This window comes from Perna viridis, chromosome 12 (assembly GCF_037379345.1).
Source record: "Perna viridis isolate PV_CMFRI_1.1 ecotype Kerala chromosome 12, ASM3737934v1, whole genome shotgun sequence".
NCBI classification, from domain to species: Eukaryota; Metazoa; Mollusca; class Bivalvia; order Mytilida; family Mytilidae; genus Perna; species Perna viridis.
In genome coordinates, this window is record NC_142456.1 from 31,418,267 (window position 1) to 31,541,908 (window position 123,642).

The 123,642-nt window shown below is 33.0% G+C and overlaps 8 protein-coding genes across 9 annotated transcripts in view; 3 read left to right on the forward strand and 5 right to left on the reverse strand.

Annotated features, from left to right (window-relative positions):
- Nucleotides 1-10,752: 10,752 nt before the first annotated feature.
- Nucleotides 10,753-18,610, forward strand: LOC148602027 (uncharacterized). The gene is made up of 2 exons (XM_088555581.1): nt 10,753-10,810; nt 17,991-18,610. The coding sequence occupies exons 1-2, from the start codon at nt 10,760-10,762 to the stop codon at nt 18,405-18,407; spliced, it is 468 nt and encodes a 155-aa protein (XP_088411707.1). The 5' UTR covers nt 10,753-10,759; the 3' UTR covers nt 18,408-18,610.
- A 761-nt stretch (nt 18,611-19,371) lies between these two features.
- On the reverse strand, nt 19,372-24,235 carry LOC148602028 (uncharacterized). Its single transcript, XM_088555212.1, has 6 exons — nt 24,098-24,235; nt 23,509-23,551; nt 23,074-23,188; nt 21,810-21,896; nt 21,472-21,544; nt 19,372-21,079 (listed from the first exon to the last, which is right to left on the reverse strand). Exons 1-5 carry the CDS (start codon nt 24,166-24,168, stop codon nt 21,489-21,491), a joined length of 372 nt encoding a protein of 123 aa, XP_088411338.1. The 5' UTR covers nt 24,169-24,235; the 3' UTR covers nt 19,372-21,079; nt 21,472-21,488.
- A 4,142-nt stretch (nt 24,236-28,377) lies between these two features.
- Nucleotides 28,378-42,129, reverse strand: LOC148602029 (F-box only protein 42-like). Its single transcript, XM_088555305.1, has 8 exons — nt 41,908-42,129; nt 40,071-40,307; nt 39,458-39,561; nt 38,023-38,189; nt 37,736-37,832; nt 37,002-37,058; nt 34,803-34,919; nt 28,378-32,246 (listed from the first exon to the last, which is right to left on the reverse strand). The coding sequence occupies exons 1-8, from the start codon at nt 42,056-42,058 to the stop codon at nt 31,407-31,409; spliced, it is 1,770 nt and encodes a 589-aa protein (XP_088411431.1). The 5' UTR covers nt 42,059-42,129; the 3' UTR covers nt 28,378-31,406.
- Nucleotides 42,130-42,384: 255 nt separating this feature from the next.
- On the forward strand, nt 42,385-46,810 carry LOC148602030 (vacuolar ATPase assembly protein VMA22-like). Of its 2 annotated transcripts, none has more exons than XM_088554859.1 (2): nt 42,385-42,462; nt 44,272-46,810. In XM_088554859.1, exons 1-2 carry the CDS (start codon nt 42,433-42,435, stop codon nt 44,881-44,883), a joined length of 642 nt encoding a protein of 213 aa, XP_088410985.1. In that variant the 5' UTR covers nt 42,385-42,432; the 3' UTR covers nt 44,884-46,810. The 2 variants fall into 2 exon arrangements, with proteins under 2 accessions (XP_088410985.1, XP_088410986.1); XM_088554860.1 differs by lacking the exon at nt 42,385-42,462 and adding an exon at nt 42,599-42,620.
- A 41-nt stretch (nt 46,811-46,851) lies between these two features.
- Nucleotides 46,852-73,068, reverse strand: LOC148602031 (ER membrane protein complex subunit 1-like). The gene is made up of 25 exons (XM_088554858.1): nt 72,926-73,068; nt 71,224-71,348; nt 70,604-70,669; nt 69,739-69,841; nt 69,337-69,362; nt 67,609-67,696; nt 66,401-66,559; nt 65,764-65,872; nt 64,468-64,620; nt 63,441-63,512; nt 62,542-62,640; nt 62,003-62,099; nt 61,031-61,147; nt 59,840-59,895; nt 57,762-57,929; nt 56,998-57,159; nt 56,222-56,392; nt 55,230-55,343; nt 54,135-54,219; nt 53,526-53,645; nt 52,957-53,078; nt 51,181-51,391; nt 50,188-50,272; nt 49,341-49,489; nt 46,852-48,804 (listed from the first exon to the last, which is right to left on the reverse strand). The coding sequence occupies exons 1-25, from the start codon at nt 73,018-73,020 to the stop codon at nt 48,644-48,646; spliced, it is 2,913 nt and encodes a 970-aa protein (XP_088410984.1). The 5' UTR covers nt 73,021-73,068; the 3' UTR covers nt 46,852-48,643.
- Nucleotides 73,069-92,851: 19,783 nt separating this feature from the next.
- On the reverse strand, nt 92,852-99,910 carry LOC148602032 (vitelline envelope sperm lysin receptor-like). The gene is made up of 9 exons (XM_088555295.1): nt 99,855-99,910; nt 98,819-98,864; nt 98,223-98,410; nt 97,184-97,335; nt 96,588-96,733; nt 95,785-95,869; nt 95,174-95,327; nt 93,916-94,006; nt 92,852-93,483 (listed from the first exon to the last, which is right to left on the reverse strand). The coding sequence occupies exons 1-9, from the start codon at nt 99,888-99,890 to the stop codon at nt 93,146-93,148; spliced, it is 1,236 nt and encodes a 411-aa protein (XP_088411421.1). The 5' UTR covers nt 99,891-99,910; the 3' UTR covers nt 92,852-93,145.
- A 2,246-nt stretch (nt 99,911-102,156) lies between these two features.
- On the forward strand, nt 102,157-112,964 carry LOC148602033 (uncharacterized). Its single transcript, XM_088555208.1, has 10 exons — nt 102,157-102,198; nt 104,214-104,260; nt 104,666-104,696; nt 106,889-107,073; nt 107,653-107,804; nt 109,075-109,223; nt 110,225-110,312; nt 111,219-111,372; nt 111,709-111,991; nt 112,340-112,964. Exons 1-10 carry the CDS (start codon nt 102,195-102,197, stop codon nt 112,558-112,560), a joined length of 1,314 nt encoding a protein of 437 aa, XP_088411334.1. The 5' UTR covers nt 102,157-102,194; the 3' UTR covers nt 112,561-112,964.
- Nucleotides 112,965-117,172: 4,208 nt separating this feature from the next.
- The window catches only part of LOC148602034 (uncharacterized), a 10,935-nt gene continuing 4,465 nt past the window's right edge, over nt 117,173-123,642 (reverse strand). The window contains exons 3-4 of the mRNA XM_088555279.1: nt 118,777-119,008; nt 117,173-118,485 (exon numbers count right to left, since the gene is read on the reverse strand). Coding sequence (XP_088411405.1) covers nt 118,229-118,485; nt 118,777-119,008 — 489 coding nt within the window. The 3' untranslated portion in view covers nt 117,173-118,228. The remainder of the gene's footprint in view (nt 118,486-118,776; nt 119,009-123,642) is intronic.

Sequence of the window (123,642 nt, forward strand, 5' to 3'; positions counted from 1 at the left end):
ATTTAAATCATTTTTATTGTATTTCGTTCTTTTTATTTTCTCTGATTTATTGTTCATAACTTCTGTACTGTTTTTACTACTGGTTTAACCATTTTACGGGTGGCATTTTGATGCTATGCTACCCATTGGTATTGAAATATCCCGGAAGTAATGAAACGTTATGGAAGTGGGAGGATTAGCGAGCTATAAAACCAACCTTGTTTAAACCATATTTCATTTTGAACAAAAAAGTCAGAACCATTGCGGTTGTTTTCAAACTTTCCGGTTTTTGTCCTGATATTGCAATTTGTTATACGGACTTTCGCTTTGGTCTGTTCCTTTTGACTACTACATAGATGTTATTAATTGGGTAATTTTTTTCTTATTTATCATTGTTGCTGTATAACCACAGATTAACAATCTTTGATTCTTTGATCACTGTAGACACAGAACTTTCTTTTAGTATTGTCACGCTTTACTTTATGCTGGTAAAATGTGCCCTACATCGGAACGTAAAAATGTCAATCAAATACTGTGAAAGTACTTTTATTTGTGGATACCAATTTTCGTGGATCAGGGAAGGAACACAAGTTTGTGGAATCTTGAATTCGGGGTTTTGAAGTTTTCTGTATACACATCAATGGGAATTTACTATTCGTTGGGAACCAAATTTCGTGGTTTGACCTACCCACGAAAACCACGAAAATTGGTACCCCATAAACATTAGAACTTTCACAGTATACTCTGTGCATCAAAGTGAAGTTCTATTTCTTCCTCTCATCTACCAGAGAGCTTATTTGAGAATGCATATGTTTATCATCTCCAATCGGAAGCATTTTGGATAAAATAAATGCAAAAACACTAATCCTCTCTAAGACATAATATAAAGACATAACAAAATAACAAAATGACTTTTATGAATAGTTTCACATCAGTTATGTTTGGGCCTTTTGAAGCTCATATGGATATTAAAGACTGTGCAGTGACCTGTAGAAGTTTAATTGTTCCTTGTTTGACATTTGCTGGATGACTGTCTCATTAGCAATCAAACCACATCTCATATTTTTATATAACATTATGTATGCTTACATTTTGTTTTATTAAATGTGCATCAAAGGTTATTTGGTATGAAAAGCGCAAACATTTCTGATCTTTAGAACTTACTTTTACATTGTTTACCATATTATAAAAAAATAACAGGACAACAAAGAAACATGTCAATATATTAATATCCACTAGTAAACCAAAATATATTGCAACAAACACGATAGAGTACAAAACAATACACATCACTATCTACCGCTACAAGTTGACAAGCATTTTGAAAAAAAGCTTAAACTCGTTGTTAATAAAATTTCAAAAAAGTTGTTTCAAAGTAGCTTTCGAACGCAACCTTATCACGTGTAAATGCTTTCTTGAGAGTGTCTTAAAATGCAGAATTTAGTTCAATTACGTAAGATTTCACTCGTATATGGTAGACCTGATATGCATTTACATTGTATTCCATTGAAGAAGATCAAATATTTTGAGCAGATAACATGTTTCTTTATGATTTAGAGTGCAATTAGAGCTCATATTTGCATTCCTCTCAAACCATTCTAAGATCTACTAAGCTTTAAGGCATATCCTGTTTCATGATTAAAGCACCCTCCTAAACACAAAGTTTATATATCATACTTTATTCAAAATCCAGGATGCATACCTAAAATAAAAATATCCCATTAGATTAACAAGCAATCTTGTTTATTTGAGTCCCTTTAAAGTAAAGAAACAGATTTTTTATTGCATAATTTTTCAAATAAACGACGATAATAGAAAACAGTTACGTAATGCATTCTACAACTGAATAGATTTCAGTAAACAAAAAAGTCAAACATGATATATTGTAGATAGAATATTACGTCAGTATTCGAGTAGCAATATATTAAAGACTATCGTACCGAGAAACTTGATCTACGGAAGTAGACCTAGGGTAAGGACATAACTCTTGAAATTAGTGGTATGTTTGTATCATATTCAGTTTCACCAAAGCCTATCAAGCTTTCATTTGAAAAAATGAAATCAGTCCAAGTTAATATTTTGCTTACATGAGATTGATGAAAAGTGCTGAATACAAACGTTCCAATAATTTGTAAGAGTTGTGTTACTTACCCTAGGTCTACGTCCTTGAAACAAGGCAGATATATTTGTAAAAACTCTCTTATGTTGATGATATGTATACATTGCCATTGAACAAAAAGTTTCAATACTAATTATATAAACGCTTCCAACCAGTCAGTGATATATAATCACTTCTAATTAGTTGAAACAAATTCATTTCAATGAATCTTTTAGGTAAAAACATTAAGTGTAAATGTTTGTAAGAATCGTGCAAAATGGGAGAATCAGAAACATGTATGTCAAAACCCCACCGATCTGACAATAATATATCACTTAAAGATGCTTTCTCTATTTGACCATTATTTGAGTTCTGCATCATTTAATTTGCCAAGAAATTTTTCAATAGGTCCTTTAAAAAAATGAGGCTTTTGACAGAGTTATCTGCTTTTGAAATGTTCATTTAACTCAAAGGTCTGGTATGATATGGAAAATCTTGCCTGTTTTCCTTGACTCTGATGGTGAAAATAGTCAAATTAAACTATCAAAATGGTGTTTTTTTTCCATACCATGTTTCACCAAATTCCTGATTCTTACAGATACTGACACTTAAACGCATTGAATTCATTGAATGGTCTCAATATAAATGTGCTTATACGTCAAAGTCTTAAGAGATTGGTTGCAGCGTCAAAAGCTAAATAATATTTGTCTAATTAGACAAGAAAAATTTATGTCCTTTACAATGTATCAAATTTTCTTGAACTATCAAGAGTTAAAACGCAAATTAAAATTATACCAGGGATGTAGTAAATTGATTTTGTGTGTATCGGTAAATTATCCTATGATTTATCGGGACATGGGGATGGGGATGGTTTTTCGTAATATATAAAGCTGTATTAAATCAAAAACAAAAATTTGATTCATGAAAATCTTGAAAAATTGTATTTAAGTAATATGATTTAGGAAAATACAATGATGATTGTATGAGAAAGGATTAAGTAGATTGGCGGAATTATACATGGTGTAAATAGGATTTTATTCTATTCAAGAGCTGCATTTATTCATTAGGATGGCGAAGCAAGTATAATCAAGTTTATTTTTGCTATAAAATTAATAATGCTAAATATATGTGATGGCAATAAGAAAAAAATTCCTCTTGCGATTTGTTGACCGGAAGTATGTAATTTATCTAATTTTCAATATAACGTCACCTTGACCCATGATATAAATAATGAACACAATCAATGATAAAAAGCAAATCACATTATATACATGTTCATGTTTTGCTTATCATATATGATTTAACTATCTTTTCTGTGATGACCACAAGAGAAATCGGCGTCCTGAGATCTCCAAACTGGAAGCATGTAATGTATCTAATTTTCAATCTGACGTCGCCTTGGCCTAAGGAAGACAACATAAATTTGCCAATGATCTAAATCACCAGTTTGGTAATACAGCGGGCATATTTGTTCTTTGAAAAGCCGTTTTGGTGCGATGATTTATTCCGTTAATATGCAAAGATTCTTGTTTTTTGACGATGATGTTTTGCATATATATATAAGAATTATATTATCAATAGCTACATTTGGTTTTACATTTCTATTAGAAACAGTTTCAAAGTTCTGCACCATAGAAGAAGTTTGTTCTTGTTTAGAAATATTTTGCGTTTGTTTTTTTTTATCCAATGTGCTATTGTTTTAGTCTGATGAGTTAAAGGTATGAAAATAACACTAAAAAAAGAAAATTTTCGAAATGTCTTTGGCTTAATTTTATTTGGAAATCACAATACATCGTTGTAAGTATTTCCCCAAGCAATAAGCATGAGGATGTTCATTTTAATCTACTAACTTAAGTGTGTTTAACTTCATGCTATCAGGACAGTTGTGTAAGAGTAATCAAGGGAACCAAATTTATAGCGGTAATCAAAGAAATACAATCCAGGGACAAAGACCAGACATGGAAAACAGACATACACAACAAAGAACATAAAGTAACTTAAATCATTCATACAATGTAACAAAAGTAAATGAGCAACTCGGACTCCACTAAAAACTGAGAGCAGTATAGGGTGTAAGGTATACACCTTCTAAATGTCTAATTTCAGAACATGTGAAAACACATTTAAGCGATGAAAGTTTCATTTATAAACATTCCTGGGTATATATATATATATATATATATATATATATATATATATATATATATATATATATATATATATATATATATATCGGCGTTACAATTGATTCACCTATTATTGACATACCATGTGGCAACAAATTCATGGTTTGTGGCCAAAAACAAATCCGAGTTTGGAAGTCTTTTTGCTCGAAAAATCATAAATCATAAAATTGTTCATATTAAGTTATATAATTCAAAGATATTTACTACTTCAAACAACAATATCAAGTAAAGGATGAATCCATTATCTGAAATAATTTTTTAATGAATGGTCAAGTCGATAAAAAAAAATGAAAATAATTTTCTCATTTAAGAATTGAATGTTCCATTTTTTATTCTGTAATTACATTTCATATATTTCTCTTATTTTATTTTATACATAGACAGTGATCAGTTAAATGATGTCCACTTAGTTGTTGTCGATGCCAATATAAATGGCGCGAAGATGTCTTTCATCGACTCACGAAACATTCTTTAAACATCACGTTTAAAACCGATTGTCCAGTGGGATTAGCGCATTTCAAGGGTATGCACAATAAACGTAATTGACAAACAATAACACACAATTAAGTTATGAATGATGAAACATGTAAATGAAGCACTGGATTTTGTTATAATAAAAGCGACTCGCATCTAGATAAAAACGAGGACCCAGTTTGCAAAGCTACAATGTCTAACTGACACTTTGTTCATTTCTCCAACATTTCATTTCTTAAGTGTAAGTATTTGTAAGAATCAGGCAAAATGGGAAAAACATCAGAAACATGCATGTCAAAGCCACACCGATCGATCAATATAATGTCATTCAAGGATGCTTTCTCTATTTGAAAAGATCATTCTTTGATCTCTCCATTATAGGATTTGCTCTGATTTTTTTCCGACACTTAATTGATTTTTTAAAACAAAATTAGTGAAAGTTTGTCTGAATGGTGAAGGGGAGAATACCTGTGTTAAAAGTCGGTAAAAATTTCCCTCATTTACCTTTCAAACCAGCAATTTTGCTTTTGTTGTTTTATTTGTTCTCTTTGTTACTTGAAATATTTTCTTCATTTTTTAGCGTAAGTGATTTTGTTTGTTCAGGATACCTTTTTTTTCTTTATTTCATTGTAAATGACTCAATAGCGATCGAATATATACAATATTCTAAACATTTACTATATTGTTTAACTCATATAAAAAATTAGAAAAGTTAATTTGAAATTGTGGATCTCCGTCTGTACAATTAAAAAAAATATTGAAACTTCAAATAAAAGGTGAAATTATCAAACCTTAATTAACATAGCCATCAACATATTCTAATAAAAAAGATAATAAAATCCAGCACAAATGAAACTATTTTAGCTGTTTAAATGATATATTAAATGTCAATAACAACGCAACGGGCATTGTATTATTCGAATTAGAGTTGAAGGATGTCGAGAATGTGTCGTATAAACAGCTGTTTACATTTTAACGTTGTTTGTGTGTATCGGAAGGTAAAGAATAGGAAGGGCGGTCCTTGTCATTGTATTTTAACACCACAAACTGAATTTCTACTAGACGTAGATGTAGCAATTTCCTCTAATGGAATGCAAGGGAACCAAGATTCAAGATGTAATCAAAAGAATATAGGCCAAGTATAATGAGATGAGATGCGAAAAAGACACACAGAAAAACACACAAATAAGAAAATGATATATAACAAAATAACAACAAAGTAACAAAAGTAAATGAGTAACAGAAATACGAATACAGCATACCGAAATTTCCAATATCTATATGATTGATATTTTGTAGCCAGACTTACATTTCACTTTTGTAAAACCAATAGAATTTTAGATACATTTTTATTTGAAGAAATCATGATATGGTTATGAATGAAAAAAAATCTATTGGGAAAGAAAAGTTATTGAAGTTGAATTTCCCAACAAGTCAAGGGAGCTAGGTTATGATTCACAGTGATATTTTCATACAGATAGATACATTTCCTTTGAAAATTTCAGGTGAATTCGTGACAAGATATTTTTTTTGCATGATTTATGATGTAATATTCAGTTCAAGATCAAATGTTCCGGTTGTTGGTATTGTCCCATGTTTTATGGTAATTGTTGATTATTTTAATTTAATTTACTTTGTCTATTCGGATAATTTTGTATTTTACCACATTATCTACGTTATTTACATTCTGATACTTTGTTTGATAAATGATTTCGATCTAGTGTGAATTGTTTTGGATGGAACCACTTTTTAACTTGAGTCGGTGGTCTTCATTATTGTTGGTAGACTTTTACCAGTTAACATTCATTTGAAATATTACGGATATTCGCAACCCTCCGGAGCATCTGATGACACTCCCGGTTTTTGCGGGGATTTCAAACTTCTAGTTCTTTAGTATACTTTTTTTAAGTTTTATATTTATTCTATTTTATTCGGTTCGGTACATTGTGTTTGTAGATCGTTTTTGTTTCATATTTTCACGTTCTGGCCTTGTCTTTGGATTTTAAAGTATTAAAACCCTTCGGTATTTCTTTTTGCAGATATCTATAAGGGTATTTTACAATCTACCTATTGACGTTAATGTTAATAAAATCAATCAGTTATAATCCATTTCTGAAATTACACTGTCAAACTAATTCACCAGAAACTAGAATCATTTTATCTCACCACCGCTCTCTTTCTTTAAATTGATCATTTCTTTAACTGTACATAAAATGTTCAACGACATTTTTTCACATATAACAGTTAATAAAATCATTATTTCAAAATAAGGTCAATTACACTTCCATACTGCAACAAACGCCCCATTTAACACAAACGCGTCAAAGTACACAGATACACGTCATCGATCGTATTTTTAACCACATCCCATGAAATCGCCAAACAGATTCAATCGAAATCGCCACAGGCGAATTTACGGTAACACAAACTTTATAAAATAGAATTTATAGATACCGGTATGTGAATGGTCTTTCCTTTATTGCTTTATTCTAAGGAATGTTTGCCTCAGTTTTAATCTGGATAATTAGCTTTATGAACACACAGCCTCATAATTCTGCTTTAGTGCACAGAAAATCGATAACTTAAAATAACTTTTTTTAAGCTGCTTGATTTTAAATGAAAATAAAAGGTGAGTTCGATTACAAAGCAGAATACTTATCTTTTGTAAATCGAAACTAAGCCTCTGAATTCTCTTATTTCCTTTTTGTTAAGAAACACCCAGTTTTAAGTTCAACGTTTTATTCATATTCTATGCTATTTGTACTATTTGTAGCAACTGAATTATTATGAAAAATAACTCATTTTAATCTGGAAAGAAAACTGAAGAATTTTACTACTTATATGTAAAAGTAAAGAAGTATCAAGGCCACATGCTAAGCTCGAGCAAAACATCAAGAAAACCATCATAAATACAAGAAATTACAGTGAGATACTAGAATCGAACAGACATTGTAGTCATTATAAAATACACTAAGGTGCCTAAGTAGCACTCCAGCTAAGAATCATGCAAAATGTGATACATGGTTGGAAAGCCTACATATTTGTATATATTTTTAGAGTGATTAAGAATACAGAAAAAAAATATTTTACATAACCCATGTTCATAAGAGATATAAATTATATGTATTTGTAGAATGTACTGTAGAATTTAAAATAAAGGGAGACAACTCTGTTAACGACACTAAATTAAAGAAGAAAACCATTGGATTTTCAATGTGAATCTTCTAGCAGACAAATTGGAATGAATGATTATACATTTCATCATATAGACCTATAAAATAACTAAATAACAAAAATATGTAGCCTTTTAGAAGGCCTATATTACAGAATTTGCATAATTCTTACCAGAACTACTACAGTATTTTTCGTCAAGTTATAATTCCATGCACTTTTAACTTTCGACTAAAGACTAGTCCCTTATCATAATGTATTGCTAAAATGCTACATAACTTTGGTAAAAAAAAAACCGAACCTCATCCGATAAACTTTCTTAACTTAATGTTAAAATCCCTTAAAATTACCAGATCAATACCAATACGCTTGATAGTAGTGTTGTTTCTTTCAGTTCTTTATCTATTTTGTGATGTTTGTGATTTGGCATATTTCGAACGATTATAAAAAAACTAACTGTAAAGTATGGCTAACAGCTTGAACTCTCTCCCTGCCGGCTCTTCGTATTAAACCTTCTGTTTATCATGTCTGATCTTTGTTCCTGGATTATATTCTTTTGATTTCCACTAAAATCTTTGTTCCCGTCATTATTCTTTGATACACAGGTTGTCGTTTGCATCGATATCACGGGTATTATTTTACCCTCCTAAATGGTCAGTCCGTGGTAAAACGATGATAAAATGGAGTTTCCGGGATTTATTTCGATTCTAATAGGACAATTACAGTCTTGTTTTTTTTTTACATTTTTGTGACCTATTACATGAACCTCAGACCTGCCATATTTGTCCATATTTGGCTGTACACTTGACACTTTGTCAGTTGAAATGGTCGGAAGTGGAACTTATTGCTTTGTATTATTATTATTATTCATAAAAATCAGAAAGGGCGAATTTAATAAAATGTTAGATATTGCACAGTTGTTTGCATTATAAGGTCACACATGGACAGGTACAATGCCTATACTGAAATGTTTCATTGATTGACAATTGTTATTGTTTGTTTTCCTACATGATGGCGCACGAGGCGAATTCTACCATGTACGTATGCAGGTGATTATACGAAATATAATATAACTTTTGTAAACCATAATGTTCATTCATGCTACTAAAATGAATGAAAACAGCTGATACATATCTGAATGTAACGTGTGTTTGTTTACATGATTTGAAGTGGGCATAACTTTACACACACCACGCTCAATTAGTCGCCTGCTGCTCATATAGCAATCCAAAATCAAAAACAGTTGCGGTCTCACAGCCTTTTAAGAATGTTATATTAGAATACTTATTTCATACTTAAGCTTTGATATGTTTCATGATGAAGTGAAGTTTCAGCATTATAGTTATCTTTCTTTGTGCTGGTCACAATCAGATGATGTCGCTCATGAATGTGTTTTGTGTCGTAATGTTATTTTGTTAGTTTGATTATGATGAACTGTATTCAGAGACCATTAATTTATAAGTGTAGTCATGGTCATGGGGGTTTATACCTGTTGAAGACTTTATGGTGACGTCTTAAGTAGCTGTCTTTGTAAGAATCATGCAAAATCTGAAAAATGTGAAACACCCCACAAAAGGCTACATATTTTTAATTTTGTAATTAAGTTGTTTTATGGGTCTATACTATGAAATGTGTAATCATTCATTCAGATCTGCCTGCTCTTGGTAGATAATCGACATTGAAAATACAGTAGATTATATTGTATTTGAGCGCCATTTACAGAGTTATTACCCTTAATTTTGTTGCTATTTAATGTATTTGCTGATTTTGATTTAGATGATAGACTTGTATAATTGTTGCATTTTGCCATATGCGTTTTTTTTTTTATTTACTCGAATGTAATGCTCAATATTGCAGTCGATTGTGAAGACTTATATTGTAGTTTCTATGACGCCGAATGCTTGATGTAGAAAGTTTCATGTGTGAACTCCGAGAATAAATAAATGAAATCTGTTGCAAATTCATGAAAAAAATATCTTACGTGGACATAGACAACAATTAAAGAGTATGCACTCTTAGAATAGGCCAAAGAAACAAGCCTACCACAATTTAAAAAAAAAAGAAGCAACGAAAAGCAGACAATTGACTTCCAATAAGTGGTGGGCAATTCCAGAACAGTCACCCACTTCGAATAAAAAAGTTGTTTTTCTTGTCTAATACGCAAGAGTAATCAAGAGAACCAAGGTTATAGCGGTAATCAAAAGAATGTAATCCAGGAACAAAGACCAGACATGGAAAACACACATACACAAAGAATATAAAGTAACTGAAATCATACTACAAACTACTAAAAAAAGCAAATGAGCAACTCGGACTCCAATAAAAACTGGGAACATGGACCAGGTGCACCGGTAGGGTAAGCGTCCTCTGCTTTTCTAGAAACTTCCGCCGAGTGTTTTTAATTTTACATTTACATTTTTGTTGTAGTTTAAAATCTATTTAACAAACATTTCGGCTCGAACCGATGAAAATGTTCGACACAGACTCGCATTTTCCAAGAGTTATAAGCCTCTTCCGTATTACACTTTTATGCCAAGTCAGTGTACTGTTATTGTCTATATACTACATATATACCGTTGCATAAACAGATTCTTACCTTTTGAAAAAGAAGGCCGGATTGATCATTAATTCTATAGTTAGTATGTGTTTATCTTGGTTTAATATTATTTTATGACTATTTAAAAACAATTCAGTTGGTCTCTAAATGCACCTATGTCGTCGAGACAAAACCAAATGCATTTCATTATATAGTCACTTGATTGGTGACGATGTGATCACGTGATTTATTGTTAATTCAAAAATATTAGAGGTAATGATTGTTCCTATTAATGGTATTGACGAGACCGAAGGCATGAACCACATATTGTATTTTGCTTTAATGTTGGCTTTTGTCGCCGAATGCGTAAGTACTTAATGATTTAAAATGAATTAACTAGATGCCTATTTATTTAATATAGGACGTTTTACAGAATATGGTTCTTGTTTATGTTTTGCATTGGTCGTTTAAGAAAAAAAAACAACTTTCATAAATCTAGTTTTATCAATGGAATATTTATTAAACAGTGATGTTAATACTGAAAATAGTTGATCAAAAACATGTTTGCCACGTTTACGGTTTAATATATCATGAGACTTCAAAGTTGTCTTTGATATGTTTGTTTCAATTTATGTTAGCTTTCAAACCATTATTGAATAATATATTGGTTGCTTGCATCTGAAAAGTTCGTGTGAGATCGATGCTTGTTCCCATTCAATACTTTGAAAGTACCTTTTTATTCATGGATACCAATTTTCGCGATTTAGGGAAAAAACAATTAGTTCGTAGATTTTTGAATTCGTAGATTTCAATGGAAAATTTCGTTTTCGTTGGGAACCAAATTTCGTTGTTTACCAAAGCCATAAAACAACAAAGATTGGTAACCCATGAAGAATATCATCCTTTTCATCCTAGTTGCATACACGTAAATTGTAAGAACAAAAACAAAATTAGATTTGTAGTTGTAAATCCTTAATGATCCGTGTATTTGTTGTTTGTTTGATTGCTTGTTGTTGTTGGTTTTTTTTATTATTATTATTTGGCTGTATTGGTCCTAGTTTATATAGTAATGTTGGTTCTGTTGTTTAGTATTCTGTGATCTGATCAAATTTGGCTTGATGTTTCACCTCTGAATGTTCTTCGCTTGGTGAATTTAATACCTTTTTCTTTGTTGACTATCTACATCTCACATATCTTAATGGACTTAACGAGGCAGACCTAGGGTAAGGAAAAAACTCTTGAAATCAGAGATATGTTTGTATCATATTCAATTTCACCAAAACCTATAAACAGAATAGAATCAGTCCAAGTTACTTTGATGCTTACACGAGATTGATGTTAAATGCTGAATACAAACGTTCCAATGCTTTGTAAGAGTTATGTCCTATATCCTAGGTCTACCTCCTTAATATTAAGGTAGATCCTGCCTTTTACCGAACAGACTGTCAAATTTAAAAGTAGGCGATCTCTTACAATAGTTTATGTAAATTACGTGTACGTAGGTAATTTCACCATTTCGCAAACTAAATAAAACTGTTTAAAATTTGCATAAAGAAAACTGGGGGTCACCAAGGTTTGTTCGGAGTATTCAAAAAAAAAATTTCAATTACATTTCTGCAGAACATTTTCCCGCCAATTATCCTCCAATTGAAAGAGGCTTTTTAAAATTAATGTGTGTAATTTTACCACAAATATTTTTTGCACAAAATTCTTCTTGAATGATTGAATGAGACCAGACTGTTCCATTCTTGAATGATTGAAAGCGGTTGTTTTTAAACTCATTTCAAACACTATTTCATCACTGGAAGTGCATACTTTTGTATCATATGGCAATATGACTGACAGAAGAGAATGGTTCGTGTAAGATGTATGATCTATTTTAAGGACGATGAGTTGCAGAAGTTTATCTCTTATCGTTGTTATTATCTCATCATATCATGTCTGTGGTTTTCCTTAGATTATATTCTTTTGGTTACCGTTTGAATCCTGGTGCCCCTTGACTTTCATCTGACCATTGACCTTTTACGAGAAGCATTGGAATTCAGATTTTTAAATGGGATTAGTGTCGCCTGTTTTTGTTTTTGTTTTTGTTTTTGTTTTTTTTTTTTTTACATTTTGTCCCTTTGATATTCAAGGCTTTTATTAATCTATGGATATCCCTCATTTGAACTTACTATATTCCTCTTTATCCAAAAGTTTCTATTCTTCAGTTTGATATGAACTAAAATATGACCACTTTTATCGCATAAAAATGATATATTTATACTGATAACCGGGGGATTTGAAAATATGAAATTTTAGGCAGACTAGAAGGACTTGTGGCTCTTTCCAATTCATTCAATGCTACAATTTCAAAAGCATTTCAAACGATCGATGTTTCAAGCTGTCAAATTAGTATGACTTTCGTACAAAAGAAGATTTAGTTTTCATTCAGCTAAATGGCTTTCTGATCCCAATTACAATATCAATTGGTTTTAAAGTGTCATTTGTTGCTGTTATAAAAGTGTGTTTAAAGATGAAATGCCATAGTTTATAAACAAGGTTTGCGGTGTGCATATCAGTATTAATCTAGAATATAGTTATCTCTTAAAGCTAACTCGGTTTTGAATGGATTAAGTTGCATTAATACTTTAAAGTAACTTGTTTCAAACAATTTGAGAAAAAAACATAATAAAATTTTAAAAAACACCATGCAATCATTGAATGACAAACAACGTAATAAATTGTCCTTTAACATGTTTTTATGATTTCATCCAAGAGATTTGCTTCGCAAAAGCCATCAAGTTAAACTTCACAGTTTAAATAGAATCTTCTTAGAATTGAACATATTTTTTGAAATACATGTTATACTGTTTTAGGGTTTTGGTTGTTGTTATTGCTGTGCATTTAGTTCTCGGGTTATAATAATTCAAATAAGTATCATACAGAAAAGCAATGATGCGCTTCAGGATATCGTAATGTCGAAATCTTGCCTTTCTGATTTCATATCTGTACTATAATAAATAATCATAATAAGCTGTTCATAAAAAAATCAAGTCAGTGATAGACGAAAAATTTCGAAATTTGTGTTTTGCTCTATTTTTTTTTAAGAACAGCCGAGACTAATGGCCATAATTTTTGGTAAGTTTCTTAGTTTGAGAAAAAAAAATAATTTCTGTAACATCATTAATTTCAAAGATTAATATGATTTATCATGAATAAAAATATTTCTGACGTTATCTGGTGCTCGGGCTGGTACTGATTGGTGCTTGGTAGTTCCATTGCATTTATATTTATAACACTCCAGTGTCTGAATATTTTCCTTTAAAGTATATATATAAACTTTTTTATGGAAGCCGTAACATATAACAGCTTAAAAGACACACTTCTCTTCGATTCAATCTTACATTTTAGTTTAATTTTGATTGAAAGTTATGTTATAGAACGTCTTCGGTTTTGTCGTACGTGGTATTTTATGCTTGTTTTTATAACACTCACCTAATCAACCAAAGTGAGTTTTCTCTTCTCTTGTGGTGTTCGTCGCAGAAGTAGTTATGCAGTCTGCCATTTGCCATTCTTAACACATGCCGCAGTCATATGAAGTTCTGTTTTCATGGGTTCGTCATTTATTAAAGCTTTATGGACTTTTTAAAAAGAAAATTATTGATTAATGTATATAAGAGTAATCAAGGGAACCAAGGTTATAGCGATAATCAAAAGAATGTAATCCAGGGACAAAGACCAGACATGGAAAACAGACATACACAACAAAGAACATGAATTAACTAAAATCATACATACAAAGTAACAAAAGTAAATGAGCAACTCGGACTCCACTAAAAACTGGGAGCATGGACTAGGTGCACCGGTAGGGTAAGCGTCCTCTGCTTTTCTAGAAACACCCGCCGAGTTGCTCATGAAAAGACAAGTCCGGGGTAGACAAACGAGGAAAGAAAAACTATGACCCATTGAATAAATCAGTTTCCATGGTGCTGATGGATACACCATAACGATCCAGGAGTTCATGATGACGACCATAAAACTTCTGTAGTGATGACTTCAATCTTGTAGCAACATAACCCTGTTCCAGAAGCCTATTTGTTAGAGTTCTTCTAGCGCGATACAAAAAGTCTGTGTAGTTCCGGCAAGCTCTGGCATAACGTATGAGTTGTGATATGAACACTCCATACGCAGGAGCCGAAGGGATGTTGCCACATATGAAAGGAAAGTTGACAATTCTGAATGAAAGGTCATCACGTTTGTCGTAAAGTTTGGTCAATAGTTTTCCTTTACTGTCGATTTCTAAGTGTAGGTCAAGATATGGGGCTGACTTCACAGTGTCTGTAATATCCTTTATCTCAAGTTCTTTTGGGTAAATGTGGTGTATCAAATCCCCGAAATTAGGGTTGTTTAAAGATAATACGTCATCTATATAGCGGAAACTGAGATTGAAGGATCTAGCCAAACGATATTCTTTCTTTCTGATCAGATCAGCTATAAAGTCAGCCTCATAAGAGTGAAGGAATAGGTTAGCAAGTAAAAGAGCACAATTTGTTCCCATTGGAATGCCGACCGTTTGTTAAAAAACACGTCCACCACACTGGACAAATATGTTGTCGATTAAAAATTCCAGCATTTTGTAAACATCTTCCTCTGTATATTTGGAAGATGATTTGGAATTATTTCTTACAAAGTATGAGGAATCCCTACCAAGAACTATATATTTGTATCTAGGTGTACCATCTTTTTTGGAAAAACAACGATGTATAATGTTTTTAAGTCGGGATTTTAACTGAGTATGGGGAATAGAAATATACAGTGTTGAAAAATCATAGGTTTTAATGCTATTATATTCAGATAATAGTCTTGAACTGATTGTCTCCAAAAGATCTTTCGAATTTTTCAGGATCCACATTGAATTAATACCACTACGGGAGTAACAAGTGTTGTGGTAGGACTGCAGACCCTCCTTGACAGTTGTGAGTATAGAAGTTAAAAGTTTTGAAAGATGTTTGGTGGTACATTTTGCAGATCCAGCTATGAAACGTTGTTTGTATGGATTTTTGTGAAGTTTAGGAATCCAGTACATAGACGGTAAATCACAATCATCGTCCTTGGTAGAGAGACCAAAAGAGGATAGCACAGATTTATGGTTTTCCACAATCTCTTCTTTGGAGAGAATGGTAGCAATATAGGTCTTATCACTGCTATTATTTTCTAGGTCTAACTCTGATAATAAACATTGGATATATTTTGCAGACAAAAACAATGTTGTTTTGGGCTTTGTCTGCCGGTACGACAACACGTGTCATGTATAGTAGACAATGTTTTTGCTACATCGGGGTCTGTAAAAACTGATGTAGCCTTGGCACTCATTGACCTACTTAAAACTTTCATTCGTTCCAAAAATGAAAGACCTCACGGCCTTTAACCACTCTGACAGCGAATCAATGTCTTCTTGTTCTCGTTTTATCCATTTTCTTGCATAGTCCTCGACGGCATCCATAAGAATTTTAAAGTTATAATTCCAATTTATGGAGCGTGGTTCACGGTCCTTGGGACCTTTAGAAAGGATATTGCGCAGAAATTCGTTTTCGATAATGGTTAAATCTCTTGTAACGACGTGACCAGAAGGACCATATTTGAATGGAGAGGTTTTGCAAGAATAGTCTGGTGGTTTAGCCTTGAAGTCCTCAATCTCGAGGTTCTGCAATAGCCTTTTATAATTGAAAATTTTGGATGCAATGGGTGAAGTATAGGAATATGAAATAATTGGTATGGATTTGTCTTTGAAATATGGGGTAATTTTGTTGTTAACGTTTTTGTGATGGAGGATGTTAGCCAAATTAATTGCATCTATACCTTTTTTGACAAACGGTAGTGGAAAAATCGTTTTTCTTAAGAGTAATCAAGGGAACCAAGATTTTAGCGGAAATCAAAAGAACCTAATTCAGGGACAAAGACCAGGATAGGATAACAGACACACCCAAAAAGAACATAAAATAACCAAAATAATACGTTCAAAGCAACAAAAGTAAATAAGCAACTCTGACTCCACTAAAAACTGGGAGCATGTTCGTGGTTTTCCTTATTTACTTGTCTTTCACAGATGTTTTTAGGGGGATGGGGTTAAAGTAAATACATCTATTCAATTCAACAATTCAACGTAAACAAAGAGTTACATATGTAAGTTAATGTTACAATTTACAAGATTTCAGTTGACTTATAACAGACAAAAGAAAATAAGATGACTCTTAAACATCACAAAAATGTTAAAAAGGACTTGTTTTTATGCAATAAATAAGGGGATAGTTATAAAAAAAAATTACCGAACTAACAGTAAAATTCTAGGTAATAGTCAAAAGAAAGAAAATCCATGTAACCAATGTTAATATAAAGGCAATAGAAATTGGAAACAACCGCAAAGGTCCTGACTTGATACAGACATTTGTGATGAAAATAGCTGGATCAACCAGATTTTATAGCGCGCTAAACCTCCCGTTTCAATTAAGGTTCATTATTACGGAATATTGCAATAGAAACAGGCAGCAAAAAATTGTCACCGGGCAAAGTTGATGTTAAGAAAATTTATCAATTTCCATCGTTTATAATATTTGGTCAGAAACAGAATATCTCTCAAAATCTGGACATCGAAAATATACCTGTTGAAATAGCGTATTAGACGTCACAACCAATGCCAGTTTTAGAAGAGTGTTATTTTTCATCTATATATGTACATTGTATAATAATCTAGTCATTTTAGGAATATGTTTTTGCTCATAATCATATTGTATTGATTTGTACCCAAAACGATCATCCAACAAACAAGTGTAATGCCAACAAATCTTGTGTTATGTTTTTCCAATTACACATTTTATTTTCTATTTGCATTACAAGCTACTGGAACGCTGAACATTGTAATTACAGACTGATAGAAATGTTTCATGATTGCAACATTAGTACCTTCTTGCCCTTTTGAAACGAAGTACGTTGTGGCTAAATGTTTTTCATTGTACATCAGGGAATTGGACTTGTTGTGAACATCAAATAAATGAAGAGATTAAAATGTTAGGATAGACATTTATTGGTGCTAATTAAAACATTGTTTTCTTATTGATTGTGGAAATGTTTGTTGTTTATTTGTTTTTACCAGTTTTATCTATCAGCCTTTTCACTTTTTATAAAATGATTTTTTGTATCAACTTTGTACGAAAACGAATATTTTTTTTCAAATAAATAAACCTTATTAATACCATATTAAAAAGATCTATTTATTTAATGTATCCTTTAAAAAAGAAACAAAAAGTGAAATTAATTGTGATATTAATTTTAAAGGCTTCCTAAAATTAGCAAATTTCGACAAAAAGGTCAAAACAAGTCCAGAGTTTATACATGTCAATCCTACTTCTCTATTGCTAAATTCTTAACGGTTGAATCGCTTCGTTTTTGTTACCAAAAAAGGCTACTTTCAAACGTACTTTCTAAGTTACACAAGCACCAAGTAAAAGTCATTCATAGTTCATTTGATCTTCAAAATACTTTTTTACAAAATTTATCCTTATTTTAGGTGCAATCAAATCCAAGGGATGAAGAACACGAACAAAACTCGCCTATCAGTGAGAAAAACAAAGAAACGGGGCGAGATAAGCGCTATGTTGGTAGGTGGAAGAACTTACGGTTAATGTCTGATGAAAAAAACGCCATTGAGAATAATATCAATGTTTCTGGTGAAAAAAGAAATGTCGGAAGGTGGAAAAATTTTCGGTGGTTACTTACTAGAAAGAATAGCAATGACAAAAGCAATGAGAAAAGATTTTTCGGACGTTGGAGGGATTTAAACAATCGTTTGCCAAACAAAGGAAAGCGGTTCACCGGAAGTGACGTTGAAAATAATCAATTTAGCAGTAAAGGAGTGTTAGACTTGATACCAGTTGATAAAGACCTTATAAATGAAATCAGTGATATCAACAACTTTAGACGATAGAAAAACTTGTTAAAATGCGATTAGAAAATTCTAATTGTATTTGATAAAACAAATAGAGATTAGCTAAGATGCAATATTAATTATAACTAAAAGAATGCAATTTGAATTTAAATCATATAGTTAAAATTCCATTTATTGAAGAAAATTACAAATTTCCATGTCAATATGCATTAAGTTGCAATTAAAACTGACTTTTCGTATAATTTAGGAAATCAAATCTATAGAAAATGATGAAGCAATAATTCACCATCTGTGAAATTCCTAGTAGTAATTACATTCTTAATAAAAGCAGTAACAACATCCTTATTTTGTGTTATCCATTTATCTGATTGTCGTCAGAATTGCTTTTGTGGTGTATAATGCCGCCTACTATAGTAGTAAACATTATGAAATTGCTTCAAACAAGGCAACGTCAAATTATTCATTGTGTAACGTCATATTTACCTTAATGTATCTAGATAACCGTGACTAGTATTTTCAAAGTAAAATCATGATACTATTCTTCACATTTCAAAAGCACAAACAACAACACAAAAATCATGAATAAACGATAAAGCGTGAATATATAGCAAAAGACAACAGAAATCAAACAATAAAGCGTGAATATATAGCAAAAGACAACAGAAATTTAACAATTAAGCGTGAATATACACCTGAAGACAACAGAAATTCAACAATAAAGCGTGAATATATAGCAAAAGACAACAGAAACTTAACAATTAAGCGTGAATATACACCTTAAGACAACAGAAATTCAACAATAAAGCGTGAATACATATCAAAAGACAACAGAAACATAACAATTAAGCGTGAATATACACCTAAAGACAACAGAAATTCAACAATAAAGCGTGAATATATAGCAAAAGACAACAGAAATATAACAATTAAGTGTGAATAGATATCAAAACCTGATATAATATATAACAAAACGTTAACTTAAACTTTCAATTCACAAATGAAGTCGAATTGGAACTATATACATGAGTATCAAGTTTTTCGAAAAATATATTTAAGAAAAAAATAGACATTATTGGAACTTGTCTTTGCATAAATGTCTGTAACCTTTTCAGAAATTTCATTCACTATCCATTTCTGTGAATTAATTTCCACATCTCTTCACCACCTGGATATGGAGTTTTTATATCACAACTCATACCTTATGCCAGAGCATACCGTAACTACGCAGACTTTTTTTATCGCGTTAGATTTCTTACAATTAAGCCTCTGGAACAGGGTTATATTGCTACAAGATTGAAGTCATCACTACAGAAGTTTTATGACCGTCATCATGAACTTGTGGATCGTTACAGTGTATCCATCTGCATCAAGAAAACTGATTTGCTCGACGTGTCATAGTTTTCCTTTCCTCTTTCGTCTACCCCGGACTTGAAATTTTATGAGCAACTCGGTGGGTGTTTCTAGAAAAGCAGAAGACGCTTACCCTACCGGTGCACCTGGTCCATGCTCCCATTTTTAGTGGAGTTGGGGTTGTTCATTTACTTTTGTTATTTTGTATGCATTATTTTAGTTACTTTGTGTTCTTTGTCGTGTTTGTCTGTTTTCCACGTTTGGTCTTTGTCCCTGGATAACTTTCTATTGATTTCTGCTAGAACCTTGGTTCCCTTGATTACTCTTTAAAGTGAAAGATAAAATTGTTATGTTTCTTGTTATTATCACTGTTAGAGGTTCTGTCATATTATATACAAGTAATTGACATAAACTATTCTATATAAATTAAGTCAATGTCATCATGCATTTCTTCGGATTTTTCTTCTCCATACCCTCCACTACCAATTAATAGTTCATTATTACTTCCGTGAAATTCATATTTAGAGTGTTCATAATGTTCACTTAAGTGTACGTCTTTGTAAAAATCAGGCATAATGGAAAAAATCAGAAACGTGCATGTCAAAAATCCACCGATCTGACAATATAATTTCCCTCAAAGAGGAAAATTCTGCTTTTTGATTTCTCCATCACTGGGTTTGTTCAGTCGCTTTACAATAGAATGTTAGAAAATTGGGTTTTTGACAGAGTTATCTGCCCTTGAAATGTTAATTTCATGCGCATTTCAAGAAAATTATAATTCAATTTACCAAAATTATATGAAAAAATCTTGTTTTCCTCGTTAATTTTGATGGTGCAAATACAACGCTTGGGTTTTTTATACTATGTTTCACCTACTGCCTAATTCTTAAAGGGACTGACACTTAATATTCATTCCTGGAAATCTGCTTTTGGAAGTGAAGGTGCAATTGTTTTGTTTTTGTATTTGTATTTGTTGTTGTTTGTTGGTTTGTTTGTTGGTTTTTTTTTTGTTTTTTTCATTTTTGTTTTGGATTTTTTTTATGTAATCATTATAATCATTACGGAATTGTGGTCATGTAGTGATAATTGTAAATAGTTTTCATGCTTCAGATGCAATACACAAAAATGAAATATATCAGCAAAACAAAATATAACAAATCCATAAAACCCACTCATAAGTTAAAATCAACATCAAGCCAAACATAACGAAAACAACACAAAGGTAACCAAGTAAGCAAAACAAAATCAAAATAAAAGAAAACAACGCAAAGAAATGAAACAATTAAGAAAAAGTAACCGTTCCATATTCAGTCCACATTCAATCTTCATCCCGGTCGACATCTATGTGCATCTTTCCACATCTGGACAAAAAGGAGAATTTTAAAAAGTGAACTATGACGTTTTAACATGATGTTATTTCGTCCTGTATTACATAGGTCGTTATCTGGTAGTAGTATACCGATAACTGCATAACTTGTAATTGTATGTGAAATGCATATGGTTTTCCTTGTGTGTTTAATATTTTTTTTTTGTTTTGTCTTAATATGTTCATTATTTTTTTTTTCGTTGGAAAAGTTTGGCAATTTAGTGCGAAATACATTAATGTCAAAAACGAAGAAATAATAACATGAAATCATATTTCTCCTCTTATTAATTGCTGGAACCTTCCCCCCTCCTTCCGCTGCCCGAAAACTCCAGAACTCGGAAAAAAAGGTTTGAAAAGCAGGGCTGAATGTCTATTCACGTTTCATACCTGAATTTGTATCCCTTTTAAGCATCTAACATCAGTTCTGAAATGGCTACATCCTGTTCTGCAATTTTGGTATCTAAATATAACACAAAGAAAGTTTTTTTTTACTGCTGAATGGCCTCATAGGATAATGTAGTGCTATATATAAATTTTGAAAAGTATCATTTTATAATTACTATGCAAAGCACAAAACCTAGTTTCATGGTGTTTTTTTTTTATAAAAAATTGTCCTAAAAATCCATATATTTATCGTGATGAAAAAATCATCAAAATAATAATTCAAATAGCAATATTGTCATACTTAAATTATATTCTATGCACCGATTAAATTCGTCACTTACCGAAATCATTTTCTGAATCACCTCCGTACTCGTCGCATTTTGAGGAGACCTGCATTTCTAAACAGTTTTTGAACAATTGCTCGAGCTCTGAAAAAAAAAAAAAGAAATAACTAATAAATGTAATGATTGCTTCAACATATGTCTATTTATGTCATCGGACATAAAGGAATCTACGATGTAAAACAAATGATATTTCATGACTTTCACATTAAGGTTTTAAGTACGTGCAAAATATGTCTATATAGTTACGTTCATCTAAGGAAGCAGAATTTCAATTGGTCAACCAATCAAAGAATAAGAGCCATCCATGCATTTACCTGTTTGGACAATCTGGTCAGTCGCCTGCAGGCACAATCGCCATTTGGTGGAGCACAACATTTAACCTACCCGCCCATTCCCATTATTCTAGTCCTCAGATGGCTTCGTCTGTTTTATTACGGAAGCAGTTTCCAAAAATTTTACAATGCCTCTTTCGCTGTTTTTTAAATTTATATTCCGGTTTTTAGGATCATTTGAGAAATTCTTGATTCTTTGTCAAAATTCGCAGCAAGTTTGCGCTTAATTCAGTCCAATACAATTCAGCACAATTCTTATAATTGCAAAATTTACGGTTTGTTTACCATGTATTCATTTTGTTATCCATATTTTGTATGTTTTTTTTCTTTTGTAGAACAGCATTTTAATAAAATGATAATTTTCAATCAATCAGTGTGTTTTCGATAAACAGTGGACTTCATTCATTTCTTGGTATTGAATATAATCAATTATATGCATTTTGGGTGTAAATGGTATGTCACTGTCGGGGTCATCCCACCAATAAGCTGTACCCATTGAGAACCACAATAGGTGTAAATGGTATGCTTCTGTCGTCGTCGTCAAGCTGAGAACATGTATATACTTCTGGGAATTGATGAGGTTTTTACAGATCATAATACAAGAATAACATCATCAATTTGAATCAGCAAGGACGATTAAAAGTAGGTAACAGCTTGTCAAACACAATCGTAACTACTTAGCAAATAGACCTCAGTGTCTTGAGGCATCCTGAAATGTCTTGAGACACGTTAAAATTAAATGTCTTGAGACTCGTCTAAAGACGCGTCTCATAGACCCGTCTTTAAGACATGTCTTCAAGTACTCAGCTTTTCACGGCTCGACCGGAAGTGTAGCGAAATGGCCGATTAGTTACGAATTGAGACAAACCATATGTTCATAGGATCTGTACATAATGAATAAAAGTTCATTTTAGTAAAAAGAAAAGTACCTTGTTTTTCTTCCTGGTAGATTTTCCAACGACCGTATACCATGTAAAGTAAAACAGTTAATACGGCAAACATCAATGTATCTTTCAGTGGGATTATACTTGAAAGGGGTACATCCTGTTGAGCAATAAAAAACCGTCAGTATTGGACTTCATGACTCAAAATTATATCAAATTCGATAAGTTGTATCAGCCTTGTCGCTAGAAAGCATAGAAGAGCACAGCAGGACAGTCTTGTACTATCAACGTATATAGTTGGCATTTATGTTTAGATACTAGTATTAAGTAAATGACCATTGTTACTTTGTTTCTCCTACCGTCAAAAGAAAGTAGTAATGACAGATAAATTGCATGTACATAAATTTCCTACAAAAAAGAGTGGTATTTCTGTTTGATTAAAAAAAAATTAATGTGGAAATATTAAGAAAATAAACTCACTTCGTATGGTAAAAACTCTAACTCGGGTATATTTGGCAAAAATCTGGAAAATAATGAAGAGAATATAAAATTAAGAAATATTCAATTATTCAGTTTGTTTCCTTGTCATGTGGACAATAGGAAATAATAATTAAATAATGATAATCTCCTTTATGTAAGCAGAATAGCATATTTAGTCCATGGACTAGTTAACAATATGGTCTTAAATATATGTAAATAGTATTCAACATAAAGAATAAAATGCAATTAAAAGTAACACAGTGAATGACATTAAAAAAATATTTTTAAAAAAAATTACTACACATAATAATGTATTATATATTAACAGTAACATTTCTAAAATAATTTTCTAGATATGCTTTTTTGAAACTGTTAGCTATTGTACAATATCTAATATTTATTTGCATATTTTTCCATTATAAACTACATGATACAATAAATGATCGTTTAAAATATGATAAACATGTGTTCACAAAAGAAAAGAAATACTGCTATGTTTAACAAGCTCACCGCAACCGAATAAGAAAAGATTTGGTGTATCTTTCGCGATTTATTATTGTTTCCTATGCGCAAAACCTAAGTTACTCACCCAAATTGATAGATAACCAAAGGTTGAACCAACAAAACGCTGATTAAACTAGTCAGAGACAAAAATGCCATAATCTGTACGCTAACTATGAATTTATCAAAGTTAAATGCTAGAGCAGAAAAACCGTTGGCGCGCTGTTCTGTGCCGTCGTTAGGGATGTCAGCACAGCGTCACAGAATGCGACCCGCATTGACGCAACAAAGGCTAGACAATGACGACTTCCGGTTTCCTGAATGCTATATTTATATAAAGTTCTGTGCATATTCTTTATCATAGCATTACATAGTTTAATTGTTTTATATCATATATGTGAGATTTGTTCTGATTTGACTTCTTTTACATGTGTTTTAAGCGTGGAAGATAGTTCAACAGATTTCGAGAATTTTAAATGGTATGAATCTTCGGCTTGTCGCAAAATAAAAGTCATACTTAAACAAATCATTTTATAAACTCCTTCACGAACCCGGGTATAAATCAAACAAATCGAAGCGTTTTACCAATGAACAAATTCGTGAGAATAAATTTCCGCGGTTTTGAAAATCAATTTAGCGTAAGCTATTTTAGCGCTAATTTAATTGACAATCGCAAGTCTTAGAACAAAACTAGTACAATATCACAAAAATTAGTACACTTACAGTATACTAGTACTGACAGTATTTTATATTGATCACTCTAGCGTGACTCTTTCCCGCCTTTTTTAAATCGCAGTGGCGGATCCAGACACTTTAAAAAGGACTGGTGCCAGTAGGAGTTCCTAAGAAAAAGAGCAATTTTTTGTCAATATTACTCAAGAATGACAAATTTTCAATGAAAAGGGGATGCCAACCCCCTGCACCCGTTCTGGATCCACAACTGAATTAAAAGCATTATTATTGTACATAACTACAAAAAATATTTCTTATTTAAGTTCTACGGTTTAATCACATTCAAAATGTAATGAGGTTTTACGTTTGTACTGGTTGTTGGCATGGAAGCTAAAAACTTAAACAGGTTGTGAAAAGCTTAATTGTGAAGGTCACAGAGAATCGCATTTAAGTGTTAAAGTTCTTAAAAAGTGAAGCATGTGACATAAATGAAGTATATTAAACGTTCGTGCAATTCGGGCAACGGTTGACTTTTCAATATTTCGATAGTTAAAAAAAAAGACGGGTAATGCAATAAAACAAACGAGATTAAATTTCTTTCCTAAAGTAATTTTTTTCAATGTCATTTTGGTTTTATATGATTGAGTTCTCGAACAGGCATAAAAGACGGTATAGAATAAATGTAGCACTTCTGGAAATTTTGATCTTCTATAACGATTAAGCCACCGACATTTTCAATCGAGTTCAGATGCTCCAGTCGGTAAATAGATTATTGGAAATACTAAAAATCATTTATCATCTTCCAAATCAGCATAGAATGATTATTAAAAAAAGTCCACTTCTAAGAAGACTTCTAAACGTATAGTTACGTGTTTCTGGGGACACCGCTTGTCCATTTTTTTGGGGATTCATTATCTCCCTTTTTCTTAAATCATATGAATGGGCAAAGTACATCTAGGAACTTCTTTTCAGGGAGTAGTGCAACATACCTAGTAAGTGTAACAGTTGTTTAATAACCAAACAGACATGAAAGTTTTGTTTAGTGATTAGAAATGGTGTCATCATTTTTTTTTAATGATGGGATTCCTCAAGATTGTATTGTTGACGTACTTTTTAGAATACTTAGAAAAAAACAACCATATAATATAATTTTTTCTATAATCAAATGAAAATTTAAGCTTGGTACTTTATGTTTAACTTTAACAATAAAGTCGAAACAAAAACAAAGTTAAATACTGTTCTGTAAAAGATTCTGGTAAAATTTTGCAAAGGTTACAACTGTAAGTGAGAAAGTCAGACTGAGTGCAATATTTTCGATTGAGGGTTGATGTTAGTTTGACTTCGTACAGAAAATCATTTTCACTTGCAATTACAATAAGTAAAGTAGGCTTTTGAAATCATTAATCTGAAAGTATTTAAACTTTAAGAAGTTGTAATCATGTGCAATTCGTCGTATAAATTTGTCTTTCAATATAACTTCTGTGAATTAAACAAAAATTCTTACACGCGAACCTACCGCTTAACTTTTCATCAACTATCGACATATTGAAATGAAATCAACATTAACAGTTATTGCTTGCTTACCTTAGTAAGGGACTTTTTCATATAGTCGGGTGCAGGTGCAGGGAGGACATAATGGGCGTACACCCCTTTTTTCACAGAAAAAAAAAAAACTTTCGTAATCTGCTAAATATTGTACTGAATATAGCAATTTATCATATTCATTCATTAGGCAAGTCATACAATGTAATCTGGTTTCCTTTATTACTGTTTCTCGTAATTACGTCTCACCTTCATAAATCCTGGATCCTCATCTTAGTACAACATTGTGCATGCATGCATGACTCTTATGTAAAGTTGTATTACAGAAAGCACTTCCTTGTTTTGTCTTGATCAAACCTAATATGATTTGAGTTTTAGTGTCATTATGGATAATTACTGTGAAAGTTCAATAAACATCTCAATTTTTTTATTTCATTATACTGGATTTTCAAAATGATGGAATTTTCTATCAAAACTAATATAACTCACTGTAATCTGTTTTATTTCATTTAGAGAGTTTAGACCGAAAAATTACAAAATCATATTAAAGAGAAGGTCAAAAATATGTTTAAGGACACCGGGAAAAGCATACAATAACAGATATACTTCTTTATGTCCGTGTTATGCTTCAATGATAAGTACAACTTCGTAGTATTAAAAAAATACGGGAAAAAATAAGAATATTTTAAAATTTAGAATTTGGTTAATCTGTATAAATATTTAGTGCACACTATGTAAATTAAAAAAGTACCACCACATAAAAAAGGATAGTACTTTTTGTAAGGTAAAAAAACCTAGTAAATACTGCCATCTTATTTCCAGTAGACGTTGACCTATTTAATTGTTCGTTATCTTGACCATGCAAATCAAACGCTTTAAATTATGGCGTTGTTTTTTTCAAAGGCAACAATTTCTATTAAGAATGTTTAAGTCCATAAAATAAGTTTTATTAAAGTTTACAAGTACATGTATTTATAAACATGTAAAACAGAATGTTGATATGTAAACTAAAGTTCATTTAACTGCAATGGCTCAAAGGAGTCATTCTAAAATAACTGAATTTGTTTTGGAGATGACGATGAATGGAGCATATATGTTTGGAAGTTCAAATTATGATTTAGGGAGCAACCGTGAGATTTTTAGGGCTAGGATAAAGACAGGACGATAATGTATTGTAAAAAATATCTCAGATAAACAAAATAAAAATGGATAAATCCAGAACAGGCTAGGGTAAAAATATAGTCAAGCAAGAAAATATCCAGGATACAAAATTTTACCTTAGCCTGATCTTATAGATGGGTTAAGCAGATATAAGGATATTTTCAGCTTAATTTTTGTTTGAAATAAATGATCTTGCCATGATATTTACACCATTAAACAGGCTAAACAGTCATACTTATCTCATTACACACTACGTTTTGAAAGAATTATACAAAAGGTCTAAAATTATATCTTCTCTAGGCTACTTAAAATTAGATGAATCACTCTCAGCATGATTTTTCGACAGAGCAGTACTCAATACACCATTAAAGCTCACCATGTGCAGTCTGATGGGTAGATTAGAGTATAACATCATAGATACATACATTTACATGTGACTAGATCATCTTTGTAACAGGGAGCACCTGATGCTACTTCCATTTTTGGGGAGTTTGTTAGAGTTTATATTGCTAGTGCTTTTGTTTTTTTGTATTACATTTTGTTCTTCTTTTCTTCAGGTTTTATATGTAATGTGTTTCATCAGATTCACTACATTGAGTAAGTAGATGTCTGTTTCCTGTTTTTTATGTTTAGGCCACGTATTGGGATTTTAATATATTTGAATGGTCCCATTGCTTATTTTTTGTCAATATTTTGATTGTTTTGGTTCGGTACTTATGGTTGCTTATGGACACTTCAGACAGTAGGATCAAATGACAGACTGCATAAGGTAGCTCTTTGCTGGACACCAACTGGGAAGAGAAAACAAACCTTGTTCAATATGGAGGCGAACGGATTAGTCTGTGCTGCGGGAAATGGGATACACCTTGTGACAAGCACAACACGTAACTAACAACAGAGTAAAATGATAATCTGAAGAACTAATTCCACCCACAATGGAAAGCATAGTTATGAAAGTTGTGGTTTCACTACATAACCAATAAGCAAGCAACATACAATAGTTCCAGGTTTTACTTCTAAAATTTTAAGCACGGTTCTTTCGCTACAAAATAAGAAATACATAATACTGCTAACATAAGGCAATACAATACAATATAATAATGTACTTAAAAGTTTCAATATAAAATGCCAACAAGGGGCATAACTCACAAAAGTTAAATGCTTACGGTAATATATAATAAGAATGTCTGACCTTTATTTTATGATACAAATTATTTTATTTAGTGCTGGGTCCAGAGAGGGGGTGGGTTCAGAAGAAATGGGGGTTCAAGGCTCATATTATTCTCATTTAGCTAAAAATTGCATGAAATTGACACAATATCTGATCTGGCCCTCAAAACTCCCCTTGCTTTCTGGATCTGCCATTGGTTTTAAATTATTAAAAAAAAAAAGACAGGATGATTCTTCTGTTATCATCCAAAAGTTTGAAGGACAGACAGACAGACACAAAGAACACTATTTACCCCAAAAATAGTACTTCCAAAATTGATTTTCAACACTTTATATAATGCTTATCCTCTTTTGAAGCCACGAAAATTGATACCTGCAAATATGTTCACTTGACAGAATCCACAAAAAATTAGGAACCATGAAAATAAATATTAACAGTATATATTGTTTGGTCTGAAATGTCCGTACTACCATTTATCAAAATTCTTCCTGGAAATAAACTATTTTAAAAACACATTTGATCTAGAATAAAAATGTAAAAATATTTTATCAAATAAATTTTTTATTGATATTAATTAATGTTTAAGGAAAATTTTACTGAAAGGTCCCACTTAACACTTCTTATACTTCTCCTTGCTTACATGAAAAATAGATATTTTTTTTAATTCCAAGTAAACAGTTTCACAGGACAAAATGTTTTCCAAATGGTGCATAACATTCAGCCTAGCTTTGAATACAAGGATTTCCAGGAGAGTTGTTATCAGAATTAACTTTTTCTCTGTCATGAGCTTTTGTATAATAACAATTTATGAAAATATATAAAAGAACATGAGAAACAGTTCATTTTTTTTTTAATAAAATGAGAATTTTTTGCACATCACTATATGGAACAGGAAATAATACATTCCATTTGCTATAATTCAAAATGCTAATTGGTTGGATTGGCCATGTGTAACCTAAGCAGTCTCTTTATGTCTTTAAAAACCTAAATAACTATAGTTGTAATATTGTCTGAAATTGGCCAATTTTTCAGAATTCATTTCTGACATGCCTCCCCACTTTTTCTTGACATTTCACATCCTAAATCTTTGAATTTTCGCATATGTGATGTCTTGGGCTTTAAATTTGTAAATACCATGTTTTTTCATCAAAACAAGACCAATAAAATGCATCCTTAGTGAAAAACTACTTAAATTTGCAATTGGAATATGCTTATGTATATGTCCTAATATCTGCAGTAATGAAAAGAGATTTTCCTAATTTCAGAAAATTTACAAGACATGTTTTTAAGTGCAGCAGCCAGTTCTGTTAACCACTACATTTATAAAGTAAATATAACCTTCAAAATTTAATATTTGTAATTTTTACTAAATTTTCTACCCTTTAACCTGCAGATGGGATATAAATAGCAGCCAAAAAAACTGTCATTTCTATATTTTGGACCTGAAACTTAAAAAAGTGAATCAGTCTTTCTAAAAATCAGAAAGAAGGTGACATGCATGTCAAAAACCAACTGAATTCAGATTTATTTCTTGTTCAGAAACAGTCACTGATCACATAACCAGTCTTAGTTTTTCATTTGGCTGTTGCACTTTTCAGCTAAAAATTATATAGATTGCACATGAAATTTGCACTTTGGAAGAGTTATCGTTCTTGATTTGGCTTCATTTGGTTGATCTAAGTAGGAGATGAATGTATGATTTCTCGAAAGTGAAGATCTGAATGCAGAAATGATTGTTGTTAAGTGAAAGTATACCATATGTAGACTGAAAACACATCATTTGTTTGGGGTTTTTATTTTCATCATGCATGAATCACTTCATGGTTGGCAGTGTCTTAATTTATGCGGACTGGTACTTAATAAAAAAAAAAAGCAAATTATCAAACTACCAATACCATAGAGGGGAACAAAAAATATTAATGCTATGAAATGGATAAAACCAGAGGAGTCTGAAAATATCTTCTGATATCATATAAACTGCCTAAAGACCAACAAGAAAGACAAAAAAACCAGAGGAGTCTGAAAATATCCTCTGATATCATATAAACTGCCTAAAGACCAACAAGAAAGACAAAAAAAATTATACAAAGACCAGAGCAACACTCATAAAAATAAGTGTTGAACTCAAAGTCCTGGACTTTCTATATTCAAAAGTAAATTGTATTGAAGTCCCTCAGTGCACTATTGGGTTACCATACAACATGTAGTCTGATAGATAAGACTTAAGAACACCAACATACATGAACATGTATGTCTGTAAAAATGGATGTAACAAAATAAAGTTTCAACTTAAGCCTGGTAAAATTTGTCCATGCCATTAAACTTATTGCTTTATTTGTGACTAGATTATCATTAAAATATCTTGGCTGCAAATATGGTTTATCGGAGCCAACCAAGAAGTTGAAATCACCAAAAATTCAGAAGTGAACATAAAAATAAAAAAATAAGCTTAATGGTAAATTCCAAATTTGAAAAGTGGAATTCTGCTTTAAAGCAGAAAAAAATCTGGTACATTGGTGACAAGATAAAAAACTTAAAAGTGAAGACTGAAAAATTTAATTTAAATATGTAATAATTATGGAGCCAAACAAGGAAGGCATTTTTTTTTATCAGTACCATTTTTCAATAAAAATTTATCTTGGACTAGAGTCATGATTTCAGTGCTTCCATGATTAAAAAAAACATAAAAAATTTGCTAAATGCCCAATACTACGTACAGCTGTAATTAAATGAAATAGACCTAGAATGTTCACAGAAATGAAAAAAGGGAAATGAATGAATTTTTCATGTCACAACACTGATAATCACAATCAAATATATATCTTTCAGTCTCGAGCTCATTTTATATTTTTCAAATAGAATTCTTTAAAGGAGACAGAATATAAAGGATATTACTGACTAGATTTGACCTTAGATCGACCCCTCGTAACATAGACTGGATATCTCTTTGAATACCACCAAACATAATAAGTTCGCCCCGACCCTCAACTAAGGAGTAAAAAGTTGTTTCATCAGGTGCATCTAATGAAAATGTCTCATGTATAGGTTGCCAAGTGACTTGACCTTGAACTACATTTGATATGTCAAGGACATGCAATTGCATTTGGGAGCACAAATCCCTTTGTCTTGGTGATGGCAAGTTTGATTCAGGACTCTGTGTTGGCCTTGATTGTTTATTTTTTGCGATGGTTTCTCTCAATTTTTCTTCCATTCTTCTCAGTGCCTCTAGTTGCTTTTGTCGATTATTCATAGCATTTGGGCGAACAGATGGTCCTCCTGTACGACCACTCGACTTAGCCTCACTCTCACTACATTGTTTTTGATGTTCAACATAATTTAACATGGCATCAAGCCTCCTAGCATGATCTGCTTCGGATGATTCTAGCCTTGAATGACCTTGATAAGGTGGTTGCCGTGGTAATAAATGTCCATTGCTATCATCATCACTTTCTGTGCTTGAGCTTTGATACCCATCTCTGTGGTTACTGAACCATGAAGAACCTGGCTGTTGCATTCTAGGATGTGTTCCACTAGGACCTGAGTTACCTCCACCTCTATCAACTGGTTCTCTTTCTACAGGAGGAACCCAGACTCGGTTCTGAGGAACAATTCCTAGAGGTTGTACATTGGCAGGCTGGGATGGCTTGTTTGATTTGATTGGTTTACTTAGAACTACGATGTTGTTTCCAACCTAAAAATCATGTTTAATAATTATAATTTTGCACTAGACACATTTGAGAAAGAATTCCAATATTTTAAAGTTAAAAACACTTTTTAAATTTAAAGGGAAAGACCACCTTTGCATTAAGTTGGGCTCTTATAATAAGTCATACTCACAAAAACAAAAATAAATAACCTTTAATGCAAAATGCACTTTTATAAAATGCTAAAGGCTATGCAATGTTCAAAATCCTTGAAAAATAAGGGGATAGCCATCTTGCAGAACTCTCCTTTCTGAAGGAAGATCATAGCCAGATTTTACTGATTTTTAATGATAGCTTCCGATTGGCTTGTGATGTCACTAAGTAGGTTGGTACTGATACAAGTAGTGCAAATAATATGTAAACAAAGAATATTCTGTAAATATTTCTACGATCATGTTTATCTAATCACCAAAAAAACATGATGACTTGTCAACCTTACGATTGCAAGAATGATAAAATAGAAATGTTCTAGAAGTTTTTTACCAGCAACACGAACATTCTTTGGAAGTAGCCATACGATTTTCCTTACAAATACTGTACTAGTCATCTGGCTGCAAATCCCCTTATTTGTCAAAGATGTCCCACATTTGCTTATACATGTTGTGCCTCAATCTCTTCTTCTATTTATGTTGGGTTGAAATTATGGTGAAGAGTCCAAAATTTGCGATTTCTTCGGACATTGTAATCAATTACCTATTTACTATCACTTTACAAACCGACTTCGTGACGTCACAGTTAAACTGGTCATGGTGGCGCCCATAGGCACAGGAAATTCAAATTTCCTAATTATAAATCTTGATTTATTAATTAAGAAAAGGAAATTAATTTGTTTCAAATTAATTTTCATGAATATTTAACAGATTAGTTTCTATATTTATGACTTGTACAATAACATGGTCTTCTCCTTAATGTCAAATAAAATTAGGCTCTCGATTAATCAGTGATTGAAAAGAAGTCTTTACATATATATACATATGTTTCACAAAACATTTAAAACTCAATAACTTTATCAAATCTACAAGACTTTCTTTAACCAATCAGTTTGAATTAAATATATTCAAGAGCAACCAATACAAATAAAAAACGGACAATTTAGAGAACCTTATTGAGCATGCTCACAATACCCTAATATATGCACTCTTAAAAAAAACTGTCCCCTTTGATGGATTTCTGTAAAAATTGATCCCATCTAATGTTTTACAGCTTTTAACTATTCACCAAAGTTTGAAGGAAATTGGTAAAAAATTGGAGGTGTTATCCAGACAACAAGCCTGAGTCATTATTTGTTGTCTAAGCCCCCCTACCATAAAAAAGTTATCCCCTTAACTATTCCCTGTAAAATTTGATTCCATTCATATAGCTACAAACCATTCACCAAAGTTTAAAAAAAATCAGTAAAAAATCAAAACAACATATTATCACAGTTACATGGACAGACAGACAGATAAACAGTCAAAAACACTACATCCTTGCAACATGTTGCTTTGAATAATATTGTTCTTTAAGTGTCAGTCCCTGTAAGAATCAGGCAGTAGGTGAAACATGGTATAAAAAAAAAACATCATTTTGATAGTGTAATTTGACAATATGCAACATCAAAATCAAGGAAAAAAGACAATATTTTCCATATCATGTTGGTGCATTGAGTTTAAAAATGCACTGAAAATGAACATTTCGAGGGCAGATAACTCTGTCAAAAATCTAATTTTTCTAAGGCCTCACTAACCACTTCTAATGTTTCCACTACTTTACAAGTTAAAAAAGTAATTTTTCAAACTTTCACTGTGAATTCCCATGACAAATCACATCTTAAAGTTACATACCATTGCGAAGCTTGGATAATAAGGCTTTCAAAATCATTATACTAATGGTACGATAATTGTAGAAATTCTTCACAAAATTTACTTGAATAAAATACTGAAAGAGTAATCAAGGAAACCAAGGTTATAGTGGTAATCAAAAGAATGCAAAGACAAAGACCAGACATGGAAAACAGACATACACAACAAAGAACATTAAGTAACTAAAATCATACATACAAAGTAACAAAAGTCAATGAGCAACTCGGACTCCACTAAAAACTCCACTGAAAATCCACATTTTTACCTTTTCTGCTTACTGACAGCATGGAGGCAAATTACTCATACATGTACATAATATTCATATACTTTTGTAGTAAATCACAAATATGATTTTTAAAGTACACATCATCAGCTTTATTTTGACTACTTTTGATAAGAATACACACAAATAATGCACTTACAATGCATAGATCTAGGTTCGGTGTGTTTTTGGTATTACATAGGAGGTGGGGGTGGCCACTTAGCCCGGAAGTGGTTAGTGAGACCTAACATTCTATTCAAAAATTTCTGAGCAAAGCTAGTGATGCAGAAATCAAATAATGGTCTTTTCAAAGAGAGAAAGCATCTTTGAATGAAATTATATTGTCAAATCAGTGGTTTTTTGACATGCATGTTTCCGATTTTTCCAATTCTGCCTGAATCTAACAAACACTTACTACTTAATTACTATCATACACTTACCTTGCATGCAGGATGGCACCATAACTGTGGAGCAGCAGACTCTGTATTATTAACCTTGACCTCTATCCATTCCCAGGGTTCCTTGTTCATTGTCAGTAACCACATGTCATTAAATATCTGTAGGAAAATAAAATTTTAAAACTGACTTCAATACCTACCGGTGCACCTGGTCCATGCTCCCAGTTTTTAGTGGAGTCCGAGTTGCTCATTTACTTTTGTTACTTTGTATGTATGATTTTAGTTACTTTATGTTCTTTGCTGTATATGTCTGTTTTCCATGTCTGGTCTTTGTCCCTGGATTACATTCTTTTGATTACCGCTATAACCTTGATTCCCTTGATTACTCTTTCAAAAACATGAAAATGTTATAGGAATTGGGTAGGCTGTTAGCTATCAAAAATGTATTAAATTAGCATATCATTATCAAATACAAGTGTTTCAAATGAATAAAGAGCCAACCTAAACCACATGAAATGAATGCTCCACCCTAAAAAAAAGTTAGAAATCAATGATAAAAGGAAGGAAGCATCTTATCATTAAGTTATGCATTTCTATAGGTGGATTAACACATGAGACAATGGTTTACAGTTATGTGTCCATAAAAAAAACGAAAAAATGAAATAAAAAATCATTATTATTGTTTATATACATTTAGAACAGCTGAAGAAAAACTAAAAATAAACTATGAGCAATGCTCACTAAATTAATACCCCACTCTCCCACTACATAACATGCACATTTTCACCTCAAAATTGATTGGAATCAAAATCTAAAATAGGAGATATGCACTGGGAATATGTAATAAAGATTCTGTGAAAGTTTTATTAAATTCCATTCAGCAGTGTAGGAGTCACGAATAAGAGATGGGTCACCCTATGTCTTGTTTTTCATATATGACAATGTCCATGTTTTGCTTCATGAATCCTCAAAATTGATTTGGATCAAAAAATTTTAAAAAATGGGGTGCATAATGGGGTGCATAATGGGAACATGTAATAAAGATTCTGTAAAAGTGTAGGAGAAGTAAAGAGATAAGTCCCCCTCAGAGTAACAGGAGAAAGTAAAGAAGGACACCTCCATTACTATATATTCATTACTTTACAAATAAGGTATAATAAGATATTGGATGGCTTATCATGACATTATAGAATGTTTACAGTACTAAAATAAATCTTTACTTCTTTAACAAGACTAGCATAAAAGTATGTTTTAGCTATGAATAGATGCATTTTTGCCAAAAAAAAAAATAAATAAAATGCCTAATTAAACAATTATGTAGCACTCCAGCTAAGGATCATGCAAAAATGTGATTTATGGGTAAAAAGCCTACATATTTTTATTTTTGATATTTTGTTTGAAATATCATAGTAAACAGAAAATAACATGTGGTTTTTTCATATAACCTGTGCTCTTAGGAGATACAAATTATATAGAATGCAATGTAGATTTCAAAATTAAGGGAGATAACTCTGTAAATAACACTCAAATACAATAGAATCTACTGGATTTTCAATGTTGATTATCTCCTAAGAGCAGGCAGATTTGAATGAATAATTACGTATAGACCCATAAAACAAATTAATTACAAAAATAAACACATGTAGCCTTTTTTTGGGGTGTATCACATTTTTCAGATTTTGCCTGATTCTTACAAAGACAGCTATTTATATTGTAAGGTATTATTCCTTTCTTAAACAATTATTTGATGTAATCTATAGTATGCCATGGGTTAAAAAAAGACATTGTAAAATGGGAAGGAAATATCACTTATTCAATATGCAAGATCAGCAAAGAAAACAGTAGTTATTTATTCCTATTCAGGACATCTCTGTCTATGAATCTGGCAAATTGTTTATAAGGTGTGGAAGGAAAAAATTTTTATTGCATAATCCAAGTATTTATACCTCATAACCTCCAAAAGTATCCATCAAAGTGTAAAGTTTACCTTCCTCAGTAATAATGTAATAAGGCAAATGTAGTTTAAATGCATTATAATAAATGGATTGGTGGGGAAATTTCCCACCACTTTTTAAGCTGTAAAAAATATCTATGTCACAGATGCTTCAGGATAGATTTAAATAGCTTTCCAGTTGTTTTGTAGATGTATTGAATACATCTGTGGCAAAAAGAAAATTAAGAAAAATGATGTGTCACCCATTGCCTGATTCTTACATAGAATTGTACATAATATATGTATACCTGGTTAGGTCCACCACAACCACCTATAACTAAGATATGCTGGTCATCTACTGTCACCTAAAATTAAATATATCTTTCTCTTATTAAGGTACATCATACCTCATACTTTAAATAGATAGATTTTCCTATTTTTTTCTCAAAGATAATCTTGAATGAACATACTGTTATTTTTTTTTTTTTAATATAGGTCACCAAACTTAATTTCAAGATAATTCGGCCTACTAATAGGTGATTTTTTACAAAATTTTATAAAAATTCTGTACAAAATCTGCACAGTTTCGCTTACTTATTTCTTTTCTTGTAATAATAAAAGAACTAAAATTCGCATTACATTTCTATGGAACCAGTTCCTCCCAATTACATGCATCTCCCCCTTAAAAGAGGGTTGATAAAATTAATGGTTTTAATTTTACCATAAACATAAATGTATCACTTTTATATGAGAGAAAATCTTTTTGAATTTAAACACAATTTTTTCCATCAAACACTATTCACTCATTTAAAATACATACTTCTGAATAATTCTGAAAGACGACAGAAAAGAATGCTCAGTGTGATAGGTTTGATCTTTCTTGAAATAACCATTATCAAAAAAAACACACACACACACACACACAAAGTACATGTTTTCTAATGCATGTTTCCTTTAATTTACATAGTAAAAAAAATTAAACACAAATTTTATGGATAAAAAAAAATGAAATATTTTGTAATTAAGACCCCTGAGCTTTTACCTGTGTCTGTCCAAATCTAGGGCTTGGTCTTTTACTCTCTGTAATTATTTTCTTCCATGTTAAGTCCAGAAAATCAAACAACCACAAGTCATTCGTCCTAAAATCGTATAAACATGTATATTTGAATACTGTAGAACTTTTTGTAAATACTGGTACTTTATTTCCCATTTATCAAGTTTATTTAAGCCATTTCTAAAATATTGCTGATTGAAACTAATAATGTAAATATTAAAATTTTTGCTACATTCCCAGACACGATATATGCACACAAATAAAGTAATACATACCCAGTCCCTGGAACACTGGAGCCACCAAAGACTATCATGGTATCTTTAATGATGGAAGCAGAATGGCCAGCAGTAGGAGGTGGATGTTCTCGTGATATACTAGAGATCAAATACCATCGGTTTGCTTCAGGTTTGTACATATGAACTTCATAGAAAAATCCTGCAGCCTGTGATAGAAATAAAGATACAAATTAATAAAGAACAGGAATTTTGTATTACAGGAAATGGTCACAGCCAGGCAAATACTATATACTAATCATCATTATTCAATATGGACAGCCCTCAGGTTCCAACATGGACAATATAACTGATATTGTATGTCGTCTACCCTCTAAGGCAATGCAAGTTTTTCTGGTCCATATCACTATCCTTGGGCATTGTGCATTTTGTTATATTGCCCTCAAAATCATTTTAATCATTCTGTAAGTATTATAACATCATCAGTAATGACAGATTTACACTTACAATTTTTTTGTGAAATTTATCAGTGGAGTATATAAGAAAATGTCCAGTCACATAACTCATGTCTCGCATTCAACTAATGTAAATTGAGAATTTTTCCTGACAGTTTTATTTATGTTATTCTCATAGTAAAACCTGTAACATAAAAATTAAACTGTCATGAATATTTTCCTTGAAAATTCATGGAATCATAGGGTGTGTAAGTCTCGTCATGTGACCCGGTGATTTCATGACAGTGGGTCCTAGTCTACCATTCAAAAGCATAGAGATTTTTCATTTAGAGACCATTGAGTTCAGTGTTGAAGGCAAAAAGCTTTCTGTGTAAAAAATACCAGTAAAAATGACAAATAACTATTTCTACATGATAAATGAAGTAAGAAAATACATAAACTAGAAGATTTTGCATTGTTATACGGCGTTTTGAGTACCCAGAAGTAAACAATAAAATACAAATCGGTCTCCGGTTTTCAATACGTTTTATATCGGAAATTATGGTAAAGATAATGAAACTAGAACAAGACTTGCATAAGTTGTAGGGTGACTCCATCAACCAAACAGAACTAGACTGACCTTGAATACATGTACTTACTTGATGTAATGCACAAGTCGTAGGGTGACTCCATGAACCAAACAGAACTAGACTGTCCTTGAATACGTATACTTACTTGATGTAATGGGTAAGGTGTAGGGGTGACTCCACCAACTAAACAGAACTAGAATATCCTTGAATACATGTACTTACCTGATGTAATGGGTAAGGTGTAGGGTGACTCCATTAACCAAACAGAACTAGAATATCCTTGAATACATGTACTTACTTGATGTTATGGGTAAGGTGTAGGGTGCCTCTCCACCAACCAAACAGAACTAGACTGTCCTTGAATACATGTACTTACTTGATGTAATGGGTAAGGTGTAGGGGTGACTCCATTAACCAAACAGAACTAGAATATCCTTGAATACATGTACTTACTTGATGTAATGGGTAAGGTGTAGGGTGACTCCATCCACCAAACAGAACGAGACTGTCCTTGTAAACAACCATACTGGCACAAGCCTTTGGTGAAGGATAGGTTCCTGCATTTTCACAAAATGACAAATGTTTCTTTCAAAATACTTTAAAAGTACTTTAATTCATGGATTGGGGAAGAAACACAAGTTCATGAATTCTTGAATTTGTGGTTTTGAAATTTTCAGTATACATATCAATGGAAATCTCCTTTTTGATTGGAATCAAGTTTCATGGATTGGCCTTCCCATGAAAACCACAAAAATTGGTACCCCACAAACAATAGTACTGAATGACATGAATGAAAGTAAACAAAAGGCATGAGGGCATGAAGATGTACAATATCATTTTCAATAAATTTGTGATTTTTTTCTTGGATTCATTACTATTATCATATGACTTTTTTCTCTGTATGTTACCATTCATATATTTTTTCTATTTCAATTATTAATGTTTTCTGTAGTAGCAAGTGTTGATTTTGTGCATTTCCATTTAAAAAAAATAATATTCATGGATTTCACAGATAATGCAAACAATAAAATACTCCCAGTTGCTGTGACAGTTTTAAAATATTTACCCATAGCAAGAGGCCTTATCCATTCCCTCCTTGCAAGGTCAAATCTCCAAAGGTCATTAAAGGTTGTGTTGGTTGAGGTACAACCTCCAAATACATACAAAGATTTGTCATAGTAGCAAGCACAATGTGAATATCTTTCTGTGATCCTGGTGCCAATATCAGGAGCTATCCTAGTCCATTCTATTTTACTTTCGTTGATGGAGTTCAAAAAGTTTTGTTTAATTTGCCTAATTACACCTGTAAAATTAATGCATGTACATTTGTAAATTATACATTTTTTGAAAAAAAACAAATAATGAGGTTTGGTAGGTTTATCAACAGATGTTGTTAAGATTTTATTTGTAAAATCTGACTTTCAAAATGTAAAACTACATGACCAATGTTTCTCTGACATCAAAATTATTTGGAGACAGTTTGAAAAGATGGAAACCATTGCAATGGTCCTGATTTAGTACAGGCATTTGAAAATGAAAGGTGTGTTAAACTAGGTTTTGCATTGCGCAAAACCTCCTGTTTCCATTAACGGTTCATAATTTCCGGTATATTTTAACACAAATGGGCACATTAATTGCCACAAGTCAGAATGGCACAAGAAGATCTAGATACATTTTGTATATAAGATACCATTGGTATGTTTATCAAAACAAACATTAATGTAACCCATCATGTCTTGGACTTGAACCCTCAGGGCCACAGAAACAGAGGAACTGGCAGACATAAAAACATGGTACACCTGGAGATGGGATCTAACATCTTAAGCTCAGAGGATTGGGAAGACCTGGGGAGAAGTAAATACCTTGGCCAAAGACAGGTAGAAGTGGAGAGCAGCAGTGGCTGCCCTACATGTATCTCCCTCATGCCAAAGGACAAAGTGAAGTAAGTCAAGTACAAGGATGTTTATCAATTCCTGCCATAGGTTAACATCATTGAACATTTGCATATGTTAATTATGCAATTACATGTACATGTAACATGTGAGTTAGACTTACATACATGTATGTACATATTTTATTGTTGCTTTGAATCTGGCTGAGGCTTATTAACACTTCTGGTATAATATATCAAATTGCATTTTGTTATCTCTATGATTTGGTCATTTTATCTGCTTCTCGTACAGTTAGTTACATTTGTATCATGGCATATCATATCATAGGACAATGTGAAACGAGTTAGTGACATGAAAAATTTGCCATTGAGATTGGTTTTCGTGTGATTGATGGATTGCCGATAAAATCTGATTGTTTGAAAGCCACATTGTGACGTTTCTTATCTTGTTCTTCTGTTACAACTGGTGGCATAGACGGATGTTTGTTAAAATTCCTGCCACGACAAATGCCAAGCGCCCAAACATTATTGAATAATCAAGGTATTCAATATTCTACAACGTAACTTACGTAATATATAAAATATATAAAGACAAATTAAGGGTTTCATAATGGGTGAAATTTGTAAATTGTAAAATATCAACTCACTTTATTCAATTTCAACATCATGCACTGTAAAAAAACTTGTCGAGGCTCATTTGTTAAGATGTTGCAATTGAATAACTTGAGTTGATATTGTGCGATATTTCAACTTTCACCCATTATTAAACCTTTAATTTGTCTTTCTATATTTAATGTATTACATGTAAGTACATGTAATCATTGTAATTAATATGCCCCTTGGGGCCATTTTATTATAAATAAACCTTCTTGTTCTCCTATATAATTTATTTGCTACTAACAACTGTCACTTGACTGCAGATAAATTACCTACCCAATTAAACATAACATGGAGTAAAATTAAAATATCAGTAAAGAGACCAAAATGTGTATGAATTGGGAGAGGAGGATACCTGAAGCAACCCGGTACCATCGACGGGAAACCAACATAGACGATTTCAAATCTCTATAAGGAGATACTTTGGAAAGAATGTATTCCATAATTTCTTCGGGAAGGTCATCAATTTGCACACAGGATTTGCCATCTTCTACATCCATTTCCATTCTGAATGTCCGCCAAATATTATGCTCATAAAAATATTTTGATGTCAGATAACTCTAGAGAGTATCCGAACAAAACATTTTGTTGAGTTTGGGTCAGTCAAAAATTATGCTTTAATTGTTTCGGGTAGAAAAAATACCACGTTCATATAAACCTGATATGTTCTATATTTTGTGTATATTTTTCGAAAGAATTACAGGTTTTTAAGACTTCTCTTATAATCTGAATTTGGCTATCAAAGGAATTGATAAGAAATTTAATTTTAAGGACTGATTGGGTGAAACGGTAGACTGTTCTTGGTTTTATGCTCCTTTCTTTGTCCCGCATGATTACTATTCGTAATACCTCTAGATATACCATTATAGTTTCTTACTTGATGAATAACTTCGTTGAAATTTTGGCATTGGTAGAGTATATTTTTGTTTACAATTGCCTGTTATCTTGTCTTGTCTTTTTTTTTATGAAATTCATGTTAAGAAGTATTCGATACAAATCGGTATGATCTTTGCCTGATGCCAGTGATGGAGTATTAACATTAAAAAGGAGTATGGAGACTATCCTTCAGTTCAGTATAGTACTACAAGTAGTTGACTCTACTGGAGGGATAAATTTATGGCAGTGGCTCCTCACATTCGTGGACGGAGAGCCTTTTCAGGCTATTCGTCCACACATCCAGTTTGTGTCAATAACATGTGGAATTGTGACAAAAACACCCGATTCAGTACCGAAATATTGTAAAACTTAACCACTTATGTACAACTATTAATGGGTTTGCAAAATGTGATCACATTTAAGAAACTGGACAGTTTTCTATTCATGTTAAATATGTTAGTCAGGCTGCACATTTGATAGTTGAAGCAAGCCCCCATGCTTGATAATGGACAGATTTTATTTTGGTCAGGCATAAAACAAATGAAAACTGAAAAAAGAGATGAAGTCAATCTTATTAAATTGTTCCATTCACATGTACATTGTAGTAAAATTTAGTTAGTTTAAGACAAATACTGAAATTGTGGTTTTGAGCTTTGGCTACTTTAAGAATGGCTACATAGCTACATGTACATTTTATGTAAATATCCATCAATATAAGGATAAAGACTTTGGTCTGTTGGTTTAGAATACAAAGTCATTTTAAACCTATCAAAAATTAAGCCTACTCGTAATAATTATTCACATCACAATATATGATATGTTTTCCATTTGTTTTCTTTCTGCCCTTTCCTTTCAACTAAACGGTAAAATTGTTCCTCCCTGATGTCCAAACCTGCAATTAATCTAAGGCACATTTTTTTTTAGAAAAAATACTTGTCTGAGACATAGACCAGTAATTAAAGAGATTTGCAATTAACTGAAAACTCACACTATCACACAGCGGGGAACAAGATCTTGTACGTCTTACTAAATAGACCACGACAACTTGAATTTAAATGTTCACAACTAAAAATGTATTGGGAAAAAGGTAGTTTGATGAATAAGTGGAAAGGTCAGGGAATTTTGTTCATCGCCACATGATAATTTCAGTGATAAACTGGCTAATTAACAAGATTCTTATCTCTTTAGTTGTAGGTCTCTGTCTTAGAATATTCTTTTATAACATTGAGTGACATAATAAAATTTTGAAGTCTGTTCATAGATGATTTTCATCAATTCATTAATTTATACTTTTCCCCACTTCCAGTAAAATAATATAGGTGAAATGGCAGGTCACTCAATGATAAGCAAGGGAGAAATTCACGCAGGAAATCGTTTTTAATTTTATTAAGTAGAAAATCGATTTCAAAAGGCAAACAATGCTCTTACTTTCTATAAATAGAAAATGACCATTGATTATGATATTTTTGGAAGACCAGCAACGTTTTAGACTACTAAGTTTAGTTATAAAAGTATGTTTACTTTTGATCCAGTTTTTGTCCAGTAGGGCTGTATAATTCTGGAACAGTTCCAGATTTTCCAATTTAGAATATTGTCTATTGATATTTTGAGTTACAAACAATGTACTGTGAAATTATGAATGCTCTTCGACTAAGTATTAATCAAGTCTTGTGGCACAGGGTCTTTTGTTGCTTTTATGTTATTTGTTTTGTATTTTTTTTTTTCTTTTGTAATATACATGCACATGTGTTTTATCCTTTTTTATTTTTTTTGTGTGTATTATATGCATGACACATATTAGTACATGAGTAGTTTATCAACATAATCTATATTTTAATCTTAGGTAAGCTCAGCATCTGTTAAAATGGAAGGGAAGAAAAGTTTAGATGAAGTGAACCAACAACAAGATGACATTATAATACAGTTCTTTGAGTGTTTAGGTGAACTTTATCAAGAGCAAGCCAACTTGGAAACATACATGAAGAATGGTTATTTAATGATGTCACGGGCACGATACAGCATGGGAGTCAAATCTGTGGGCGTTTCTCAGTACGATGAAAACAATATGAAGGCCACAAAAGTAGTCATTGTAAACACAGAAAATGATTGTAATAATGATGATAAAACATTCCAGCTAGTCAATTCAAATAATTCATTGTTAGATACATCAAGTGACACTGTTTCTGAAGGCTTACGGCAAAGAAAGGTCACAGATAAAGTTGAAACAATCACACATGGTAGTGAAATGACGACCAAGAAAAAAAATGCACAAGCTAATGTCACTGACCCAATAAAATGGTTTGGAGTTCTAGTCCCACAAGCCTTGAGACAAAGCCAAGGTTACTTCAAGCAGGCCCTAGACTGTGCTGTGACTGTTTCAAATCTAAAATCAAAAGTTATTTTTTTGAAGGAACAGTATAAAACCCTGAAGAAGGAGAAACAAGTGTTATCATAAATGATTTATTCCAATTGTATTACATACATGGTGCTAGAAAAATATGGATTGCTAGTGAAGGAAATTTTTTTAAAATCAGAATTAGTATTGTAATTGATACAACATAGTGAACTGTATTAATGCTAATATTTAATTGATTGAAAGCAGGATGCACAACTTTGATGTTATGATCTTTCTGTAAGTTTGATACGTTAGAAGTAGAAAATCTCATTATGCAATTAACTTTGAACAAAGTGTATTAATTTGACAGTTTTTTTTTAAAACAAATTTAATGCATATACATGTATTGTCAGAATGAATTGTTAAAAAAAAAAATTCATGTATTGTCATTAAGACATTGAGACAATCAAGATGTAGATTTTAGTTGTCAATATACATTTGTAGATTATGTATATTAATCAGGGGCGGTTCCAGGTGAGGGCATAATGGGTGTATGGCCCCCCCCCCCTTTTCATAGAAAAAAAGAAATTAAAAACTAGAAATCATAATCTGCTAAATATTGAATTGGATGTGGCAATTTATCATTGTTTTCATAGATTTTCTCTTAAAACAAGCTTACATGTACATGTAGGTCCAGTTAAAGTTAATTTCTTGGTTCTCAGAGGCAGATTTGGGATCTTGGATCATTGTGGGGTTTGACACTGAGTGAAGCCAGGAAGGCAGAGTTTGTGAAAAATCAAGATCACAAGCAATTGCAAACAATTATTTGTCCCTAATTTTATGAGTGAGGGAGTTTGCTGCCATAACCCCCCAATGAACCAGCACCTGGTTTTTATGTCATTTTTGATTAAAACCAAGGAGAAAATGGAAGAAAAAAATAGAAATTTTGCCTAGATAGATTTTATTTTATGTATGTACAGCATAAGTATTGAGAAACATTCCTGGTATAATTGTTTTATGTACAGGGTACTCTATAGCAAGTGAAAGGTTTTTACTGATTTTGGGGATTGCTGCCTTGACACATATTGGAATAAGGAACCAAGTAAAACTTTTTTTTGGAGGAAAAGGGGAATAACTCAATTCAATACAGCATAAATTGTTTGATCTTACATGCAATTGAATTTTAATGGAGTTTCTCAATTAAATTTTGATTATAAATCAGCTGCATAGGAAAAGGTGAAAAGTTCCAATATATACAATTCCATATAAGGAACAAAAAAGGAAGGGAGGTTTCATTACATCGTACTTCATGTCTCATTATGTAATGTGAAATATTAAATTTATCAAAATCCAATTAAAATAGATATTGCCTCGAATAGGATGAAGACCCCTTTAACCTATTGAACTATGTACATTGGAGGACCAATATGGACACACAATTTATACTGAACAAAATTTTTGTGTGGTATAAAGTGAGCACTTTTGACACTCAGTTCTGCTGCCATTTCTACAACATCCTACTCCAAACCGCAATCAGTACTACTTTTTTGTTGTTGACAATGCAATAACAAAATATAACTGCAAATTTACTTTAAACATAAATCCCTAACAATATGCACATCCCAATTTGGTAATCAAACACTTCATTAGGTTTCATAACAATCCTTTAAGTTGTTGAGAAGTTGCCTACAAGGCATGAGACTTAAGTTCAACAGCCATCATTTCTACAATTTTAGTCCAAACATAAATTCCTGACAGTAAGATCATCTCCATGTGGTTATATTACATCACACCAAATTTCATAACAATATTAATGCCACAAGCTGTTAAGAAAATAGTTTAGACAGATGGACAGACAGGATGAAATCTACATTGTATATACCCCCCAAACTTTGTTTGACGAGGGTATAAAGATGCATATATAGTGTCCAGACTTGCCTCTAATGTTTAGGGAATGATATCTGCAGTCGTATCAAGTATGTATTTTTGTTATTCAAGATGTACATGTAGAAAACATTTACATGGAAATAAATGTTACATAAATGTCTTTGTTTCTCATCATTAATTAAAGAAAGATGACAGTAAAAGTTGGAATAGAAAATCTTCAGCACTTTATTACATGATAAAGGTGGATAATTTAACACATTCAAGAAAAGAATACATTTGCACTAACACAGAATATCAACAAACAATACATACATAAATACTTAAACTTGGATATTAGAGCTCAGTTTGTTACTCATTGTTGTACACAAAAAGAGAAATCTGTTTAAATGCAAGTCTTTCCTTACAGATATATGTTTACTACAAACCAGTATAACTGTATGGATAAATGGTTCAGTATTTGAACCCACATGTTCATGTACAAATACATGTCTGTGGCATGGCCAGGTCGAAATCAATGTGGAAGTATTTCATAGCACAGAAAAGGGGAGAGATTAATTTTGGTTTATTTCTAATGCAAACATGTTGAAGCCTTTTCTACTTGAAATACTTTGTAGCTACACTACTGCATGTATAAGTGTAACGCTGAATATATTTACTATTAAATGATTTCTTATACTTCAGGGTTAAATTTGGTTAAAATTTGAAAAAATATCAATATACACATTGTACATGTACATGACTTAAATTGGACAGCAATATAGGGGTCTCATTAAATCCACAGTCCCTTTTATGAAGGGCATTGGTTGATGACCTATTATATTCATATTAAAATGGAGTACAGGTCTTGAAGGTATTTTCTTTCAATAGATTCTACAATTGTACACATTTAATCCAAAACAACACACCTCAAGCAAGCACTACATGTATCTACATGTATCTATCTGTACTATTTATATCTAACTAGTAAAATTTCAATTTCACATTCATGATCTGGAATGTACATATGAACTCTGACATTATATTGCACTTACACTCCCACTCAAAAAAAAGCAACTACAGCACATGAATTGATGATATTCAGGATATAGTTTTCCCTTGATTACAGCACATGAAATGATGATATTCAGGGGACAGAGTTGATCTTCACTTGAAAAAATAAAATTTCCTTTTGATAGTTAGTAAGACCATTGAGATGTAGATTTTAATTTTATTAAGTAATACATCTGTCGTTTAATTCTACAGGAACATGTATATAAATCTGTGTCCAATATAGAAATTAATAAATTTTTTCAATTGTCCAGCTGGTCATTGGGATATTGTCATGGGAAGACCAACAGTTATTCCCTGAATATCATCAACGCATGCACTTTAAACAAAATTACATTCACACTTAATATGAATACAATATTTGATGTTCTGGGCTTAACTCCATGCAATGTAACATAAATTGAATTTTTATTACAGAGATAGTAGGAAAAAAACAAAGTATTTGAGTCTAATCAGTCTGGGTATTTTATGAAGTTAATTAGTGATTTAAATTACAAAAAAAATCTGCTTGAACTGTTTTGTTCAGGCTTAAAACGCCAAAACATTTAAAATTACAAGTAAATAATAAAGAGTATAAGTAATTCATTTTGATTCTTATAACATTTCATGATAAAATCTTCAATTTCATGATGATTTGAGAAAAAGTTGACTACACTTATAGATCTCTGACAAACTACTATATAGCGGGTAATACAGGGTGATAATTTTGATGATTGATAAAAGCCTGAATATGCTAAAATAAATTCTGCTGAACAGTGAGCTTAAAGTGTTTATTGCACCACTGGACATAGCATCCACCAAAATGTTTGGTATACTTTTTTGCATCAAAATCACCAAATTTTACACCTGCAAATATAATCCAGCATACATTATAACATTCTAGGATATGGATAACTGAGATCCTCATGAGTTAAATTAGAGTTATTTTTATAAGACCTAAATATGCTTATTTCCATGCTTTATTCAATGCTTTTCTTGCTGCTAATTTTTGAGTAATAAAAGTCACTAAGAACATTCCTAACATGACTAGTGATATAAAATAAAAGTCAAAGTCTTCTTTAAGTACATCAAACATCTTTGATGGCTGTACTCTGGTGAAAAATAGATCTGAAAAAGAAAGGAATTATTTCTATCAAACCAACAAATAGCCCCAGTTGTATGAAAATATCTCGAACTGAGATTTTCCTCAAGTCTCCAAATTTCAATTGATTTGATTGGTCCTTATTTAAGTTGAGGAAGGATTTGAGGAAAATCTCAACACTGATGACTGAAAACACGATTGATTGATGTTTAAAAGAAAGTAGTTCCGGACACTTGGAGATGGGAGACACATAAAGACATTTAATTTGAAAGAACCTGAGGAATTTGCTACAAAAGTGTGATCAGGCAGACAGATGATGGCAGCAAAACAATTCTTTAAAAGGGTCTACACTTGGTTTAAAATTGAAAATGAATGAAAATACACTTTTTAAATCCCTGTTTCAAAATGGGCAATTAGAATTCAAAACCATAAAATGGTGAATTGTTTAACCTTCACAAATCTTTTTATGGAAAAGACAAGCTGAAACAGTGTCATGAGTATGTACTAACCCAGACCATAAGCTAGAACGAGTGAGGTAGATTCCAGATCAGTATGTACTTACCTAGACCATATGCTAGAACCAGTGAGGTAGATTCCAGGCCAGCTGGAGCAGTATGTATCCCTGCTATATTATAAACACTTTGGTTATAATTGATGATTGCTTCTGTAGACACTGGTAGTTCTGGCATATATGGTATCATTCCTTCCTCCCTAACAGAAAATAAGAATAGAATCACATGTATAAAAGTTTCTGATATTATGTTCTGAAACAATGAACCAATTCATAAATTCCACTTCCTTCCTCGTAAACAATGTTGCACCCCCACAGCATTCTGGTAAATTAAGTTTGACCAACGAGAAACGCCACGGACAATAGCATACAGTTTCTGAATCAGTCCATAGACTTGAAATTAAAATGGAGTTCATAATATTATTCAATGTTAACAAAATAATACATGTACTTAATTTCAAGTCTAATTTTCATTGTTTACTCAGTATAAAGCAGAAAATCTCTGAATAACTGAACTGGCATGTTTAAGAATTAAATTTGACTTTTAAATTGAAGATTTCCTGGTATATTGCAATATCAACAGTTTTTTTTTTAATTTTGGTTTGTTTGTTTTTATTATTATTATTATTATTTCTTTTTTTTTGGGGGGGGGGAGGGGGGAGGAATAATTGCCGGTAAATAGAGGTGACCATTACAATGTATTTGGAAATCGATATTGTAAACCCAAAATGCAATATATATTCTAGCACTGTCTTTAATTTTGATTTAAATTCGTGAATCTTGGTCAAATTGTATGAAATTTTCTATAAAAAAATATTTACAAATGATGTATTTTCATGAAAAGAGCAAAAACAAAATGGACATAATATGAACATTTCTATAGGTTTACAGTACTTACATAGATTCTTGTGAAGGAATTACAGGTCTTCTGGGATCAACAAGAGCCTTTGGTAGTGATAATAGTCCTCCGTGAACAAGAGCAACTACAAATATTAAAATCACATTGAAACATAGATAGCTGTGTGCCGCTCCCATTTCATAAGTTAAAACCCGCAAAATGAAAAAAAAAAACATCAAAACAATGTAAATCAAAAGAAACTTCCATCCAGAAAAATAAATAAAATATATGCTTCTCAGGCCAAAGCTTGATACAACAACAAAGGTCCAACCTGAATAGTTGGGGCAAGTACTGACACACCATCCAAGCTTGATACAGCCTTAATTTTTTATTTGGATTAAGACATTTGACACAGGATAAGAATTTGACCAGAATCAAATTAGTAATTCCTAAATGGTTCCAGTCACACCCTCCAAAAATAATCCAAAACTTCTTTTGGGGTTATGGCACTTTGTGGTGCAATTTAAAAGAAATCCATTCCCTTTCATTTAAGTTATCATATAAATATCAAGAAACTGCTTGTTTTTTGCCCCTTTTGATCCCTTATTCCTCTTAATCTGGTTCAAGTTTGCTTTGGTAGTATGACACCTTGTGATACAAATTTTAAATACAACATTTTTACTGAAGTCAACTGAAGACTTCCGGAAAATGCTTACTCCCGCCTCTTTTAACCCCTCACTTCTAAATGGTGCAAGTCTAAACCCCAAAATTCAATAACAGTATGATCTAAGTGGTATAGATTATTGTGGAACACTATTATAATCATCCACATCTTTTTTTTACTGAAGTTATATACTTAAATTCTATGCAATACTTATTTTGACCCCTTTTTTGACTCTTAATTCCAAAAAGGTTGAAACCATTACCCCAAAAACCAATCCTAATCTTCCTTTTGTGGTTTGGAACCTATTTGTAAAATTTCATAAAGATCTAGTCACAAATAACATTATTGTACAAAAACCAAGTGTTTACAGATGGCAGCACTGTACTTACATATAATAGATTTGCTAGTAATGCCTTTCTCAGTTATAGTAGTAGCCATAGTATGAATGGGCATAGGCATGATAAAGGAATTCCGTTCAACAAGAGGCTCATGTGGTGCTGTGTGGCTGGAGAAAGCTGTAGAATTACTCTGCTCCTTTCCTTCATACAGCTCCAATACACCAACTTCTCTTCTTCTACTCTTCTGGTTGAAATAATCATACTGAAAAAATGAATTACAAATTTAAAAAAAAAATACCAAGGTGCATTTAGTTTGAGTCTTTTGAGTTTTTAGTTCATGACCCTAAATTTCCATCTTAGGACCTTTGAAAATTTCAATTACTACAAACATATTAAAACATATTAATTTCGCAGATTCAATTAAGTGAACATATTGATAGGTATCAATTTCCACAAAAAATGATGAGCATCATAAAGTGTCAAAAATGGATTTCGCAGTTACTATTTTTCATGCTTTTCTGTCCATTGCAAAAAATGGCAAAAATGAGTACACCAAGAAAGTTAATATGTTTACAATACATAAAGTCCTGTACCTTTAACCCTTTATATTGACACTTTATAGAGGACTATTGCTTTTCCTCAAGTTGACCATTGATTAGAAACTTGGAGACAATCTTGAAAACAAATTTAAAGAGTAATCAAGGGAACCAAGGTTATAGCGGTAATCAAAAGAATGTAATCCAGGGACAAAGACCAGACATGGAAAACAGACATATACAACAAAGAACATACAGTAACTAAAATCATACATACAAAGTAACAAAAGTAAATGAGCAACTCGGACTCCACTAAAAACTGGGAGCATGGACCAGGTGCACCGGTAGGGTAAGCGTCCTCTGCTTTTCTAGAAACACCTGCCGAGTTGCGGGGTAGACAAACGAGGAAAGGAAAACTATAATCCGTTGAATAAATCAGTTTTCATGGTGCTGATGGATACACCAAAACCTTTAATGAATATCATAAAGGAGCGTTGCTGAAAATGGTAATATTTTCCTTTGATATTTGCACTTTAGGACATTAGTATATCATTTGGATCACAAAGTACACAAGAAGCCGTATCAAAATAAGATCTGAAATTTGATTTAGAAAAAGCTTCATTTTAAGTACAATTAGAGAATTGTAACAATAATAGAGAGAAAGTTCCATATTATGAATTAAGACTATTTAATAACAGTTCACAGCAATGAAATAAAAAAAAAAATCAGTAAATCTATTAACATGTAGTATTTTCTTCCTAGTTTCAGGGGTGATTTCAAGAGGTCGTCAAACAAAGCGGAAATTGGTAGTATTTTCTTCCTAGCTACAGGGGTGATTTCACAATGTCGTCAAACAAAGTGCAAATTGGTAAAATTAGAAATAAATCAACAGTAAAAAAAAAAAGCAGAATCGTAAACGGTAAAATTCAGATTTCAATAAGCGGAATTCCCCTAAAAAGCGAGAAAAAAAATCATCTCTGTAGTGTGACACAGTATCTTATACCTGGGTAGTCTGAAAACCAAGCTTGCTGCTTTCGTAAATTCTTTATTGTCACAATAATGATTGACAACTGTAGAAAGTGACCCATCCATGTCTTTTTTTAGTATTTTTTCCAAAAAGATTGAAAGTGCTGAATGCAAACTAGTAAGACCCCAGCACTTCAATTTTTGTATAGTAAAATGTATAATAAGCCATCAAGCAGGAAGCTATTATTGCACAAGCCCCAAAGCAAATTCAACAATATATAAAGCTTGAGATTTTATGTTCTTTGGAACAGGAAATTCTACTTACCACAACCCAATTTTCACTGTGTATAAGATGGACTGGACCTTTAGCTCTTCTATGGTTACCATGGAAAATGATATGACCTTTTACAGTGTCAATCAAATATATATTAACAAAATTTCCTGGACCTGAAAGAAGTACAAATTTAGTATGACTCAATGAATTCTAAGACTGATAAAAGTTCTACATAACTAAAGAATCTGATTTGATATGTGATTGGGTTTAATTTTTTAAAATTTAAAATTGCCAGCACTTTGTCACTATTTATAGAAAATGTTCTTGGAATGATAATTAGTAAGTGAAAAAGAGGATAGAAATTTACAGGTCAAATATCCTCTTATACAGACTACAGTTAAAAATATTAGTATGTACTTATAAGCAAATTTATTATCCTACAAGGAACAATAATTTGTAAACAGGAAAAATGCAAGATGCTTGTTCCATGATTTCAAACAATCTGTGACCTTTTTTTCTACTTTCGATTTCGCCAGTATATTTACAAAATCTCCACAATTTGGAGTGCATATATATTAAGTCAGGAAATAATCTTGCTTAAATTGAACTTTTACCCTGACCTTTCTGGGATGAGGGTGATGTATCTTCTCCTTCAGCAACTATGACAGCTAGATTAGGGTTGATGTACTTATATAATACACTTCTGTCACCAAGGACACGACCTTGAGAATGAACATGTTCTGAAATACAAAAATAACCAAGTAACTTAGTGATGTAATTTCTGAACTTCCTTGAAAGTAAAACTTTATAAAGAGAAAAAAATATCCTTGAAACAAAGGCCATAATCTTCTTTGCATCTACAAGGAAATTTAAATAGCTACTTTTGTGTTATTAAATTTTAAAATGTTCTAATCTGCCACTCAGTATACTTGAATGTACCCTAAATTGGTCCTCTTCAGGAAAACCAAGTCTTCAATGAAGTGTCAATGAAAAGGGTTGAATGTCTGGACCAAAGTAAATAAAAAAATTCAAAGGGCAGAGATAAAATTTTGAGGGTCCCAGACCTTAGACCACCAACAAGTTGAACCCTTGATGCTAGAGCCATTTTTAACTAGGATGACCTTGCCTGCAGGGAACACTAAAAATCACAATATCCGGTAATTATTGCATAGAATAATTTTACAGTAAACAAAATGTTAATATTTTGAAATTACGACAAATATAATCACCATTGTATCTCTTGAAGACCACATCTGTAATGGTTTGTTGTTTCTTCTGTAAGTTGATATTCCAGATCTTCTCTCCATTAAAATCCTAACAAAAATTGTACATCAATAATGTCAAATATTCCTCGTTGGTTATCAGTCAACATGGTTTCACATTTTCATTTCTAAATGTACATCAATAAAGTGAAATATTCCTTGTTGGTTATCAGTCAACATGGTTTCACTTTTTTATTTCTAAATGTACATCAATAATGTGAAATATTCCTTGTTGGTTATCAATCAACATGGTTTCACATTTTTATTTCTAATTGACAAATAACATTAATGTATTAATTTTTGCATACATCAACTTTTGTGGTTGTTACTTTTTTTGGAAGATCGTTTCAAATGAACATATTTACATGTATGGTTTTTGACAGACTTAAAAAATGATAAGAATTTAATAGCGTAAAAAATAATCAGCATTAAATTCAAAAGTGACAAAAATAAATTTTGTGGCTACTTTTTTCGAGTTTGACCATGACATAAATAGAACAAATCAATACATTTACAGTACAGACTTTTATACAACTGAGCTTATTATATGGGTGCTTGTTTTATTATTTTTTTTTCTGTTTTATATAGGGCTTGTAAGTCTTGTCATGTGACTACATGATTTTACCAGAATGAGTCCTTAACTCCTGTTTAAAAGCATAAGTAGTGGCTCTTTATAGAATAAAGACTACAATCTAAATGAAAACTTTTTATGTGTAAATATGATGTTGAAAATATGACACATATAACTACCTGTGTACTATAATACCTTTGGTAACAGCACAGAATAGAAAATTTGGGAAATTATGCATCATTCTGATGTACCCGGAAGAAAAAACAAAGTAAATAAAAATCTGTCTTTTGTTTTGATGCTTTCAACAGTAAAAATTCTGGATAAAAAATAAATTGAGAATGAGACTTACAAACATTATTCTCTAAATTTAGTGTGACTCTTTTTATGCAGCATAAGTTGTCATTATTTGACATGTGAAATAAGTTTTACATAGTTTGAATGATTGCCTGTGAGGGCAAAGAAAATTGTTCAACTCTTTGATGAATACTGACCTTATTGACTCTGTAACCATTCAACATCCCAGTGCTGATATCTACCACCATAACATAGATAGAGGAGTGGATCTGACTCACTATAGACTTATAACTCGATGGGTATACATGTATCTACAAAGTGTGAGAACTACAAGTAATGTCCAATTTTGATTAGAAATGACTTTATGATAAACATATAGAAGTGGCTAGGGCTCACTACAGACTGGCTGGATATACAAGTATATGTACATTTTAAAGAGTAAATTGAATGTCAGCATACATGTAACGTCCGACTCTGATTATAAATTACTTTATGATGTACACATAGAAGTGGTTAGGGCTCTCTACAGACTTATAACTGGCTGGATATACATGAAAATAAGAAGTATAAATTGAATGTCAGAACTTCATGTAATGTCCAACTCAGATTACAAATTACTTTATGACTTCTACATGGAAGTGGCTAGGGCTTACCATAGACTTATTAATAATAAAACTCAATGGTTATACATGTACCTGTAAAATATAAACTGAATGTCAGAACTACATGTAAAGTCCAACTCTGATTAAAAAAAATCTTTATGATGTAACATAGAAGTGTCTAGGGCTCTCTTTAGACTTATAACTGGATGGGTATATATGTATCTGTAAAGTGTCTAGGGCTCTCTTCAGACTTATAACTGGATGGGTATATATGTATCTGTAAAGTGTCTAGGGCTCTCTTCAGACTTATAACTGGATGGGTATATATGTATCTGTAAAGTGTCTAGGGCTCTCTTCAGACTTATAACTGGATGGGTATATATGTATATAACTGGATGGGTATATATGTATCTGTAAAGTGTAAACTCATACTTGTCTAGTAGCTCTGACAAGTTGCTGCAGTAAAAAATATTACAAAATGTGGACAGAAAGACAGACAAGGGTTAACCAGGTTTACCACTCTCTTTAGAAGCAGGGCTTCAACAAAAGAAAATGACACAATCTTCCCTTAAAACAATTGCTCATACCTGTTTCTCTGTATCCATTAGAATAACACCTTTGAGAAAGTTATCATCCATCTCTCCCACCATAAAGGCCTGCTGTACAATGTACCTGAGGTTTAACCCCCCATCAGGGATGTCAGTCAGTTTAACTCCTGTTATAGGGTTGAAGGCAAATAGTAGGCCATTGCCTGTACTCTGAAAATACAGGAATCAATATAAGACACTGTCTTTACTTCATTTTACAGTGAAATCTGTCTATATGAACTCCCTTTGAACTTAAAAATTGGTTTTGTTTAGGCAGGTGTTTGGTTTACCAAGTTTCAAAATATATTAACAAAGATACTATTTAACATTTCAGGTGTATAAGAGTTTTATAATTTTTATCAAAGATTACCTACTGTAAAATTTTAATATAAAAACATAGATCATTGCACTTGATTTCCAGATAATTCTATATACATTATAATTAAAAAACTAGTATATAGAATTTCTTAAAAAATATGTGTAAAAAAACACTTATATGACACCCTTTCATATTTCAAAAAGAAAATGGAGGGTCATTGTGACTACTACCAAACATGTAATTGATTACAGCTGATTAAAATTACCGATTATGATTAACCCTAATGATTACTCCGATACAAATCTTATCTTTCCCTAGAACAACACATTGTGGTGGGTTGGGATTGATATAAACCTTATCTTTCCTTAGAACAACACATTGTGGAGGGTTGGGATTGATATAAACCTTATCTTTTCCCAGTATAAAACATTGTGGTGGAATGGGGGTTGATACAAACCTTATCTTTGCCCAATATAACACACTGTGGAGGATTAGGGAAGTGAGCTGTGGTTCTCTGCACAAACATTGGCAATGACTGTTTACACTTGCCAAAGGGAGATAACTCAGACAGGAAGTAGGACCAAGCTATCTTTCCATTAGTACTCTTCATTCCATACACCTAGACAAAATAAAAAACACACATACATTGACAATGTTGCAAAAAGTTCTGAGTGTAAAATATCTCTTAAAAATGCATCAAAATTTCATTAAAATTATTAATGCATCAAAATGAAAGCTTCATTCTGAGTGAAACCAGTCGCTCTATTCAACACATGAACTATCAGTAGTCATGTTGTGTAGAATGGAAAACAATCACAAATTAAGGAGGTAGACCTAGGGTAAGGGACACAACTCTTAAAACCAGTGATATGCTTGTATCACATTCAATTTCATCAAAGCCTATCAAGCTTTAACTTGATACAGAACGAAATAAGTCCAAGTTACTTTGATGCTTACATGAGATGGATGTAAAATGCTGAATACAAATGTTCTAACGACTTGTATGAGTTGTGTCCCTTACCCTAAGTCTACCTCCTTAAGGATAAACATGATGGATCAATGAGTTAACAGTAAATAATTATTGACCACAACTACAGTTGCATTAATCAAATCAAAGTTGACTGAAAACTTGTGTTACAAAAAAAATAACAAAAAAAACAGCAGCATGACTTAAACCAGTAAACACAATCTCAAAGCAATAAATGATACAATATATCCCACCTTTCCAGATGATGTAGCAATAACAATCATTTTATTGAGATTAAATTCATCTCTCGTCATTTCTTCATCATCATCATCCTCATCATTTTCATCTCCATCTCCACCTTCAGTTTCTACCAAGTGATGTTTGTGTCCCTGGAGTTTATGTAACTGTTTTTGTAAAAATGTCTGAAAGCAAAAGTTGGTTCATTTAGCAACAAGAAATGGCGAAATTGACAGCAAGCTAGATCTTCCAACAAAGTACCATTTTTGCTATAGAGGGTCGGTAACTCAAAAGATATTAGCAAAAATTATAATCAATAGAAACCTTCCAGATATTTTAGAATACAAGATAAAAGTATCTTAACTTGATATGATACTGCCAATTACAGCATAGACAAGTTTGGGCAGCTATATGACCATATACAGATCCTTCACAAATAACTAAATTAAAGACCCTCTGGAAAATCTGGTCAAAAATAAAATGGCTACGACACCAAAACAATGGTACAAGTGGCTAACAAACAGATTAGTGACCAAGTTAGAAGACAATAATCAGAAAACTCATCTGTCCACCATTTTGATGAATCATTGATTACTTCAGTCCTGTCTTGTTTATCCTTAAAACCTCATATTCAAATTTTACTTACTGTGATACCGTATAGAGGGTAATTTTCACAGGGTGCTAATTTTGGCATATTTTAGTGGTCTTTTTTAAAACTCCAAAATAAATTCCATGCAAAAAGTAACTCTGAGCTTAGGTAGTAAGTGCACAACTTAGCATCTGCCAAAATTAGAACGGCAAAATTTTTGGCATACGTTTTTGCCTCAAAACTGCCAAATTTTACACCTGCCAAATAAACCTCTATAGGACATACTGAATTAAATATAAAGGGAATTCAAAGTACATCTGCTTTTCAAAGGTCTAATGTTTCTCCAGGGTTTTGCCAATATATGTTTCACTGTAGAAAGTTCTTTTGCTTCAGAACGTAGAGATAACTATGGATTCATTTCAAATTGGAACTTTCAATTAATTAAGTATAGAAAAAAGAATATTTAGTTTAAGTAGTCAGTTCCAATCAAGTTTTGAAGCAGCTGTTTGTATGTATAAATAAGTTTTAACTACCATTAAATAGATTTTTGTGTTAATCTGAATTCATCACAAGAGTGCACTCATAATTTTGGTTAAGTTATTAAAGCATGGTACTCTTTTCTCTACAACTGAGATCCTCTGCCCTAATTTTTAAACCAGAACACTGCAGATGATTTGCTTACCTTACCTTTTATGGCAGCCTGTGGAAATGAATACCAATATAAAATATGAAGTCATGCTAGGCATACGCCACTTGTAGAGGAAGTTGATATTGGACAGCACCTTAAATGCATACATGTATTCCCCATCTATATAAAGCCACACACCAAATTTGAAATAAACCCATTCATCTGGAGCTGAGATTTTTGTGACGAAATTTTCTCCGTCACTCCATATATTGAAAAATGGCAAAGTCCCACAAAACAGGAAGTTGATATTGGACAGCATCCATAATAAGCTGACCAGGTATTCAAAGCTACATACCAAATTTGAAATTAATCCATCCATTGGGAGCTAAAATAATTGCTATAAAATTCAGATGATTGGATGGAATAATGAACGGACAAGGCAACCATTCATTTAGTAGGAATTTAATATTATATAACATGTATAAAGATAAATGTGCTCCTGGAGGTTAACACTTGTATTATCAAATAGATCCTGTATACACATGGTGAGAAAAGTCATCAATATCTGGTGGAGTGAATGCAAAACCAGGAGCTTATAACAGCATCATGGTAGACTCATCCTCATATACTTTGTAAATGTGATTAAGAACCAAACCAGTCTGGGAAAACAGCCTCGATGATTAAATACAAATGAAATCTTAGCTTTTCCAGAGATTAGGATGGTGAAAACATGGCACCTGAATATTCACAAAAATGACATTACCAGCTTATCAATACTGGACAATTCCACCAAAAGACATTTTTAACCATGACATCCCATAGTTCCTTACAAATGGTGTTTGTAGGCAGTGCCTAAATTATATTAAAAATATAAGTACCTTTAACTGTGAAAGTTGTGTACTGAATCTTTTTAAAAACATGGTACCTATATCATCTACAAAAGTAAGAAAATCAAATGTTTTGCATAAATTAATTTGAAAGATCACAATGAGAAAATAAAATTTAATAAAAAATATAAGTAGCTGTCGTTGTAAGAACAATTTTAAGTGATTAATTTCATAAGTAGTCACATAAATTTAATTACGTACAGTGACAGCTGCACAAAGTAGTCACATATATTTTAAGTAGTAGTCTTTGTAAGAATCATGCAAAATCTGAAAAATGTGAAACACCCCAAAAAAGGCTACATATTTTTATTTTTGTAATTAAGTTGATTTATGGGACTGTATTATAAAATAAATAATTCATTCCAATCTATATAACCTGTATAAAGTAGTCACATTTTTTTATGTGCAGTGACACCTGTGTAAACCAAATCCTAAACAAAACAGTTAACTGCCTAAAAACATTTCTGAAGTCCATTCATATCAATTTCAATTCATTTTGAACCTGTGTAAACCAAAAAACTGTCTTAAGGAGGCAGACCTAGGGTAAGAGACACAACTCTTTTAAATCATTGGAATGTTTGTATTCAGCATTTTACATCAATCTCATATAAGCATCAAAGTAACTTGGACTGATTTCATTCTGTTTTAAATGAATGCTTGAAATACTTTATTGAATTCAATATGATACAAACATATCACTGTTTTCCTGAGTTATGTCCTTTACCCCAGCACTACCTTCTTCATTAAGGAAATTATTCAGTCCCAAAGAGATCCTGTTTAGACAGGTTTTGCTGTACTAGTAAGTAAACTTTTTTGCATTTTTTAAGAAGCAGGTATCAAAATTCCATATCAAGGCTAGTTGTGAAGAATAATTTAGGTAAAAAATAGAATATTCAATGTGTGCTGCAAATTAGAATTATTACCAAGTATAAAACAACAAAATCAAAATCTCAGGAGAATGTAAATTTAGGCAAATACAGGACTGAGGTTTTATTCCCTTCATGTCAGAAAGAATAAACAATTTCATTGTATAATGGTTTTGTGTAGAGCAATTTTTTGTCTTTTCTTTCACTCTAAAATAGTGAAATAAGACCAGTATAAAAATTAACAAATCAACTTTGTCTTCAGTATTCAATCAAGAATACTGAATAAATAGCAAATACAAATAACATGAATATATACCTTCGTGTGAGCCAAACTCTTCCTCAAATTTCGCCTGGTTTTCAGACACTGGAAGGTCAATCATCTCAACTGACATAATGTATGCCAATGATTCCTCATTAGTCCAAGCAACTTTACCTATAAAAACATATTGCATTATTCATTCCCAGTAAATGCAAAAACTGTTGAACATATGACTCTGTGGTTTCATGAGAATGGTTTCTAATCTACCATTCAAATGCATGGAAACTTTGTCAATTACAGAGTTCTAGTTCAGTATTAAAAATAAAATATCTCTCCGTGTAAAAATACAGACAAAAATGACAAGTATATATTTCTACATGATAAAGCAGTTAAAAAAGCAATAAATAGAAGATTTTGCATTGTAATGCAAACTTTCGAGATCGTGGAAGTAAACAATAAAATGCAGATCAGTCTTCCTATTTCAGTATGTTCTACATAAATTCAGGTAAGGGAAATGACACTACAAAGTGACTTACAAACTCTACTGTGTAAAAAAAAATATGAATATTATAAATGTACATGTATGACAAATCATGAGATTTTTAGTAGCAGTCTTTATAAAAATCAGACAGTAGGTGATTCATGCATGTCAAAAACCCACCGAATTCAGTTTTCTTTCTTACTACAGTTACTGAACACATAACCAGTCTTAGTCTGTCAATCAGTTGTTGCGCTTTTGAGATAATGAATTATATAGACTGTACATGAAATTGGCACTTTGCAAGAGTTAACTTTCATGATTTGGTTTCATTTGGTTGATTTTAGTGATAGATAAATGTATGATTTTCTAAAAATGCAGATTTGAATGCAGAAATGATCACCGTTATGTGAGAGTATAACATACGTAGACTAAAAGGCATTGTTCGTTAGGTGGGTTTGTCTACACCATGAATCACTGAATCATTGGCAGTGTCTGAATTTTATGTGGACTGGTACGTAAGACATTACACAAAACTTAGCTATACTTGCCTAATTTATGAATCATCTGCACAGAATAATCTTCAGACTCTATAGTAAGCTTGTATCCTATCCTTCCATCCCTCTTCCTCACCAAGAAACCAAAAACCTAAATAGAAAGGGTAATACGCAAAAGGTTAAATAGAAGTAATGAGAGCACTTAGAGCTCAGTTAGAGAATGAAGGGTAATAATAAAATAACACAGTTCCATGTGGACTTTCATTATGTCAATCGTCTTCATCAAAATTTACATATCATGCCTAACCTATTTACAATTTTTCATCAAAATCTGTGGAGTAGTTTTAAAAGATGCACTTACAAGGTTAAAACATGTAAAACCTTTCAGTTAGATTTCCTTCATTTGTATGTTAAGGACAATAATTATCTTCCTTCATGCACCTCTATTCATAATACCAAATCTTCCTATAGTTATATACTGCTGCATAAGTTGTATTTCACCACTCTTTTTTATAGAGTGAAAAAAGTCATATTTAATTTAAAAGTAAATCTAACCATGCACTACAATTGACACATCTGTGTTTTATATTTACCTTAACCGGGAGACCATGGTGTGGTCCTGTGTGTATAGTTTGTTTCAGCTCAGTTATCTCCCCTCCTGATTCAAGGTCATATCCTGTCAAGGTCAACTCCTAAAATCATAAATCCATATTGATATTTAAATTCTGTTCCACTAAATTTGAAAGATGTTTATGGTTGAACTGATCTTGGTAACCAATTTTTCTAAAGAATTATCTTCATCAAATGGACAATATTTCTCTAATTAAGGAATCAAACTCTATCAATAAAAGATTCTCATACAAATGGATGGATCAGGAGATATAGAGGACATCGAAAGTATATCTGTATTCAATTTTATTTTTACCTGTATATAAAACTTTTTTGTGGATACTAATTTTCATTATACCAATTCAATGTCACTATGATTTATTTTTGTAAATACACTCTGTATATAACATTTTTTCAATAAAAAATGGACACATCTGAGGAAACTTAATTTTGCTTTTTTTACCCTTGCTCATGAAATTGATTAAAATATATCAGTCACAAAAATAAGTTGGTTTACAACTAATGAATTCAATCTAAAAATTGTACAATGACAAAGATCAGCAAGAAGTTTCATGATAATATCCACCCTTTTATTCACAAGAAAAGGTCATTTCAAACCAATCAGGCCTGTAGCCAGATGTTTTTTTTTGGGAAGGGTAAGGATAAGGAAGAGGTTTTTCAAAAAAAAAATAAATGCACTTATACTAATGCTTAACAAATTATTATAGGCTTGTTTTTTTTTCTCAATTTTTAACTCATTTTTGCTTTCAAAAGAAGCCGTTGGTCGAAATCATCCAACACTCCTTGGATACGGGCCTGCCAATATGGCTAGATGAATTAAAATACATCTCTAGTAGAACTCATCTATGAAAATCAAAATAACCTGTTCAGATGTTTTCTGTAAAGTCAACAGAATTTCCATATTGTCAAGCTTAGAAACTTCTGCAGCAGAGACCTGTAATAAAGAGAAACTTATGTTATAGGTTACAATGTATATACTGTCAAACCTGTTTTAAAGAGGTAAGGGACACAACTCTTACAAATCATTGGAACGTTAGTATTCAGCATTTTACATCAATCTCATGTAAGCATCAAAGTAACTTGGATTGATTTCATTCTGTTTCAAATGAAAGCATGATAGGCTTTGGTGAAATTGAATATGATACAAATATATCACTGATTTCGAGAGTTAAGTTCTTAACACATGTTACACTAGGTCTACCTCCTTAAGAATAACAAAGATTTCAAAGTGTTGAGATTTTTTTAAGAACAATATGAGAAGAAAAATTTGATGGTCAGTTTGTTGTTTTTGAGATATAAGCATTTGAAATTTGGCCACGTAAAGGATTTTCCTTGACTTTCCATAGGTATTGTCTTTATCTATCATAAACCCAGAAGAAATTACAAGGATTTCATAAAAACTTCCCAAATAATATTTTAAGGTGTGTTTAATGAAATTATGAAAAGAAAAATATTAATGCTACAAAATGGATAAAACCAGTTAAAAAATCAGACAAAAATGGCAAAAAAAACCAAGAACAATGAACATCCTTAATAGCCAATCAATATACCAATCACGGAGATGGTCTGGAATTTTAAGTAACAGATGATTTTATTTGCTTGTTTTGTCTACCCTGGACTTGACTTTTTATGAGTAAACTCAGCAAGAATCTCTGAAAAAGCAGAGGACACTTACCCTACCAGTGCAACTGGTCCACACTCCCAGTAGAGTATGAGTTGCTCATTTATTTTTGTTACTTTGTATGTATTATTTTGGTTATTTTATGTTCTTTGTTGTGTGTGTCTGTTTTCCCAGTCTGGTCTTTGTCCCTGGATTACTTTCTTTTGATTCCCACTAGAATCCTGTGGTTCCCTTAGTAACTCTTGAAAAGCAGGACAGTGGTACTAACCCCTGGAAGTTTCTTCACCACCTGGAGTTCATTATTGACAATTTTCAATATTGCCATGTCAGATTTGCCAAGTCTGACTAACAGCTCTGAGTAGTCTCCCTTAGATGACACTTTCTCCAGTGTTACTTTACCAGATGAACTTAGACCAAGCTCCTGTCAAAAAGAATACAAAGAAAGTTTTTATAAAACTTGTATAAAATAATAAACATCAATGCATCGTGTGTGCTTTTTGGTTATACATGTATTAAATTCTTGGTAATAATACAAGGTATGTTTGTATTGTAACTTAAAGTCCCTTGAACTTATATACTGCTCTGGAGAGGGGCACATACTGAATTACACTTGTCCATTTGTCTGTCTGCCACATTTTATTAGACAGTTTTCTCAGTAACTATTTAGCATAGCTACCTGATATTTTGATAGAATCTTTATATAGATGTACCGTATGATAATGTGGAATTTGATCCAGCAATAACTTCCTGTATGAAGATTCAGTTTATATCTAAAACTTTTGCTAAATTTATACCACAAGTGGGCATTTGTAGCCTATCACTAGTGGGCATTTGCTCATAGATTTCTTGTTTTTTTTCTAATTTTCACATTTACAAAGTTGTTTTATATTTGTCTTGAACAGTAACTGAAGAAAATTCGTTAATTAAGAACTTGAATTACATTGGGTAAAGTTATTTTATACATTCTAATATATCATCCAAATCTTAAGTCAAGAAAAATTAACAAATTATGAATTCTACAACACATTCCATATAGTATAAATCACCTTAGACCAATATGGAAAGTCACATGGTAGTCAATATAACATTTAAAACAAAATATATATCAAAATAAAAATATGTACAGTCCTTGAACCAATCCGTGCGACGATTTGACGGATCGATGACCGTTGATTGATTGATCACTGACGGATCGATGACTGATGGCTGATGACCGATCTGATCACAGTTTTGTTACAAAAAATGACGTAAGATCTGTTTTTAAAAAAAGAAATGTAAAATAAAAGTATGAATTAATGTTTAAATCTATTACATTGTGTAAATATGTGTGAAATTAATAAAGAAAACAAGAAAAACCGTAAAATACATAGACTGCTCTGTAGTCACATGATGCGATCACCAGTTAAATGGATTGGTTTGACGGATTGATGACTGACCGGAAACTGATCGGTGATCAATGACCGATCGCAATTTTTGTTGCACGGATCGGTTCAGGTACTGTAGGCTGTCCAACCATGTATCCCAGTTTGCATGATTCTTAGCTAGAGTGCTACTTTAAACTTACAGAAATGTCCATTGGTTTAAACACTGGTCCACTGACAAGATCTAACAGCTGGAAGGTGGAGGTGTCCGGTTTATAACACAGGTAATAACTACTGTCTACCACTTCACAACTAAAATGAACAATTTGTTTTAGAAATAATCAAGTTAAACACAAGCCATAGTAGCCCAAGATGAATGGAGAAACAAAAAGAGCATTTGGAATGTTTTTTTTTCCTCATGAGTGGAAAGTTCAATTGAAAAGCATAAATAAGCAGCATGACTTTCATATTTGCTTTTCATGTTTTACAGTCATATAAAAATGTGTAAAAAAACCATTTTATTGTTAATTTGTTGTTCATTTAAGAAAAAAACTTCGAAGAGTAGAGTAAAACTGATCAGAATTTATCAGAGCTTGAATTAGCAAAATGCCAGATATGTATAAGTGATTGTAAGTATTAATCAAATACATGTTATCGAAAATTATAAGGGTTAAACCACAGACTAGTTTCATTACTTGATTTTTTTGTATAAAACTAGAGTATCATTAAATATCAGGTCTTTTAAAATCTTTTGTAAGAATGTATTGTATAAGATGGAAAAAATAAGAGGAAAATTTTCAAATAAAAATCTTAATAAAACTGGGCTCTTACTCTACAAACCTGGTTTCCACGGAGATCCAAGCAGCTGGTATTGATTTTTGAGAACTAATGACCCCTTCATTGTTGGCCTTCACTATGGTAACATGGGCACCTGATAATCGACCTATGGCAATCATTTCATTGCCTCGGACAATGATCCTGTCAAATATTGTTCCATCACTGCAAGAAATAAAACACTGCATATTCAAAACTGTTGTGTATTCTAGACATCATTTAGATAATAAATAACTAGAACTTTAGCTAACCCTAAGTTAAGGAAATACAGCAAAACCTGTATAATCCAGATACTTTTTTTAAATCCCTTCATACACAGTTTAAATGTATTTTGAACTTAGTAAAAATTTAAAAACTGTTGAAACCAACCAAACTGTACAGTCCAAAAGGATTTTGGCTTAAACAAATTTCACAGTATAACCATTTCAATCATTATATTAAATGCTAAATGTATGAGTAAAATAATTTTTGACTTACATCAATATCATATACATGTAAAATCATGTAATGCACTTCTTACATGTACACAGCCAAATGTGCCACATATGGTAATTATATGGTGCTCGATTCATATGATAATCATTTGGTAATCATATGACAATCATATGATATCTAACATATGATAGTCATGTGATTCTCATATGTTAATTTTGGCTTGAAAACATATGATAATCATATGTATGTGAAAAACATATGATTATTATATGATAATCATGCGATTATCATATGTTAAGCAAATCATATGCTTATCATGTGTGGCACATTTACCTGTGTACTTTGTTAATTTTGAAAGTTATTTCAAGATAAATAAGCTTCCATTAAAACTGTATAGGATTTTTTTCTGTTCCAAGAAGCTGTCTCTGATATATCAAGTATCTCAAATTGTTATGTGACCTGGACCTTTGACCTTAAAAATTAAACAATTCTAAAAATGTAAGTGACACATCCAATCCTTTTGTTTGTATTGAAGAATTCCTATAAGGTTCTATGAAACGAAAATTTTGGAAACAATGATAAATCAAAGGGGCCTTCCTCCCACAATAACCAGTATTATATAAAAAATTATAAAAAATATCTTGAATTTTTTAGTACTGGTACAAGTGGATAAAAACAGGGCAAACCACCATGTGTCTGAAGGTCTGAAAATTAAGAGACAAATAAATCTTAAAATTAATGATTATTTGTATAGCATAACTTGACATGTTACTTCTTACCTGTTGGGTAAACTAAACTTCCATTTCTGTCTCCCATTTGATAAATCTAAACCGTACACACCACTAGATGTCAGGGCAATCACTTGATCTGTTAAATGTGACAAACAATATATAAAGAAATTATTGACCGTCTTTTTTTACTAAAATTAAAAAAACAACCAATTATTACAAATGCTGTGTCTTCTCAGCTTTTATTCAAATGAGGCCACAGAGCTATATGACATTGACCTATGACCAAGTATTGACCCATAAGTCAACTTTTAATATTTACTTGGCAATTTCATTCTTGTATTTTGATTTAGACATAAAATCTTGGAATTTGGATATATCACCATTAGATTATTTGCTACCTACCATAATGGCCTAATGTGACCTTGACTATTGACCTTGAGGCCAAGTTTATGTACTTGTCATATTGCTTGAAAGCTATTTACAACTGTTTGTGACTTAAGTGTAAATATTTATAAGAATCAGGCAAAATGGGAAAAATCAGAAATATGCATGTCAAAATCCCACCAATCTGGCAATGTGATATCACTCAAGGATGCTTTCTTGATTTGAAAATGCCATTATTTAATCTCTGCATCACTGGCTTTGCTCAGAAATTTTTTAATAGAAATACTTTATTGTATGAGATTTTTAACACAGTTCTTTGCCCTTGAAATGTTCATTTTCAGTGCATTTCAATGAAATTGTAACTCAATGGTCCAGCATGATATCAAAAATCTTGTCTGTTTTCCCTGATCTGATGGTGTAAATAGTCAAATAACACTTTCAAAGTGATGGTTTTTTTATACCATGTTTCACCAACTGCCTGATTCTTACAGAGACTGACACTTAATACTGGAAACTTTACTTGATTTACAATGGCATTAAAGGAATTCATAAGGCTTGAGTATTTGAAACATTTGTCCAGACCAGGACATCTACATGTATAAAAAAGAATTTCCCTATGCATGTATTTCTAGCAGCATAAGAAAGAGTAATCAAATGAACCAATATTTTAGTGGAAATCAAAAGAATGTAATCCAGGGACAAAGACCAGACTGGGAAAACAGACACATACAACAAAGAACATAAAATAACCAAAATAATACATACAAAGCGACAAAAGTAAATGAGTAACTCAGACTCCACTAAAAACTGCTACATTAGAAAATTATACAATGTTCAAGGAAGAATGTAAACCAATGTTTCTACAAAAGGACTAGCTGACAAAATGGTGAGTTTTTAATAATCTATACTTTACTAAGTACAGAACCTGAACCGATCCGTGCAACAAAAACTGCAATCGGTCATTGATCACCTATCAGTTTCTGATTAGTCATTGATCCGTCAAACCGATCCATTAAACCAGTGATCACATCACGTGACCAAAGAGCGGTCAATATATTTTTCAGATTCTGATGTATTATTTGTCAATTTTACATATATAAAAATAATGCAGTGGATATAAACATCAATTTATACTTTTATTTTACATTTGTTTTATTTTTAACAGATAATCCGTCATTTAACATAACAAAAACACGATCACATCGGTCGCCAGTCATCGGTTATCAAGTGGAAATGTTATTATAAATTACACATATACATTGCATTTTTGACAGGTAAAAATGAGAACCGTAATATTCATTTCATGTGGCCTAATAAAGTCAAAAAATTTACATTACATTCAATTATGCATGTAGATTTTATGTAATGAGACTTTTATAGTTTTATACATACCATTCCCTTTTATTCTGATATCAGCACTGAAAACACAAAACAAACCTGACTTTATTGATTTTCAAAAATTTGTAAACCTAGTACCTTTTTTCATCAGTGGTAATGTATCATAAATAAGCAAGAAAATGCATCAATTTATGCCACACTAAGGCATGGATGTGTAACATCAAACTCAGAACCAACTAGTAGTCTTATACATGTATATTAAAAAGATAAGTGTACCATAAGTTACATGTATTAATAATGTAAAGTAATCTATAAAGAAAATTAATTTAATACACATCTTATTATGAGACATAGAAGAACAAACATTCCAAATGAAATCTATGCAAGTTAAAAAGTTTAAAAATACAGGTTTGCTGATAAAAAATTTCTTATTCATATAAAATATTTAAACCATACCCAGGTTTAGCTGTATGATGAACATTGTTTTCCCAGGCTAGAGCACCTGTTTCTACCTTCCAACTTCTGACAAATCTACCACCTCCAAATACACCTACCAAATCTGATCAAAATACAGAAAAGAATGTTCTGTTAAAAGAAAGATACAAAAAGTTTACATGTAAATTCAAATATTCATATACATATTTTTTAATAAAATTATTTTTACCTTTGAGTAACAAATTTAAAAAGCCAACAAAAAAGTTGGCAAAATGGAAAAGACATATAAATATAAACCAGAAAGGCTGTGAACAATGCTCACTAACTTGATACTCCCATTCCCCCATGTTATAACATGCACTTATTAACCTTCATTTTGATTTGGGTCAAAATCTAAAATAAGAGGCGCACAATAGGAAAATGTAGTTAAGATTCTGTGAAAGTTCCATTAAATTCCATTCAGTGGTATAAGAAAAGTAGCAGATAAGAGAAAGGTCCCCCATTTGCCAATATAAAAAAAAATTATATAGTCCATGTTTTGCTATGCGAAACCCCAAAATAGATTTAGATTCTGAGAAAGTTTTATTTAATTACATTCAGTGGTGTGGGAAGAGTAACAAATAAGAGATGGGTCCCCTATGAAACAGAAGGACAGATGGACAGACACCCTATCACTGTATACCCCCACTTTGTAAGTGGAGGGTATAATAACGGTAAGAGGTGTCACCATATACCAACTTATGATATCACAATACAAGGAAAGGGTTATGATACCAGAGGTTCAAATTAAGCAAAAAGTATGAATCATTAATTTTTTTTACCAACCCCCTCACAGAAAAGGTCCACCTTGACCACAATATATATGTTTATGACCAAAACTACATACACCTGTCCTGATGAAAAACTGCATCCACTGTTCCTCTGTCATTATCTTCTAAAACTTGACGCCATGCTGAGAAATACAAATGAAAAAATCAAATATAATTAACTGAATTTTCTACTCTATAAAATTGACTGTTTCTAATCATGCTAATGTACATGTACCATTCTTTATAAAGAAAACTACAGTAGAGTAAATGTATATTGTATCATTCCCACTTCTGCATGGTTGCCAATTTATTTTAAAGAATGCTTGGTCTTACTTTTTTGTACATGTAGCTCTTCGGTATTATACAGTGGTTTTCTCTCAATGGCCTAATTCCACCCCAAAGGATAGGAAAATCATGGACATATACTATACTATACATGTATGTATTATTTCATAAGGTTTGATTTGTTTGCTTCTACCTTGATCTCATATCAGGCAAAAAAACATTATGTGTTATTGGTTTCATGCTTTGAAAAAATAGAACAGGTAGAGATTTCTTTTTTTTACTAAATGTTTTTTCTTTGAGTTAATGGGGATAGAATCTCAAGTTTATTAGTGCTCAAGCCAAAATGACAATAAAAAACACAGTAGATAGGGAAACCAGAAACACAAGTATTGTTTTTATTCGGCCTAATTACCTAAAGAACCATTGAAAGCATGGAGTGATGCAATTACATTCTTTTCAGATGTCACTATCAGTCTCTTACTGGGATTGGACTGGTCCCAAAATAGTTTATTGATCTTTCCAACATATCTCTGTGTCCTAAAAAATAAGACAATTACAATTGTTAAATTTAATGAAAGGAGTTCATTTGTACTTCTTCCATCGACAAATTACTTATGTTCCATTAAGTGTTCCATTTATACACATATTTTCATTTTACCATATTTTGGACATTCAAAAGTTTCAATCAAAAACAGGTTGTAGGTGTGCAATACATTCAATGTGAATGGTTATAACTTTCAAAGGAAACTACTGGTAAATACCAATGCTAAGACTAATTACATGTAGAAGTCCAAAAGTGGTAAAATATTCTGCAAGATGGTGGAAAAGGAGTTCCTAAACATGAGTTTTCTCCAACTTTGCTAGTGAGCATGTGCCACAGCAGCAGCACTGATAAGATTTTGAAAGATGCAATTATGAGATCTGACATAAGTTTGATAGATAAAAGAGACAGAAAAAATATATCAAGGAAAATACCTCCAAATCAGCTTCAAAATGTGTGAGAGATGGTATTGATGTATTGCAGAAGCCGAAGACATTTTGTCATGAATAATTCATTGAACAATCTCCAATGATATAACAATGGAGTATGTGAAAAGTCAAATCAAGCAGTTCCAAGATTAATTGGGGGTAATAGATATTTGTTTCTGTTTATTTAGTACATTTGTACTTCACCTGTCACATATTAAATTATGACAACTGATAATGATTTGTCAAAATGTCATGAATTGGAATGGTATATGGAGAAAACAGAGACACAGATGAAATACGGATCACAGAAAAATCAAAATAGTTTTATAAAATATGGACACATATACCAGAGGTTTCATTAAGAACCAGCTACTGTCAAAATGTAGACAGTTTAAAAAGTGGACATGGACAGTTCAAAATAACAATGGGCCCCATCCCCCCTTGATACATTTTGAAGGTTTACACAGTCCATTTTAGCTAATAAGCCTGTTCACTGAAAAGATAATGAAAGCCCTTATATACGAATAGTCTCAGATCCCATCGCAATCAGACTCTATTGTTGATATGGATATCACAGACGACACGAATGGTCACGGATATATACATAAAAGAAGGTTTTTGATACAATATGCATTTATCTGAGTCTTTCATAATAGATAATAAATAAATAAGTTTCATTTAGAGTTGGCATGAAATACATAAAAATAAACATAAGGTCTATTGAGCTTTTGACTGACAAAGTCTTACTGTCTATCTTTCAATTTCAATCTTTTTGGTTTTTCTGGTCATGGTACGAGGAATGTGAAAAGTAGTACTGGTAAGGTAAAGAAGTACTACTATCAACTTCGGTCATTATATTTCAAGCAGTAGAAAGAGGACTACAGGGCATGATGTTCAGGAAAGAAGTTGATGTCCCATTATCCGATAATTTCAAGACACTGCTGTATTGCATTAGGTTAGCGATGAGACTATCCAAAGTAAAGGTTCGTGTATCAGGCAAACAAAGCTATCCGTGGGACCAAAGCCATCCATGATCAAGAATCTGGGCCAATAACTTGAATAAGGCCATTCAGATCAACACCGACCAATGCTGTCACTATTTCGATAATGCTGAGACTTTTCAAAAACAGGGCGGCGTTTCTTACCAATCGAATTTTCCAATTTGATCTTCAAATAAACAGAAAACTGGTATAACCGATGTAAATAGGACAAAAACCTTAATTTTGTATGCAGTTTGCATCTCGTTTTTTTAACCGGTGACTATTCCTTATCTCCGAACAGGAGATGCGAAATGTACGGTTTGACAAAACACATAAACAAAATTCCTAATAACAACGCACCGCAATTGAACGAATTATTATAAAACTTTTTTTTAAACTATGAAAATGTACGTATACATTTGTATTTCTATTCTTGGAGACGAGTGGAAAACACAGTGTTAATATTAATTTACCCAAGTTTGAAAAGGGGGAGGTGTATAAAGTGAGCATGGGGTCCGTCAGTTCGTCAAACCAGCAACCCATTCAAATTTAACCACAGTGAATTGAATTTGATGACACTGTCACAGACCACTGTGCACCTCCCATTTTTTCCCCTCATCTGAATGCTTAGATCATTTATGGGGTATCCTGTATTGTTTCTTGGAAGGGAAGCGGGTGTATTACCAAGCGAGCTTTTCAGTTTTTTTTCTAGTTTTTATGAAAGCATATGTATGAACAATTTTTAAGCATCACTTTTATTTCAGGACTCATCCAAACAAATTGAAACACTACTATTCGATCAGAGCGGTTCAAAGTTCAAATTAAAGCCATGGAAGGAATAGCTACCACTAATGCATCTTGGTCAGAAACATATATTGATCACGTTCGTATATAAATCTCAAATCACAAATTGAATGAGCAATCCAGAACCTTGTTATACCCCTTTAAAATATTCCAGTATTCTTGATAAGAAAGATACATGTACTTTGGCCACCTACGTTTATAGTTATAATAAGCCCTTTTTCGGCGACTGAGCCTAATTATACGATGTGGTTTCCATGAAAGCATTTGTACCGAAATGTAAACCTCACTACATTTTGAGCTTATAAGTAAACCGTAAGCCGTACCTAATTGTTACATTGAATTACATGTAAAATAACACGTAAATTGTTAGCTATACTTTATGTAGTTTGTTTACGTGTATTGTGAAATAAGACTTTTAATTTGAAAAGGACAGGAATAAGTCGAGCTAGAGTCAAAATATACTGTAAACGGAAATTGATGATGACGATCGGGGGTTTTTAACGCCCTTGAATACCAGTACAGGCCTCTCACGGTCGATGTTAGTGGGTTAGTAGAACCAACTGGTGTTGGTGGCGGAGCCCAGCCTTCGGGATACCTGACCGAAGAACTCAGTCAGAGTATGTCCTACTAGCGGCTGGGCTGCTGTGTTGACGCTCTGGCCTACTCCCAGACCTCACGTGGGTCCAAGAGCGTTTCCCCACTCTAACTGTCTGGGAGTACGTCAACGTGCAGAGAGAACGAAAATTGATATCCGGAAATATTTTCATATGAAAAAATCCGCAAAAAATATTGTTTCCGGTTTACATCACCTAGAAATATTTCAGTGCATTGAATCAAGATTTTGCATTTCTCTGTGCTGTAAAGCACGGATATTGTCATCACTTAGAAGTAGTTCAGTACATTATATTTCTCTGTGCTGTAGAGCACATAAAACTTCTTAATCAGGGGTACGTTCACAGGCTCTGTTTCAGGCGGGGGTCAAATATTTTTTGTGCATGAAATTGATTTTTCATAAATTCTACCTCCAATATCTTGTTTTGCATCTCTTCGCTCGGCGTTATATTATATTAACCAGTGACTTTCAGGGCCGTAGCAGGTTTTCTGAATGGGGTGCGAATGATCACTGATAAGCAATTTTACTTGGTTATCTGGTATGATTTCTCTTTAATTTTAGGCTAGAAACCACTAATTCCACTCCCCATAGGCTTCTATGCTAATTTGACAATATTCAATGGCTTCTCTGGACTTTACCTTAACTTTAACCTGCTGAAGACTATATATCAGCATGATTCTACATATGTCTGCTCACAATCCCCAGAATGGCATGTGGGGTTAGCAGACTTGCAGTGCAGTACTGGTCACCAGAAGTGAAGGGTCTATAAATAGCATGGGAAATCCCAGTGTTTTCACAAGATAGGGGTATATTTAGAAACCATTATGGAGATTAGGCTTCATATCACAAGAGGCAAAATGCACCTATAAAATGTACAGAAATGTCTTTCCTTTCAGAAACTGTTTAAATTTTTTAAATAAGATGAGAACTTTTTTCACAGCACCATGAGGAACAGGGGTAATTTCTGCGTAGGACTATTTTTGCGTGCGTTCCAAATGCTCATTGGTTGAATTGGTGGTCTGTAACCTAAATAGACGTAAAACAAAGTTTTTTTCAAGAGGGGGTGCGATCGCACCCGTTGCACTCCGGCTACGGCCTTGACATTATACACTCCCTGTATTAAAGCTCCGTAACCCGAGGTCTCGCATCCGCCCCTGGTTCATCCTTATTTTATATCATCATTACACAAAGTTTACTGTCGTCACCACAATTAGATTGCATGACTGATATGAAGATTCTAGCTCACATCTGCATCATGAAAGCTGATTTGTGCAAGGTGTCAAAGTTTTCCTTTCCTGTTTTGTCTACCCTGGATATACCCGTACTAGTTATATACAAGTGAAAAAAGATAAGTATCCCTAAACAGAAAGTTGATATCGGGCAGCAACCAAAATGTCACATCTAAATAAAGTTACATATTACATTTGAAATCGATGCCTTAGTGACATGCAGTCAAGATTTTTGTGACTAGGATTTCCTCCATTGTTCTATACAGTGAAAATGGCCAACCACACAGGAAGCTGATATCGCATATCGGCAAAACTAGCTCATACAGCGTATGTATGAAATATATAGAGCTGACTTATTAAATTGAAATCAATTCATTCATCGAGGGTCGAGATAATTGAGACAAACTTCGGACTGACTGAAAGACAAACGGACGGACGGGTGGACGTACAAATGGACAACATTATCACTATCTACTTCCGGCTTTGCTGAGATTTAAAAAAAAAAACTGTCGAAGTCTTTGTAACTGAAGAAGGGTCTGGTATAATGTATGTGAGTTACAATATTGAACAATTAAGTATAAACTGTTTACCCCAAATATCGCTGCTTGTTTGTATTACTTATATCAACTAGTATCTCATAATTTGGCAAATATAGTACTAAAATATAGGGCGCCATGTTTTTTTTTTCATGAATACACGGGCATGTATTTTTACTCCACAATAACATGTAAAAAATATCGGTTGGTAATTGCTTATGAAAGAAAAAAATAATACGGAAATAAAATAGTATTGCATGTACTTATATGAACTATGGTGAGGAAACGTTGAGAGTGTGACAATGGTGTTCATAGCGACGTCTTCCTGACAGCACTGCATTTCGGGAGTTGCCGTCTCAGTTATCAGAAGCAAGCGCTAATGATATCGTCTCGTCATTTCAGAAATCATGGGAACTTCATGCACTAAAATACAGCATCCAGCTGAAGAAAATGTAGTTAAGAGAAAGAATTTCGCAAACTTTCGAGATTTCTTGTTCGCAAAGTTAAAGATTCGTAAAAGGGTCCAAAACCAGTCCGAGCCCAGATCGGCCCAAAATCGTAATGATGATGAGACTGAAGTAACACCGTTTAGGTCTGCATCAAATGATTCTATTGTAAATGAAATCCAAGCAGTAGAAACCAGATCAATCAGCAGTTCACTAAACAACAAGCAACAAGAACTTGAGCTCATTGATTTGGAAAATGAAGACACTCCATCAGATGTAAAACCTACTATTGTCGTAGGCAATAGAAAAATAAGGTTCAGACCATCAGCAGCTGTTGGAGCCAGACCAATAGGACCATTGCTTCCAATGTGTGTCGAAGAATTAAATAACGACATTCAGGAGATCATGTCCGATGATCTGACAACTAATCCAAAAGTAGCAGTAGGGGTTACACCCGCAGTGAGAAGCGCCGCACGGGTTGATATTAGAGAAGAACCTACCAGGGACATACCGGGGGTAGTTCTTCCGGGAGAAGTGATGGCATCTCATGAAGAGGTAGTTAACAGAAGGAGAGCTCAACACACAGTAGTATCCCGTCCACAACTTACGGTGCCTGGCATTCAGTCAAAGGATCAGAGGGCCCTTGACAACTGGATACGAAGACAGACGCTGGCAGAAATATGCAGTCAAATTGATAATGATTAAACCCGCTATCTAGGGCCTTTTACATCTCAGTACCATCTAAAGATTAATTGACTCACTTCAGCATATACATGTTCATATGTTCAATCAGCTGTTAGTAAAAATCTTCCCTGAGAACAGATAATGTCCATAGAAACACTTACTTTACGCTACTGTACACTAATATGGAAAATGTTTTTTTAATACAGTCCTTTGTACAATATTGTTGAATAAACACGATTCTTTGCAGTCAACGTCTTTTATTAACAATTTATAAACTCATATTCTTTTTAAACTGCAGTTTATGAACAGAATAAATGTCAAAAAAACAGAAAACAAGTAAAAGACTAGAAGACTCTATAACAAAAGTTAAGGCGTCCCATAAATTATACTTACCAACAAGTAAAAAATGGCTGCACCTGAGCACATGATATGCCCACTCCCTTTTTATACGACCGCCAAAAAAATGCGGTCGTATAATGGTATAGTGCGGTCGTTTGTAAGCACTTTGTTTCCGATAACTTCAATACTAGTAGTACTTAGTTTATCTTGATAAAAACAACAAGATTCCGAACCAAAAAGGAAGATAGGTGTTTATGACCCCAACCCGTTTTAGGGGTAAACAAAGGGCCTAAATCCAGCATTTCAAGGAATCCAACTATATAGCTCAAGTAAAAATGAATGAATGTGTATAATATTGTTTCGTCATATTCTATATCACAAAGGGCAGACTGGGTTGAGTTTTGGAGTTAAGACTTGAATAATGATATAATGAAAAGGAGTTATGGGCCAAAAGGGACCAGAAGCAAGCATTGATAACCTGAATTAAATAGAAAGGAACTTCTTGTAATTGTACTACAAAAAGGTATCATACATTTGTGTCACAATTAAAGGGAAGGCTGGTATTGATTTTGGGGGCTTTGATATAAAGTATTTTAGAACAAGGTCCACAGAGAAGCATTTTCATTATTGTTCGGACTATAATTTGAATATAAGTGAAATAATCTATTTTGACAATGTACCTTCATGGTGTCATTTCACACAAAAGACATGGATTTATTTGGTGGACTATGAACCATTTATGCACAAGGAGCCAGAGGGGGACCAACTTGATTGTGGTCATATTGGTTTCCTGTGTCAAATATGTAATCGCGACCAAAATATATTCAGGACTGTATCAAGCTTGAATGATGTGATCAAACTTGCCCGAATTTGTTCAGGGTTCGATTTCTGTGGTCGTATCAAGCTGCAAAGCATTCTATTGTAAACTTGATAAGTGGTTAAACCTTTTCTTCCATCAATCAGTTTTCATAGCGGTTTTGGCTGGGTAACGGCTTTTGAACAAGTAGATGAACGGACATCAATGTAATTTAAAGTTTGTTTGATGGGGAATTTATGTAAGCGAATAATTGATAGTGTAAATCGGGAAAATTTTCCGTATATTATTATTATCATAATTATTATTATTATTTTCATTTTACTATTTTTGTTCATATTTCTTACTAGAAAATCTACTTTCATTGAGTCCTAATTCGCGATTAGCTTTATTGATTGCCAATTAAACATTTCAAGTATAGTTTTTCTTTTATTTTGTGGAGCTAGTTTGTATTACCTGTATCTACTAGTATATCTCATAATTTGGCAAATATAGTAAAAAAATATGGGGTGCCATTTTTCCATAAATACACGGGCATGTATTTTACTCCACAATAACATGTAAAAATTCGATTGATAATTGTTTATGAAAGAAAAAAAATAATTCGAAAATCACAATAAAATTGCATGTACTTATATGAACTTTGGTGAGGAAAGCGTTGAGAGTGTGACAATGGTGTTCATAGCGACGTCTTCCTGACAGCACTGCATTTCGGGAGTTGCCGTCTCAGTTATTAGAAGCAAGCGCTCATAATATCGTCTCGTCATTTCGGAAATCATGGGAACTTCATGCACTAAAATACAGCATCCAGCTGAAGAAAATGTAGTTAAGAGAAAGAATTTCGCAAACTTTCGAGATTTCTTGTTCGCAAAGTTAAAGATTCGTAAAAGGGTCCAAAACCAGTCCGAACCCAGACCGGCCCTAAATGGTAGTGATGATGAGACTGAAGTAACACCGTTTAGGCCTGCATCAAATGATTCTATTGTAAGCGAAAGTCAAGCAGTAGAAACCAGATCAATCAGCAGTTCACTAAACAACAAGCAACAAGAACTTGAGCTCATTGATTTGGAAAATGAAGACACTCCATCAGATGTAAAACCTTCTATTGTCGTAGGCAATAGAAAAATAAGGTTCAGACCATCAGCAGCTGTTGGAACCAGACCAATAGGACCATTGCTTCCAATGTGTGTCGAAGAATTAAATAACGATATTCAGGAGATCATGTCCGATAATCTGACAACTAATCCAAAAGTAGCAGTAGGGGTTACACCCGCAGTGAGAAGCGCCGCACGGGTTGATATTAGAGAAGAACCTACCAGGGACATACCGGGGGTAGTTCTTCCGGGAGAAGTGATGGCATCTCATGAAGAGGTAGTTAACAGAAGGAGAGCTCAACATACAGTAGTATCCCGTCCACAACTTACGGTGCCTGGCATTCAGTCAAAGGATCAGAGGGCCCTTGACAACTGGATACGAAGACAGACGCTGGCAGAAATATGCAGTCAAATTGATAATGATTGAACCCGCTATCTAGGGCTTTTTACATCTCAGTACCATCTAAGGAGTAACTGACTCACTTCAGCATATACATGTTCATATGTTCAATCAGCTGTTAGCAAAAATCTTCCCTGAGGACAGATACTGTCCATAGAAACATTTACTTTAAGCTACTGTACACTAATATGGAAAATGTTTTTTTAATACAGTCTTTTGTACAATACTGTTGAATAAACACGATTCTTTGCAGTCAACGTCTTTTATTAACACTTTATAAACTCATATTCTTTTTAAACTGCAGTTTATGAACAGCATAAAAGTTAAAAAGACAGAAAACAAGTAAAAGACTAGAAGATTCTATAACAAAAGTTAAGGCGTCCCATAAATTATACTTATCAACAGGTAAAAAATGGCTGCACCTGAGCACATGATATGCCCACTCCCTTTTTATACGACCGCCAAAAAAATGCGGTCGTATAATAGTATAGTGCGGTCGTTTGTAAGCACTTTAATTCCGATAACTTCAATACTAGTAGTACTTAGTTTATCTTGATAAGAACAAGATTCCAAACCACAAAGGAAGATGGGTGTTTATGGCCCCAACCCGTTTTAGGGGTAAACAAAGGGCCTAAATCCAGCATTTCAAGGAATCCAACTATATAGCTCAAGTAAAAATGAATGAATGTGTATAATATTGTTTCGTTATATTCTATATCACAAAGGGCAGACTGGGTTGATTTTGGGGGTTAAGACTTGAATAATGATATAATGAAAAGGAGTTATGGGCCAAAAGGGACCAGAAGCAAGCATTGATAACCTGAATTAAATAGAAAGGAACTCCTTGAAATTGTACTACAAAAAGGTATCATACATTTGTGCCACAATCAAAGGGAAGGCTGGTGTTGATTTTGGGGTCTGTGATATAAACTATTTTATAACAAGGGCCACAGAGAAGCATTTTCATTATTGTTCGGACTATAATTTGAATATAAGTGAAATAATCTATTTTGACAATGTACCTTCATGGTGTCATTTCACACAAAAGACATGGATTTATTTGGTGGACTATGAACCATTTATGCACAAGGGGCCAGAGAGGGACCAACTTGATTGTGGTCATATTGGTTTCCTGTGTCAAATATGTAATCGCGACCAAAATATATTCAGGACTGTATCAAGCTTGAATGATATATTCAAACTTGCCCGAATTTGTTCAGCGTTCGATTTCTGTGGTCGTATCAAGCTGCAAAGCATTCTATTGTAAACTTGATAAGTGGTTAAACCTTTTCTTCCATCAATCAGTTTTCATAGCGGTTTTGGCTGGGTAACGGCTTTTGAACAAGTAGATGAACGGACATCAATGTAATTTTAAGTTTGTTTGATGGGGAATTTATATAAGCGAATAATTATAGTGTAAATCGGGAAAATTTTCCGTATATTATTATTATCATAATCATTATTATTATTTTCATTTTACTATTTTTGTTCATATTTCTTACTAGAAAATCTACTTTCATTGAGTCCTAATTCGCGATTGGCATTATTGATTGCCAATTAAACATTTCAAGTATAGTTTTTCTTTTATTTTGTGGAGCTAGTTTGTATTACCTGTATCTACTAGTATATCTCATAATTTGGCGAATATAGTAAAAAAAATATGGGGTGCCATTTTTCCATAAATACACGGGCATGTATTTTACTCCACAATAACATGTAAAAAATCGATTGATAATTGTTTATGAAAAAAAAATCGAAAATGCAGTAAAATTGCATGTACTTATATGAACTCTGGTGAGGAAAGCGTTGAGAGAATGACAATGGTGTTCATAGCGACGTCTTCCTGACAGCACTGCATTTCGGGAGTTGCCGTCTCAGTTATTAGAAGCAAGCGCTCATCGTCTCGTCATTTCGGAAATCATGGGAACTTCATGCACTAAAATAAAGCATCCAGCTGAAGAAAATATAGTTAAGAGAAAGAATTTCGCAAACTTTCGAGATTTCTTGTTCGCAAAGTTAAAGATTCGTAAAAGGGTCCAAAACCAGTCCGAACCCAGACCGGCCCTAAATGGTAGTGATGATGAGACTGAAGTAACACCGTTTAGGCCTGCATCAAATGATTCTATTGTAAGCGAAAGTCAAGCAGTAGAAACCAGATCAATCAGCAGTTCACTAAACAACAAGCAACAAGAACTTGAGCTCATTGATTTGGAAAATGAAGACACTCCATCAGATGTAAAACCTTCTATTGTCGTAGGCAATAGAAAAATAAGGTTCAGACCATCAGCAGCTGTTGGAGCCAGACCAATAGGACCATTGCTTCCAATGTGTGTCGAAGAATTAAATAACGACATTCAGGAGATCATGTCCGATGATCTGACAACTAATCCAAAAGTAGCAGTAGGGGTTACACCCGCAGTGAGAAGCGCCGCACGGGTTGATATTAGAGAAGAACCTACCAGGGACATACCGGGGGTAGTTCTTCCTGGAGAAGTGATGGCATCTCATGAAGAGGTAGTTAACAGAAGGAGAGCTCAACACACAGTAGTATCCCGTCCACAACTTACGGTGCCTGGCATTCAGTCAAAGGATCAGAGGGCCCTTGACAACTGGATACGAAGACAGACGCTGGCAGAAATTTGCAGTCAAATTGATAATGATTAAACCCGCTATCCAGGGCCTTTTACGTCACAGTACCATCTAAAGAGTAATTGACTCACTTCAGCGTGAACATGCTCATATGTTCAATAAGCAGTCAGCAAAAATCTTCCCAGGGGACAAATAACGTCGATAGAAACACTTACTTTAAGCTGCTGTACACTAATATGGAAAATTTCTGGTTTTTTTCCTTAATACAGTCCTTTTTACAATATTGTTGTTGTTTTTTTTTATAATTAATGTAAATAAACACGTTTATTTGCAGTCAATGTCCTTTATTAACAGTTTATAAACTCTTATTCTTTTTTAAATCAGTAACTGCAGTTTATGATCAGAATAAAAGTTAAAGAGACAGAAAACACGTAAAAGACTAGGAGATTCTATAACAACAGTTAAGGCGTTCCATAGATTATACTTATCAACAAGTAAATCAAAGTGCTGAGGCACTGAGTCAAGGAAGACCCCAAAGTAATCAAAAATATTAACGTAACCAAATTGTAAGCTAAATAAACCGATCAAAACCTAGTTCTTTTAAAGAATAACCATTTGTTTTAATGCAGTGTATATTTGTACAGTCCGTTTATCAATACATATTTTTGGGTTTTCTTGTAATGATATTGATTTATGGTCAGCTGCCTATTATACTGTTATCAATTGTGTTCAAAGTTAGACAAAATATATGACGCTTTTATCAGCAAAATACATCAGTTGAATCCCTTTAATCTGTTAAGTAAACAATTACGTTTACCATCATGAGAGATTTAAATATAGTTCATTCCTTATATAGTAATTGGAAGGGATAGTGGACGATTTTGAGGTAAGTCTCCTGATACATTACGATGTACATGGTTGATTAGATGAAATTGTTAAAGTATGCGCGTTTGTATTTGGCAATTTCAATTGGTATTTAGCTATATTGTTTGCATACGATAATTTGGACTGGTTTATTAGACTGGGGGATAAACCCATCATTTTCAATACAATGGTATGGTGGACATTTTGTAAACACCCCTTTGGTGTTAATTAATCAGTCATATGATTAGGTCATGTGACCTGGGCATATAAAAGCCGTTGCAATCCGTAATTCGCTCGCTTTTTGACTTGGTGGTCACAGAGCTTAGACGAAAGTCTCGAATAGCGATCGACATCGTCTAAATTGCGATATAAGTTTTTTTTGTGTTATATTAAGGATACTTCTAAAGAGAAGTAGTATTAAGTATTGAGTAATCTTTTGGCGAGAGTCTCGCGCTAAGCGATAGACATCGTCTAGTTACCATTAATAGAGTCACATATGATACTTAGCTAATTTTGTTTCAATAAATGTTCCATTGAGTAACTCACTGAGCATACCCAGTGGGAAGTTTCTATTAAGGGTTTAGGTAAAACCTATTGAGTTGATTTTGATTTAGTTAGATTAATTTTGAGTAAGGAGAATAGATACATCATTGTGTTTATATAAATAAGTTTTACTTTCTTGACGTTGAGGACAGAATACAAAATATGAATTCCACTAAGAATCACTGACTATCAATATTCGATGAAGTAAGATTGGACCCACACCTTGAAATTTCGGTTTGAATATGCATGAAGTAGAAATGAATCATACAGACTGGAGGAAGTTGAACATAGGCTCAATCTCAAGGGAGAAATGAGTAAAAAAAATTTCCTTGCTTGTGCTCACTTTGATGTAGAATTTTTTTGTAATAAATTAAAACTAAAATTTGTCCTTGTCATTGTTGTCTAGATTAGGCTATGGTATGTACAATAAATGATTACCTTTCTCTAGGAATTTTTCAGTTCAAACAAGGATAAAAACTCTTGTTGTAAAAATAACTATGCAGTTTACAGATAATTAAACTAAAAACAACTTTGTTGCTCATAGATTTGAGCAATTTAAGATTCCAATTAAGTTGGAAAGTCAATGGTATGTGGTGAATACAGGGAATATGATGCATTTGAGGATAAATCATCTTTTTTTCACTCCTAAACAAAAAAGTTACTAGTGAACCCATACCTCATGAGTACCACTTTTTTTATGATGAATCACTATTTGCTGACTGTTTTATACCTGTCTGCTTTCAATAATGTAATGTGCATTTCTTTCACTTTTTCTGCATGATTGTTTCACAAATACATGTATGTATAAGATTACAATTCCAGTAACTCTTATGTTTTGCTTATGTTGTACTGATGTTTTTTTTAAGTTTCTTATTAAGAGATGTTGACATTTACAGCTGCTTCATGCTACACATACATGTACCAGACTTAAGAATCATGAACTTTGTTTCATGCTTAAATAGTGTCCCAGCACAGAAATGGTCTGTTTTACTTTTGCTTTCTTCTCACTTCATCTAGTGAAACTTATATATGATAACCACTGAAAAGAAATCAAGGAAAAAAATCATGACAGTGTCTGATATATGCAAAATGTTACAATGTAAATTCATGAAATTATATAGGTATTTTAACCAAATGATATGGAGAAACCTCCTATTGTTGGAAAATATTGTTACATGTACAATTTCGTGCAAATCAGGCAAAAAGAAAGGTTTGGTGGTTATAACAGTACCAGGTTTTTACTGGTTTTTAAACCACCTGGTCAATATTCCATAAGTGATCAATACTGTTCGATTGAAAATTGGCAAACAATATTTCTGTCATTATTCATAGTTTTTGTCCTACATTAAATGTGCTAATATAGTATACATCTACTATATTTCAGTGTTCTAAGATTTTATTCTTTTAATATCTCTATCAGCTGTATTAATTAAGAAAAAAAAAATTCTTTTCTCTGAAATAATTCAAATTTATCTGAAATAACATAACAAACTTTACAAAAATGCAGAGTGTATTTGATGAGCACATCTTTGTTTCAATAACTATTAATAACAGGTAACATACATGTAAGTAAGAGTAGAACAGGTTACTTTTCACCTGTCATTGCTAAAACAACATCCCCTCATAACCAGATAGATCATAAAAAGTGGTTTGAAGTGACGAGTTTAAAAGTCATCTCATTTACCAGACAAAAACCTTCTAAATAAGAAAATGGAAATCTTTTTTAGGATATTGCTTTAGGGCTTCTTCCATGTATGATTTTAGCTACCTGCTAATTTATAATGATGTTTGGACCCCCATTTCAAAATCTCTGGATCAATCCCTGAATGTTGATTTATCTATGAGCAATTAATGTCACATTGTAAAGTAGAAAGCAAATTAGATACATGCATTACTATATTACAAATATCATAATTTCATGTATGAAATCTTTATTTAATAATGTGCTGCATATGCTAAGAAATGTGACTACACTGTTCTACACTAGCAATAAAAATACTATACCTATCACCAGTTTTGGAAATGTTAAATACCTGTGTACATACAACGTATATGAATAAATAATGTATACCTTCAACACTTACATGTACCTAGTACATTGTACATGTAAGAATGTCCATGAAAATCAGCTCCTAGAAAAGGTCTACTTTTGGTAGCCTTGATATGAAACGCATTTTCAATGCACTTTCATGGCCACAGAATTTCTAACGTAACTGTGTCTTTCTTGTGTCATGAAAATCTTGTTTCTCACTTTATGATCTGCATTCTAAATAAATATACCTGGTATATCTTGACAATGTACTAAAAAAGAACCATATTGATAACCAGTTATGACTTACATGGATATAACACACATGTACATGGTATTACTATTTCATTAAATTCGATACTGAATAGTGCATGTCAAAATCTGTATCACATGCAGTATCAACAGGAGACTCCTATACCAACTCAAAGGCCACTGGCCCGCGGGATGATATAGGTCGAGGGTTGATTTAGCATATCAAACAGACTTTTGTATGTCATGTCTATTCTTTCCAAGCGCATAGCTGCCGTTAGGCAAAAAAGCTTTTGTCTGCACTTAATTTTGCCATCTCCGCTATTTCCACGGGGCTTCGGGGGGGGCTTTGCCTCCCTGGACCTGCTGGGGGCCTTAAGCGGCCCCCAGACCTCCTGCCGTAATTTTGCCTACACTTCAATTTGGCCTCAGCTACGCGCCTGCTTTCTTATATTTTATCTATACAAAATGTACTTCAGTTGTGTTCTGTGCAAGGTGTGATATATGATATATGATATGTAACATGTATGTCTAGGGTGTGATATAGGGTATGCCATATAGGTCTATGGGTGTGATTTAGAGAATGCAATATACAATGTAGGTCCATGGGTGTGATATATTATGCTATATAGATCTAGGCGTGTGATATAAGGTATACAATATATGTCTGTGGGTGTGATGTATGTTGATAAATATGTAATTTCATATTGGCCCAGTTATAGGTTTGAGATCTGTCATATTGGTGGAGGCGGTCGTATTGGTTCCAAGGTATCGCCGAGGGCCAATACGGCTGTCGAGGCCAATACGATTGACTGAAACCTATAACAGGGCCAATATGAAATTACATATTTATTGACAATTTTATTAACCAACTCAAGTAGATGATTTGTAGAACACTTGTTTTCGTGTTTTACCAAGAAAATGTAGGTTTATTTGCATTTATAAGTCTTAAATATCCTTTTTGAATAAAATGGAAGATTTTTTTTTGTGTTTTTGCAGGTTTTAGTCCTGGTGATCAAAATTCATGAAATCCAATATGATATAAGGTATGTAATCTATGTCTGTGGGTATGATATACAGGGTACTTGAAATGGGTTTAGGGGTGTGATATACGGTATGCGATATTGGTCTAGGGGTGTGATATACGGAAGGCAATAAAGGTCTAGGGGTGTGATATAGAATGCAATATAGGTCAAGGGGTGTGGTATAGAATGCAATATAGGTCTAGGGGTGTGATATACGGTATGCGATATGTTTAGGAAGGTGATATACGGTATGTGATACAGGTCTACGGCTGTGATACAGGATATGCGATATAGGTCTATGGGCGTGATCTAGAGTATGCGATAAAGGTCTATGGTTGGGGTGGAAGTTTGGATTTTAGGAACATGTACAAGTGTATGTGTAATGTCATGGCTCATGTGTCCACTCGCGTCCCAAGGACATTACTTTATTTCACTTGATACCCCTGTTTGATAGTTCAAGATAACCTACTGAATGTGATGAATATGTCACACGACCTCCTTTCATCCTTACCTTTGAAACAGAGACATTGTTTATGTCTCTGCTATGAAATCATAATAATTTAAACATTATGTTTATTTTCTACTTTAAATACTTCTTTGTTTCCTACATCTATGTACATGTGTGTTTACCATTTTATATTATTTATGTACATGTAGTAATTAACATTTATGTACAGAGTGCTTGCATTTTATGTACAGAAGTTAAATTCCTGGGACCAAATTAATCAAACATGAAATTTTCCAATTAAAGGAGGGGTGTCCATCCCATGCACCCTCCCCTGGATCCCCCACTGTAATCTATACTTACTAGAAGCTCCCGACATCTTCATTAAAAGGGTCAGATCGAGAGAAATAAATTGGCAAATCTCAATTGAGTTTTCTTCCCAGTGAATGTTCAGGTCAATTTGACAAAATAGACCAGCTCTCTGTGTCGAAATAGTTAATATCATGTAATCATTGAAATCTTGCAGTTCTACACATATTAAATAGCCTCAATATCGTTACACGCCCATGTCGTACGTACAGTAAACATCACATATTTCACATGGAGTATGATCGGCGGCGGAGCGATATCTTAAAGCAAACTTTGCAAGGAGAATAATCGGCGGAGTGTTATTGTGATAGTTATATGTTGAAATGTCTACCTTGGTTATCAACGATCTCTAAGTCAAGTTCAGTCTGTAAATAAACTTCCTCGACAAAAATGGCTGCACCTGAGCACATGATATGCCCACTCCCTTTTCATACGACCACTAAGAAATATGTGGTCGTATAATGGTATAGTGCTGTCGTTTGTAAGCACTTTGTTTCCGATAACTTGAATACTAGTAGTACTTATTTTAACTTGATAAAAACAAGAAGATTCCAAACCACAAAAGGAAGATGGGTGTTATGACCACAATCTTTTTCAAATTAGGGGCAAACAAAAGGCCTAAATCCAGCATTTCAAGGAATCTAACTACAATTGTATATAGCTCAAGTAAAAAAAAATGAATGTGTATAATATTGTTTCGTTATATTCTATATCACAAAGGTCAAGCTGGGGTGGTTTTGGGGGTTCAGACTTGAATAACGATAAGGAGTTAAGGGCCAAAAAAGGGACCAAAAACAAGCATGTCTGTGCCTGGATGATAACCTGAATTAAATAGAAAGGAACTCCTTGAAATTGTACCGCAAAAAGGTATCATACATGTGTGCCACAATTAAAGGGAAGGCTGGTATTGATATAAATTGTTTTAGAACAAGGGCCACAAAGAAGCACTTTCATGATGTTCGGACTATAATTTGAATATAAGTGAAATAATCTATTTTGACAATGTACCTTCATGGTCCAAAAAAGGGACCAGCATGATTGTGGACATATTATTTTCCTGTGTCAAATATGTAATCGCGATCAAAATAATCAGGGCTATATCAAACGAATGATGTGTTTAAATTTTCTCCAAATTGTTCAGCGTTCGATTTATGTGGTCGTATCAAGCTGCAAAGCATTCTATTGTAAACTTGATAAGTGGTTAAACCTTTTCTTCCATCAATCAGTTTTCATAGCGATTTTGGCTGGGTAATGGCTTTTGAACAAGTAGATGAACGGACATCAATGTAATTTTAAGTTTGTTTGATGGGGAATTTATGTAAGCGAATAATTGATAGTGTAAATCGGGAAAATTTTCCGTATATTATTATTATCATAATTATCATTATTATTTTCATTTTACTATTTTTGTTCATATTTCTTACTAGAAAATCTACTTTCATTGAGTCCTAATTCGCGATTGGCATTATTGATTGCCAATTAAACATTTCAAGTATAGTTTTTCTTTTATTTTGTAGAGCTAGTTTGTATTACCTGTATCTACTAGTACATCTCATAATTTGGCGAATATAGTAAAAAAATATGGGGTGCCATTTTTCCATAAATACACGGGCATGTATTTTACTCCACAATAACATGTAAAAAATCGATTGATAATTGTTTATGAAAAAAAAAATTCGAAAATACAGTAAAATTGCATGTACTTATATGAACTTTGGTGAGGAAAGCGTTGAGAGTGTGACAATGGTGTTCATAGCGACGTCTTCCTGACAGCACTGCATTTCGGGAGTTGCCGTCTCAGTTATCAGAAGCAAGCGCTCATGATATCGTCTCGTCATTTCGGAAACCATGGGAACTTCATGCACTAAAATACAGCATCCAGCTGAAGAAAATGTAGTTAAGAGAAAGAATTTCGCAAACTTTCGAGATTTCTTGTTCGCAAAGTTAAAGATTCGTAAAAGATTCCAAAACCAGTCCGAGCCCAGACCGGCTCTAAATGGTAGTGATGATGAGACTGAAGTAACACCGTTTAGGTCTGCATCAAATGATTCTATTGTAAGCGAAGGTCAAGCAGTAGAAACCAGATCAATCAGCAGTTCACTTAACAACAAGCAACAAGAACTTGAGCTCATTGATTTGGAAAATGAAGACACTCCATCAGATGTAAAACCTACTATTGTCGTAAGCAATAGAAAAATAAGGTTCAGACCATCAGCAGCTGTTGGAGCCAGACCAATAGGACCATTGCTTCCAATGTGTGTCGAAGAATTAAATAACGACATTCAGGAGATCATGTCCGATGATCTGACAACTAATCCAAAAGTAGCAGTAGGGGTTACACCAGCAGTAAGAAGCGCCGCACGGGTTGATATTAGAGAAGAACCTACCAGGGACATATCGGGGGTAGTTCTTCCGGGAGAAGTGATGGCATCTCATGAAGAGGTAGTAGCCAGACGGAGAGCTAAACACACAATTGTATCCCGTCCACAACTTACGGTGCCTGGCATTCAGTCAAAGGATCAGAGGGCCCTTGACAATTGGATACGAAGACAGACGCTGGCAGAAATTTGTAGTCAAATTGATAATGATAATGATTAAACCCGCCATCCATCTAAAGAGTAATTGACTCACTTCAACATGAACATGTTCATATGTTCAATAAGCAGTCAGCAAAAATCTTCCCAGAGGACAAATAATGTCGATAGAAACTTACTTTGAGCTATTGTACATTAATATGGAATTTTGTTAGTAGAGTCCTTTGTAAAAATATTGTTGTTTTTATATTATGTAAATAAACACGTTTCTTTGCAGTCAATATCCTTTATTAACAGTTTATCAGGAACTGCAGTTTATGAACAGAATAAGAGTTAAAAAGACAGAAACAAGTAAAGAACTAGAAGAAAATTACAACTAAAAGACAACGCATTTTCGTCCAAAACAAAAACAAAACAAAGCAAAGCAAAACACACTAAAAAAGATATTCAAGAAAACAAAACAAAGCGCAAAATACAACAAAAAGATTTCACGAAAAAGACTTTCAGCATACACTTACTATGCAAGGTTTCTGTTCGTATTTTTTGTCTACCTATCCTATGTTAAGACGATTACAAAAGCATGAATTTGCAAGCGTTTTCGAATTAGGTATACCCCACTCGTTCCTTATAGTGCAAATGAGAAAGTCCCAAGAAGCATTTGAAATCACACATCAACCAAAATCATTTTGTCATATCATATAAGCAACATTTTACTTGTTTTGCCCTAAGCAATATAGAGCCACAAACCAAATTGAAATTAAGAGTACAAGGCGAAATAATTTCGACGGAATTCGTGCTGACCAAATGGCGGACGGACAAGGTGATTCGAACATAGCACCCACTCGTTTAGTGGGATTACAAAAATTGCCGACTCTGGCAAGTAAAACCGCAATTAATAAGGTTGTCATGTATATAACCGGCTCAGGTAAACTTGTTTCATTGGTGCTATTTTGCAGGCTTAGGAAAAAAACACAAATGATATGTTTGACTAATAAAATGTACTAAACCTTTCTCGGCTCTGCTTTCCGACTGCGGATTGTAACACATTCAAATATACCTATGAAATTAAGCAGTAGATGATAGAAAGTTTAAATTGCCCTTTTAATTGTCCTATACCGTGCAAACAAAGCTACCAAATTTGCGGTCTGCCCCACCCCCACCCCCACCCCCACCCCCCCCCACAACACTAACTGCCGAGGATAGATCAGAGTCAGTAAAAACTTTGTTAACACACACAATTTGCACAACTGGTTGTTTTCAATTTCACTGCATGGAGAAAAAGAGTTACATAAGAAGTTCATCAGATTATGGTCATACTTATTCAATGGAAGAATCACTTAGTTCCATCTACCTTTTTAACAATTTATATTTTTATATTGAAGGGGGAGGCAGAAATACAGTGGGGGGGGGGGCTAAACACATCGCGGTTTATGTGTATATCTTGTATTTTTCTATGTCGATTTTAAAAGCTCTTCAGAGCTTTATATGTTTCCTGTTTGATATATCGACTTTAATAAATATATATATATATATATATATATAAAGTTTACCTGACTTGACTTGTGAGAAATCTAGGTGTCGGAACTCTAGTTTACGAGATGTACTTAGTAATTTCAAGAAAACCTAATCTTATATTCTATATGCCCCTGCTTAATTATCTTTAAACAGAATATTCAATGAATCTCAAAAGTAGCCCATACTCTACTACAATCATAAATACTTGTTACTTCAAACTGACTTCTATATTTAAAAATCTTATCTTTTAATCAAGTGGAGAAACGAATCTTTATGGTGTATCCATCTGTACCGTAGTTCAACGTGTTATAGATCTCTTTTCTTCTTTCGTCTACCCCATATATGACTTTATGAGCAGTTCGGAGGGCGTTCCTATAGAAAAGTAGAGGACGCTTACCCTACCGATGCACCTGGTCCACATACCCAGATTTTAGTCCGAGAGGCTCATTGACTTCGTTACTTTGTATGCGTTATTTGGTTATTTTATGTTCTTTGCTCTGTGTTTTCCATGTCTGGTCTTTGTCTCTGGACTACATTCTTTTGATTCCCACTAGAAATTTGGTTCCCTTGATTATTTTTTTCAATTTCAAACAATTGCGCAATACAAATGTACAGGAACAATGGAAAAATTGAGACAGTCTAGTGATAACAAATCACATTTATCCACTGTTGACTAGAAAGTGTTGTCTCATAAATGTGTTTGCGTTGCCTATGCTGCATGCAGGCTTATCACATACCGGTACTTAGATTTTCTGATGCTACAAGCTTATCATATACTGGTAATTTGATTTGCCGATGCTGCAGGCTTATCACATACTAAGAAATGCAGATGCTGAGGGTATATCACATACATATATTTGTCGCTGCTGCATGCCTATCATATGCCTACTTAAAATTGTGTTTTCTAAGTGTCACGCAGTGGTTCTTTGTAAGAAGCAATACCCAAGACGTAATCAGTTGAAATCCATTGACAAAACAAAACAGGGAACACCACTAGGACAACGCGAAATATATAAAATATGCAAACACATGAAAACAAATAGAACGGACCCTATTGAACATCGAGGTGAACTCGAGTTATCCGGAAGGACGAACAGTTCCAGTCTCTTACAACGCACCGGGTCGTTGGGTAGTCTCATTCAACAGAGCTAATCCGTTGGTGCTACTACCAGAAATGCAACACCAACATTTCGAATCCAACAATATGTGTAGGCATGAAAAAATAGGAATTCAAAAATGTCCTTGATAAACACCATGACACAATTTATTCATGGCTTATAAGGTACACCCCTGGCTTATTTCGTTGAATGTTTTCTTTTAAATGTCCTACAGATCTGGTAATGTTTATCAAAATTCGAGCCGTTACAGCCATAAAAATCATTGTGATTGAGGCTAATAGTATAATTAAAACGGTCTCTTTGGCCCAGAAAGGCGATGCAATTTTTCCACTTGTTTCCTGTTTATTTTTTGGGATATTCAGGTCTGGTTGCTGAGGACTATTTTGCCTATTATCGGCCTCGTCGTCGTCGTAGTCAGTTAGTCTGGAACTGTATGGTAACTCTTTCTTTACTTTAATAATCCCACTGTTTATCTGTTCTTTCCCTGTATAGAGTAGGTCCAAAATAACATGAATTAACTCTGATGACACTAAAGACCACTATTACACTGACACGCATTAAGGTAATACAATCAAATTCTTAAAAAAATGGCATAACCAGTGTTCATGGTAACTCGACTGTTTCACATGAAAACGTAAGGTTATTTGTATCCAGTAATTTCATTGGGCAACACCAAAAATTTCAGGACGTCGATTCCGCGATTGACTGTTGCAAATTTTAACTCATGTGCACATTTATTTTTACAGACTTTTAATTATTTTTACAGATAAATTTGACAGTTGCATTGGAATTGAAATACATGTTACCCTGTTGTATTTGTAGATTTGCCTCCCGCACTTGGGGCAAGCACGCTACTCGACTTCAGTCATAAATTTGAAAATGATAATAAAAAAACCAGTTTAATTACAAAATGTACCTTCTAAATTGACGGACCGACCTGACCCTCCAATGTGCTCTACATAAGCTGTGTCTCTTTTCCTCCTGGCTGCAGATTTAGCACATGAACTCTAAAATAGTGTATCACAAATCAGCTACACTACAGTATAAATACATGCATGAAAATTGCCAAAGAGGACCAGCCCGGCATTCCATAAAACATCTCAAAATGAGATTTCCTTCATATCTTCATTTTTAAACAATTGATTGTGTGAAAATTGAGTTGATGAAGGATTATAGGAAAATCTTATTTTGAGATTATTTTTTTTTATGAATCCCGACCCTGGACTTCGTAAACAACGTCTGTTTTTCGGTACAACAACAAATTGACGAAAGGAAAGAGGCAACGCCAGTTTCTTGTTTTGTTTTGCATATCATCACACAAAGTTGTTCGACATCAGTAAGAAGAAAGACTTTAAAAAAAAATGGTTGTATGGTTCTTTTAATTATGAACCTGGAAAGCACCTTGTCTATTCAGAAAACAATAATAATAAGTACTTCTCTCTCTAAAAATCAGGCAAAATGTATATAAGGTGTGGCACAGGTAAAAAAAGCGCAGATATTTTATTGCTTTATACACGTATTTATACCGTATAACCTCCAGAAATATCCATCAAAGTGATTGTAACGTTTGCATTATTAAGATATTAATAGGTCAAATTTAGTTGAAATGCAATATGGAAAGCAGGCGGGAAATTTTTCATGCATTTTTCTTTATATAAGCAGTCAAATATTATCTACGTCACAAATGCTTTAAGATAAACAGGAATAAGTTTTCAGTTATTTTCTAGATGTATTGAACATGCTTGAGACAACAAAGACCAAATTGAGAATTATGATGTGTGCCACCCATTGCCTGATTCTTTCACAGAATGGTACTTAAGTTGCAAAGTATTTTTCAGATTGAAAATTCTAATTGTTATTTCAATCATTCATATAACCTTATAAATGACTGATGTGCATTTTGTGTAGTCAGTGCATTCTTTTTTTCTTGTTAAATATTTTTTAAATCATTGAACACCATACATGGATATGTTTATATATTTAAAGAACATTTTACCATATCTCCAACCGCCTGAACATTGATTTTAACATGGAATGATTGTTTACAGTATGCTGTATCACACAGCCTTTTCATATGACTACATGGAATAAATTTCTTACGCCATAGCAACCCTAAAAGAAGTACCTACATCGCTCGTCGAAAGCCTCATAACCACATAGAATAAAATACCTACGCCATCACAAGTCTTAGAACAGATGACAAAGGAACAATCGTAAGTTAGACTGTTACTTCCGGGAACTCGAAAGGCTTTAAATGGCGGACTCAGGGCTACTGTTCCCGTCGTAGTAAAACCAAGGTGTTTTGGAATCATGCTTCCGTCACCGCACCTACATAAATAGGAGTTACTTATAATTTGTAATTGAAATAAAGAAATTGCTTTTATTTGCTATGATTAGACTTCAAAAACATTGTACCAAACTAAAATAAATCAAAGTATTTTAGAGCTGAGTAACTACGTGGCGTTTTATTCTACCGGATCCATGTAAATCTAACTTGGGAGGGGGGCACAAACGTTATAATTCATATGCGAAGACCAAATGTTTTCTTTGAAAGAAGGGTGAATATTTGAAAGAATATTTCATATATTTATCATTTTACTTGGTCATTATTTAGTGACTGACATTAAAATGTTGGGGTTCATAAGAGGTTAGCAGTATGCAAAGAAATATATGACACCTATATAGAAAATCCAGAAGTAAAGCTAATAACGGATATCCTTTCATAAAATGATACATATACATGTTGTTATAGTAAGTGATGTGTACAATAGGTTTGAGCACTTACCCGCCACTAAGTAGAGGGAATTCGTATGACCTTCCTCGTGCTATACAGGAAATGGCTTGAAAGCCTTGAGCTTCAGATGTATTGCCTAAAACATTTCAAAACTTAAAAACAAAAACAAAAAACAAGTGCAAGTATTGTTTTGAGAGTAATTAAGGGAACCAAGATTCTAGCGGAAATCAAAAGAATGTAATCCAGGGACAAAGACCAGACATGGAAAACAGACAAATACAACAAAGAACATAAAGTAAGTTAACTAAAATAATACATACAAAGTAACAAAAGTAAATGAGCAGCTCTGACTCAACTAAAAACTGGGATCATGGACCTGGTGCACCAGTAGGGAAAGCGTCCTTTTAATCTATCCTCACATGTACACAAATCACCGCACCACTTATTCTGTTTTGTATAGTAGTCTTACCTTCCTATAAAATTTGATCAAAATCAGTTTTGTTTCAACAATTAAAACTATTACGTTGGATATTCTCCATTTCCAGACATCAGAAAATACTTTCTCTCTTAATGCACGATTAGAATTGCGCATGCATACATGATTCCTTATTTGAACCAACATCTTCAAATTTCATTACAATCCATCGAGTTGTTTGGATATATTGTGCTTATATGAGTATAAGCCAACGGACAGACGGATAGCGAGGGTACTTTATACACACTCTTGAACTTTATTTGCAGGAGTATTGCAAACTAACCTAAAAGACTTTTCTATGGAGAAATATAATATAAAACCAAATTCCGAATGATAGCAATAATCATCCGCTTTGTAAACACTCTCATCAATAACTTACCCGTAATTTCGGCCCTAATTTTAACTGGTCTACCGATTCTAATGTTCCCTGTTATACACTTGTCATCTACGCCAGCAACGCAAACATCGACGGTGGCGGGACTGGGGGCTGCCATGAATTGTTCTATCTGCTTAGCTGGTTTTTTGCTGGAACATTGCGAAATGAAAATGTTGCGCTGACTAGTCTTTTTCAACCACATATAGGTGTGCATTTGTCTAAGAAAGATTTTTTTACTTCAGGAAATTCAGCCTCTATATCTCATCGTATCTAATGACTACAAGCTTACCCTATCGGTGAACATGGCTTTAATACTTCTACCGATGCACCCGATTTTTAGCGCTCTAATAAAATATGGTTTAACCAAACATTTCTATCGAAAATGCCTGTACAAAGTCGGGACCATTGCGGTGGTTTCCGGTTTTCCTCTTGGTATTGTCATATGTTATACATACTTTCCTTTATATATTTTTTCATCCAAATAAAAAACAGGAGGGTTGCAGGGTCAGAGGAAATTCGGACTATCAAATTTTAAGACCAAAAAAGAAATACGATATCAGATAAAGAATACATATGTTCCAGCCTTTCAAAATACCTACCTTTCCTCTAACTCTTGAAGAGCAGATTTCTGATCTCCGATTGGATCATAAATACACGTGACCAGTTTTTCAGGGATGTTTATCGTCAGGACCCGGTCAGATAACGGAACATAAACACTAATTGAAAATACGCTAGCGTTTGTTGGTTTGTGCTAAAAAAGGAAGGAAGGAGAGTTTAAGTTATGATAATATTTTAAAGCACGCATAACTGTTTACCAATCAACATGTCAAACTGTTGTCATGTTGTTTTGCACATATATCTAAAAAAACGACGCGCAACTACGAAGTCATATGTAAGAGGACAACCATCATTCCGACTGCTACGATAGATCACCGGAAATTGACTTAACAATCTATGGGCTCGAATTAGCAATTGAAAAATAATTATTACCACTCTGTTTGTGACTTTTCATTTGGTAGTCGTTTTCAACATATAGTATGTTTAGAAATGGTTTATTTGGTTTTCTTTTAAAGGTCTTACTTACAATATATATATACGCGCTCACCCAACCGGTGCACTCGGCTAATTTCAAGGTAACCGTTGCTAGTTTATATAGTTATTTTCTATTCCAATTTCCCTTGTTTTCGTTTTTTTCTTCTTCAACTTTTCCCTTGACTATAGAATTTTTATTTTCGGATCAACCCGGTGGCATTCCTTCAATTTATGATATTTATTGTACTTTATCTTTTTTTAGATAAAAGCCGCACATATTTCAAAATGCTGTACAAACAAGTAGGGACTTTTCAAGTGAACTTAATTTACAACTTCTATTACCCTTAGACGACAGTTGAATACTCCATTTGTATCAGATACCGGATAGTTTTTACACTAATCCTTATTACTATCAGGTACTTGGGGACAGGACAGAGTTTCTCGGCCCTCCCCCCTTTTTTTTTCTCGAAAATCTGAGTTTTCAATTTTCAAGTGAAATGTTAACTTAATTTGAAAATTCTATTACTCCTAGAAGAGAGTTATTGAAATTAGACATATCAATTGATTGGCCAGATTTTAATTAGATTCATAGTTTTATCAACCTACATAAAATATACATTCTCTGGTGTGGTTAAGATCGGTAAATGCTTCAAGTGACCATATCCCAATGTTGTTTACATCAAAGTTAAACTGGCCGTTCGAACACTCAGCGAACGGTTTGGAACTCGGTAGATCTGTTTTGACGGTTATCGTAGCCGGACCACTGGACGCAGTAACCGGGCATGTCGCCGTGACTGAAAGGAAGTAACATATTTTACATCAGACGTCTCATTTGAGTAATTTGAAATTCACAATCAGCATAATATGTATCAATCATCCTAGACAGGTACTTGTATTCGAAAATATAATGGTTTATATAAGCGAAAAGTTTAAACTTTGAAGTACAGGGAATTATGCAGGTTTTTCGGTTTTGGAAAAGGGGAAGGGGTGAGTGAGGCTTCCTTTTTCTAATATTGGAATATTCTTTGAAAAATTGACCTATTTAATGCACTTCTGGTATTTTCTTAATAAAATTTTAAGTGTTAGATATTTCATAAATTACAAAAGGGTCAATCGCGAGGGCAAGCAAGTATACAGAGAGTGAATGAAAGATATATCCTCCACATTGAAAGAAAGAATTATATCTAAATGAATTTATTTACCCTCTATAATGTAGTTATCTGGATCAACCAGTGCACCACGGCAGATCTGAAAAAAACTAGAGCAAACTGAAAGGCAATCATTCTTACACAAAAACAAAAATCTGGATTGACAATGTACCCTTCTTCATATCTTTTAAGTAGCAGTCTTTATAAAAGTCAGACAGGAGGTGATTCATGCATGTCAAAAACCCACCAACTTCTTTTATTTCTTGTTCAGATACAGCTAGAGACTACATAACCAGTCTTAGTTTTTCATTTGGATGTTGCGCTTTTGAGATAAAGTTTGTGTAGATTTTACATGAAATTAACACTTTACAAGAGTTATTGTTCGTAATTTGGTTCGATTTAGTTGATTTTAGTGGGAACTTAATGTGTAGTTTTCTCAAAAGTACAGGTCTAAATACAGAAAAGACCATTGTCACACAAAAATATAGCATATTTAGACCCCAAAAAAAATCATCGTTTATTCCGTGGGGTTTTCTACATAATGAATCACCTTACTATAGTCAGTGTTTGAATTTTATATGGACTAGTACTTAGTAACTCAAAAAGTTTGGTTTCTCAGAGCCTATTTCTTGTGCCCTTGTTAGAGGATTTTTTAGTAGTTTCTGTCTGTTTTCATTGCGTTGCTTTCGTTCCTTGGTTTTATTCATTGTGTTTAGCACTTGATTGAACTTATACTGACTGTTTCTCAGTTTTTTTTCCATAGATTCTAAGAATGTCAAAATTATATCAGAGACGAGGTACAGGAAAATAAATGTAGACGTACAACGTTCTCTAAAGATGTTGTAATGTTACTGTTTTAGTTTTTCTTTTTATGGTATACATGTATGTGTTGCTTAAATTGTCCCTACTTATTTTTCTTTCTTAGCATGTTCTTGGAACAGATACAAGTATACCATGTACGTCACAAGCAGCTCCTTCAGCGTGTATTCATGTCATTACATGTATCTGTTTCTTAAGCACATATTCACATTTTAATTTTTCGCAAAAATGATACATTTAGTAATTATACTATACAAATAATATATTTTACCTGCAACACAGAGACAAACACGAGTAATCCGTACATTCTGAAAGAAAGCAGAATATTTACGTTCCATTATCAGCGAAATATGATAATGTGCAAGTAGGCAATGTCCGTTTTATACAGTTTCGCAGGCCGAATCCAGACACTTTGAAAAGAGGTGTGCCAGCATGGGTTCCTCAGAAAAGGGCAATGCTAGTGTAAGACATGATACTAGTTGGATTAAATCTTATCCTGTGGAATTGTTTTCACATCATTATTTTTCGATGAAAAATTTTCCACATCTATTAAATTGTTACTACTACTTGAATAATGATATTGTACACAGGATATTATTTTATACATTAAATAATATCCTGAAAATAATTCACATATAGATTGAACAGAATTCATAATCGTATACAGGATATAATTCCATACTACAGTATTGAATAATACCCTAAATGTAGTTCACATAGAGTGAAAAGAATTCATGCTTTTAATCAGATGGATAATATTTATCAATCAAATAATATCCTGCATGAAAAACTATGTGTAAAACATCGCATGAAATAACATTCAGGATATATACTTATTAATATTCTGGATACTAATTAATATCTAAAGCATCCTGGATAATATGTTACATAAAAATTATCCGAATCATTAATACCTAGCACCGTGAACTCTTTTTGTCTCACAAAACCCAAGTCCCACTTTTTTACAGTGCCCCTAAAGTAAACCCTTTCATATACTTGTGTGTTTTATCATCATAAGGTTGAGTATAGAAACAATTTAATAGCCAGGGAAAATATTCAACTATTATAAAATATCCCCGTATTAAATTTGATATTATTTTTTTTCAAAGTATTTCACACAAGATATTATTGGATGTTGGCCATTATTTGTCCTCAGTTTTACTCATGTAAAATGACAAAATTTTCAATAAAAAAGGTGCCAAACCCCTGCAACTCATCTGGATCCGCCACTGTTCCATACATGTATAAGCCATAAAAAAACTATCTATCAAATGTCTTGAGGGATGGCCAAAATGGCAATGTGTTTAGTCCTAAATAGTGTGAGGACTGAAAAATGCAGCTCTACTTGAACACATGTACATTATAGATAAGATAACATTACCCAGTGTCCAATACTCTCCCAACAGGATTACGATTCCAACCCATTACTTTCAATGACGAAAGCGCAGGAGTGCTTCACTCCTCGCATTTAAAATCTGTTAATTTTGTCTTGAGGTGTATTTTATGGACCAGGCTTTAAAATTATTTTAATTTAAACATCAAAGAATTAATATTTTACGTTATCGTATATAAGGTACAAACAGAAAGGACTCTGATTAAATTTCGTCATTTTCATTTTTATAAAAAAAAGTCTTAAAAGTCAAAGTTTATCATTTCATGTGTCTGCGTACACATATACTTTCAAGTGGGTGATCCAGGGGAATGAGTTTCGACAGTCGAGTTCCCCTTTTGTTGTTATCGTCGTGCATTTTTGAATAAATAAAAAACCTTTTTTTGCGGAAATCCCATGTACTTGCATCCGCCACTGTACCCGTTTACGTATTTTGGAGAACATTATACACTATGAAATAAACTGTTGTCATGAACAGATATGCGTCGCCGGCCTTACTTGGTTGCTGTTATTCAAAATCGGATACTGACTGCGGGGGCATATGTATGAAACAGATATGGAATTGTAAAGTAGACATTTAATCAGTGGCTGATCCAGGGGAGATGCTGGGGTTAGCACCCCTCCTTTTTTATTAGAAATTTTGTCATTTTGTGTGTAAAATCGACAAAAATTCGCAAATAATGTCCTAGTATACCCCTTTTGTGGAACTACCGACTGGCACTTCTCCTTTTCAAGGAGTCTGGACCCCTGTCAAGCGAGTGATGCTAATGCACACAAAATACGATTGACATACACGAGTTATTCATGTTAAATAGACCATGGCTATGGGGGCATATAACATGAAACGAATGCTAAGGCAACTGCATAGCCGTAACATTATTGACGTAGCACAAGTGATTTGTATAAAACTGATGAACCTGAAAATCTAAATATGGACGCACATGTCGGAAAAATGATACAAAATGTAATACACGAGTGACGTCGCATGCGAAACACAAATATACTTTTTAGTGTTTAAAAGTCCCTGATATATTGTACAAAATAATTACTACTAGTAGATAAAATTAAGATGCTCATAAGTGAGTTTAGTTCTGTAGTGCAATTGACCAAAACTTACCTTGCTAGCGTACACTATTCAAATGAGTCAAACTCGCCCGCCAATCGAGATGACCCGAAATAACTCGTGATTGACCTGGATTGTCAGACCACCGCCGGCTCACTATGGGTACGTACATTTAAACTGATTTTTTTAAACTAATTTCAAAATTGTTTACACGATCATAGTATGCATAAAATGTTTATGCATTTAGAAGTCTGCATCTTTACTATTTACTATCCACTCTCTGCATGCTTACTATCCACTGTCTGCATGTTTACTATCCACTTTCTGCATATTTACTATCCACTCTCAGCATGTTTACTATCCACTTTCTGCATATTTACTATCCACTCTCTGCATGTTTACTATTAACTATCTGCATGTTTACTATCCACCGTCTGCATGTTTACTATCCACCGTCTGCATGTTTACTAACCACTCTCTGCATGTTTACTGTCCACTGCTGCATGTTTACTATTTACTATCCACTGTCTGCATATTTACTATTTACTATCCACTCTCTGTGTGTTTACTAACAACTATCTGCATGTTTACTACCACTCTCTGCATGTTTACTATCCACTGTCTGTATGTTTACTAGCCACCGTCTGCATATTTACTATCCAATCAGTCACGTTTACTATCCACTTTCTGCATGTTATCGTCCACTCTCTGCATGTTTATTATCCACGGCAGTTACTATATAAATACAATGTATACTATCAGTTGTCGCCGTAGATAGTATGCGTATCATTGTAACAAAAATTAACCCTTTGATTATAACTGAAACCAGTCAAAAAAACAGAGAAAAGAAAAATAAGATTTTGAAAACAAGGGGAGGGCCTATAAACTTGGCCCTATGATAGTTCCACGGATTCGTGTATCCGGTATCTGATACATGTACAAGTGGTGGATCCAGGCCTTTTCATCCGGTGGGAGTTCCGATTCAGAAATATATGAAAGTGGGTTTATATTTGCTCAGTTTTCTCAAATTTTTGCTTAAACTCTCGCCTTTTTGGACCCGCCACATAATACAAAATGTCTAGTTACATGTACACGTAGTTCACTTAGTCTTTCTGAGCATCCTCCGGGGAAAGAAAAAGAACTCTGTCTTTGAATCATAACTAAGGCTTACATCATGTTTGTCACTGCCATTGGTATCGTCAAAATACGTATACATACTTGTACATGTACATGTATGAATATTTTGCACACTCGTAAAATGAACTAGCTTTTTGTTGTAAGATTGATACATGCAAAAAAAGCGCAATCGATTTCATTCCGCAGCCTTTGATGAGCTGTTTACAAATGGGTGCAACATTGTTTAGTGAAACTTTCTCTTTTCATAAAAATCATAAAAAACACCTTTAAAACAATCATTCATTCAGGATACATGCATCAGTATAATTGCATTACATGCACAGCAATAAAAAAATCCTTGGTTGTATGCTACCTACCAGAGGCAACCATGCATTTTTTCACGATGTTTGAGCATGTCACCATTGAAAAAAAAACAAATTTAGGTTAATGCATCCGAAATAAGAAATAATTTTTTTTGTGAAATTCATGTTAATAGAGCTTCACATGAAATTCACGTGAACTTCACATGAAATTAGCGTGATTTTCACGTGAAATTCGCTTAACATGAATTGTATGTGAGCAATTCACGTGAATTTCACATGAAGGCTTGATTCACCCGAATTTCACGTGAACTCTGTGATAAAGCTTAAGTTTATTTGCTCAGTTCGGATGAAAATCATGTGAAATAATTTTACCTGTGTAGTCTTTAGCACATTGAATGATGAGGTTTGTCACAAAAATACACACTAATAATTTCAACAGGTTTTGAATAAGTCTTGAAGTAAGGGTTAACTCCTCATTTAGAGGATCATCCTTCATATGGAGGTTTTTTAACCCACAATTAAAATAAAAAAAAGTTTTCTTAAGCTTAATTAAAAATATTGCTTAAAGTGGGAAGACTTGTGTAATTTAGAGTAACTTTTGCCACGAAGTATTTCTAATATTTTTAAAAAGTTAACAAAAATACACCATAATTATGAAGGATAGTACTCCAGATGGGAATTTAATCCTAATTTCAGGACTTGCCCAACCTGTTTTAACATGATATTTCGTTGTTTCAGGATTGCCGTGTACAATAGTCTCCCTGGTTCTGACATGGATGGTCAAGGTTATATACTTTTTTATTTGTTTTGAATCAAATTACATTTATCTGTCATTTCCATTGTCTTTTTTTTTTGTCAAAACGTGCTTTGTGCCAGTTAATGCAGTAACGTGAAGGCATAAGTGAAAAAAAATATTCATCAATAAAAGAAACGCACAACTCACACAGCTGGCGTAAAAAAAATGAGAATTCACATGAAAATTCTTTTAAACACGGATTGTTATATAACAGTAGACTGTTATAACAAAAAAATAATTAAATTGATTTTTTAGTAATGATTAATCGTGTATATCGAGATAGTGTGATATACAATTTATAAAAATATTGATGTAACGATATGTTTTCGTACGTGACCTCTGGGCTTCTGTGCCAGTGAGAAGTGCTCTGTATTACATCCTTGCTCAATTTCAGACCCCTGTCATTGTTGCACAAGGAGGAACAGGTAGGTGTAGTATTTTATATGCCAGTTTGATCGGTTATATACAGCCATCAGTTCCACACATGAAAATCTTCTGAAGCGTAACATACTGATTGTTATATCTATACAGGGTGATATGATTAATATAATTTATATTTCAGTGTACATATGATTATCATATGATTTTGTCTTGAAAATCATAATTATATTTATCACAAAAAATATGATAATCATATTATCGAACCAATTTTTACATACTTTTTATGATAATCATGAATATCATGTGTAAATTATCACATAATATTTCCATGTGATTGTCATAATGATTCGAGCAACATATGATATGTGAATCGCTGTCCGTCCGTCTGTTCGTCCACCCAACCCTAGTATAACTACATGTACAAAAAAACTTTGATACTTTTGGAAAATAACTTTTTGATGTAGTGGACGTCGAAAACCAAGAAAGGGGCGAGTGTATTTGCCCTAGCACATCTTTGTTATTTTTTAATTTCTAAGTGTAAGTGTTTGTAAGATTCAGGTAAAATGGGAAAAGTAAGAAACATGTATGTCTGTGTTAAAACTCCACCGATCTGACAATATAATATCACTCAAGATACTTTCTCTATTTAAAAAAAACATTCGTGATCTCTACATCACTGGCTTTGCTCAGAAATTTTTCAATAGAATGTTAGAAAAATTAGGTCTCACTAATCACTTCTAACGTTTCCATCACTTTACATGTTAAAAAAGTAATTTTCAAAGTCTCACTGTGAATTCCCAGGACAAATGACATCTTAAAGTTGCACACCGTTGCGAAGCTTGGAAAATAAGGCTTCCAAAATCATTATGCTAATGGTACGATGATAGTAGAAATTCTTCACAAAATTTACTTGAATAAATAATACTGAAAATCCACATTTTTACCTGTTCTGCTAACTGACAGCATGGAGGCAAATTACTCACACATGTAAACAATATTCATACACTTTTGTAGTTAATTACATATATGATTTTAAAGTACACATTCTCAGCTTTATTTTGACTACTTTTAATCATAATACACACAAATAATGCACTTACAATGCATATGTCTAGGTTCAGTGTGTTTTTGGTACTACATAGGGGGTGGCCATTTGATAAGAGAAGTGGTTAGTGAGACCTTAGGTTTTGATAGAGTTATCTGCCCTTGAAATGTTCATTTTCTGTGCATTTCAATGAAATTATAACTCATTGCACCAACATGATATTGAAAACATTGTCTTTTTCCCCTAATTATGATGGTGCAAATAGTCAAAATACACTATCAAATTTGGTTATGAGTACTTCTTGTATACAACTAATATTTTGATTATGATCTTACATATTTGATTTTAATGCTGCTGATGAGAGGTTACTCCTTGAAACACGTGTACAGCATATCGAAATTTACAATATATAAAACTGTTTTTTTTTGTATTTAAGAACCACTGGGTCGATACCACTGCTGGTGGACCTGAGGTCCCCGAAGGTATTCACCAACCCAGTAGTCAGACTTGTCTGACCCCGAATAATATCACATATTATCTACACTTTTTATGAAATTTTACAGTATTCCAAACTTAAAAATACGTAAAACACCGAGGTTTCATTCCTTGCATTGCATATTGTAGAACCTCTCGGTGATGGATTTGGGTTTCTCTTTCGATAGTTTTAGTTATGAGTACTTCTTGTATACAACTAATATTTTGATTATGATCTTCCTATATATTTGATTTTAATGCTGCTGATGAGAGGTTACTCCTTGAAACACGTGTACAGCATATCGAAATTTACAATATATAAAATATATGTATTCATGCTATGTTTCACCCACTGCCTGATTCTTACAGAGACTGACACTTCATAATCATATATGTAGAATATATAGCAGATCTTATTCTTATACCAGTTGAATTTACTAATCGCTTTGATTTATTTACAACAAATACAAAAACGTATCACTCATTTATATATTACAAATTTCGGTATGATGTACGTGTACGCGTTTCAAGTGCATAGTATAAACAGCATTAAATACCAAGCGGACATGTCAGAGAACACACATAATAACTCAAATATGGAAACAAAATGATTTAATGATATTTTTGAGATAAAAAAAATCCTGGCCCCAAGGGCCTGTGTACATAAGTACCAATTGTCACCCTTGTAAACTTTAATCTTAAATTTCGATGTTTTAGTGGCAACAAACTGCACCTATACAAGTAATTCGGCGATGTTAACGTACTCTGGTGCCACGCCAGTAGGCGTGGTCGCAATCAATGCTGCAACGGATGAATTTCAATTCACCGAGGTTACAGCTACCGTGACCTTCAATTTAGAGGTTAAACTCAACAAAACGTCTGAAGGGGATGTTGTATTCGACGTAAGTAAATGATACATGCAGTCAGTGTTAAATCTAAGAAATAAGCCAGAACCTTTTGATCAGACATAATTGGGAAAAGCATGATTCACTAAGTTAAAACTTAAAAATAAATGAAAAAAGTAGAAACACTTACTCTGAAATGGGTGATAACCGATTTGTTCGACGTGTCATAATTGTTCTCTGTCGTCTATCCCGGACATAACATTTTATGAGCAACTTTTTTATATATGTATAAAATCTAAAATCCTTCCGTTGTACCCGGTCCATGCTCCCAGTTTTTAGTGGAGTCCTGGTTGTCTATTACTTTCGTTTCTGTGTGCGCATTATTTTGGTTATTTCGTGTTCTGTGTATCGTATGTCTATTTTCATCGTCTATTCGTTATTTCTTGAATATTTTCATTTTGGTTACCGCTCGAATCCTGGTTCCTTTGATTTCCCTTTCAGGTAAGGTTTCGACCAGGAACAATATACACAAAACTTCATTTCTTAATGGTTTTGGATTGGTGTTCCCACTTCGGAATTCCCAACATTGAACGCTGACATTTCTTGAAAACAACAAATAAACTATTATGTTTACAGAAAGATCCCAACATGGCGCTTTACACCATTCGGGTACAAGCGAGGTTTACAAATGCAGCAGTCCAAATTGATGGCGACGAAGAGTTTGTCGTTCAATGCAGCTTTGAGAAATATGCCGAAGACGTCTCTAGTGGGTCGGACGTGGAGGAATCGTAAGCTATTTTTTTTAGATACGCCCAATATCAGTACCTGTACTACATGTAGATTCGTTGAGAAAGTAAAACGATAAGGTATGTTAACGGCCTTTGATCAATGGCCATTGGGGTCCGTGGGCGGGGGTTGGAACCATCCTTTTGTTGGAAAAGCAAAGGTGCAAATTTAAAGTAGAACAACAATTAAGAAATGATCGCTTGGAACCCTCCCGCTTTTATAAATTCTTAATCCACTCCTGTCCTATATGACACATCGTACTCGTGGGACTTCTGGAACGGCTCACTTGTTTTTTGTTCATGCGATATATATCTTTTCAAGTCAAAATGATACATCGTATCATGTTTTAAGTGAAAGGGAAACTTCATTTCGGGTCAATGACCAATTGCAACCAAGTATGTAGGTATCGAAATGGCCTTTCCGGAAAGGGTCTTCGGTGTGTTTATGAAGAGATTTCAAATTTCATATTAGTCAGCTTTTGTTTTGATTACATTATCTTTAGTTATTTTTTTTCTGTACAAGTAAATAACGACGCAAGATACCTTACAATCCATTTTGTCTTTCTTTGAATTGCTAAATGGTACAAAAGTGAAATTTTTGCATGAACGTTTTTATGTAAATTAACAGGATTACCTGTTGTTGGTTTTTGTTTTTGATTTTCTTCCGTTTCCGGGCTTTGAACCTTATTGCCCAATATAAATTTCAAAATGATGATGGATCGTTCTTAATACACGATCCTTTATATCCTAAATATTACATATCAAAATCTGTATCGCATGCTTTATCAACCCGAGACTCCTATATCATCCCAAGGGCCACCGAGGGTTGATACAGCATGCGATACATACTTTGTCATGTCATGTTCTTTATATCACATAAATTAACCATACTACATGTACAAGTATGGTCTGTAAAGGGGTGTGATATAGGGCATGCGATATAGGACCAGGGTGTGATATAGTAGGGTATACGATATAGGTTTAGAGGTGTGATATAGGGTATCCGATATAGGTTTAGAGGTGTGATATAGGGTATCCGATATAGGGTTGACGATGTAGGGTTTGGACAAACACTTATAATGCATGTACAAAAAAGTTATATTTAATATGTTTATGTGATAAAAATGAAATTTCAAGTAAAATACAATCTAATGTGCTTACATTTACAAGCTTTAGGAAAAAATGGAGTTGTATATAAATTGTACACGTAAGTATAACAACTTCGTTTTCCCATAGTTGAAATATAAAGATAAAATGTTTATTTTTTTTTCAGGGTTAGCAATCCAGTGTTAGTCTCTGAGAGTGTTGGTGAAAGGGCAGATTCGAACTTTACAGTTGAAGTGGTGAAAATTAATGAAGAGTCCTTCAAGGACAGTTTCGTCCACCTTGGGCGAATAGTGAAGCTTAAAGCCGAGATGACAGGTACATTACAGCACAACCATATTGTTCTTATATATACAGGGGTAGGGGTGGGGGTAGACAAATTCAAGTAGCAGTCTTTATAAAAATCAGGGAGGAGGAAAATAGTGAATGTCAAAAACCCACAAAATTCACTTTTATTTCTAATTCAGAAATATTTAGACACTCAAAACCAGTCTTAGTTTGTCGGTTGGCTGTTGCATATAGATTGTGTACGAAACCAGCATTTCACAAGATCTAGAGTTATCGTTCTTGGATTGCTTTGATTTGGTTGATATTTGTTGAAGATGTATGTATGTTTTTCTCAAAAGTACAGAATACTGAAAAGACTATTGTTATGTTAAGATATAGCATAAAATTATATATCCCCAAAAGCATGGTTTGTTTGGTGTGTTGTCTTTCTTAACCATATAATGGTAAGCTCATCCATACGCAGTGTGTGAATTTTATATATATTGTTACATAAAACAACATTCGCTGGAAATCTGCGTTGTTAAAATTTGAAAGACTGCAATTAAACAAAAGCAGGGTGACAAGAGTCGCCATTATTCTTCCGACCCCTCTTCCCATGAAAAACTAACGGTTGCTCCTTAATTACCATACTTGTTCATGTAAATGAATGCATCAGTGCCATACTAGTAACCATAGTAACATAGTGACCCCCTGTTGTAATGATACAGCTTTTTTCAAGTCCTTCAGAGGGAATGACTTGGTAGGTGATTTGGTTTTGGTAGTGGGACTGCTTCATTAAACCTTTGAAACTGATGATTTCCTGAAGTCAAACATCAACTAAAAATAAAATGCTAATTAAAAGGCTTCAGGTTCGGTATTTTATGGAATTTCCGGGGATGTGTTTTTTGTGGTCTAAATATTGTATACCCATGAACTTACGACTATGCATTATATACAATTTTTCAATCAGCACAGGGTCGTATTCGAAAAAGAAAATTGAAATCATGGCATCAAAAAACGTTCTTTTTAATTTATTTTTTAAATCTTTTTAGGCACAGCAACAGAAACAAAATTTCACGTTACTAGCTGTAAGGGATTTTCAACGGATATGAATTCTTCCATCGTACTGTTGTCTGATGGGTAGGTGTATACCAACATACGGTAAGGTATATTCCAACATGCATGAAGGTATATTCCAACATACGATACGGTATATACCAACATACTGGAAGGTATATACTAAAGTACAGGTCAACGTAGGTTTAATTATATTTCAATTTACGGGTAGGTTTGTACCAACATACGTGTATAGGTATATTCTAACGTACGTTTATATTCCAACATACGGGAAGGTATATACCAACATACAGGTAGGTATATAGCAACAAACTGGAAACTAAGTACAAACTTACAGGTAGGTATATACCAACATACCGAAAGGTGAATACCAACATACAGGCATGTATACACCAACATATGGGAAATAGGATTATATAAGCATATAAGTAGGTATAAACCAATATATTGGTACTAGGTATATACCAACAAACGGAAAGGTATACACTCACGGGAAAGTGAAATACATGCAACATACGGGAAGGTGTATTCTAGCATACGGATAGGTACATGAATATACCAACATGTATATACTACATGTAACATATGTAAAGGTAATATGTTTATCTGAATTGTATCGGTAGGTATATACCAGCTTGGTTATGCATGTATTAACCAAAATTAATACCAACACACGAAAAGATTATTTGTGTATACTTATGTTATATATAAAAATTAACAAACGGCTGTATGGAAATACGAGAGCTTCAACGTAAACAAACCATGACTGTATAAATGAAAAAAAGTAATATATTGTATCTTTGCGCATGTAATGGTCCATATATAAGTGACTCATTTTAAAAATGCACGCTATTGTCCATAAATAAATCAGTTTTTAGTCAAAGAATGCAAAGTTACATAAGTGCAGATAATTTTTTGTAAATTTTGACTTGAAGTCTTTAAGGTCATATTTCTTTTCATTCATTTTAGATGCGGAACAGGGTTTCCCTTCAAGATTACCGAGGGATTTCTACTACAGGGTTTATCAGCGATCAGTCCTAGCTTCCGGATGTTCCGAATAAAGCAGAACCAAGGTGTCCGATTCAAATGCAATTTTATTATTTGTAACAGCAACTGTCCAGAGGTAATATTTTTGTGCTTCTAGATTTTGCTTTTATAATGCTTGTGCATATGTTTTCCAGTGTACTGCTTGCAGTCTCTTCAAGCAAAACTCACATCGTAAAGCCGCTACGATGGACAGGCCGTTTGATATTAGGTGACTTTTGATAGGTATACTATGTGAAATTGCAATTTGATAATATTGAATGCAGTTATTTTTTGTTTACAAAGCATTAAAAAAATAGCAGTACAAATAAATGCTATAGACTCTCCATCTCTTTCTAGTCAAACTTGCAACATTTATATTTCAAAAATTCTTGTTTTTTTTTATTTTTTAATGACAAAATTTTGACATTTCTAGAACTCCTGTGCCCAAGCGGCGACACGAAGGAAGAGAGATACCAGCCACGCTGAACAGATGCTGGAAAATTCTAATCAAGTTGACCAAGACGCTTTGAACCCACAGGACCGTGAATTGCCAAGGGAGAACCAACAACCACCGATGGACGAAGACAAGGTTGAGAAAATACTGGGTGTTGTTATGGGTAACCGGAAAGAGATAGTTAACAAGGTCCATCAAATACCGAGGGGCTTAATTATTGATGTAGCGGACGGACCTGTGCTGACGCTTGATTCTGACGAAGGTGAGAGAAAATGCGAAGGATTTGATTTTTTTTTAAAGATGACATATCTTTCTAGCTATTATATTACAGTAATGGTTGCATACACCTTACATGGGCAAACAGTTATAATTTTTACTAGATATGATAATTTTTGATAACATGCCTCATTGATCTACACACACAATGCATGTACATTGCCGCAAAATGTCAAGTTTACTAAAACGAGCTTCAGGAACAGTCAGATCGCGACGGTTCCGCGTACGATTCTAGTATTCTAATATTTTTGCTGAGAACTAGAGTACTAATGAATTATATGATCTATATAATGTCATGGACACAATAAAATGTAAAACTTTTGTATCTCTGTAGACCAAAATAACGAAGAAGTAATATCTCAGAAGACACAGGGTGATGAAAATCCAGAATATGGCATTTCCAGTCGAGTTTCTGTTTGGGATGACGACAGTAATTCAGATGGACTCTCATCGGTCCCAAACGTAGAAATTGTTCGTTCGGAAACCAAACAGATGATCGTTGAGGATGATGTTGACCTTGCCCCTAAGCTAAGTCTAGGCGTTCAACAAGAGTGATGCAGATAGAAGGAAAAGGACAGAGAGAAACCGAAAGTTAAAACCATATGATACAGCAAATGACTATTTTGCCATGAAATCCCATTTTGTTCTTGTATTCGATGTGTTTTATTGTGTAAAATAATGTTCTTTATCTTCAAAGTTAGGTTTGTCGGTTTTTGTCCAGATTCGGTTTTATCAAAGCAATATTAAGATATCTTTATTCATCTTTTACTTCAAATAAGAAACAATTTTTTTTCACATTTTTACTAATGGCTTAAATATGAATTATCTCCGATAAAATTATTTTAAACAATTCTTGGTGAAATTATAAAATGTATGGCCATCGTCTTTCTGTTCATGTTTAACTGTGTTTTGTTGGTGTAAGTAAGCATTTTACAATGAATAAAAACATTTGTTACATATGAATGTTTGTATACCCTCTTCCATTTTATGATCACCGCCATGACGCGGGGATTTAGATATGTTGGCCTCAGTTTCGTCCGTGCACACCCTTCCATCTTGCAAGGACCCTCGTGCCGAAATTTTCCGACATATTTGGGTAAAAATCTATACCAAAGCTTATTGACACGAATCTGGAGGAAAAGAAAGAGAATCATCGATGACTGGCTTATATTATTACTTTTATTTCCATTGTGAACTTATTTTGGAGAAGTTGTCATGATGTTTAATTAAATGCGTGGTCCTGCTGTGATAAATCTGGCTTTCGAATCATTTTTTGTAATGACTATAATGCATTTTTCAATGATTTTAGACAGGATAAATACATTAATAGGACATGTTTAGATATGACCGATGCTTTGAATAATTGACAATATATAATTACTCGATTTAGTTGGTTATACTCTATATACAGACAAGTTGTTTGTATTCCAATGGGGACTAATTGTGTTCCTCTCATAGCCGATATGTTTTCTACTGTTACGAATCACACTTCATGGCTAAAGTCTTTAAAGATCCTTCAAAACACGAAGGAATTATTGAATTCATTGTTACGTGAATTCAATAATACTGTTAGATATATTGATGGTATTTTGGCCATGTATAGTCCTCCGAAAACTAGTATATTCGAGAATCCAAGCGACCTTAAGTCTAACAATTGTAGTTCTTGATTCAGATATTACACTAGAAAATGCCAATTAATCTGCAAACTAAAATTCATAAAAAAAAAGATAATTTTGATTTTCATATTGTTAATTTTCCTTTCCTAGATGGTAATATTCCTGAAGAACCCTCCTACAGTATTTACATTTTCACGACTGGCCCGTTTTGCTCGTATTTGTAATAAAGTGTCAGATTTTAATAAACACATCAGTTGTCCTCAAGAAAAAATTTTCACAAATATATTCGACCAATCACTGCATAAAAACTAAGCCATTTTTGAATATAGCACTACGTTAAACATTGCATATTTAGTACTTGACGTTACTACTCCAAATCCAGTCCACTGAAATTGAAGTGACCGATTATATCTAATGCTGGTAGTTTTTATGGTATTGTCATGCTACAAGTTGCTCATTTGCTTTTTTATGGTATTATCATGCTTCGAGTTGTTCATTTGGTTTTGTTACTATGTATGTATGATTTTAGTTACTTTATGTTCTTTGTTGTGTATGTCTGTTTTCCATGTCTGGTCTTTATCCTTGATTACATTCTTTCGATTACTGCTATAACCTTCAATATGTTCTGAGCTAGTGCTCAGTAACCGCGAGCGTTCACACTTTGTCTGTATGGTATATGTTGAGGTATTCCATGGAGAGTATTGAGAGATTTTATGATGTGTTTGTTGTTTCAATTCATTTTGAACTTATATTAAAGCTGGATGGATAAGGCCTTAAAAAACAGTTTAATCCAATTTTGATCATTAATACGTCATTGTGTTGTTTGACTTATTAGTTAATTTGAGAAGTGTCATCGTTCTGTTACATTGGATTTTGTTACTTTTTGTTGTCCGTCCTTTCAGAGCCTCCTTAAAGGTGTTCTCTGAAAGAATTGAATATTTTTACTCGGAAGTTATGTAACTTCTGAGTCTTAAAACCAACAGGACTATCGGTTGATAACCGCCTTAAAAATACTTCCACCGCGAAAGAGATCTGGCGGATAAATATTAAAATGCATCAAATTGATTATTTCGTATAAATACATTGCCCGTTTTTACACTATAGAAAATAATTTCAATAGATTGAAATTATATTTTACATGATTGCATGTCAAAGAAAAATTCAATTACATATATAGACGTTTGAACTATATTTTATTCATGCATTTGGTATCTATATAATGTATTCCACGTGATTGACGTTTAAAACTAAAAATAGGTTGTCAAGATTACATATTTAGGAACAAAATAAAAATGAAATGAAACAAAAGAAAAAAAGAAAAACGTAAACGAAATTCAAATTGAAATTTTGTAGTGGTGAAAGCGCTGATCCCGTTGTAAATAATTATCTTTTTGGGAAATATAGAAAGAGCAATTACCATCAGCGGATTATAAGTTTTAAAACACCTACAAATATCTCAAGACTTCCTAGGTTCAACGCCATCGGCGCTTTGATTTATCTAGGTTATACGCTAGTGCATTCTTTGCATTTCGTTTCTCCATATCCGTAAAAGATTCATTTTTATATTACTTGAACCAATCGGAACTCCTCATACCTTCTCGTTATACAATATTTTTCTTAGTGTAGCGGAAATTCCCGAGTAGTTCCGATTGTTACTTGAACATGTATATTGCAAGTGTTTCCGGGCAGATTGGAATAAATTTACATAAATATAGCGAATTTCTCGAACAGCTTCGATCTTCATGTGGTGGTTTTACTTCTACCTGTCAATAATTACACAGAATTTGACTTAAATGTGTTAAAGGGACGTGCATGTAAACGACTAATTGTAAACATTAATTATTGCATTTACTAATTTTTGAGGATTCTGTCAAGTAAATTTATATATTTGCGGGTATCAATATTCACGCTTTCAAAATTTGAATTCAATTATATAAGGTCTCACTAAATATACTCGATTTCAGCTCAGCCTGTTTGCAGTTTTTTTTTTAGATTATTTTTTTATTACTCAAAAGTTCCTTTAAAAACTTGCCATTTTATTTATGTCGTTTTGTACTACAATTCTCATACAATTATTTCTCGTTCTTACCTCCGAGATTAAAATTTATTTTTCCTACGAGAATTTTGCACTGAACGTATTGTTCATCCGCCATCTTGTTTGTATTGATATTTTGAAATGTTCCTCTGCTAATTCAATACTTTATGTGGTAAGTCTCGTATTAAGTACCAGTTGTAGCATTTTCATTCGGAACTTCTGGTTTTTTCTTTTACTAAAGGTAAAGAGCAGAAATATGGCGGGAAATCATGGTATTTCAGCTCTTCAATTGTGAGATAATAGGGAACATTTCAAAATATCCATAGAAACAAGATGGCGGATAAACACTACGTTCAGTGCAAAATTCTCGTAGAAACCCAAAATAAATTTGGAAATATTTCGATCTTGGAAGTAAGAACGAGAAATAATTGTATGAAAGTTGTAGTGCAGAACGACATGAATTAAATGGCAATTTTTTTAGAAGGAACTTATGAGTAACTTAAAAGATAACTAAAAAAAAACTGCAAACAGGCTGAGGTGAATTCGAGTATACTTCCGGATCCACTGGCCACCCATCCCTTATGTAGTACCACACACACACACTTGACCTAGATATATGCATTGTATACGCTTTATTCGAGTGTGTTCTGTTCAAAAGTAGACAAAATAAAGCTGAGAATGTGTACTTTAAAGTCATATGGGTAATTTACTTTAAAAGTGTATGAATATTGTTTACATGTGTAATTTTTTTCCATGCTGTCAGCAGAAAAGGTAAAAAAGTAGATTTTCAGTAATATTTATTCAAGTGAATTTTGTGAAGAATTTCTACGGTAATCGGTCATCGAATCGTTAGCATAAATTGAAGATTTTGAAAGCCTTATTTTCCAAACTTAGCAATGGTATGCAACTTTAATATGTTATTTGTCATTGAAATTTATTACAGTGAAACTTTAAAAATTTTTTTTTTAGCATGTTAAGTAATGGGCACAATTGGAAGTGGTTAGTGAGACATAATAGTGTTAAGATACTGTTTATAGCGCTTTTCTGTTCATCGCAAAAATCGCAAAAGTTATTACGTTTGCAATATTTGCAGCATTTCTGTTTCCTAACGTATGAATTGGCTTGGTGATTGAAATGAGGCTTAGACACAAAGGAATAAAACTTTTCTTCATTCTATTTTATTTCCAACATCAAACAATATATATATTGTAAAAACAGACTAATAATGAACATTTATATTAACTATATAAAGCACTCAAATGTGCAACATAATGAAAACGATGTGAATTCTAGCTATACAAATGACCTTTCTCAGTTTGTATATCAATTATGTTCTAAAACCAATTTATACAAGTATAATGCATTTAGAACCAATCTAAAATAATATTCGGGATTAAACCAACCAATCAAAATTCAATCGAAAGCAACCAATCAAACTCGGTCTAAAGTAACCAATCATATTCGGCCTAAAGCAACTAAGCAAAGTTCAATCTAAAGCAACCAATCAAAATTTCTGTTCCAGCGGTACTCCCGTTAAATGAGGTTGTGTTATGGGTAGTAGTTCTAATTGTACCTGAATTTACATGTATTTGTAAATTGATACGAAGATGAGGAAAACTAGGTGACTATCACCGATTTTAACAAACATCTTTATATTGACTGACCCAAAAACAAATCTGATAGTAAAAACAACAGTTAATTAAAATGCAAACGAATTCTTTCAGAGATTAAGAATACTATTTTGATTTAATACATGCATGTGCACATGATATTGTCCAACAATTATCATCGAAAAGTCTTAAATTGATAACAACTACACCTAAACAAATTACTGGAACAATGTAACCTCAAAACTAATATAATTTCACCTCCTTTTATATAAAAAAAAATGATTCAGTCCATGGAGAGAGGAAAAAGTAACATGATAACGGAGACTAATTCGTCATCAAAACCAGTCGACATTTAAACGCTTACGGCAAATATTAGCATACAAAGCACAATATATACATGTATGATTTGCACTGTGTTTACAGTACAAATTACGTGGAATGTGTGTATATCACATTTTCAAATTGGTAGGTTTAAAAGTTCATATAAATGAACATACAAATATATTTTAACATTTACTGGGAAATCTCTTGTTACAAAATGATATCTACAACCTTCTATTTTATCAACCTGTCATGAAAAATAGACAGAAATAAAATGATAGGTGAACAATATTTCAAAATGAATAAATTGATAAATGAGATATACCAGCGAATGCATCGAGTTACCATTTGTAGATCGTACCCTGTTATTTCTTGCTTTACCGAGAAAAAAACTAGCACCAAATAAGCGAGTAATATGTACATTATACAGATGTAACCCGGTGTGTCCGCCTGTGTTTATCAATGACACGAAAAAAGAGTTTTGTTTTGGAATGAAATGAAATTAAAATAATTTGTATTTTGAAATTCAGTTTGCTGTAGCCTAAAATTCTGTTGAACACTTGGCGTGGTACGGGTTTCTTGCTTTACGGACGGACCCAAAGCAATAGTTCATTATTAAAATTGCAATATAAAAAATGAGTTCATCGTGAAGATGACCTTTTATGTGTTGACAAGTCAGAGGGTGAAGGTGAAGATACTGTTGACGACTTAGATGATGAATGACGAGAATGCGGTTGTAAAACTGGTGGAGTGTCTCTTCTTCCGGATAATTCCTTCTCATACTTTTCGTTTACTTCTTTAGTCATTCGTTGTAAGTAGTCTCTAGCATACGATCCGAAGTGGTGTATAGGGGATTGGTCCTGACTTAGTTTTGGTGGCAGCGGTGGGATCTCCATAGCTGTAAGGCAAACATATAAATAATATAACATATTTCTAATTTACTTTCATACATGTAATATTGTGATATAAATTTGCTATGTATTACTAGATACTAGTAAGTTCGAATTTTCAGCAAGACACATTACAGTATATTATTCAAATAAAAATCAATGTTAAGTGTGAAGGTACTTACTGGCGAGTAGGAGTGTTTCCCTATATATAATACAGTAAAAATAAAATGCATAGAGACGTGGAAAAATGAAAAAAAAATTAAAAAGCCATTTATTATTAATATTAGGACATGAAATACCTTTATATGGGCTTATCATTCCGGCGAAGGGGAGCACGGGTGGAAGTGACAGCGGAAGTCGTGGTACCCATGGAAACATACTAGTCCTTACGGAGGAGAACGCAGACGGTCCTAATCCGAACGGATTGGGCATCATCGGGTATGGGTCCACTCTGTGACGCCAAACATCAAACATGCGCACAATATTTTTCTCCTGTTTTCTCCACTTTGCCCTTCTATTTTGGAACCATACCTGCATAGATATGAAAGAAAAGTTAAAAAAAACGACATTTGCTGTAACATGTATTTAAGGTGTATGGTTCGTGAGCACTTTTTTATATTCAAAATGAAGAAGCATGGAGGGTTACATTCGATACCATGAATTATGTGTCCGATGAAAAACTCGAGATTAACTCGGCTGTCATGTAAGCGAAGTAGAATTTTAAAACAGGTATCTCATAAGTAAAGGTTAGTTCATCAAATCCCATGCAAGTCTGCATCCAATGATTACTGATATGATCTGATAGGTGAAAAGAAATGTGTAGCAAGATTTGGAATTGAGTGTTACTGTACTGTGTTTTAAAATTGTCTTTAAATCGATATAAAACTGCCATATACTTCAAAAAATATGTATTCAATCGAGTAACAACCTATACAAATTTATGATTAATAAATACTTGTACAAGCAAACACATGTACGTAGCCGACAGAGCATATAAACTGTGACCTTGTAAAAAGCAACAAATCTAATGCAAATCTGTCTAGACTGATGGGATTAAAATGCAGTTAAAGCAGCTTTGGCCATCGGACACCCCAGTCTCGCTAATTATGAAAAAAATATCGATATTTTACGTAAAAAGTATACTTTGGCAAAGGCTTAATTATGGTACATGTTGTTACGTGAAAACCAAATTAATCCGTTCAGAAAGCCTGCTTATCCTTTTAACGTTCTGATCCTGTTATAATTGGCGTACTGCTCTTTTAGAATTGTAAGATTAAACAATTTAATTGTCGAACACTGAAATTTAATTCGGATCTTAATTTATAGATTTCGGCCCCAGGTTCTTGAAAATCTTATTAGGACGAGAGAACAACGGATCAGTGTTTCCTAAGTCCTATAATCGATTATCATGACAATCAGATTTTAATCATCTTTTTAATAATACACTATTTATTATGGATACATGTTGTTCTATTTATAGAATTGTATATTTTCTATGTTGCAATCTCAGGACTTTCGATATTCGAATACATGATACCTTAAAAGCAAACTATGGCCCAACAATAAGTAAGTTCATATAAATGGCGAAACGAAAAGGTTACGCAACGATAAGATAAGATTTCAGGATTGGTATCATGATAAGACTGTCCATCGAATATTTACACTGAAATTGGTCTACATCATATTTGCGAAAAAAGCACTAACCATGCATTAATGCCAATGATATTCAGGAGCGGATCAAAGATTTCAGGTAAGGAGGTGAAAACAGACTGAATAAAAGACCGAGCGAGGCAAATCAAGTCAATAGGGAACGTGCGCTCGTGTTTTGTTCTTTTGTTGTAATATGTGCTAGTATTGCAAAATTGGGCACAATAATTCAACCAACCTTGTCCCCCGTGTTACAAATTAACAGTGATATTGATGTGAGTGTTCAATTGCACCGCACTGTCTTATTTGTCCAATTCATAAGTTTTATCTTCGAAAACATAGACCCTAGCAGATTCAAAATTCCTAAAGCCATTTCCAATAATCCAATAGCCATTGTTAATTTTCCTTAACTAAGCTTGTTAGGCTTAGAAACGTGTAAATCCTTATCCTTAAAGACTACAGTTCGTATTATTTCATAATTTAGAGAAGTAATGTAACTGATTAATTTCTTTAATGAGTTTAATATTCTCGTCTTAGCGACACAAGGTCAAGCAAGACAGATCACAAATTTAAGCCAGCACGTGGCAAAATCCGTTTTAATCAATTTCAGTTTTAAGTATGATTCTGTGTTTGAATCAGGCAATTAATGTGTGGCACATATTTTTTTCAGTTTGGTGTTTTTTGCGTTAAACATTATCAATACATCTAGACAATAATAAGTTTACAACCGAAAAGATATGTTTATATTACCTTGATCATGAAGTATCTATAGAGGGAAAAAAGGGAAATTTTCCCGCCATTTTACTATAGTACATTTCAACTTAATTCTTAAACAGGCAAACTTTAAAAACATTTTGATGGTATAAATACTTGGATAATGCAATAAAATCTCTGCTTTTTTTTTCATGTGCCACATTTTCTATACATTTTGCCCGATTCTTAGACAGAGAAGTACTTATAAATAAGTCACTTTAGAGTGAAAATTGTAGAAAATTGTCTTCAATATAAGGAGCGCTTATAATAAGTAATATCTTAGTTGAAACTTGACTAATTAATTCACAAAGCAGAATGCAATTGCAACTTGCAAAATAAAAATACAATAATATCATATGTTCTAGTTATTTTCTTTCTTCCTTTCTGTATTAACTCGTCAATAAACAATTCAAGTATCTTTTTAGATATGCACCGAAGTTGATCCATTCCTGAAAAATAGCGGGAACATATTTTGGATTTCAAATGTTTAAAAAAAACACCATAATTACAACTGTATTGACCAAGTAATAAAGTACCAAATAAAACCGCGTAAGCACGCTGCTTTGTGGTTAGATTTCATATAAGCGCAAATATGTCTCTTTATAATATTACAATATCCTTTTCTACCCTAATTCAATGTTTACAGTGAAAACTCGTTGACATTGTACTAAGATTATTTTGTCTTTATTGTTAAAATCTCATAAATGTTTTGGGGACTTTTAAGAATGAATAGCATTAAAATTTAATAGTCCATTCCTATTAGATCACGGCCACTTGACGCGATAATCGCCAACTAATTGGTTGATCATAGCGATGTCCCCGGGTGGGACATCTTGCATGTTCATCATCCGACCGCGGCCACAGCAGGAAACCGATTCCGGACAAAACATGTTTGAAATCCGACAGCTTTAATTATTTGTCAACATTTGCGATCTGTGTTATCAATTATTTCCTCTGATTGAAATATTACAAATAAGATGAGATGACAAAAGAAATTGATACTAATCCGCTTACATGGGCGACAATAATAAAAATGTTGGAATTTAAGGAAATTTCTTTAATGTCACTTTATTAGGGTTTGGCGTTTCGAGATTATTTAAGCAGATTATTGGCAGTTTTAGTAAAATTTTCAACTATCTTAAATTAAGTGCTCCTTAGGGTGATACAGTAAATACGAAATTTACTCGTTTTTGATTTCAATTTTGTAGGAATTAGCGTTAGAAATATGACAATTTTAATAAGTAAGCATTACTTTAATTCCATGTGAAATCATTTTCATGGGAGGGGTTGACCTTATCATGTTTAGGTCTCGATAGAAATGCCATGCTACGCCAGAAGCTGAGTAATTTTAACCATTTCTGTAAATATGCAAAATTATTCCCAAATCGAACTAGAAAGGACATACAAACGCAAAAAAGAACTAGCTGATGACAGAGTTTACATCATGTGCTAAGACCGTGTTCCTCTGTATTTTATAAAACTTCATAAGCTGAATGCAACACAGCAATGTGAAACAACACTACGTCTGTTGTCTAAAGAAGTCATTGTAACGCACCATCTTTTTACAATCCTTTTACTATTAAAAAACGTAGAAAAAAATAAAAACAACATACGTGAAACGAAAAAAAGGTAAAAAATATGAAATATCAATCGCAGTAAATACATCAATTTTAAACATGCATACAATGTTATTCCATTAAACATTTTTAAAAAAATTGTGCATAGTATTTGAAATAAATTTTATTCACTGGCACTGTCTGTTACATGACAACACGATGCATGGGAGTGGCAAAAACTTGGACAATCAGTCTGGTTTACATTGTAATTGATTTATATTATATTCATGTACTTTAGGTATAATTTTTTGTCATCATGAACAGAAAAAAGTGCGGAAACGTATGAGGCATTTACAAGTCAAAATTTCCAATTGAAAAAAAAATGCATGTCCCTTTTAAGGTACAAAAGAAATTGCTTATGGCGCAATGGACACGTTTGCTAAAGCTGTCTACTCCCATCTTCCTCTACCATGATGATCAGATGTTCAGACTGACATTTTCAGATAATTATGAGGGATAATTCATCTTAATTGGGTCATTAATGGGCATCGTCTAGCAATTTTGTTTCTTAGCAGCATAGAAAACCAATGATGGTAAAAAAAAACACAGACTGGCCTTAAAATGCTATTTACAAAACTAACGAGAATATTATATTTCGTTTTTAAATTATTTATACACGTATACAATCAAAACAATCAACATGAATTGATATTGGTTAGAATGTGAATGTAGGAGTCTGTATATATATATTTATTTCTTTTGCGAATATATGCAAATGGCCCTGTGCTTAGATTAATAAAGAATTTTAATTAAACGCCACATGTACACAACGGAAATAAAATAATTGACCACTGTAAATACAATTAAAATAAAACAGAAATAAGAAAATGTTTTAACTTTTTGTGCCAAAAAAATTCAACCAACATTAGGCAAGGGAATACTATTAGTTTTATATACAGTTCGTTTGTTTACTTGGATTCGTATAGAAATGCTAGAAGATATATTTCCCCCATATTATACACCTTATAGAGGTAGTGAAATAAAATATTTCACAAAGAAATGTGAAAATGAAATATGATTTAAAGATAAAAAACTATCGAAAAACGCCTTAATGATGTAATTCACAGATTGACTTATATATGAGGGTGATTAAAAAGTGTTCACGAAAGGTAAATGCGAATGTAAGAACAATAAATTAAGAAAAAAATA

Excerpts from the sequence above, each read along its gene's own strand:
- LOC148602032 (XM_088555295.1), bottom strand. The coding sequence starts at position 99,890 with ATGTACGGATTACTCGTGTTTGTCTCTGTGTTGCAG. Across the intron at positions 98,865-99,854 it reads TGTTTGTCTCTGTGTTGCAG|ATCTGCCGTGGTGCACTGGT; the intron begins GTAAAATATATT and ends AGTTTTTTTCAG. Across the intron at positions 94,007-95,173 it reads GTTCTAAGACTTGTGATGGC|AGTTCATGTGCTAAATCTGC; the intron begins GTAGGTATTTTA and ends ACACTATTTTAG.
- LOC148602028 (XM_088555212.1), bottom strand. The coding sequence starts at position 24,168 with ATGGCATTTTTGTCTCTGACTAGTTTAATCAGCGTTTTGTTGGTTCAA. Across the intron at positions 21,897-23,073 it reads CTACCAGGAAGAAAAACAAG|AGCTCGAGCAATTGTTCAAA; the intron begins GTACTTTTCTTT and ends TTTTTTTTTCAG. Across the intron at positions 21,545-21,809 it reads TGATTCAGAAAATGATTTCG|ATACCAAAATTGCAGAACAG; the intron begins GTAAGTGACGAA and ends TGTTATATTTAG.
- LOC148602029 (XM_088555305.1), bottom strand. The coding sequence starts at position 42,058 with ATGGAAATGGATGTAGAAGATGGCAAATCCTGTGTGCAAATTGATGAC. Across the intron at positions 39,562-40,070 it reads GATAAGGCCTCTTGCTATGG|GAACCTATCCTTCACCAAAG; the intron begins GTAAATATTTTA and ends GTGAAAATGCAG. Across the intron at positions 37,833-38,022 it reads TCCAGTGTTCCAGGGACTGG|GACGAATGACTTGTGGTTGT; the intron begins GTATGTATTACT and ends ATACGATTTTAG.
- LOC148602030 (XM_088554859.1), top strand. The coding sequence starts at position 42,433 with ATGAATAACTTCGTTGAAATTTTGGCATTG. Across the intron at positions 42,463-44,271 it reads TCGTTGAAATTTTGGCATTG|GTAAGCTCAGCATCTGTTAA; the intron begins GTAGAGTATATT and ends TTTTAATCTTAG.
- LOC148602027 (XM_088555581.1), top strand. The coding sequence starts at position 10,760 with ATGAACCACATATTGTATTTTGCTTTAATGTTGGCTTTTGTCGCCGAA. Across the intron at positions 10,811-17,990 it reads TGGCTTTTGTCGCCGAATGC|GTGCAATCAAATCCAAGGGA; the intron begins GTAAGTACTTAA and ends TCCTTATTTTAG.
- LOC148602031 (XM_088554858.1), bottom strand. The coding sequence starts at position 73,020 with ATGCAAACTGCATACAAAATTAAGGTTTTTGTCCTATTTACATCGGTT. Across the intron at positions 64,621-65,763 it reads TTAAACCAATGGACATTTCT|GAGCTTGGTCTAAGTTCATC; the intron begins GTAAGTTTAAAG and ends TCTTTTTGACAG. Across the intron at positions 53,646-54,134 it reads GGTCTTCAAGAGATACAATG|AACATGTTCATTCTCAAGGT; the intron begins GTGATTATATTT and ends TTTGTATTTCAG.
- LOC148602033 (XM_088555208.1), top strand. Across the intron at positions 104,697-106,888 it reads TGTTGCACAAGGAGGAACAG|TGGCAACAAACTGCACCTAT; the intron begins GTAGGTGTAGTA and ends TCGATGTTTTAG. Across the intron at positions 110,313-111,218 it reads ATCGTACTGTTGTCTGATGG|ATGCGGAACAGGGTTTCCCT; the intron begins GTAGGTGTATAC and ends CATTCATTTTAG.